At 31.0% G+C, this 144179-nt stretch overlaps 1 protein-coding gene across 1 annotated transcript; it reads left to right on the top strand.

Moving 5' to 3' along the window:
- The first annotated feature begins 24879 nt into the window (after positions 1-24879).
- On the top strand, positions 24880-110843 carry LOC124364915 (neural-cadherin-like). The gene is made up of 27 exons (XM_046820722.1): positions 24880-25010; positions 65322-65465; positions 66673-66785; positions 67684-67848; positions 72051-72188; positions 74540-74726; positions 75926-76159; positions 77201-77373; positions 77486-77635; positions 77742-78047; positions 78154-78427; positions 79648-79856; positions 85009-85221; positions 87181-87297; positions 87381-87587; positions 91373-91641; positions 92862-93067; positions 94007-94149; positions 94229-94489; positions 98634-98984; positions 101274-101387; positions 101473-101659; positions 103407-103596; positions 106153-106394; positions 107134-107325; positions 109120-109254; positions 109870-110843. The coding sequence occupies exons 1-27, from the start codon at positions 24959-24961 to the stop codon at positions 109971-109973; spliced, it is 5076 nt and encodes a 1691-aa protein (XP_046676678.1). The 5' UTR covers positions 24880-24958; the 3' UTR covers positions 109974-110843.
- Positions 110844-144179: the final 33336 nt, after the last annotated feature.

Genomic DNA, 144179 nt, shown 5'->3' on the forward strand with positions numbered 1-144179 from the left:
AGTAGTACATATGAATAAATACGCTAATAAATAAATAAATAGATACCCTAGTTTTGTTTTTTATTAATTTGGTTAGTAAAAAGAAATCTCTTAAATTTTATTTCTGAGATATATTTATAGTAAAAATTTTATAAAAAGAAACAGTCAAAATAAGTCATGTTAATCTACTGTATTATGCCGAGTAAAAAACTTATTTATTTTATTTGACATAGTTTGTTAAGTCTCTCACTATAACAAATGTATCGTGATGACAGTATCGAAATTCTATAAACACAACTATAATTAATAATTGGAGAACACTTTGCAGAAGAATAGGATTGATATAAATTCTGAAAATATTACAAAAAATCATGGTTTTTAGTTATAGTATTAGAACAAATGTATCATGACGACAGTATCGCATTCCTATACACACCCACCATGAAAAATTTAAAGACACTTAGCAGAATATTAATCAAAGTGTTGTAATGAATCAAAAATATATTTTTAAAAACTCCTTGGATTTAGTTATAGAGTTAAAGTAATAACTATGTAAAAATCGTACAAATGTAATATGAACAACTGTTATTCACTAATAAACGTAGACAAGAAACGCTGAACAAACATTACTCGACATGTGACAACATCCTAAACCGATATTAACACAGAAAACCTTTCAGAAATTCGAATAAACCTGACTTCTAATGCTAATTAATATTAGTTCAATGCTGACACACGAATTTCAAGAAATATTTTTAAATATATAATGGTGCAAGCGATAAAGGTAGTAAGCCTAGTATATAGTAACTAGAAAATGTAAGGGCTGCTTGGTAATACAGTTTAGTATTTCAGTAACTAATCAGCACGTCAATTTATTTAGTTTTTTTTTCAATCCACATATAAAACAACAATGCTTAGTCAAAATGTTGTTTCTATTGCTATTATTGAGATGTCAATGAATTCAATTACGTCATTTTTATTGAAAATAAAACATTTACTTCTAACATAATATACATTGTTTCTACCATATATAGAAGAACACAGAGAAGAAACTCTATTTTTAAAATTGAAAAATGTTGTCATGTAATCATGTCTTTAAGTAATATTTATCCGTAACGTTATAAATTTTATGTTTGAACTGAAGAAAATATTGTTTAAACTGGAGTAAATTTCATTGACCTACTGGCTGAACAGCAAATCATAATTTATACAAGTGACGTCGGTTACAGTCGAACCCATACATGACCGATATTTACAAATATATTACTTTTTTAGATATCATAGATGACATACGGTCAAATAAGGCGTGCTGGATCTCTCCTTTCCTGGATTTAGAGTTACTTTACGGATCGCAAATTAACAGTCCGATTTAAGGGTACCCTATCACTCACCAATGAAAACCAATAAAAATAGATCCGTTTGGTTGATATTTTTAGTATTTATAAATCTATTGAAATTTATTAATCTTTGCGAGTTACGCCATATAAATACGTATTTCACTCGCCTTCAGTATAAATCGGTTGCTTCTCCGATATAAGATCTTGCCATACATTGCAGACCCCTTATTTGTTTGACTGATGAGACAAAGAGACAACTACATTCTCTGTACATCACTAGTACAGCGCTAGTGTCTGTGTTTACAAAGGAGGTTGTCATAGAACTAGCTCTTTGATTTCTAAACGAAGCGAACGTCAGTTCAATAATGAACCTCCAGATAAGTCAATTTATTGACTGATAGCTCCCCTGTCTTAGCAGACACATCATTGAGGCCATGTAGCAATGAATTGTTCTGAACAAATTGTTTTAGATGAACAACTCACTAATATCACTCTTTTGACAATGTTAGGACTTCAGATTATTTATATTTAATACTGACTATGTAATTGGATGGCTAAGATTATTTGTTTTCATTGCAGTAGTGAGCCAGGTCTAAAATTCTGTATTTTCGTACAAAAAGCTGTAATTTACATAAGAAACATTTGTTTCTAAATTGTGAATCAAGTCATTATGCTTTGTTTACTTTAACTTAGTATCCTCTTATCATTTCACTTTCAGTATTTCTTAACTTAAATCAGTTTTAATAGCTTATAAAGTCAACTTTACATATTTTTATGATGTTTGATGATTAACATTTCAGCCCTGATTACATATACGTACTGGACGATAATAAGGGAGGATTGGGTTATGAGAAACTTGCCTGCTGTACTTAAAAACATGTTACAAATTGTGCCAACCAGTATTAGCATATAGCATTCTCTACTTATTCAAGTACACAGCAAGGAAGAAACACAAAACAGTATAAATTTTGTTAAAACTTGTTCAGTATCTCGAGTTACAATTTGAAAACATCAGACCTTAGTTTTTTGTTTGTACAATCGCTTTTAACACACGATACTGAATTCCGTTTCGTTTAAAAAAGAGTACAAATTTTAGTTTATAATTTACATAAGTTATTTTCTAAATAATTTCATGTTTTGATATAATCTTTCATTTCATCCTTATTTTAAATAATTTTCAGAATACAATTGTACAGGTCCTGCGCTTTTAATTAAATGGTGGTTCAAGAGAATACAGGTAATTTATGACTAAATAATGACTTACGTGTAATTTAAGTCAGAAAGATACAATTATTTCTTGTTGGATAAAACTAATTTTAATGAATCATATAACTTGTTACTGTAGGTTTAACAATGATTGCTCAAATTACGGTGCACATACTGTACCTCAGTGCCAAGAATGTGCCCACAAAGAAGGTAGTTACGAAGAGCTGTATAGAACTGTGAGCCAACCATCAGGAATCATTTTAAAACCTATATCAGAATTTGTACTATTTTGTACCATTTTGTACCCAAAAAATAAAGATATAAAATATAGAAAAAAATAAAAGAGGCTGAGTGGTTCTAAATATACGTAGCTGCCAGAAACTGGTTTCAGTAATCGTGTAGTGCTTCAGAATTAGATTAATTTATATCGTAGATGTAGGCCAATGCTCTTAAACGTTCAAATACCATTCTTATTAACTAAACCTCCTAGTTGGAATCTTCTGACTAGTTCAAACCATAAAGTGTTGTTTGTATACGTAAATTCAGACCACAAAATTTTAAATGCCAAGTTCAAGCGCAGATATAAAAAAGCGGTTTTACTACTTTTAGTTTTATGTAAAAGATTAAGATTTGATTTTTTTGGAGTTAGACATTTTAAAATTTTCCATAACTGAATTTAAGAATATATATAATAATACTTTTTCTATAAAATGTTTAAAATAAATCGTAGCCATTTCCAATAATTTTGTAATTAAACACATCCTTATACGTGTTATACAGTATAGTAGTATAGAAGAGTATAGTAGAGTACTACACCCGTGGAAAAAATTTAAACTAAATTACCTTAAACACACCTACAATAATAACATAAACATTAGCCACAGCTAGCAACTGAGAGTGCCTTAAGTCCGTCACATGCCTGCAAGTTATCAGCTGCAACCCAGTAGTGCATTGTCAACGGGTCGTCTAGTTCTCTTCCATCATGGTAACAAAACATACATTTTCCGGAGCCGTTTTTTTAATGGTAAAAAATACATATTAGTAATAAAAATAGACCAAAATTGGTAAACAGTATCGTGCACTTTATTTCAATTTATGACAAAGTTTTTTTTTTTATTATAGACATATTAGCCGAATATGAAAGGGTTATAATTTTTTCAGTGATTTGAAAAAAAAAAACTTGTTGTGTTACAAAAAGGTACAAAAATTAAAAAATTATGATATATATTAAAAATAATTCGTGGTAATCGACTCATAGTTGTATACAGCTATTGCGACGTAGTAGTCGTCATGTTTGAAATGGTAATTCCTTGAATAAAATAAAATTCGTCATAAGTGGATACAACACCCGCCGCCCCTTACTCAAATTGCCTAAGTGCAATGCGTTCAGAGGTATAGGAATTTCCAGAAAAAGAATTGCTCTTTCCGTACTACTGTTTCGATCTTAGTAGTTACTTTTAGACATACCTTCTCTACTGATTTCAGCAGTGAAGTGTTTGTGTCAGATTATTGACGCTGAACAAGCGGAGATTGAATTGAAATATTAATACTCTTAACACTTGACTAAACCCTACTTCGGACGCGTTTGGTAACGTAACTAGTTCGTTGACAGTTATATTAATTACAGTTTAAGAAAACTAAAAATGGCCTTCACACAAAAAAAAACACAATTTTTTATTATTGAACTAAAGTTATTTTTTATGCCTTTAATCGGGTACTGCCCAAAAAGTTATAAACAATTCATATGATATCCTGTGTGTAAGGCAGCTCTATGTGTCGAATGGGTATTTTGAAGAAAAAACTATTATGACTTATAAGAAACTGTTCTTATTTTTATCATCTTTGCTCTTCTAGTTCTGTTCATATCCCCTCACAGAGTCTTAAAAGTTTCCTAATGTTTCTTTCAAATGTAAAAATATTCATACTAGAATTATGATTTCTTAAAAGATTTTTAATTCCTAATATGAACTTTGTCGATGTAGCTATACATTAGCAATTAGCAATTATGATCGTAATACATTCAAGCTCATATAGCGAAATATTTTTATTGAAATAAATAAACTACAATAAAAATGTATATTTAAATTATTTGATAACACTGAAACAAACGTGGTAAAAATGCACTTTTCATTAAGATTTAAGTACCCTAGCTTGGAAATCCGAATCTAATAATGTTACCTATAAACTAATGGTTGACAATTTCAAAATATTAAAAAAAGAATTTTGCAATTACAAATCAAAATTGTTACACTTTAATTCTTTTTTCACAATATAAATTAAGCGTGAAGCAAAATTTGAAATGTATCCACTGTTATATTCTTGTACCTAAACCTGTGAAATCTAGCGTGGAACCCTTAATCTCTTATTATAATCTTCAAAGCTTATGAAACACATGATTTGATTTCTTAAGCATAAAGAAATACGAGTGGACCGCCAAAAACGTGTCACATAAAAGCCTTTGTTGATTTTGGGTAGCAAAGTTTAAACATGCAGGTAATTTCATTCTAATATGGCATGTGAACAAATACACTTGAACACAGAAAATAATATCGATTAGACGAAAAAATGAAATTAATTGTGCTGGACTACTTAGTGATAGACTTCAATTGAACTAAGCAAAATGTCATAGTTGCACTTAAACCATTGCAGAACTCATTCTTGTCTATGAGTAACTAAACTGTTTGCGAAATTTAAGGTCTACAGACAAAATATTTCTCTTGTTCCTTGCGTTTGATACATTTCAACTTTAGTTTGTAAGGTTAGGTGTCATAGTAGTGTTTAAATACTATATATCCCGGTGAGCTCGAAACAGTACTACAACGCAATAGTGCACTGAACTAAAATCTTGTTCATCAACTACGCTGTTGACTGGTGCTCTATTATTTATAGTTTTTTACGGATGAATAAAGACTTCACATTATTAAATGTAATTTTTTGTAGGGACTAAGTTGGGTTACAGATATATTTATTATGTTATTTTTTTCGTCGTAATTAACTATAACACCTACTTAAAAATATTTTCTTAAGCTCAGTTATATAACATGGAAATTTACGTTCTCCAATATAAAATTCAGTGTCTCCTTTATATATATATATAAATATATATATATAAAATTTACATTTTAAGTTTAAAGTATACAGGTCAGTTTTTGTTTAAGATATCACGTGAACAGACAGAAAAAAAATATTTTAAGAATTTCGAACAACGTTCATCCAATTAGTAAATACAATTTTGTATTTGTAAAACCCTTTAAATTTTTGAGATATATATATATATATATATATATATATATATATATATATATATATATATATATGAATATTTGATATATCACCGTTTGCTTGCTGTTCAGAAATATTACTAATAGAGAAATATTACTCATAAGTAAGGCTAATACTTAAATTTAAGACTTGTTCAGGTCGGGTATTTCACTTGTTGTTCCTAGATGGATTTCCGATTACTTATATTTCTTTGGAATATCCTTTAAAAGCCTTTTAAAAAAACTTCAAGATTGTCTAAACATATTTTTATTATTTGAGTGTATAGCTACTAAATTATCAGGTAATACCTTAATTATAATCATACCTTAGCACTGTTAAATCTTTCATAAATTCTATATTTTATGTATTTTGGCATATTTCTGAGAAAAGATTAAATAAGGTGCAATTTTTAAATTTTACATAATTAACCGTAAAGTAAGCATTTAAATTCCAAATTGAGGGTTAGGAGAGTTACGACTGCTAGATAATCAGATATTCAAGTCGGAATAAGCAAAAGGATGCGTTCAAAGAGCAGAGTTTGCTCATAAAAGTGAAGCGTCAGGAAGCAAGTGGGCTGTTACAGCATGTTTGGGATGCCTGTGTGCAGCATATGCCAGAGCCAGACCGTAGTCACTCGGTCAATCTTCGTCCCAACTCTCCGCTCCATGTGTATAGTGAATTATAAATTGTAGAGAGCCTTTGTTTTATCAGCTCACAGTTGATTGAGTCAATTCTTTAAAAGGAAAATGTAAATTAAATCATGAAAAAGCGTGTAAGTACCTTTACACAACAGTTTATTACAAACTGCTACTGCTGTTGTATGCTTATTGCATTATAATATGACATGTTAATTAGTTTAAGCAGATTTATTTACAGTTTTAATCTATGTTCTATTATGTTTTACTAATTAATAATTATTGAACATTTTTTTAACCTATGTAATGAAACTCAATGGGAAGCATATAATACTTCTAGTTAAAGTGAAATACCTATAAGACCAATATAAACATGTGTATAAGTGCTTAGCTAAATTCTACTGAGCGACATGCTTCATCACTAAGTTCAATACTGCCTATATACAAATGTGACATTATGGAGAATTTCCAGTCTGTGAATCAATTCGTTTCAAGATGCCTTGAGGAGGGATTGAGATAATTGCTATTTGCCTCACTAGTAATATGCTTTGATATAGTTCAGTTATTCCTAATTGTAAGGTATAATAAATGGTCCTTATAAATATTACGATTTACTATTCTATTTAGTTGAACGAGATTTAATAAGTATTTAATAAGTAATTATGCACTAGGTACAATACGGATGAGTTCTATATACCTCAAACGTGGCGTATTTCGTAAAAATTTTAATTTAAATAAACATTTTTCTTATATTCGAAACAACGGTATATTTTACATATGTAATCTATCTCTTAATCATTATTGTATCGTGTAATAAAAATTGTCATTAACTATATAAGTCTATTTTGGCCTAATATTTCCCGTTTAATTACCCTCAGTTGTCCAAGTAACGTTTGAATTGTTACAAAAGTTAGTAAAATATATAGATTGCTTGATTTGAACAGTGCAAATATTCCTTAAAAACAATCCTCCATCCGGCCCTGGTTATGTACTTCATATAAAAAGTATGTGCGGTGTCGTAGTTGCGTTTTCCATATTGTCACGTGCAAAAAGTTATATACCTACGTTCGTCTTAGTAAAATCCTAATTTCGTAAAATTTACTATTTCTTGCCGTGGAAATTTACTTACCGTCAAAGGCGTACTTTTGACCGTTACAGTTGTTTCCCTGTAAAAATGAGTATAAAAATTTTAGTATAAATACAGTCAACTCCCGATTATCCGCGGGCGGGTTATCCGCTTTGCTCATTATCCGCGATCCGCGAACGATAGCCTATGTACTGTACTTACTGTATGCATATTAGTGATAAATGAATTAATAACTAAGTAATAAGTAATATGGTGGAATTAACTAAACAATGTACTGTATAGACAGTTATTTGAAGAGACGTAAGTTGTGTTGGCGACGCGTGATGTGTAGCAGTGAGAGTGACGGTGTGTGACTCGTCTGGCAGGCGGGCAGGCACCCAGCTCAGTCTGCTCCCCTCCACTTATTTGCCTCCCGTCTCACTTCCCAAGCATTTCCACCACTGCCACTGCCTAGTGTCACTGCGCACTGTTGTCGCGCATCAGCCATTACTGTCACTCATCTGCCATGACTCATCAGTCTGTCACTGCCTATTAATTGTCTACACTACACTGTTTACTTTACATTTGTTGCGTTATTCTAAACATCTGTATTTTCGTTGATTAGTTAGTGTATTGACTGTTCAACCTTTTCTTAGTGACCGGCCTTCCGTGTGTCAACTGTTCTGCTGTTTCTTTTTGAAGTGTCTTTCGTGTGTTATTGACTATTCTGCCATTTCTTATTGACTGTCTTTTCTTGTGTGTTATTGACTGTTTATCTAGGTGTGCCTTTACTTTGTTTTATCAGTATACTGTAGGCCTATATTAATTCGCTATGTCAGAAAAACGAAAGAGAGTTGTTTTAAAAATGAACCAAAAACTTGAAATAATAAAAAAACTACAAAACGGTGTTTTGAAAAAAACACCTGTGTGCAGAATATGGCATTGGAGAAACGACCGTTCGTGACATCTTTTAAACAAACAGATAAGTTATTGTCGTTTGCTGCTAGTGCTGAAACGTCGTCTGCAATGAAAAAGAGAAAGGCAATGTAGGAAAAAGAGTTGACTGTAGTTTTAAATTGATAAACTCTTACTTCTACCAGTCATTGGAAACTTCTTATACCACGGTTGCATTGTTTCCCGGATTAATAAAGCATATTTAGTCTGAAAAATTTTCATTGTGTACAAAATGACTATTGCCTGCTACTTTAATCCACTTCCGGTGCTGCGATGCCATTTCGTCTGTTTCTTCGGTCAAGAAAATATATACATCATGGTCTGGAACTTCTGCTTCAATAAACAAATGCTATGAGTAAATAGAAATTTAAATCTACCAAAAATACAATAAACGAAACTGTAAGGCAAGGTTTTTTAAAAAAATTATATCTAATAATAATACAGTTATATGTATTTAGAAATAAAAATTAGTTTTCGTTAGTGATTAAATAAAAAAAGTAGTTTTAAATTCTAAAATAATTAATACAGGATTTTTGTTGTTAAAATTATTTATGAATAACAAATTTTATAATAAAGCTGGTAATTGAAAATTTTATAAAAGCACTAAGACGTGCAACAATAAATCGTATAGATTGATCGGTTAGCGATTAAACATATATAGTATATTTTTGGTAATAGTACATACAATCTGTAATACTTTAATACTGTAATACTGTAATACTTTTATTCTAAATCAAGTAACTCGTCACGTCTAACCCGGTTATTCTGGAATAATAATCTCAAATATACTGGTCAACAGAATGCCCGTAGTATTGTAACCTTGTACTATTGATGAGCAAAGTGAAAGCTAGTATCACGAGAGGTCACCGAGATTGTTTTGCCGACTTACAAAATATGATATGTTTTATTTAATTTCTTATTACAGTACTTCCAAAAAATATCTACATCTTCACATTTTATGTTATAAATTATTCATTCCCTACAACATTTTTGACATATACGTTCAGGTTTTATGTTTGATAAAAACTACAAAAAAAAATAGTGTTCATTAAAAATGTATTTCTACAACGTGTTTTTAGTCTAATCTTGTTCCTTAAGTGGATGGAAATAGAGCTCTTCAACTACATTTTTTAGAAAGCAATATATGGACATTTGTATAATAATTTTACACTATTTTCTAATTTTTTGAAAATGCAGTGGGATTTTTTTTCATCACAGGGTTTTAATAGAATAATTATTTACTACAAACACATAATACAAATAGGCTCTACACAACACGATATCCGCTGACAATACATCTCAGTTAAACACAATCTACCTGCAGGCGCTCCAACTACTGCCACCTGGGAGACATCGAATCGTTACTGTTTCAAATCTTGATTGCAGTGGAAATCATCTGGGACAAAGATGCTATTGATTATTGTATCCAGCGCAGTGGATAGTGTAACAGCATATAGCTAGTTAGCTCTAGGAATGACTACTACTTAATACTGCATGTATGCCTCTCTAGTTAATTAGTGGATTCCCTTGGGGAATGTAAGCTGTTGTGGCAACTCTTGTATAATAGCCATAAATTACATGTGCATGTAATATAGTCTATTAAATTGCTCTTGAATTAGTTTAAAATATATTTATTTATATTTATATTCGGGAGTTATTATTATTTGTTTTAAAATTTTGCTGTTAAAAGTTTTAGAAACCAAAAGGGATATTTCGGAAATTACCATTAGGAAAACATATACCATTACTATTAATTTTCATCTTAAACTATTTCTCAGATGATTAACTAACACATTGCATACATAGGCAGACTAATAACTAATTCTTAACTCCAAAATCAATAGAGCTTCTGCTTCAACCACAAAAAAATCAGTGTACTAAGCCTCAAATTTCTTAGAATTTTCTACTTAGTGTGATCGCACAGGCAGGGAGACGTAAGTACAGACGGAATGTCCTTAGACTTTAAAGTCTAAAAGAGTTTTCGAGGAATGTATAAAAAAATATTAATTCCCTAAGAGTTTTCTATCAAAACTTATAACAAACAAAAAGAATGGCATATTTACGGCTGGAAAACAAAACTATTCCAAGAATATCATGTCGTTTCTTACAACAACACACATTTTGTGCTACACAAATAATATCTCTACATTAGAATAGTAATGTTTATGAACTGATCTAAAAACTACATTTGTGTGTGCTTATACTTATTGCCTACACCTTACCAGTGAATATTGAATTTAATGAATATTAATAATGACTTGAGCAAAATCAAGAGGGCAACTACTATATTTATGGCAAGTACCAACAACTATATTTATGTCTTACTGTCCAATTGCTGTTTCTAACCGTTCTTTTATTTGTCCCTTTAATTCCTTTAATTATTAGAAATGGGTTTAGAATTTTTTTACATTGCTTTTCATAATTTAAATTTATGGTTGATTGAGAGGGTTGAATTATTCCATTTACTGTATTACGTCAATTTCTTTACTATATGTACTGGAGTAAAAGGTTAAGTAATCTCAGAATACACCCAGACAATGACATAGTATCGCTAATTCAAATTTTTTCCTCTTAGAGAAATGAGAATTCTGTTGTATAATGGAGGCTTTTTATCTCACAAGTTATTTAGCCCAGAATATTAACAAATAACGGTTGAAACCTCAAGATGAAAATACAAAATTGCAAGTTTTCCCATGATCGAAATAAAATTGAAAATATATGTGATACTTTTTAATTCATAATGAATATAACTATATGATAAATACTATATATATATATATATATATATATATATATATATATATATATATAAATAAATATAAAAATATAACTTTCTAATTATTTGTTTGATCAAACTACTAGCTATTACCAGAGTCTTTGCGATCACTTTTCATAATCAATGTCTAATACTACTTAGTAAAACAAATAATGTAAGTGTAATACCAGGTAGATATTACTGAAGTTTTAAGTTTAGACATAATCTTATACATATTTTACATGTGTTGAAAAAATTATAAATTTCAAATTAATTATATTTCTAAATTTATATTTATGGGGATTCTAAATTTACAGCTGAGTCTGCCTTGTGAATGTCAAATTTAGCTCCGGTTTAATTTCATATAAGTACATCTTTTTAAATCTGACATAAATAAATATAAATGTCTTGTATCATATCAATAATTTCATGTTAGAGAGCTACAACGTGTGTTAAATATGAACATACAAAAAAAATTACCAATTTATACAAGCCTAAAAACGCTATAGAATAATGTAGTGAATGAACACTTACCTTTACTAAGAATTCCCTAACTTATGACTATTACTATAATACATTGTTTAACTGTAGAAAAGAAATGTATAAAGATATAGATGGCAAATATCAAAGTAAAATGACCTATAATGTGTCATCATATCTCATATTACAATAATTGAGACATTTGCTAATAAGTTATGACTTAAAGGAATAGTATTTATATAAAATAATTCTTAGGATAATAGTTTAGTAAATATAAAAGTATCTGTATTTTAACACCTTTCTTCTTGGACGTGATTTGTCTAATAGTTCAAGTAAATAACTGCATATTTATTGTCAGCCTTATGAAACAATTAAGAGCCGGTTAGGATTAGTGAAGGACGTGATTTCACTGCGTATCTTAGAAGTATTAGAAAATCTGTTTTTTTATATTAGAGTACCAAAATAATTTTCAAACTCCTTTTATAATTTTCAAATAAACAGATTTTGTGAGAGACCACTCACGCTCTTTGCATTGGCGGTTACTAAAATCTAGCAGACGCTCCTTCAGACAGGCAGATAGAGGCAGGAAAGCTATCTCGCCTCATATGATGCTCTGAGAGTTGCAAAGAACTATTTTAAGCATTTCACCTAAAACAAGCTAAAAAGTAACATAATTGCAAATATTATACACCGGTCTAATTTAACTCACGTAGGAGCTGAAAATAAAAAATCTATTAAATATAATACTACTCAAAAGAAGATTTTTAAAAAATGATATAGCCTTTTATTTTTAAAAACTGATAAGCCTAATTTTTGCCTTGCCGAGTTCTTCCACCGTTGCCGCTATGGAAGCTGATAACAAAACGAGAGCTGTAGACTCAGATAATATTGAAAAGTTTGTAAAAAAACAGCTGTCAAGCAGAGTTGTGTTTGACGGTTATGTCGCGTGGCTAACCAAGCGATTAAAGAAAGTGAAATAGGAGGCCATTGCCATTGCTACCTAATCTGTCTCGGAGGATGTGAGAGGACAATGAGAAGAGGAGGATAGTTTGACTACGAAAATTTCAAAGTTTGAACAGGACCTGGTAGAAAAACCAGATGTCCTCGACCAGTATCAGAGTAGGAATATCCTTCAAGTCTTTAGGGAAGAGGTAAAAGAAGGAGAAGACAGCGACGTTATGGAGAGTCGCATTTGTTGTGACCAGCTAAGCTCTTCAACACCACCGTCCATAGGACTCATCAGGTAGGGAAGCAGCCTAAATCAGCCGCTACGTCACAGTCCTATCATAGTGAAGTTTGTCATCGACCCGAATTGAGCGACGGTTGGTGTTCGACGCCAAGAAGAAACTAAAAGGATCCGATATATCCATCAATGAATATCTTTCGGCCCGACTACATAAGCTCTTCTTGAAAACGACATATAAATACGGCCTGAACAGTGAACAACACGTAGACCCAGGGCTGTCGGACGCTGTATGTTAACGGTGGACAAGTGTCACTGAAGGTACTGGGTTCATTCTCAACCATTACGTTTGTATCAACTGCACATGTCATGCCGGAACTCTACACTCTACAGGAAAAGGCGCTGGGAAAGAAAGGATTATCTGAAGTACGGACTGCCGAACTTATCAATCTTCTACGGAGTGAATGTTTAAAATCAGAGCTAATCACCAGAACTCTAAAGCGTCTTAAAATGATTAGGAACATTCCAATCTCCGCACTCAATCCTGCTTAATTGCTTCAACAAAAATTCCACATTGCCTATAAACAGGAAATTCACTCGGACAATTACCATGAACATTATATGTTCTCTAGCATATGTGATGTAAAACGTAGGTATTGGAATAAACATTTATGTCGGCATAGTTTATTTTCAAAGTAATTCCTTATCAGATACTTCTCCAATACATAAAAGCACTTTTAAATGATTTTGTAACTAAAAGAATTACATTTAAAGTATAAAACTCAACAATAAACACATTGAAAAAGATATTTTATTTATATTTATAAATATAGCGTTTATAACAAACCTTTATCCACATATGTTTCAATAGGTGAATAAATTCAGTAAATTGCATAGCAAATTGCAATCACAGCTGTAAAAACTTGTAATATAAAATGTCATATTCATCTAAATTAACGGAGCAGATCAGTGTTGTTTCAATCGTTTAAATGGATTATTCAACTCAGTGATATACACTGAAACGTGTGATCGCAATAGTAAACCGACAAAGGAGCATTGTTCAGGTGGTCGTATTATTGGATTAATATCACTCATTTACCACAATATGGGTATCATTGTCCAAGCTCAGGCACTATAACAAGGCATAATTGTACTATACACATAATACATTCTTCAATACTTGTTCCAGCACCGTGTGAATTTTCATTCTTTGTACTTAATCCTTCAAACAGTTTTGGAATAGATAATTTCCTACCTTTTATCGTGATAAATACGTTATACTAAAATTAAGAATTTTAAAAATATTCCCCGTCTCTTTGTTTAAGCATAACCTTATATTAGCTACGCGTTAGGGAATCCTATCATTAATGGGACATGAAATGTTATATTTGTCTGCTTGTCTGCCAAACACAATATCTAGAAAAAAATGTGATCTATGGACTTTAAATTTTGCATTAAGCTCAATTTAAGAATACAAAATACTGAGCTTGAAAATGCATTGTAATATATTGTATTTATCAGTAGAAATATCAAAAGCACTTGCGGTAAGGTCTATCATTTAAGTACCTCATTATCGTGACATGTATTTTGATGTAATAATATTATACTACTAATTGTAATTTTGTAATAAATGTAATTTTCTAATACCAGTAAAAAAAAATAAAAACCTATATACTATTGGTCAGTATTTCAATCCACTATGTCTGAGATTTACTTGAGGTCATAGTGAAACTTTGGAACATATCTTTTTTACGTGCCCTGTAAATGACCATGCTAGAAGCCAAGGTTTAAAATTAATAAAGAATAAGTGTGGGATAAATGTTCAAAACTTGTAACTTAAATGTAACTTGGGTAAGGTGCTTCAACCTAGCAAGCCTGATGGACCCTTAGCGAGAAGATAACCTAGATCCTTACAAGACTCCTACGTCAAGAACAAAATAGTACATTGAGGCGGCATGGGATTTCCCGAAGCTCCTACTAGCCTAGAGCTAACAATTAGAGAAGAAAAAACTGGGCTTTTTATTACCAAGCAACAAGCTAACATATGGATCAGTGTTCAATGTAAAACATTACGTTGGATGAAGGAGGAGGAGCTCTTCTTATTGGAAATATAAATTTTCTATTATTTAACAAAAGAAAACTCACAATTCTCCAATAATTTGTGTATTTTACCACGAGGCCTTTCGACATCGAAGACGCTATCATCAGGTGTAGACTACAACTGCAATATTAAAATAGCTACTTTACATTTACAAACAAAATTAATGTGATTTTACTACAAACAATAAATTTTAAAAATTAATAAAAATAAGAAATTTTATGAAAAATCAATCTGTAACTCATATAACAACTAAATAAATTACTTTTGGAATAGCAGATTTCTTTTATATTTTAATGCATACGGGTCGCATGTTACTTTGATGAAGTAAAGCAATTTGATTGTTAAGCAAATTAAAAACAACAAATGCTATAGGGCTAGCACATTTAGAGATAAACTTTGTTGTAAACTTTGATAGACGCTAATTTGACACAATTTCAAAATAAATTGTAAAACATTTCAATATATTTATCTAATTTACACTTATTAATAAAGATATAATTATAGTTTTACATGAAAATATTAATAAATTAATAATGTACTCCTTTTGTGGTTGAGATATATCTCACTATGAAATAAATGAGGTGTGAAGGTGGAGCTCCCGTTTTTCATTCAATTTTCACTCCATAACACTCCTAGTAGTAAGGATACAAAAATATACCCAATTTAATTGTAGGATGAAAATTAGAAAGTTCCCAATTATCTTAGACTAAAATAGTCTTGTTTGTACTTTAATTCAACTAAAACTAACTAACTTATGAGCAATAAATAAAGTTACACGAAGCTTTCGCTGCATTAGTGTTCTATAATACGCTAAACCATGTGTCGTAACAGACTAATTTGAGGTTCTATGCAAAACTTCAAATACAAAGCTCATATCATTTTTGAGATATCATATAGACAGATATACATATAGACAATAATACAAAAATGAATTAACAAGAAATGTTCTTTTTATGTAACTTATTCTTGTTGAAAATAATTTTCATGAAAAATGTGAAGTCTACATAAACTATTGTTATAAGATATTTTGCTACATGATCCATAAAGATTGATCATAGAACTAGGCTTCATGTCAGTGTTTAAATTCTGATTGCTTCACCAAATATAACCTTATTCCAGTGGTCTCCTGTTCCATAATTCACAATCCACAGTCAATGTTTCCTCTCTCTTAGTTGTTATTCTGTGCTGTCTACTTTATAATGACCCTTTGCTCAAAGTGTCATTTTGTCACCAATACCATACAGATTATATTTCTTATAATGCCACTACTATAATATACTGTAATTATTGAATTCCCCCCACCCAGCCACACAAACTTTAGATTTATTTGATAGAATAATGAAAATTTATGGTATGTGTATTATTTTAATATAATTAATGTACCGTTTTTGGAAATTATGGGTTTTCTTGATACGTCCACTGGACTTGGGAAAACCTCAATTTTGCGTATATGAATTCGACCTTACAAGATTGATCCGGGATACTTGAGGGTTGAATAATTAAAATTTTAATTCCATGGTTAAAAAGAGAAGTCTGCGATGTAGACCACAGTTGGTGCTAAATGCACCGGTTACCGCGGAGACCGCACGCGACGTGGTGAAACTGTCGGTAAACTGCTGCGGTAGTACCACATCGACTATCGGTTGTTTTCCATTATTTTCAGTAACATGTGGTCTTTCCCTAAAAATATGAAATCAAGTGCTGTTTTGTTCACTTAACTTTCAAATACAGTCAAACAACATTAGTAATCTAGTCTTTTTCAAGGCTGCAGTTTATTTTGCTCGTAAAATATCATGCGTTGTTGATTTTTGTAACTATTAACTTTTTTAATTTTATAAGGTTTAAATAAAATCATGTTATTTATAAAAAAACTAAAAAATTTGCAGCGCATCGGTAAAAGTTTTGAAGTTAATACGGGTATTCGTACCATATTCTGTGGATTAAATTTCAAATAAAATTTTAATTTGTTTAGACATTTCAGTATTAGAAGTAATGTTTTAAATACCAAACTACTTTCATTTTAAAAATAATTTATATAAAACCTTTAATATCTTTTATCTAACATATTAAAATATATAATATGTCTTCTAACAGATTTCGCCGAGTTATTGTAGACATTTAAACGTTAAAGCTACAGGTCTCATTAGGTCGCTAATATATCATGTTATTTTATACATATTATATTTATAACCTTATTTATTCTCCAATATTCTCGTTATCAACAAAATTTTTCTTAATAATGGTGTAAAAATATCAGCTAACCCTCAGCGAAATCTTATAGAATGACAAATACCATAATATAACTTGATATTTTCAAACCGTGAAGATCAATTTTATTCTGAGACATCTTGCAGATAAAAATGCAGACATATATACACATTTCCAGCCCTTTATATGATATGCTTCGCCAACGCCATTGAACACACTTTCTTGATACCGTATGTAAAATTCGATCATAGTTAATTCTTATGAACATTACATGGCACCTTAATATTACACTCAATGCCTTATTTTCGCTCCCATTTTATATATTAATACGTATTGAGTCTTCCTCTAAAATGAGAATGTATTGTAAAATATCAAAATAAATATCCAGATATAACTTTTTGTTAGTAAAATAACACATAAACTATTACTATGTCGATGTAAATGTAACATAGTAAATGACGGTAAATCCATACCGTAAGTAGATTACTGGAAGTAAATGTAAACTACCCCCAGAATCTTAGTCTCTAGTTGCATGCCGCCGGCAACGCGCTGCTAGAGATATCTGAGAAAGTTAACAAGACCTAATATCTGCCCCTCTCTATAGTAATCTAGAGATAATTGTAATGTCTGTAATACCACAGAAAATCAATTTAAAGATTTGTAATTATTAGTAACGACTTTCTAGAAGTGTAATTTTAAAAGATTTAGTGTGAACTAAATGAGAATTTACACTATGTAAAGAACTGAAAATATTGTTTATTTAAAAGTTGTTATACAGTCAATATTATTGAATAAATCTTTAACTGATTATCTTCCTTGACTTCATGAATGATATTATGACTGCAGACTGGGGAAAAACGGATATGGACAAAGTCATGCCCCATAGGGGCGCTCTTTCCTTAGTTACAGTCCGAAAAATAATAAAAATTCCAGTACGCAGAGGTTATTATAACCAATTATTTTGAAATGTTGCTTCAACTTAGTAAGGGTTTCTCATTTATACGGAGGGTATATGTTTTTTACCGTAATATGCTTAAATTTATTGTTTTTTTTTTATCTTTTAAACAATTTATTTTCATCATATGTTGGATTAATATAGTGCCTACCCTTGTAATTTACTTGCAAGTTACTGGCATAAATTCAGTTTGCCTTGTTGTACCGATAAAGAAAATGCACATTTACATATTTAGTTGCTAGTGAAGCAACTACCATCAACAATTAACAATTTTTAACACATCACATTTAATTCAAGTTTATTGTATTTACGGTACAGTTTATATATATATATATATATATATATATATATATATATATATATATATATATATATATATATATATATATATATATATATATAGGTATACATTATAGTATGGACTTTATTAGAATTTATTATCTTTAGATAAAGACAAAAAACAAAAGGTTGTTGGTTTGTTGTTTTTTAGGTTCCCAGATGGGGATTAGTCAGGAAACTCCACTGTGACATCTAGAATGTAATTACCTTGAACTAGATATCTTTGTTTGTATATGTCATTCCTAAAAAACAACGTAAACTATTATTTATTAAACACAGACACACATATTAACGGCTCTGTCTGAAAAATATCAGACTGTATTTTGTTCACATCATTATTGTTTTGTGACTAACAACGTATGTCATTATATTGTAAAACTGCCTATAAAGCAACGGGTAAATGCTAGTTGCATTACAAATCGAACGTGTTAATGAACTGACAGTGTAATACTTATATTAAATAATAATATATTTTACAAATTTAAATTTACAACTAAATGTAAGCCCTTGGTGATAAAAATATTTAATTTATCAATGTTGTCATAACTTGAAGTTTGTTAGTTATTTGTTACTAAAACATTTTAAAATGGTTTACGCTACTGATCTTTAGGGATTTATAAATAATACGTATATAATATGTAAAAGAAAACAACCGTCACGTTGGAAAAATATTGAATTTTTGTGCAGACTAAAATTTAAACGTACAATAATACATGACACAAAATACAAACTGAAAGTGAACTGATCCCATTATTAGAAGTTATGCTCCTTTAAAATGGCTCATCGTTAATTACGTATTTAAAGTAACAAAAATGTATACATTTTTATCTATAACGTTATGGTTTTACATTATATGCATGAGGTTCATGTTTATATGAAAATAGGGTTCTGTGTAGAGGTTTACTAAAGATAAAAGAAAACTAACAACATTCAGAACACTGACCAATGTACACTCCTTATACCCTTTCCAGATTTTTAATAATAAAAATAAAATTTTCCCAATGTCACCCTCGCAATATTCTTCCTCCTCAACACTAATGTTAAAACTATTTATTAAATCCCTGTTTCTTTATCGCTAATCCTAAATATGCGTTTTTTTTTCACCGATTTCACTTTTTTTAGAGTTGCCAAGTCTCTATTCCATTTGTAAAAAGCTAAGCACTGTTACATTTGACCTAAGTTAGATGTTACTGTTTCAATTCGATACGGAAAAGTTTGCTTTTCGTACAAAATATTCTATTACTAATTATTTTTAAGTTTAGTTATGTGTAATAAGGTGCTTGAACAACACCCAAAATATACTAACATCCTTCCCATTACCATTTGTAATAAGTTCCTTTTTCCAACAAGTCTTCATGTGCTAATTATTTAACTTTCAAATATCAAGTATAACACTTTTAGTTATTATATTTTGAATATATTTTTCATTATTAGCATAAAATGTAATAAAATAAAAAAAATTGCCGATTTAATATAATGTAATAAAAAATTGTATACGTTTATATTTTGAAATACATTAAGTTAAATAACAAATAAATATTTGAAAATGTTTAAAACGTTAAAGTTAAAACGGTGCGGCACTTTACGGTGAACTTTACATACAGCGTCGGGTTTATCCACTGATCAAATTTCATGTAGAAAATAAGACAGGAGTAATGGGATAAGGAGATAACAGGATATATGTTTGTCATGTAGGTCCTTACCTTTTTTGAAAGGAGCAGGTTGCAAGTTGGATTTTTGCCCGCAGTTGAATACAACAGCTCAACAACTAAAACGTTACTGACCCGCGGGCTTACTCGCATTGCCTGTCTGTCTGGACAGCGTAACATTTATTCAGATTACATTATCATTAACCTTTCTTGTAATACCCTTTTCTATAAAAGGGAGCCAATTGATTTCAGTATGTTACTAAAATTAATAAAATTGCGTAATATTATAGGAACGTATTTTATTGTCTTCTGTTAATTTATCTTATTATACAAAGTGAATAGCTTGTTTTCACACAGTATTTATTGTCAGTATAAAAATTATATCATTATTTATCACTAAAAATATTTACGGGGAACATCTATTATTGTGACCACAAAGCAGTTGTTGTCATTGTGTAAAGAAAAAACGCATTAGGGAACAATGGGTGAACAGATAACGTCGAGGTGTAATGACGAGCCCGCTGACCATTGTTCGTGACTGACAAACGCGACACTAACGAGATTTCTCGTGTTTTGTATCAAAGGTTCGTTTGTTCCTATCCAGTTCGTTAGCATTGCTAGTGTAAATCTATCATAGTAACTTCATCTTAGTAACAAAGGTAATTTTCCACTTTTTCATAGTGTATGCAACAAAAGTGTTGTATTCTAATTACTATTCACAATCCTAATCATATTAAAGAAGTATCCAACATAATAACTTCACCAAAAATATAGAAAATTAGTTTCAAATTTAAATTTATAATCAGCGTTACAAAACTTGTTATCTAATTATTGCTAAGCTATTACTCGTACCAACCGAGAAAGCTTAATATTCTTTGAGATGTAATACATTCCTACTCATATTCAATCGCTTTCTACGATATTGAGAACCTTGCAAGTGTGAAGTACATTGGAATATACCTATATCGATCATTATTTAGCCCTCTAGGCCATTATATTTACCATCATATTTATACCCTTAATATTTTTACATGATGAGGTATATGTCCTGTAATTTCCGGATGTACCAAGTATTTTGGAAAAAAGCATGTCATCATTCGAGTTCATAATTTTGGAATACTTTAACAAGTATAACATATCACATCTAAAAGTTACACAAACATTTCTTAAAATTATGATTAGTATGTTATCGTGTACACAGTCAAATTATTTTCCAGTTGTTTAAAACTATCAATGGACAAAAGAGGTTCAAAAATCTTTTGTTTAAAATGTATGCAACATCCTAAGCCAAAGTATTGAGTAATGGAGCGTAAAATCTGTTATGTTAAAATGTAGTTCTCTCAGTAAACTGTAATCCTATTATCGCGTAAAACTTTTAATGATGTACTCTGGTATCCTCTTCTAGCGTACCGAGTAAATAGTTTCTTACTTATACCAGTCATTCCTAAAAAACTGATTTCAGTTTAATAGATCTAATGAGGGTAAATAAAACGGGACCTATGGGCCGTTTTATTAAACAGGTCTTTCCCATGTTTAGGATGGATATTGTATGGTTCAGAACTTAATACAAACTGATTCTGATGTCACTTTGCGTCCAAATAAAAAGTGAAACTAATTAGTACAACTCTTTTCATGGAGCGTTGATATTGAATTTTTTTTATAAAACCTAACAGCCTATGGAAAACCACACAAATTTATTTCATTGCATGATCACCTATATGAACAGACGTAATTCAAACATTCAAATTCCGGTTACTATGATCTCAATATTATTAAATTTTTAAACTTTAAACAAAATTATAGTGATGTTGTAACATATTTCGCAAACTACAGTTAAAAACTATATGGTATGTTCTAAATACTGTTAAATACGAAAAATTGGAGAAATTACTAAAGTAACAGTTGAAAATACGTTAGTTAAATGTAAATAATAATCAAGATACGCCACACACGTGTCGCGTAACAGGATTCTCTAAGCTTTAATGAAAATTACATGTACATAGCTCATTTCAATATCGACTGATAGAACGACCGACAATCAAAAGGCAAACAAACTTTTACGTCCCCCGGTAATGAAAATAGGCATTTTAATAGGCTACTGATTCGTAAGCTTAAATGACGTGTACCTTATTTCCATGGTCGATATGGAACTCATTTTTTATATAAAATACAATTTTTCACCAACAATTTAAATTTAAAGTTCATCTAATTTTTGTTATTATATGTCTGTTTAAATAAGAGACTTCTACACATCAGGTCAACAAAAAGTGATGTTTAGAAATTTTTAAAAATGTAGCTACAATTGATAATTATGGCATATGCTAAAAATTCTTTGGTGGATATTAAATAGTTTACAATAAAATTTGTCTATTCTAATATTTTCTCTGTGCCTTCATAATTACATAAGAATTATGTAAAAATATTTGCTAACAGTCAGCGAAATCTTATTGGTATCATGGACTATTATTAAATTGTATTTCTGTATGTAGATCATAAAAGGAAGCATAGTTTACAACATAAAGTGTATGTAGATAACTTAGTTTTCGACATATTATGTGGACAGACAAACATACGTAAATAAATTGTAGCCGGATGAACATCGCTTAGCCATAAATTACTAAATTATTTAGTTATGTTTACTTTCTAGCAAAAAGTTTACAGTCATGAGCCTCTTGGATAAGTTAAAAAGACTGGATTTATATGTTTTGTAACTTAGCTGAATATGTTTAGGACTGCCACAACACCAGACCACAACAAACCAGTACCAGACCTTTAACCACAACCACAACCTCAACACTGCTAACCTCTCTAACGAGCTTAGAGTTCCGCCCGCTGGAGCCAATCTTCCGTTAACCGAGGATTTGGCTTATTACAGATGGAACTTTGATGTTTTGCTTCCCGTAAAATCTAAAACAGTAGCACAGGAAGGTCCTTATTAAGGTTTGTTTAATTGTTTTCATGCTCATTATAAAATGACTAATAGGTACCGCACGACCTTAAAATAGATTGATGATAGAAATAAATAAAATGTAATTTAAATAGATAGATGGTTGTAGTGAAGCTATTAAAAATTGATTCCATTCTAATATATCACGTCAATTTCAAATTTAAATTTGAACCTGCTATGTGACGACTGGTTAAAGGAGATTAGTCAAAAACTTTTGTTTTTTAACACAATTCACTAAATAAGTGCTAAAAGTATTGGTGTGGCATACTTGTTCAAACCTAGTGGGCGATGAAACGTACTCTGCTACACAGTGTGCATATATAAACAGGCAAAAGAAATGCAAATGAAAAACGAACAAATGGGTACACCTAATAAACATAGGTTTACTGGGTTAAGCTTTCAGGATTTGTTTTTCAGGTTTTTTATGTCAATAAACAATGAAATTTTATGAAATCAGTTTGAAATATTCCAAAAAAGAAAACTCCAAATCGCATTATCAAAACAGCACACCAAGAATAAGTAGGAGTGTCCAATGTCTTATGTCCATCGGAAAACCTTTTTCGGCCCAATCATATTTCCCTTTTAGCTACATAATTAGCTTAATGTTTCTGCTGTAAGATCTGTAGGTACACACAAAGTGCAATACTCAATTCAGTGCAAGTAAATGTAGCACTATAAATTATGCATCTAGTAAAAGGATTCCATTTTAGTGTTCTTCGATAGAAGTACGCTTTTTTAATTCATTCCCAATAAGTTGTCCTAATATTAGATAATGATCATGGGTAGAATTGTACTATCTAAGTAACTGGTATTCGATTTATCGTAGAACCAAATTAGACCTAACTATTCCGACAGTTCAATAATTTTTATATTATTGGCATTAAGACTACCGTTACGGTAACAAGTGCAGGTGGCTAGTTTCAGTGATATATCACATATATGTAGTGGTTAGTGTTGTTAGGAGCTTCTTGGATAGTTTCTGGATTCTTGAACAGGAAATTAAATATTATTCATCTTTACATAAATTAATTGATTAGCTGACCCTTGTTACAATATGTTTATCTTCAATTAAATTTGTCAACCCAAATAATTGATCCATCCCTACACCTCACACAAAAAATATATTTAATTTTGGTTGCTTCTTTAAGTGGCTTTTAACACTAAATCTTGACATCTTAAATGTGTGAGTTCACACATTACTCACACAAAAATAGTAAAGGAATAAGTAGTAAATATTTGTAAATAGCAAAAGTTAATTTTCCTATACATTTTTAGCTTTTCGTATAGCTTTTTTGTCACAAGAACAGAATATCATACTTGCAATGTTAATTTGCTTGATTAAAATTAAATGGGTTGTTAATCATTTTATATTACTAGTAATCTTTACAAGTAAGAGCGGGAAGTGAAACTAATTGCTGAAAATAATTTTATTCAATAGCATTTCCCGTGATTTAGAGAAACGAACAGAAGTTGGATATTACGGGGAAAGTGTTAATTCCAAACACTTTCCTCCAAATTAAAACGAACAATGGTCCAAGGAAATTGTAGTCATCCGAAGTCTTTTGCAAAATTGGTTCAAATCAAGTTAGCACTTTACTTAATGGATGCAGATGGTCGTGGATAATAAATATTAATTAGAGCCGCCGAAAGACATTAGAGTTCCTTAACTTAACCACTGTTCTGGAATAATAAATGGGTGACTGCGGGAAGTGGTGAGTGCAGGAGTTGACGTCGTGTGACGAGCGGCGCCGGCGCGGGGTGGCGTCACGGCGCTGGCGCGGCGTTGGGGCGGCTGGCCCAGTCCGTGCGAGTCGCGCGTCGTGATTCCTGCCTACCTTGTGTCAAGCGTGTAGCGTGTAGGTGTAGCGTGTCGTGACCCAGCAGAGGTGTGATGTGATCTGGCATGGTGGACCCGCTAAAAGTCCTCTGGATCCTAACCAATAGCACCTATTTAGGTTTGTAGCCAAGCAATAACTTTCTTACCATTTTAATGTTATAGAGGCTTCAAATGTGACATTACTTCAAAAGTAAAGTTTACTTACCACTAACCTATATTAACTCAGGTTTTAATCCACAAAAAAAGCATGTTAAATAGGATACACGAATCAGTGAACGCTATTTTTTAAGAAATGGGCTTACAAAGAATATTAAAGTTCCCTTACGTTATTTATAATTAGCACGAAAATTCATGAATAAAGTTTATTAATTTACTTTATTAATTTACTTAATTAATTTACATCAGTAAATAAGTGTGTTTTTTTTTCAACAATATTGGCATTAATATAACAGGAAAGAGCGTACAATATAAACTGACTACGTTCTGCATGTGTTCAATAAATGAACGAATATAGCAACAGCATGAAAGAATTTTATTATTAGTGGTAATACAATAGTAAATACTTTAAAAATTATTTTAACTAGTATTTTATTTACTAACTATAATGTAACACCATTATTTATCACTGGCTAAGTACAATCTAAGAGTATAGATCAAATAGGTAAAACTAGACCTTACGTTACTTTGGTTTTTGACAACGCACTATGTCTTCTATAACATAGTTAAAAAACAAAAGATCGTTTGACTAATTCTCCTTGTAAAATTTCGACATGTGAGAGCTTTCAATTAATAGCGAATATGTCTATTAAACTTATACCTGTCGATACTTAAAATGACCATAAACAAATCTGTAAATTTTCCTAATAATATAGATTCTTGTAAAAAACTGTTTATAAATTACAATATTTAGGTTTTTAAAAATGCTATGGGAATATTCATCATAAAATCTTATTTTTACAATAGTTTAATAGGTTTTGTGAGTACTGATGCGATTTAAATACAACCCGCATTAATGTATGAAACAAGTTTCAATTCGTTACTGGTTCTACACTGAAGATCATTCTGCTCGTAGAAGAAGATTTCAAAAGCTTAAAATTATCTATCTTTATTCAGATGTTGCAGGGTTATGAAAATGGTTCCACATTAATAGTACTATTAAAATTAGCTTAATATCTAATTAACGTTTGGAAAAACTTATTCCGACGTAAACGCTAAATTAATACATAATAATTCTTGGAATTATGTAAACTTGGGACACGGCAAGTATCGAAAATCTTAAATAAAACTAAACTTGACTTAATTTGAAAATCTGAGGTTCTAACAAAAGTTTTTAGGACGTTAACCAGTGTCATTACATTTTTAATGGTTCAGAAGATGAAAAATGGAATTTATAAATTCTTCATTATTTGTTATACAGAACCAAATCGCAATGCTTTTTTCAAATTATAAATATTTATTAAAAAAATAGTATTTCTTTAAATGTTCAAAATAATTTAGTTTATTACACCAGCTATCAAGCATAATGACTAACATAATAGGAAAACTTTGTTTTAGAACGTTATGAGCATTTACAACAACATATTTTCTATGTTGATGTTGTATTTTACGAGTTAAGGGTAAAGTGGATTTTTGGCATACGATTGTTATATTTATAAACTCGTGTAATAGCAACAAGGCAATAATGATGAATTTCTTTATTTCCGAATCCATCTTGTATGTAAAGGTTTTTGTACAAAAATATCATAAGAATACTTAATAACATTATTATTATGTTACCCACTCGTAGAAATGTGGGAAAATATACTAATAGTATTACAAATTTATAAATTGTGTAGGCCTTAGAGAACGCAATCTACAAAAACTCTAGTTTACCTCTCAATGTGTCTACATTTTTTACTGTTTTATGGTTTGCAAGAAATATGAAAAAATGTGTATTCGGTTTATAGGTTTAATTTTTTAAGGCTTTAAACATATCATTTGGTGTCTTAAGACTCCGTTTAATAATTGAAAAAGCTTTTTTAGAAAAGTAACAAAATTAGAATATATTTTTTTATTAATAGATAAATTTTATTACTGATACATAAAAAATATTTTAAAGACATTTCCACTTATTAAAAAAATTTTATAAATATTTATAACTATTTTATTATTATTTTTCAGCGTTCAGTGAAACCTAAAGTTTCATGAAATTATATTATTGTTATTTAAAATTTGTTTAAGATGTTGTTTTAATATAAATCTTTCCATTTTGCCAAATAGATTTCGATTCCTCAATGAAAAGCTGTAAATAAGTGAATGTGGTGTTGCCTGCATTATGTTGGGAGTCAATCAGTTGTTACCATGCCTTCGGATCTACACGGCTAATACATTGCCGAGTAATGTGATGGAGCACCATCTTGATGGTAATTTAAGTTATTGAGGAATTAATGTATACGTGTGGCAAAACCACTCATTACGACATATTAAGCTATGACTTTCCTCCTCAAAAACTCCTGAAAAGTATGGGCCAATCATTCTAGAATTTCATATGCTATCACACACAGTTGTAAGTAGAACTTTGAATTCCTATTAACAATTCACGTTTCTACATTATGTAAAGCTATATTGATAGTGGTTATGGATAAACATAGTATAGGTATAGTTTTTAATACGAATATTAAACTTAAAAACACAACATGTTTTACGAAGTCAACACAAACCTTTCTGCATCTATGTAATTCAAGTTTTTAGGTTTAATGAATTCACTCTATGATATACACTGCCACTTTACATTCCTCCTAAACTTCAAATAGAAATATCTGGGATTCTTGGGGGGAGGAGGTCTGAAGAGTTTTTGCCTTGGCTGTTCGTTATGTAGCCTTCACTTACAGCAGCTATGTGTCTACTCATCTTGTACGCTTCCAGTAACCTCTAGGAAGTTCGTCAATTAGTAAATGCCTTGCTATATTAGTTTATAATAAGTTATAAGTTATAACTTATAAGGCTATAATAAGTTTTATGAAGCCTCGTCATTGTATACGCTAAACAACTTCGATAATGTCACATATCACTCCGTTGGCTTTAGGTTAACCTAATGAACATTTTTACTTTATATCATTGAGTAACCATTATAGTATGACACAGATCATAGAATAAATACATTTCTAAAGAAACTAAGTAAAATAGTATAATATATTAAAAATATTATATAGAACACATGGAGCCTAACTATCCTTAATATGCTAGAGAAACATTTCGTTAGTTAATTTTAAATTTGTATGTAACCTCAGCGAACCCTGTTACGCGATAAGGTGTAGAGGTAGTTTGATGTATTTAAAGCGTAAACCGTAGTATATTATATTGAGTTTATAGTATATATATATATATATATATATACTACAGAATAATTATATATATTCGCTGCACGTGCATGTACTGTCCACTGTAGTTACATACACTCAGAGTATTAATCTTACAATCTTATAGTATATTATGTAATTGCGTTACAACTATTATACACAGACTCAGAAATAATAAACGCAAAATTGATCGAGTTTAATCAAAAACGTCACACCACTTAATGACAGTAACAAAACACTACCAGAATAGTCCTTATAGTATTAACATTGTGTTTAATAAAACGATTTTAACGATAATATTTTTTTATCTGGTAGTAAATAAATCAATTTATATTACAGTATGAATGAATAAAGTTCATGAGGTGCATTACTCGAAAATTATTTCTTTAAAGTGACACGGAATATAGAAAACCTGTACCCTCGGAGATGTTAGCAAAAAGTTATAAACGAAGGGAAGAAATATCGTTCACACTCTAAATTGTCTGCGGTCCTACCCGACGCGACGTCCCTGGGACCTCAATACCCAAGCCATCCTTACTTTGTATTTATACTGCCGGCTAGCGCGTTACTTTTCAGTGTATCTGATTAAATGGAACACCACTTTATATTTAATATTTAACAGTTAATATTAAACAAGACAAAAATTCGGATTAGTTGATAATATTATATTTAAATATGAATATATTTTTTGCTTAGTTATCTTAAATGTAGTTTAAATCTAAATATGTGTTTTTGTATCCTTTCCAACAATAGTCTCATTAATTTACCTCAAATAAATCCTTATTAAGTGTTTTACCTACTGTACATATTTCATCCAAAGAAAACTAAAACCTACTCAAAAAACAGATTTCAATATTATTAAATACGTTTGTAACATGTACTGTTAATAAACATAAATTTAACGTACTTTAAATTAACAATTCAAAACTCTATTGGGTTTTAGTGTTTCGATGTAAAAAGACCTTATTACCAATATTTAAAATGTTTTAGCACTGGGCGTCGCGTTTTCGCTTTAGCACATTTTTTATAGTCCTTGGCAAAGTTGTTAAACATTGAAACACGTCAGAGCAATACTGATATTGGTTAGCTGACTTAATAGTTTAACATTCAAACACGTGAGAGCAATACAGATTGCTGACTTGAGGTACGTACTTCAGTACTGATTATCACAATTCACTCGTTAAAACATGAATATCAAGATTCCCATCGCGGTAAATAGTATGATTAGTTATATTTATAAAAAAATCAATCCTGCATATTATATTCAATGAGAGGACCAGACAAATTGTGATTCTATAATTCAAACCCGTCGATTATTCATCAAATTTGGTTGTACTTGATACTAGTTTAATTAAATCCACTACTTAACCTACTTACCCTACTTATCCTTTACTTATTTTATAATCTTAAATATACCTATTTACTTAAGTTAATAGTTAATGGTCAGAATGGAAAATATATTATTAATGAGTACATTTCTGCATGACTTAAACCTTATTTTACGCTAGTTAACAAGACCTAATTAGTCTGGTGCAGTGAAGACTAGTTGATTAACTTTGAAAGCACCTGGTATTATTGTTTATCAGAGCATTGGACTAGAGTATGCGTAAGAATAGAAGCACCAAATGCTAATGGACCTTTATAAACAATCTTTACATTAATACTACATACTGCAAAGTATTGACACTACTCCTCACGTAACAACACTGATATGACTCATAACAAGGTAACTGGTTCATATCTGGGGTACTGTCAGTTTAAAAAATGTTCCACTAAACATATTCGTTCCTAAATGGAATTTCCAAATGTAGCTACATAAAAGAAATCGAATCGATATCCAAAAGAGACGATTACCAGTCTAACATGTCTAATTTGATTCAAACCTAGCTCAGATTCAAATACTTTCTGTTGAATTCTCCCCTCCCCATAATTTTAACAAGTTATTCTAGTTTGTGATTTCCATCATTAAGTGCTCATCGGGTGGTCGTCGAAAAAACTTGTCTCTCTTACAGACCTTCTAGTATCTTTAAATACATGTTATAATCTACTATGCAAAAGGACGCTAAGTTCCATTTCCCTTGGAATTACATGTCCCTTTCTGTTATATACAACAATATGGTATTGTTTTAATGATAATTAAATATCATGAACGTTTCTGTATGTTATTTTTACTGTATTGCTTAGGTAATACTTTGGTACTATACTTACTTACTTACTCTTACTCCCAGGGCCATTTATATCGGAGGTGATATTTAGCCGCACCAACAAAGCTCCTCCATCTTGAACGGTCCTCTGCATCTTCCTCTGAAGCGCCCACCTTCTCCATATCAGCATTCACCTGGTTCCACCATCTCACTTTCGGTCTCCCACGGGGTCGTCTTCCTTCTGGGTTACCGTACATTACCCTCCTCAGTTTGCATTCCTCTTCTCTTGTCAAAACATGGCCTGCCCAACGGAGTCTTCTGCACATTATTTCTCCTATTACATCCGTACTATTGTAGAGCTCCCTGATTTCTCTATTATGTTTTCTTCTCCATACCCCTTGTTCATATGATGGCCCATAAATTTTACGTAAAATTCTATTCTCGAAAACTAGAAGCTTTTTCTCATCCTTCTTATTTAGCCTCCACGTTTCGGATCCGTACAAAAGCACTGGACATATAATTGTTTTGTATATTCTAGTTTTAGTTTTGTGAGAGAGAGATTTGGTTGAAAGTATCCTATTGCATGCATATACACATCTATTTGCTGAGTTGATCCTATTTTGTATCTCTGGTTCATCTGTGTTTTTTATTTGATATTGTGACCCCAAGGTACTTAAAGTTCTCCACTTGTTCGAAAACATGCCCATCAATTTGTAGGGGTCCTCCTCTTTGATTTTGATTCCTTCTAAAGTGCATATATTTAGTTTTTGCATCATTCGTCTTCAACCCCACTTTCTCTGCCTCACTCATAAATAGTCTAGTTAGTGACCTAAAAATCATCTACATTTTCTGCAAATATGACAACATCATCTGCAAAAGCTAGGATGTTTAGTTTAGCTCCAACTTTCCACCCCTAAATCCCTCTCTGCTACAATCTGAAGTGCTTCTTCTATGGCAATATTAAATAAGATTGGAGAAAGACCATCTCCTTGTCTGGCTCCTGAGTTTATCCCAAAAGGTACACAGTCCCGACCATTAATTCTTACTGAGCCTCTTGACTCTGTGACACTCATCTTAACTAAGTTTATTAATTTTCTTGGAATGGCTAAATTTATCTAGTTGTGTCCACAACTCCTTTCTGATTATGCTATCGTATGGTTTTTGAAAGTCAATAAATATGGCAAAAAATTCTTTATTATATTCCCAGTATTTAGCTAATATTTCTTTGAAAATGAAAATCTGATTTGTGGTTGATCTGCCCTTTATGAACCCTGCCTGTTCTTCCCTGATTATTTCATTTGTATAATGTTCAAGTCGGTTTATATTCGTTTGGAATACTTTGGTACTATAGCTGTATTAATTTGTGTAATATTTTAGTATGATGTAGTACATTCGATATTAAAATTACTATGTCACTAGGCCACGATTGGAGGTTATTAGGTAAAAAAATTGTGATATGTTCTCTTTTTTATAAATTCAAAGAATTTTCGATGTTCGAAATAAATCAATATATCTAAATCAATATGGATGGGCTGTCATATAGTATGATACAGTAGATAAACTAGGATGTTTTATTTGCTTGGGAAGCAGCTGTTTGAATTACTCGATAGTAAAATGTTTAATCTCGTTATTTTTGAAAGTTACTGCAACACATTGAGGAAAACCAAATGATGTTGTATTAGTTTCACCACATGTTAGCTGACTACATTACATTGGGTAGTTGAAAATAGATTTGTATTGTTTAAAATGTGTTTTTGTCTGAATAAAACATATACTTTATTATTTGTACTTCAAAATAAATGTAAAATAAAATTATATTAAAATAAAATAAAAATAATACTTATACTTTTTACTATCTCGTATTGTTGTATACTCTAGCTTATATTAAATGCTTAGATGTAAAGTGAGTACTTTTTTATTGAAGAAGACTTCTTGACAACCACGTATTTCACACCTTTGCATTACTATAGTATATAGATGTATTACTATAGTATAATAACTGACGTATAAATTAAACCCCAGTAAGAAACAAAACACATTGTTATATATGGTTAGTATAAAGTGGATTATAAACAACCCATATAAACTTTTTTTTAATTTCCCGCAATAAGAAATTTTAACCTTAAAATTATTTTTATTTCATAAAACTTTTCAGAAGACTTTGATAGTCGAGGAAAATTTTTGAAATATATCATAAGGAATTGGATAACAATATAGTATAATAACATCGTTTTTAAAGACGAAGCGTCGTTTAAGGTACATGGTAAAGTAAACAAGCACAACTCTTGGTATTGGTCTAATGTCAACCCTCACTAGATTAGAAAGCAACATCCGCAGTATTATTAAAAATTACATTTTTCGAGAGGTATTGTAGCAGGTTAATTATTTGCACCCTTATTCATTAAAGTAAACCTTACTACCACAATAAACTTAAAAATGTAACACTATATGTTCCGGCTGTTTGTTTATCACCAAATAACTTCGATGTAGGCTCGTTCCAGCAAGATGGAGCACTTCGATGTAGGCTCGTTCCAGCATGATGGAGCATCTCGATGTAGGATCGTTTCAGCAAGATGGAGCACTTCGTTGTTGGCTCGTTCCAGCAAGATGGAGCATCTATATGTAGGATCGTTCGAGCAAGATGGAGCACTTCGTTGTTGGCTCGTTCCAGCAAGATGGAACACTTAGTTGTTAGCTCGTTCCAGCAAGATGGAACACTTAGTTGTTGGCTCGTTCCATCAAGATGGAGCATTTCGATGTAGGCTCGTTCCAGCAAGATGGAGCATCTCGATGAAGGATCGTTCCAGCAAGATGGAGCACTTCGTTGTTGGCTCGTTCCAGCAAGACGGAACACTTAGTTGTTGGCTCGTTCCATCAAGATGGAGTAAATCGTTGTTGGCTCGTTCCAGAAAGATGGAACACTTGGTTGCTGGCTCGTTCCAGCAAGATAGAGTACTTCCCACTTACGGTCGGATTTCCGCTTGTATTTAGACAAAACAAAACCAGGATGGTTTAACTGACACGTTTGGCTACAGTTCCCTCCTTATTGGGGGTTTACAATGGTATTTTGGCAGAAAAGTCCCCTAACACTCAAACTTACCCATTCGGAATATTTTGTCACTCCGGAAGCAATGAAATGGTCTTTATGTGAACAATAAAAATATTCTTTTACATAATTTACAGCTTTTCCAAAAATTGAAATTATATTTTGTTATACTTTTTAACCACTTTGCTGAAAAATTTTAAGTGTTCTAAAGAAATAATTGATGTTGTGAAGGAGAGAAAGATTATTTGTAGGATCTAAAACGTTAATATACAAGCTATAACATACTCCTATACAAACATGAATAATATATCATTAGTTATAATACCTCAGAATAAGTTATCTGAAATAGTCATTGTAACTGTTACATTTCCAAATGAAATTATCACAAAGACGGGATGTGATGTAAAACAATGAAGCCAATTCATTACTGCCGCCTGCTCGACTATTGTAATCGTATGGCACTGTAATTTCCTTTGAATTATAACGACATGAATGTCAGCTGTAATTGTGTGAAGTTTAGTTGAAACTGCTGGTAAGTGTGCTATATTGCAAGTATCTAATGGCATTTATTTAGATTTGTTTACAAATTGTTTTAGGATAAATAAAATGTTATGAAAAGGAACTGAACTTTCATGATTTTAATGAATGTTAGTCAGAAGTAATTGTATAGTTTTAGAGACAAATGTATGAGAAAATGTAGAACAAAAGAATTGTTCACGCTAAAACAATAAAAAAGGTAAAAGTTGTGTTGTTTTAAAAAGTTTTGAACATTGAAAGAGGAAAATTGTGAAGAAAAGAATGTAGAAAACTTAGAGCTGTCAGTAAAACAAGTACAAGTGATTTACATAATCCAATTGATGTTGATTACGAATACGAACTACCAGTAGATGTATGAGTTTATCAATATTTGGGATCGAAGTACATTGTGGCAGTAAATGCTATATGGTTCTTTGTTTATTATATAAATAAGTAAAGTAAATATACGTATACATTTAAATTGAGAAATGTTTTATGTTTAAAAACATATTTCAGTAACCAGAATCATCTCAAGTGAAAGAGTTAATTTAAAAACCATAGTCTGTCCATGTTACAGATGTAGCCTTGAAAAGTGTTTTATAAATATGTATAACACAATATAAATAAACCTTTTAACACTTTTTTTGTAAACTTTTATTTTTGTTACAATGTACATTTCGAAATCTCTGATTTCATCTTCAGGTAAAGGTACATTGTAACAAAAATAAAAGTTTTAAAAAAAGTGTTAAAGGTTTATTTATATTGTGTTATACATACATAGTCTGTCCATCTCTTCTGCTGCTATAAGTAAAAATTGATCATTGACTTCAATTCTACAAAAATATTTTTGGTCATCCTTTAACAGTAGGTGCTGGATGCTAGTTACTTTATAAGTAAATATTGTCTTTAAGGATTTACTTTTGAAAAAAGTAAAATGTAATATTGCAATTAGATATAATCTTGATAAATTCCTTACTTTATCACAGTATTTATTATTTGGTTCATATCACAAAGTAAAATAAACCTTTAATAGTAGTTCAAATATGCGAATATATGGATTATAAATGATATATGTATGTATATATATATATATATATATATATATATATATATATATATATATATATATATATATATATATATGTATGTACTAAGGTCCAGCTCAAAGCTTTGAGGCCTAAATTTCTAGCAGGATCTCTATGTTAAATGAAGATTTCAATTCGAAACTTCATCCATCAGTAACATGTGCAAATTCCAAATCCTTTGGATTACAACTGTACGTAACAGATCAGAGAGTTTGAAAGGAGAACTCGTTTACTGTTTGGTTGAACACTTTACCACTTTGACGTATGTAGAGTTGAGTTGGACGGATTGACAAAATTACAACAACGTGATATGCTACCGCACACCTTACTTTATTCACAAATATTACACAAAGTAAATTTAAAGTTACTTGGTTTTGTTTTGTTAGTTTGTTGATTACTGTGACATAAAATGAAATATGTGACAATTTAATATTCGATGTCAAGGGCACTCCACTTTGAATAAAGCCAAATATATTTATTTAATTACTAATTTGCAGTGAAAAATAAAATAATGCCTGTCGTTATGGTAGTCATATAAAAAACCCAAAATATTTAAACGTTGTTTTTTGTTATAACATTTTTTTATTTTAAAAGATTTACTTCAAATTTTTATTTATATTTATATTTTCCAATATATTTCAATTACTAATAAAAAATAAATAACTTTGACGCAAGAAAACTAATAATATTATTAATTATAAATACTGGTGTATAAATATCTTTACCAACATAACTATCAAATCAGCGAAAAAAGTTTTGCTGAGCTACAGCGAAGAGACTGTTGTCCGCACGGTATCTCAAAAACGAACTGAACTTGACACCTTGTGTGAATCTTCATATCTACGCAAGGAACACTAAGTTCGATAATGATACATGTCATTCCATGGAATTTGGGTGAGCTTTAGTAATTATTTTTACATTGGTCTTAAGAGTAACAGTAATAACTTCTAGGAAACTATATTAAAAATAAATCTGTAAACAGAATAATATACATGAAATGAAATTTTTTTCATACAATTACATTCTTTTCTTTAAATCCATAATTATGTATCATATTACAGAAACGTATATCCATAAAAAATGTAATAAAACAATAGTAGCTTATAGAAAATAGCCTATTTGCAACCCGAATTTCAGTATATTTTTAAACTGAAATAGAGAGAAAAGAAAAATTCCATTATGTTACATATAGAACTGTAGAAGGCATTTGACTAGCAATGATCACTGGGTTGTGATATCTTTTGCACCTGCCTGTCTGTTTCAAGCTATTCTCTCATTCAGATATTTACCTTTTACCGTTATTAAATATTAAATACATAATTGGGTTTGTTAGAGTGTTAAGCTAGATATTGTTAATCGTTTTCTTTGACAAACCAAACAATGGCATAATAATGTATGGACAATACTCTCACAAGAGCATCATCAGTATCTCAAAACGCATATTCTTGTTGATTGACCTCTGGCGTAGCTTATCACTTGACAGATAGGAAAACTTTTTTATCCGTCTGTCAGTATTTCTTTATGTCTGTTCTCATTCCAACATAATATCTTGAAAGTGAATGGACCTATAGAATTAAAATTGTATATAAAGTTTAATGTATCTACAATAAAATATTGTTATATGATGCTGCATGACACTCCATGGCATTTACCTTAGCATTACATAACAGAATGGTCTTCTGGCCAAGCATGATGATAACGAAAATATCACTGAATAAACAAAATATCTTAAGAAAATGAGTGTGAACAAATGATATTATATTATTTGTTATGTGTAGTGATAATTTATTTTCCCTTAATATTAATATAAACTGTATAATTCTCCTGAGTTGAATTTAATTATTTATTACTATAATTTTACCGTTTAAAGTATTAAAGAAGATAATACGCCATATTAATTACAACACACACACACACACACACACACACACACACAATCAAATATAAATGAAACCAATTTATAATATAATTATTTCTATATACAAAACTAAAACTATCGTGAAATTAAAGCCTATAAAGGTTTTTAACATTAGGAGAAAATAAATATTATTTTATCGTGCCAAAAATCTGAGTGGTTTATATGTATACAAACAGTGCGTTTTCTATAATGAAAATAAATCTTAATATGTTATTAAAGTGTATTATCCCTTATTGTTCTTTTTTTATACACTGGGTCAAAAAAGTTTTGGGACAGTTGAAAATTTTTAAAACGATTTAAAATGGATTTACAAAACTTCGTACATACTCAATGGGCTAAACATTTATTTAAAATACACGCTACTTCCTCAGAGTTACGGCCCACAAGGAGTCTGAGGATAATTTAAAACTTAAACACAGGTCACTTTAAAGGTCTGTATTACTAGAGTACAATGCAAAATCCTTACTTCAAATGGACAACCGACCCTGACGTAGCCGATTAAAATTTGCTTTAATTTTAAGTTAACGAGTTAAAATAATTAACTACTGAAACTTTAAGCATTAAAAAAAAATAATCCCACTCAAAAAAAAAAAATGGCCTAGAAAATGCCATTGTACTGGGATTCAGAAATTGTCAATTACTCTAGTTTTTCCTGTGAAACAATTAATCAAACTGCAATGACTTTGGTTACGGGTACCAACACGTAACTTCAAGCCATCTTTAAACGGCTACCATTTCCAACTTGGTTGTCCGTTTCAGGTTAGCATACCAACCTATGCTACGTTAAACATTTTCTTGAAACTCCATGTAGGCCGTACCACTCAGGAATTATTCGGTCACTGTATATGTTGTAAATTGTATATTTTCTATAGTTAGTCTGTAACTAGTGTTGTAACATTATCTTAAAGCGTTGCAAAAATATAATCCGTTCCGGGATGTTTTGGACGCCATGTATTTTTTACAATAGTGCTGATTTGTGGCCACATGATACTAAAAGCATACAAATCTATTCTTCGACTTCTAAAAATTACTAAGTGTATAGAATATAATAAATTCACCACTTAAGACACTAAGTATCTGTTTTTTCTTGCATAGCCTAGTAATAATACTAAAACAAGAAATAATGACGTAATAAACTAAACGAAAACATTGAAAATGGACGGAAGTTGGCATGTAAAATATCATTCTGTTATAACAATATGTAACAAAACAAAACCATCAAGTTGAATGGGCATTTTTGTAAAGTTGGTTCTCAACAAGAAAAGTTTGATGTCAGGCAACACACGGGAGCGACACCTGTGAATATTTTATATTGCCCTGAACTGAGTGTTGTTGCCTTTATGTAACTATATACTGGACTTTCTCATATAAAAGTGAATTTTATGTATCTAACATGCCATAACAAAAAAGAGTAATTCTGCAGTGGTGTATTGGAGGTAAAATTAAATCCAATCAACAATTTTAAGTTTCGATCATTAACAATTTTATCCTTCTTAGAATGCTGAATGCAAGAAACAGTGTAGAAGTTTTCTGTAAAGGTTTACAACATTAAACTGTAGTTTTATAATATTTTATAGTACAAAGCTAAGATAAAGTTGGATGCATGATTTTATATTTATAGATCGTTTTATTCACAAATCTACTACTGGATGGATTTACGGACGTACGATCGGGCAGAAGAGAAATTTTAGTAGCCTCAAAAGAAAAAGAAGAGTAAATATACACATTTCTGTGTCTTTAATCACTTTCATTTAAATCCTGTGGACTGGTCTGCCAATGCCACGTGGACCATCTTTTTTAAAATACCCAGCGAAAAATAAAAAAAAGCAAATAGACATACAGTCAGACAGATTAATGATAAAATTGTCCAAAACACTAGTAATACTGAAGCCAAAAATACAATACTTGGAGATTATCACCTACTTTAGTGTCGATAAATTAACCTGATTTATGTGTTCCTAAACCTCAGCCAAATCTCGAAAAAGGAAAAGCTTCATTGTTGAACTATATCTTGCCTATACACAAGTTACAACAGTATAGTAAACGACCTTAAAGATTGTAAAGACAGTCTTAACAACGAATATATATATTTTCATTAATACGTGTTTGACTATAACTACTAGTACTTAATAATTTATAGACAATTAAATGAACACTATATTTAAAAAATTTATTTAGTACAATTTAATAACTATATAAAACAGGCTATTTATAAAAATATTTATGAGATAATTGCCATAACAAAATTATTGTAAAGTTACGTTTAAATTCGCAGATAGTCGTGTAGAATAGTGGGGCATATTACATTATTTTTTTACGTCCGCATAGGGATTGCACATATTAATTATTGTGAGCAGATGTAAATTTTGCAGTGGTCTTGTTTTTTACGCAAATTTCCGTCATAAAATCAATATCATGTTTGAAATATAACGTAAAATATGCTATTATTACTATCAACTTACCAAACATAATTTTAATTTCTTGAAATATTTATTTATGTAATTTATTTTATCATTACATACTAGCACTAATTGTAATTATAGTGGATAATTATAATTATAAACAACAAACGACTTTTTTAATATATATAATATATATATATATATATATATATATATATATATATATATATATATATATTATCAGTGGCAACTTTGCTTTTAAAATGTTTAGACATTTTGAGTTTACCCTCAAAATGTCTATCCACAACTTAGAGTCTTGGAAACATTTTAAATCTCATACATCTCCAATAGTCCACAAACCTAAGTTATTATGTTTTACTGTTAGGATGAAATTTTTTTCTAATGTACAAAAATTTTGAAATTGTTTATTACCTGCTTTTAGACATGAATAGTTTTGCTTATTTATATGACACAATCTCTTTGAATTCTTGTACATTTCATTATGAAGAGTTCTGATTCTTCTTGGTCACTTTGGAGCTAAATCGAGTAAACAACATGTATAGTTTAGCTAGAGTTATTGTTACTACTAAAGTAGTCTCAACACATAGCATTGTGTACTACAACGAAATCAGTGTATACATATAACATTTCCTCTAACGCGTCAGTAATTGTATATATATATATATATATATATATATATATATATATATATATATATAAAATTCCTGACGCGCTATATATATATATATATATATATATATAAAATTCCTGACGCGCTATATATAATATATACTTGCCGGGTGAATGTTTATTGAAATTAAATAAGGCTATTGCCATTTATACAATTTAACGTAAATAAAAGTCGTTTGACAGGTGTTTGGTCTTCCGATCATATGTTAGTTTGCTTATTTAAACGCATATGTGACAGATACGGCCAAATACAAAATAATTGAATCGGAAAAAGTAAGCGCTCTGTGGTGTAATGGTAGCACATTCACCCGGCAAGTGAGAGATCCGGGTTCGACTCCCGGCGGAGCAAGTACTTTTTGTGATTCAATGTTTATTGAAATTAAATAAGGCTATTGCCATTTATACAATTTAACGTAAATAAAAGTCGTTTGACAGGTGTTTGGTCTTCCGATCATATGTTAGTTTGCTTATTTAAACGCATATGTGACAGATACGGCCAAATACAAAATAATTGAATCGGAAAAAGTAAGCGCTCTATATATATATATATATATATATATATATATATATATATATATATATATATTCACCCAAAAAGTACATTAATCTGAAAGACAAGACAAAACAAATTCAAATGTACACACAGAAAGTATTCTGTATGTTTTTCAGTAGATCATCCATACAATTGTGACACTATAAATGTAACATACTTTAAAATCTTCTATATGAGTATACTTTCTTATTATTTATAGCTTACTCATATGTATACTACAGGTGGCTTATTACCAAAACACGTATCTGTAATGTAAAATGTTAAAAAATGGCTTTAGTTTCCGTTTTTATTTAAAATTTTCAATCTAACATTTTAGATCAAATGCTTATATTGAGTTGATCAATGTACAAACTAAAAACTTATTGCAACAAAAATTTCACTTTTGAATTCGTGAATTTTTAGATAAAATTTAAAACTTATAGTACAATAACTATTTTAATATCAAGTAAATAAATCAAGAAGAGTGCATTAAAAAAGGGGAATACCAGGAATCCCGCACCCTAATTTAATGCCTTATAATGCCAAAACAGCAGCTGTCCCGTGGGCGTATTCACCACTTCTTAGAAGCTGGACGGACGCTGCTTCGGCTGATTGCAAAGAATTAAACATAGCGCTATTCTAACATAACAATATCGATTCCAACCCCATCTCATCGTCTTCAACAGCATGTCTCAAGGTCTTTAATTAGGTTATCTCAATTTGTAAGTTTGTGTAAATGAAATGAAATAACCATGAGCTGCAGGAGCAATGCGGGCTTGGTTAATCCGACCACTTCTCACGCTTTGGAGTCAAGTGAATAAAACATGGCCCAGTGTTGTGGCTATCACCACCAGTTATTTTGCACATTTCTCTTATATTTTGCCCTTTACATATCAGCATTTCTGTTTATATTCCCGTTTTTATAAATTAAGTGTGTAAATTGTTTCTGGGCTTACCAAATTAGTTTTAAAATTTACCAAGGGCTTTTAAGGTATATATTTTAAGACAGTAAAACGAGCTACTCCATAAGGATTGGGAGGCAATTAAAGAAGTATTTAGGACCACTAATTCATATATAAGGACATATACGAAGATAATACTTAAGAATATATATATATATATATATAATATAATTGATTTGTTTATTTTTTTATGGAACGATAGGCTCTTGATAACGAAACACATTAATAATTCCCTTGAATCTTAAATTAATTATATTAAAAATCTTTAAAAACATTTCCACCTAATCCTGTGACTCACCTAGAAGTATAAAATGGTCACACTTTATACTCATTTGATTTATTATTAGGAAAAAATGGCAAGGTAATGTAGTTTACATTACCAATCGGCTCCTGCACCTTGAGTAGAGATAACATATTTTTACATTTAGAACAGTTATTTTTAAAGGCTATGGTATTAAAATTTTAATAATAAGCTATAAAAACAAATCGAAAAAACAATATGTGTGTAATTTTGATCTGAATCCTTAAGGGAGTCTGTAATATAGACTGATTATATGAAACGCCATTATAAAAATAATAATATTATTCTCTATGAATACATACACATAACGACTTGGATTTTACACTATAAATTTGTGCTGTCTAGTAGGTAATCATTATAAACCTGTTTTCTTCTTCTACTTCCCAGAGAACAATAGTAAAAAAATGTATTAGAATATTATATTGGAGAGAAACGATAAAGCAAATACATATTTCGTTTCATGAACTCTGGATATGCTAGTTATGCAAAATTTGTAACTTTGCCTTTGATTTCTCTTGGAAAATTTAAAAGCCACTTGCAAAAGGTAGTACTATATGTGCGTGAGGGTATTCTGAAAACCTGTGTTTCATTCCTAGCTGTGATCAGTCTTAAATACTTCATGTCATCAAAGGAATACTAATTTATAATTATTAATAAAAGAAACTATTGTCATCTTGTTATAGCATTCCTTCAAATTAAACTCATTATACGTGATGGTATAGAGGGGTTGAAAAATCAAGGGAGGACGTATGCTACGTTATTTAGGAGCCCAAGGCAGCAGAAAGTAGGTATTTATGAGTTGAATACCTACTAATGAATATCAACTAATGCAATCATTACAAGTATTAAAAACCCAAATTTTTGTTTAGAGAGAATTATTACTTTGTTTTTTTTTGGAAGATATATATTATTTACAAATAAATACGTTAATAAATAAGAGAAAAATATAAATTTATCATAATTAGTTTCATATTCATAATAACGTCTTAATGAACGTAATCAATGTTATTATATGTCTAGTTATATAATAATACATGTTTAAAAATACATATTACGTAAGTATTTAAACAAAATCAAAAATTTTTTTTAATACTGTGCAAAGGAAATATTAAAACCTCTTAATATATAGACAGGAAGCAAGTATGAATTAATTGCAAAATTTTAACTATTCTACTTTTTTAAATAAATTATCTGTTAATACATTTTTTTTTTTCAAAACAATATAACATTTTTATTTTGTGTTAAAACCTCAATATGTACACTGCTAATATTCCCAATGTAGTTGTCTACACTTTGCCCATTATTTTAAACGTTTTATGTACGTTATTTCATTCAATTAAAATATTTATTTTGGCTATAACTGTGAGACATATCTTTATCTCAATATTTACAATGACGTACTTGATGATTTTGCGGGTCTGTCTCAAATACTTGACTGGGTGTTAGCGTAGTGTATTTAGTTACATATATCTCAAGAACTATATTACTTATAACCTTTAATTCTGGCATAAAAATTCATTTATACAAGACAATTGAGTTTGCTGATTCTGCATGCCCGTCCATTCCATTTATCTAAGTGTAATAGCGTAGCCTGGTACTCATCTGGAGAGCGATATGACTTATGTATCTGAATATCATTTTATTTCTATATAAGGAACATTGAGATAATCTATGGTGTTATAAACGATGGTTATTTATCCATAATATTTTGAGTAAAATTATGAAAGTCTATTGGAAAGTTAGGGCGAATGACTTAAGCTGTAGAGTTGAAATATTTGCACTATTTTTCTTACCCCTCTAGGGTGTTTCCAAATTTTCGCTTAAATGTATGTCCCTGTATATCCCTTTATGTGTATATACAGCACTATATACTGTAAGAAAGAATTAACTACTTACATTTTGAGTAAATTATTGACAATTTGCTTGTTGTATGTAACTGTATTTATACATAGGCAACACCACGTATCATAATGACATTTGAATCTCTATGCAATTTCGATAAATATTATTGTAAAGCCATTTCCTCAGGAAATCTCCAGATATATTTCATTTGCAAACTTTAAATTAGGGACAAAACCTCGTTTTTTAAACTACATATCAATAATGTTACATGTCCCTTTGTGACATTAGGCTGAGCTTTCCGAAATAAACTTGAAAGTCTGCATCTATTTCGGTGAATTCTGTTACGTGGTAATTGGTTTGGCGTACTTATATCCGTTAGATTTAATAATACACGTAAGATTTATTCTTAATTAAGTAATTATGTACGGGGATTAAGAGCATTTTACGTTATTTTGTAGTATTTAATTTCAATATTCATCTGAATATGAAATTGAGTTAAGCCTTTCTTTATTTGAGTTTGGTATACAAAATAAATGCAATAAATCTATTACTATTAAAAATTTTATTTAAATACTATATATTACACATTATGTACATGACTACTAATACATGGTATTTAACTATTATATAATATGTCTTAATACATTCCTTGCACTATCGCGTTAATCGTTAACTCGTTATACATACAAAGTTATAATATTGATGTAAGCCAATTATTGTCTAATGATATCCATTCCGTTTCATTTATAGGAATGAGTAAATCACTCGTAATTGTTACAGTGATCCATGAGAGTTACAAAGTCATGTTTGTTTAAAACTTATGACATGTTGTGTTAATACACAGAACCGTAACATCAACCCATGCGAAGCGGAAAATTAAAAACCTTCTGTGGTAGCAGTTGGATCCACTCTCACTCCACCGCTCTTATTTTAAATCAGATATAATTATGTGCGTTATCTTATAACAACACTTTAATACTTTCGTTAAATAAAATCATTTTCTAATTTTAATTTCAGTTAAATGTGTTGTTAAGTGAATAGTAAGATATGCACATAGTAGATTGATTTCTTAGTAAACGTTCCAAGTATTAATTCTTAGAAAATTATAAAAAGGTTTTAAAACTATAAATATAATATTATAGATTAATTGTACAACCTTCTCTTGAACCATGGATAATAAAATAGGATTTAGCCGCATTGCGTGTGGTGTAAAAATCTTCTATAGAATGTATGGAAAATGTATTGCGTTTAATTTTATTGCATTCGCGAGATGTTCCTTAGGTGATTATGAAAACATGAATCATTATAGAAGTTAATTTTTCCATCACCACAGCATACAAAAAGAAGTTGTGTCAAACTACTAATAATTCTTTTCATGCTTTTTAAATATAGAAATTATATCAATACAAAATTTAAAATCCACATAGATAAAATATCTTTGCTACATACCACATGAATATGTTCTTTTCTTACGCAACTTAGGTTTCACAGCAGTATACGAACACTAGAACGTAATAGTGCAACAAAAGAAGAACTTGTTACAAAATTTCAATATTCACTTTTCTGTCCATAATTTGTTTACACAAAATTTTACTGTATGAATAAGCTAAAATAATGTATTAAGCTGTCCCGTGACAACAATATTTTTTGTACTTAGCTTGTTAACTAATTTATTTTCGGCTATTTTATATTTTCTATCATGGTTATCAGTAAAATAAATCTAAAAATAGTTGCTAATCTCCGAGTTAACCCTTAGACTGACATGAACATTATAATGAACATTAACATATTAACATGAACATTATAATATTCAGTCTTACCGAATTTGAAATGAAGCCTTATAGCAAACAAAAGTGTATATAGAAGGTCATTTTAAAGTTGTCTTCGGCAGACTGACAGTAGAAATGTGGTCGGAAATAACATTTTATAGCCCGACAAACGTCAGGGTTTGCTAACGTTCAGCCAATTAGGAAATAAGATCACAAAAGTTTTCACTCTACATCGGGTGATATTGAAAGGGTCGCAATTGATGAGGCCGATTTCCATAAGGTGGTCATTCTTAACCGTTTTCAGTGCACTTATGATCCAACTGCTTGGTTATTTATGGAGATATCTAGTTCTTGAACCACTTCTTCTGTATTCATTCCTTTCTGGTATTGACTCATAATTTCCAGAACACATAATATAATATTCCAAAAATCTAGCTGGGGAAAAACAAAATTATAATGCTTTTAATGGAACGAATATATATCAGAAGGAATACAATGAACTTAATTTTGTTGAAGGATGTATATAATGTAAATAAGTGTAAGAAATAGAACATCGATTCCCCAGTTGTACTGAATACAAACCAATTTTATGAGATTATCATCATTTTTGTTGGACTTAACAAAACAATTTTATGTTTTTATGTTAAGTCTGATGAGATTGTAAAAAACCTATTATGTGACACATGTGCAAAGTTACACATCTCTGTAAAAACTCTCTCCAATTCTTATTATTTTCCGTAACAAAAACTTTGTTAAGCAAATTGTAGTAGTTTCCATATGTAATAATATTTTAATATTACCATACAAACTAAACCAGTCCTTATTTATATATTACTATATCGGCATGTATACGAAAAGAAGTACATCCGTTTCTTGAGACAAATTTCTCACTACATCAAAATAATGCTTACTAATCTTTTAGCAGACTATTACTGTAAATTTTTTGGGTTGTTTGTAATATCCACTGCGTACTAACTTCTTACCTTTTTTTCTTCCTTTATATCCAATTACGTCTAAACATTTTTACCGATAAAATTTCACCTTTTACAAAATACAGTTTGGCACGATGACTGCCTCAAGTCCCTTTCTTTCTTCTTTATATCCACTGGGAGAAGAAAGTGGTATATTGATAGCTCATATTATAAAGTAAATATAGGGATTACGCAATGTAAAAAGCCAATATTTGAACACTATAAATTTAATTTTGGGATTTACGAACACCTCAAATGTAATTAGTTATAATAATCTCAATAATGACAAGTTACGAAACAAAAATCCAATGAATATTTAAATACTTTTAAACGTTAAAATACTTCCAATGTAACAAATTCAACGTAAAAAATAAATAATTGTGATATTTTCACGTATTACTGAATTGTTTTTAGATTTTCATATACAGTTCTTAATAGTTAAAATTAAACCTATTGAACAATTTAGAATTTGTATTGAAACCCTAATGTATCTTGAATAAGGATCACTTCAGAAACCAAATGTGCTTTGATTTCTTCTAGATGAACGAAACGTATAGATGAACAGAAATAAATAATTATGAAGGATAATAAAATATGGGGAAAATTGGTTTTAACGGTTTTAAATATGTTAAATTATTAAAATAAAAAAAATATTTGACAGTGTTTATATTTTTTACGCCCACCAGATAAATTCCATATTCCGTGAATACAACATTAAGTTAAGTTTTAAAGCAGGTTTTTGTGCGGTTAAAATGAGTTTAATAATTTTATTAATGAAGAGTCCATATAGCCTTTAAAGGCTAAACTACTATTAAAAAATTAATATTGTTTAAAGATGTTAACATTAGGTTTACTGAAAACTGCAATATTTAAAGCTTTTTTTGCGTATGGAGCCATCTTATCGTTTGTTACAATTGGTACTTTTATGAATTATTCCGATGAATTTATGTTGAAATTTAAATTGAAAATAAAAATTTTAGTAGCAAAAATGTGAAATTCCCTGTAAAATGAAACACATATTTACTTATATGTTAATTTTATTATAATTCATTAAGTAATATATATTTTGATTTTCGATTGGGTGTAATTTTTAAACATAAAATATATAATATTTTCTATATTGTGATGATGTTTAGAGTAAACTATCTTGCTATTCTTTGCATAATTTTGATTTAACGTTTCATCCGTTAAATTTACAACAAGGATACAATTCGGAAGATCTATAGAAATTGTACAGAAAATGTAATATTTACGTATTAACATTGATTTTATTAAACATGTAACTGTGTTCCTTTATGAAGAAACGGAACTGTATTAAAACCAGTACTTTGTTAACATTCTTCATCTACTCTTCAAACTTAATGTGTATATACTGTATAATATGTGGGACAAACATAATATCATACCTGTATTAAATTAGTTCAAAATTTCACATCAAATAATAACATTAATTAATGTTTATGTTAATTGGATAGGATGCTAGGGGCAAGCACATAAAATGCTTAATAAACCAGACAAAGAATAAGTCATAATCAGATTCAGACATGTTCTAAACGTGTTTAAAAAACCTTTACTTTATGGTATTTTCTAAGAGACAAACAGAATGCAATGTTTGGTGAACACATAATAATAAACTGCTCTATATTTACATTATTCGAAATGTAACTTCTTTATTATAGATTTTAGTATCTATTGTTTTTTTTACTATTAATAAATGTAAGGTTTTCTATGGTAATATTACATATAATCTACGAGATGTCCAGTTTGGACCAAACTAAAACATGTCACGTTGATAATATAGATACAGTTATAATTATAATGTTTTCTTGAACTTAAAAGTGTGTGAATTGGCATAATAAGCCTGTATTTACTAATATACTTTATTCACAACTAATATTTTTCTAATACCATTATAGAATATTTAATATGAATATAGAGTTTTATGTTCGTAACAAAAACAAAACTTAAAGAATTTTACGTGTTTTAAATTATTTTAAAAATGTATATAAATTAAATCAAAGCCATAATAAGTTGCCAGCTCTTTAAAATTAAATACAATATTTTAATAAGAATCTAGGACAGATTAAAATTATATCATTTTCAAAATTTTAATATTTCCCAATAAAAACTCACAGCCGTTTTATTCAAAATTTATTTTAGTCACAAATACGACTAACCACTTCAGTCTTCTATAAAAATAAAAATAGGAACCTGTCAAATGCACACATTTCCCATAAATCATAGGAATGAGAAAGGAATGGAAAATTCAATGTTGATGTTGAGACTTGTGATCGAGGGAATCTGAAAGCGGGAAGATAAATACTGTATGAGTGAGAAAATTCGTCGCTTGTGGTCAGACCGCGTCTACCTTGTAGTTATATCTTCAAACGTTCCTTATGATTCATTGTCAACTTTATCACTGTTTGGATACGTAGTTGGAAAACCGTAGTTGTCACTGTCCAAGCGATGCACATTTTTATATTCGGCTTTCATTTTATGAAAACTATAATATTCTTTGTTTACCATAGTTGGGACATTGAAACGGGATTTGCTCGTCAGAATTTACAAAAAATTATTATTAGCTTACACCGTTATTACACCTGCGTTTATCATTAATTACCTAAACTCGTACATTATGATAATCATATTCTGTTAGACTATCAGAGTGTGAACAGTTTAAAACATTTTGTTATTTTTTTAATGTGCTAAAAACTAAATTAATAAAAGCAAAAAATTTTGAAACGCCAAATAAAATCCTGTATGGCATATTATAGGCTGAATATTTCTAGTTTACCAATTTATTATTTATGCAACTAAAGACTGCCTTAGCAGAAACATAAAATTAACCTTAGTTATGTTCTCGTAGCCAATGGCATAAGTGACATTCACATTTTTCACCAGTATACACCACTTCGAATTATGACATAGTAAAATGTTTATACAATTTTTGTTTCCACTGCCTAAACAAATTCTATAAACAGAATCAAGACCTCAACTGAATATCAATATGTTACGTTTGCTTAGTTACACGGTAATTCAATTTCAGTATTAAATAAAAATATGTTAATGGAAATTTATTCACGAAATTAAGTTTACGCAAAAATTTTGAAAATTATTTCACAAATCTAATAAGAATTTTTTTTATCTGTTACGTATAAAACAAACCCAAATTACTCACACTCACTCAATTGAGTTATTACTCTTTGATTTTTTTTTATAACTCATTAAAAATAGTCTTAACCGAAACAAGGAGATTATTTAAATAGGTACCTATATTTTAAAACTTCAATAAGTCAAATCATAATCTGTTGAGACCATTGAATTGGAAATTTAATTACAAAAAAAAGTAAACTCTTTATGATAGCAACCATCATAGTTTTATTTTTCTTAAGATGATGGAAAATTATAACAAAACTTCTTGCAATAAAAACAAATTTGTGTCAAAGCTCAGTTTATTAATAAATTTTGTATATTCCATAACTATGAAACAAAAATTTTAATTATTTTACAAACAATAAGCTCTTTATTTTAATTTCTTATTTCATTTGCAGGTTAGGAACTAGAAGATTAAGTATTTTGATTAAGATTAAGAACGGTGAGTATTTTTCAAAAAGAAAGTAAAATATATAATCTGAACATTACTCTAAGGTTGGCTGATCTTCATTTGTCATCTTTTGTTATTTATATGTTTAGTCTAGTAAATTTTGTTGCCACTCATTTATTTTTATTGTAAACTTACGTTATCCTTATATTTCTATCACGAAATTTTCTTATTTCAACAAAAAGCAATTAGAGGCCATTATTATAAACTTGGAAAAATATTTGTAAAGCACTAAATTCTTAATTTTCAGAATAAAAGACAAGAAATGCATAATGATCTAGCTTTATTAGTAATATAAACTGCAATGTAAAATAAAGGTAAAATAATGTACAGAAAATAATCTGTAACAATTATAAAAGTAATGAACAAGACAGGACCAGCGTAAATAGGAACTTTTTTGCTTACGCTTATAATATAATTCACCCTTTGATCTTTATAACACTGTTAGGAATAGCCCTCCATATCAAAGTCAAGCCCCGGTACACAAAAATAAAATGGCAATGACAATTATAGCAAACATATAATTTAATAAGTAATTATTACATTTCTGTGGAGTTTTATTACTGTAATATTAATCATATTATAGTATAACTACCAAAACACTGACAGTAATGCATTACAACAGTAATATTTAAGAAAACAATTGCGACTATATGAACTTGACCTAGAAAAATAAACCTTTCCTACAAAATGTTTTGATAAAATATATTTTGCTTTCAAGTTCACTTTTCACGGTCTAATGAAAACAGCACAAGTTTAATAGTTTATAAAAATTTCTATCCGGAGATCTTATCCGTCAAATCTCTCCATTACTCTCTTTAAAAAAATAGTTTTCAGGATTTCTTATATCCCTTCAAGAATAATTTGTACATGTTCTATTACCCAAAACAATAAAAATTACTATACATCACAAAACCACTATGATATAAGGGTTGTAATTTTTTTGGCGTAATCCTGCACACGAATTTCAACACTAAAGGTGGCTGATCTGTGGTTGACGGTGAGTATATTTGAAAAATAAAGTAAAAAATATATTCTGAGCATTACTCTAAGGTTGGCTGATCTTCATTAGTGATTTGTAATTTGTCTCTTAAGACATTAAGCACGTGTGTCATATTTCATTTCTCTACTTCATTTAAAGGCTGCATTTCAAAATATAGTTCTAATAGTCATGGAAAACTTCACTTAAACGCCCTAGTATGTATAATGTTTTAGGAGTGCATTTGAATTTTCGTCATAAGACGCGTTTACCGTAATTCAACATTCTGAGATATCAGGAAGCTAAAGAAATAATGATGTAAGCGAACGAGACCTTTCTTTTTAGTATATAGAGATACTAAATATATAGTATATATAGATAAATTATATGGTATTCTGTAATTTGCGTATGCTAAAATACATCTAATTAAAAATTTTTTTCAATAGTCCTCAAGCTTTGTTTACTTTAATTTAGCATCCTGTTATTATTTGACTTTAAGTATGTCTTAACTTATATTAGTTTTAATAGCTTATAAAGTCAACTTTACATATTTTTTTTATGTTTGGTGAGTAATATTGCAGCCCTTACTACATATACGTAGTGGATAATAGTAAGGGAGAATTGGGTTATGACAAACATGCCTGAGAGAGAGAGAGAGAGAGAGAGAGAGAGAGAGAGAGAGAGAGAGAGAGAGAGAGAGATTTCTTTTGTTCGTGTATTTGTGACTGAACTCCTCCTAAACGACTGGACAGATTTTGATGAAACTTTGTTGTGTGTTGAAGGGGATTCGAGAATGGTTTACATTCATGATTTGGTCCGATTTGAATAGTTTATTTTTATTACTTTTTATTTATAAATTGTTGTTGATGTTACTGTTTTATATTGGATCCAGCAGATTGCGCTACGACACGTAATAAAAACTTAACTGATACTTTCAGCTGTTAACTCTTTCGGTTGAAGTTCGTCAAAAGGGGAGAAAACATTTGTTTACATTCAAATTTTAGTAACTATTAAATTACTGTAAACTGGTTGATGAGTAGTGTAATGCAGATTGCAGAGACGAAGGTATTATCTAATTTTAAATTTTTATTGCGCCAATGATCAATAATCCATTTAATGCCATGGAAATGCTATTTTTACCCTGTTATAAAAACTGCCTCGTTAAATAAAGCTGTGAATGATGTATGCACATAAAGTTATCGTATCTGGTTAGCTCCTTTAACATTGTGTCTGGCATTTTTACTGTAGTTACTGAAAAGCAAATGGGGATAACACACTCATGCCCTTATACTAGTAAAATAAATACTAATAAAATTGTGGAACTGTAAATAGATTAGACCAGGGGTGAATTTCAACGACCAGAACAGACTCATATTGACTTCAGCAACTTTCTAGTTGGACGATACACTTTCGTCATTTGGATAAAAAGGCTAACTTTTATTGTCACTGAAATCGTCGGAGCACTTAAATAAATTATCATGGAATATTGGAGGGAATACAAAATCTTATAAAAACTGTTTCAATTTACGACTTCAGGACCCCAAAACACTGTTCTTTAAAATTAAATCTAAAATGGATCAGGAGATTGAAATAGCTTCGTGTGACTATCAATTATCTCAGGAGTGTTTATTATATCATAGATAAGGAGTACATGATAATAATGTCCGAGTTTTCAACAGGAAAATGCGTGCGAAGCCGCGAGTAACTGCTAGTATATATATATATATATATATATATATATATATATATATATATATATATATATATATATAATACAGTTGAAAAACATAGGCGGGTTTAAATAATAAAAGAGTAAGCTCTTTTTGTTTTACTATATGTCATAAAATACGTCACCAAAATACTATGCTGTTTCCACATTCAGAAGCATTACTTCCTCTAATTAATTATACTTCCAGCACCACAGCTGATTATACCTTAGTACTGCGATAAAAAATTCACGATTCACGAAGCTTTCCAAAATAATTGTTTTTAAGGTTTTGCGTTGTATAAATCTTGTTGATTTTTTTACTGTTATCTGGGAATAATAGATTGTTAAGGCGTGTGATTTCTATTATATCTTAATCCGCAGTTAAAATTTTATATCACAATGTCAAGGAAGTTCACCAGTTTTGCGTACCGTACTTGAAAGCACTCACAGCGTTTTTCCTTAGCGTTGGTTCTATAGCAGTTTTTACATTATATTTCCAATGCACTAGATGTTTTTAATTCGTCCCTGCTGCTATCTGAATTAAAAGTTAGATATTACATTTCTAGTTGCTATCAGCATCACACTACTGATCAAGCGCTGTAAAAAAAATTGTATAAAATTTAAAAGTGTACAGATGTTTACCATTTCTTCAGAACTTCATCCATAATTGTGAACTAAATACAAATATCATAACAACATTTTAGTGTTCCAAAACATTCTAGGTAGTTTTATATTCTTGAATTAAAAAACTAATTACCGAATTTTACAATTTGACCTCTATTTGATAAGATAAGGTTTAATAAAATATATTATTTCAATCGTCTGTAATGAAAGTATAATTATTGTTCAAATCTTCTTATCCAAGCTCCCAATAAGAAATAGGCTAAACCAACTAGATTTTGATGCTGAAAGTTAATACTAATAACCCCTATTATTTTATTAAAGTATCTTCTTATTAATAGCTCTATAAACTGAAGCATTTAAATGAGGTATCTACACAATATTTAGAGCAGTATTGAGTAAAAAAATTATGTTTGATTACTATAAATAACTTTCAAAATGTTATTTTAACCGTGTCATACACAAAGTCTAATTGGAATTGGATTCTACCGGATACTAAAAATTGTGTGAGAGGTGAGTAGGGAAGATGATTCTGACCTCAAAGAGCAAAGAATGTCCAGTGGACTAGCGTGTTTAGACGTCACCAACAAGATGAAGAAATGATTTTCTCTCATTGTTACCGGGGACGGTACGAAGATGTTATACTTCAATCATGAAACAAAACAGCATTTGATGCAGTGGTGACTCTCATTATCACCAAAACCGAAAACACAGTGCACAATCCTACAGTTATAAAGCTACCAATTGTGGTAAATAAATAGTATTCCAGTTTTGTTTTCGTAGATTTTATGTAAAATGCAACAAAAATTATAGCAGACGTGTACCGCGAAATGCTCAAACAATCTGAGAGGTGCGATCCAGAGCAAACTACTTGGGAAACTGTCATCTGGCGTACAATATTCCTTCACAATAACGCGCGTCCGCACACTGCTTATTCCAGGAACAAAGAAGAAAATTCCAGATTTTTGCTGGGAACTCTTTGACCACCCACCCTACATTTCTGACCTTGCATGTGGCGACTACTTCCTCTACTTGCACTTTAAACGGTAGCTAGGAGGACAGCGTTTGTAAACTGAAGAGAAAATAAAAAACGGCGTTGTCAATTGATTCAACTCTCAGGGGGCGAGAATCATGCTGAGAGGTTAAAGAATCTTGTACTGCGTTTCGAAAAGTGCTTGCAAGTGAATAAACGGCGATTATGAATAGAAATAATTTCATGAACTTAAACTGATGTCTTGCCTTTTATCCTTTAACCTTAAATCACACCCTAATATTCTCTTTACTTCATTAATAATAATCAGGTGTTAATGTGTCACATTCGGAAATCTTAAATGATTATTTACAAATCTCTTGATTCTTCTATTTGGACGTTGTCATCATGGTTACTCTTAAATAAACTGTACATATATTATGCAACGTTCATTAAAATCCCACAGAATGACACGCACCATCCTTAAAATAAATCTTATCTATATAGAAGTAAGGTGTAATGCATATTTTTAGTCTACAGATGAGTTCATACTAGAATTATCCAGCGGAAAAAGACTCATACACGATTTAAAGACAGATGAGAGACAGATCGCAAATGCAGCTCAATCCGAATTTATACGGAGATTCATTAACGTGTAATTGATGTCAGCTGAAACTTATTGAAACTGTACGTTAATAAGCAGAACAACAACATAAATCCAACCGTAGAAAAAAATAACAGCCTTTAATTTAAGTTAAATGTTTGTATAAACAATATTTTAAAACAAAAATTTCATATTTTCACTATATAAAATAATTATATAACTTACATTTTTATCGAGTAGTTCTTCACGAAATGATAATGTAAGTCTATAATGATGTAGAGTCAAATGATTTCGTACTAAAGAAATGTATAGTAATTAGAAGTTTGCAGAAAATATTCATTTATTCCCAATGCGTGGGATAAAGTTAGTATTATCCATCTAGAATGAGAACATTATATTTCATGTTAATTGGATTAAATGCTGGGAGCAAGCACATACAACGCTGAGTAAACTTCAAAGAGAAATGTTTGCGTCATCATTAGATTCAGAGCTGTTCGGCTATCATCCTATTAAAACGTGGTTCTTAGAGATTTACCCTATTAAAGTTTTCTACGAAGAAATAGATTGAATTGTTTGTAAACACCAGATAACGAGCTAGTATATTAGCCATGATAAGTATTTGGAATTCTTTGAGTAGAGATTTAGAGCAGCAGCCGTCTGTTTATTTTATTAAATACTTCTACATTTTCTTGATTGAATTATAGATAAAATATTTATAAATTAAGTCTCAATCTTATTAAAACATATAACAATCTTTAAACGAACATATAAAGGAAAGATTACAATGGTATAAATATACAACACTCATAATTCAATTACCAAAAAAAACATATTTACATATTTATTACGAAATTTTTTATTATAAAAACTGAAAAAGAAAAATAAACACAACGTTTCTGTAGACTTATGGTGAAACTATCACAACTGCATAAGTTCAACAGAGTATTAAATGTTTTTATTTCTTTGCTCCCACCAGAGCTACGTTAAGTTACGTGTGTGACATGTGGGGTTACTAGGAGGAGTTATAATTTTAAATAATTCCTACATGTATTTTTGAAGAGTGTGTTTTGCATACCATATTACACACCAAGTTATACTTTATTCTAAAAAATAGGCAACCTAGAATATATTTATACACTCACTGTACATTTGTACTATCATCTAATTAAAGTGCTTTTGTGCTTGAAAATCGTTTACCCAACAGGCTAGGTCGTGCTGTAATCAGACAAAAGTTTTTGTCGAAATAATAGGGGATTTTGTGCCAAAAACACCGCGGAGATATCATGGAAGGAGGTGTGCTGGGAGAGGCAGCGTTAGCCGTTTTGCGCAGTCAGCTTCACGCTAAAACCCCGTATACGCATATGTTGAACTAGAAGTGGGAGATGTTATCTCACTAATAATAATTCATCCTTACTCTAAATTCTTAATGTTGTAAAATTTACAAAACTGTGTAATTAAGAATAAAATGTTCCTGCGTTTGACTTTAATTTGAGCTATTAAATTCAAAACTAAACATTCAAGGAGGCAAGCAACAGAACTTCAATTAGGTTTACGCGACTAGCGTCAATAATTAAATTATAATTATTACGTATAAAAAAGCACGGAAAAAATAGACAATATGGCCACATTAGAAATTATAACTTTTTTTAATATTTTGTCGAGAATCTATTTAAATCAACAGTTGTAAAACAAAACTGGATAAAAGTCTGTTTTACAAGAATTGAGCACGTTCATTTTCTCTATTACCAGGATAAAAGTATAACACTGAAAATCTAGTATATCAGTTAATTCTAAGCAAAAAAGAGAAATCTACCTGACTCGTGCAGAAATATACAATGTTTTAAAATTGGTTATGTCCCATGTATTCCATTCAATAAAACTATAATGACTAGTATATAAAGTAAATTCTTTTATTGAGTAAATAATACATTGCTATGATATCTTATGACAATAGTACCTATCACATTATCTATATTATAAAAAAGCATAGTGATAGTTCGAGTTAAAAACTATGAAAAGTATTAGTTTCACGTGAGGAAACAGTCCAGGTTATACGAATTTGGACTGAAGAAATAAACCTTTACTCCAAATTGCTCTTATAAAAGATATAAAGGTGACTTGTCCACATTCCTAATGAAAGCAGTGGAAGTTTAGTACCTGAAGTAAAGTTCTCTCCAGAGATTTTATCTGTCAAACTCTCTCTCTAATGAAATAGTTTCCAGGAAACTTTATCTCTCTTCAAGCCTTACTTTTACAAGACTTATAACATACTTAGTGAGTTACCCACTATTTTATAATGGCCTGTACCTTTTTAACATACTCCTATTCATTAGCCTATCAATGATACTTTTATAGATGGTTAAACCACAACAATTTTAATCGTTGTATATAAATAACGACACCAATATTAGAACCAAGAAGTTAAGTTATCACGTTCATACGTAAATCCATAATCTCCTGGGAACCTGCATTGTGTATTAAAACAAGCGTATAAATTCAATCTACATATATTGTGCTATTAAATTAACCAAAGGCAATGATTTAATTATGTTATCTATTCCCTGATTCATACTAAATATAGCGTTATTGTAATATTTCTAAAAACTTAATTGTTTTGAACTGACGGGATAAACTTACGAGTTCATCATTATGAGGTTAAATTATATAAATTTACCTTTTCGTGTTAGTTCCATGTTAGCGCCCGAAAAAGCATTTCTCGTTCCATATTTCACACGAAATCGCGAAGATTACCTCGCTATAGTGGTAAATTTAATATAATACACAAATTATTTGGTGTGAGAATTATACATATATAAAAAATTTAATTTTCAGCCGTTTAATCTACTTCATTTCTAAAGTAATGTTGGTAATGTACTAACATTTGCATTGTTTGTCAAAGTTATACGTTTTAAGGTCTTAAAAGTCCACTTAAGAGAAAGATCCACTACTTCCAGTCATTCTAATCTACATCTTATCTACATTATTTTGTATGTTGCAGTATCATTTTCCTTTGTGCCTAAATCAAGAAAACTTATACGTCATAAGTAACGGTCTGAGTGTCCTTATTGATAAGTGCCTACTCACAATTTATGGCATTTCCGTGGTTGTAGTAGTGAGTGCATTGAACCCGGTCAAAAATATACACGTATAGGAGTGAATGCTTTATATCTGCCAAAGAGCCTCTTATCTGGCTATTATAATCTATTTACGGTCTAAGATACTTACAGTACTTCACGTCAATAAATAAGTTATACATATAAGAGATTGAGAAATGTTCTTCTGCCAAATATTATTTGTATATATATGAATTAAATTTGTATAAATGGCAATGTTTGTAAATCACAAAAATATAAATACTTTTTGTGATTCAATGTTTATTGAGAAATTATATATGATATATATATTGTGTATATATATTGTAGTCCTAGACATTATCATGGTCTGTGTAAATATTGTGTTGGTTGAGGGTTGTTTGTCAAAATCTGTTTTGGTCTTCTAGTAACTTCTTTATTTTCAATACAGGTAGCCAAAGTGACCTAATCTCAACCTAAGCTTGAATTAATACCTTTTACGCAATACCTCTGCGTTTAATTAAATTTTTTTCACGGTGTATCATGTTAATTTAATCCCACATCAAGTGAACGTTTTCACACCAGCAATTTTCAGCAATTAAAGACTTTTCTATTAGTCCTGTTATCCTATGTTTTTTTTTTTTTAATTCTCAAATTTAGTGTTGCCTTTTTACAGGGTTAGCCAGTAAAAACGGGAAGATTAGAGATGGCCTTGACAGTTGAAATGTGAAGGGTGGGGGTAATAGTGGTCGGCTCCTTTCTACCTGCGTGTCCCGTCATTTAGTTGACACGGATCGTTGGACGGGTGAACATCGCGGCTACGCTGTTAAAGCGTATTATACGAATGGTGAGAGTTTAGTGAAAACGCGACGTGCTTTCAGACGCCATTTCAATATACCGCGCAACAGGCCTGTTCCTTCGGATAACGCAGTTCGTTCGTGGATAAACAAACTGGACCAACGTTTAAAAAACCAAGGTGGGAGTGAAAAAACCGTTCGAACCCCTCAAAAATATCGCTACTGTTCTACATGCAATGCTCAGAAGTCCACGCCGATCTGCCAAACAACATGCTCTACGCCTAGGAATAAGTAACACTTCGGTGAGAAGGATTCTTCATCAAGATTTAAATTTTCACCCATACAAAATACAGATTGTGCAATCTCTCAAACCAACTGACCATCAAAAACGATTACAATTTTGTGAGGAAATGGCCAGAATACTTGAAGAAAATGTCGACCAAGTAAACAACTTGTGCATAAGCGATTAGGCGCATTTCCACATCTCTGGTTTTGTTAATAAACAAAACTTCAGATACCGGTCTGAGGAAAACCCTAGCGCACCTCATAAAACGCCTCTTCATGCTGAAAAAGTGACAGTTTGGTGCACAATGTCAGCAAGAGGATTCATAGGCCCATTTTTCTTTGAGGATAGCAATGGAAGTTGCTGTGACTGTTAACTCTGTGCGTTACGTTGCAATGATCCAGAACATTCTTACGCCACAACTCTCCCGTTTTCCAGTAAAATGAACACACAATGTTCCAACAAGATGGGGTAACAAGCCACACTACAAGAGTTGCTATGAATGCTTTGTTTCCAGTTGGCGTCATTTCCCGAAAAGGGGATATCCCTTGGCCCCCTCGCTCTCCAGATTTGTCAGCCTGTGACTTTTTTCTATGGGGTTATTTAAAAACAAGAGTTTTTTCAGAACGATCCACCTGGAACTATCCTTGCCCTAAAAAAACGAATTCGGGACGAAATCGAACGAATACCAGTCAATATACTGCAAAATGTCATGAGAAACTTCCAGCCCCGGCTGCAGCAGTGCATAGATTCCAATGGAGGACATATGACATGTGTTATATTCGAAAAAAATTTTTTCACTTACTGTACAGTAAATGGATACCTTTTTTCTTTATATTTATTCTTTATTAAATAATAAAATTAATTTCCTTCAAGAATTAAGTTACTTATTTAAATCTTCCCGTTTCACTGGCTAACCCGTTTATTTCCTTTTACAAGAATATGTTTTACTGTAAAAACTACATGTTTAGTCGTGTGGGATTTATTTTGGGTTCAATTTAATGAAACTTTGTTAAACGTCTTTTGTATTTTAAAAGCAGTATTTTATAAGTTTTAACATTATATATTCTGCTCTTTTAATTTTCTATATCGATACCTTTAAATAAAGCAATGATTTACATTTACGTCAATTTGCCTTTGTTTCCGTTATGTGACTAATGGATTTTTCTAATGTTTCTATTGCAATTATTTAGAGCACAATAATTTTATCAATTTATAAAAGATACATTTGACTTTTATGACTTCTTCCTTTTGAACTATATTGATCTTTCACACAGTGCTTATGCTCTTCTTCTTTTTATTTATTTTGTAATTTTTTTGTTGAATTAAAAATTATGTTTTGGTCCGTGTCTGTTTTCATAGGAGGCACTGTTGGCCTAATGACGTCCCTATCTCTTAACTAAGCAAAACATCGAGAAAGAAAAGTTTGTTTTAGACTTCTTACTGTATGGTTAAGGTGAATATAATGGAGAAATGTTGTTTATGTGGGTCAAAAATTAGTTTTGTTCTATGTCTCCATGAGGGAAAAAACAAAATTGTCATCCACTTCTCTTCACTAAGTCCTAAATTTGAATTAAGTTGCAGCCAAGGCTTATTGCTCAAATACTTTCATGTAGACATTTAGTTGCAATAGGAGATTGAGGAGATTCCATCGCCCCATTGTTGTCTTTGACGGTAAATATTTTGATCTAGTTACATATAGTTACATTGAGCGCAAAGCTCATATTTTTTATAATTGGGTAAATGAAAAGTTTTGTTTTATCGTTTAAAGTTTGATCTTCTTTTAACAGAAATGCCATGGTTTTAGTTTTCCTGGAACTAGAACATCAGTGAACAGTATTTCAATGTCAAAGCTAAATCGACTATCGGTTTCAGGAAGTTTATGTTTTTCAATTTTTAGCGAATGAGATAGTTCTTCATACAAGTAGTTTCCATGATGATCAAGAGGAATTATGACTTTTCTCTACAAGGGAAATGTAATTGTCGGAGAAGGATTTCAGGTTTTTGGATTTTAGGAGTTCAACACATGTGTGGGTCTTTGGAATGATCAGGAGTTATTCTAGGTCTTAATTTATCAAAAAAATATTCTCTACGTCCAAATGTAGTGTTATAAATTTTTCTAACATACAATGATTAGATACTTTCAAAGTCGTAATAACCTTTCAAGTTATCAATCTTAAACAACAAAATTAAACAAAGAAGCGTTATTATATTTTTTCCTTATTCGTGTTTTCAGAATACGAGAGAAGAATTAAGTCTGTATAATTTATTCTTTTATAGTCTTTTAAAATACAATATTTGCTAAAAATGTTAACATATTTTTTTAGATATTCAAATATATACATTATTATGTTTGATTAAATTAGGTCTACATTAAAATAAAATAAAAGCTCTATAGGTTATATATGTATTAATAGGGTTAAAATTGAAGTGATTATTGTTAGTTAAATTATAGTATTTTGTTTGTCACTCTGTCTTTCTGTCCCCACAATATGTCAAAAATGAGCTTACATATAGTATTAAAATTTTTCATGACATTTCATGTCTCTATAGAAAACACGGAGATCAATAATGGTTGATGCTAATTAATTGGTTTTGGCTGCACGTTAATAAAGTTATAAATTGGTGTTATGGGTAACAATGATAGCAATGCGAAAATAACTAATGAATTTCTAATCAAGGTCAGTGCAATAGTATGAAATGTAACAAATCATGTCTTTATTCACACTAAAGAGAACAAATAACAGAAAGGAAATTCAGTATTAAATGTCGGAAGCTAGATTTATATTATTTAGCGTATTCTTGCATTGCATTACTTGCTCACCGGAAAACTGTAATGGACTTTGAAAACTGTAATAAAACCTTATGTAAAGGATAAAACACATGTTTGATGTATCATGTGAAAAATATTACAAGATAGATTTCATCCGCAAAACGTAAATACGCAAGAATTAATGTCATCATAGAGCATGTCCCTACAAGAGATGTGGCCTAGCGTAATTGAAGCCCATCACTCCGTGGCCTTCTCATTTATCTTCTTATGGAATTTTAGAATTTATTATTTTTATTGATCGCCTATTAGTCCTAAGGATGTGAGCAACAAATTTCAATTTGGCACATAACCTCAGTAAAGCCTGCTAAGCGACACATGTGGTGTATTTCCGCCTTGTAATAACAGTAATATCTAAACCTTTTATAAGTAGAGTAGGTCATAATGGTGGATAGAGGAACTGTAAATCATCTAAACTACTTCTTTCTATACAGAAAGAACAATATACCTTGCACTGCTGTATATCATAAGGTTGTTTTATATTAGGCTGTTTATCAAAGTCGTGTAGACAGTACAGTAATGAACCCTAGCGAATACAGTTTTACTGCAGCACATACTGTCTATGATATTTATCACACATCTTAACACTGCTTACTTGATATGATTCTAATTACCATGTTTAAAATATTGTTCCTCAATACATAGAGTCAATATTTTTAGAAGGGTTTTAATATATGAAGTCCAACAGAAGCTACAGTTTTCCACCCTTGTTCAGTATACAGTGTCTAGCAGACAGTGACGTCAGTTGTGGTAACAGATCACGTGGCTAGAACTTTGTCACTCCACCTCTATACAGCTAAGTGACAAAGTGCTCATCTATAAACGCATTATTCTCAGAGGAATTTTCAAAAACATAAGTTAAAAAAAGGCTCATTTGTACAGAAAAAGTTTTATATTGTCAGCTTACATAATACCACAATACATATGATCCTAGTATCTTCATACAGTACTTTGAAATATGTCATATTCAAATAATGGATAGAATTTGCTTTTTAATTTATTAAATAGTTACATACAATCAATTGTTAAATTGCTATAATTTCGACACTGGATATGTAAATTCCTGTACTTGAAAATTCTTTAGTGAAATGCCTAGTAAAATGTAAAATTTTAGCGTATGTATTAATAATATTAATTTATTGTTTCTGTTCCAAAAAGAAGAACGAATATCTAAAATATTTCTAATATTTTAACAGACAATATAATAATATGTATTTTATGCATATTAATACATTCTTTATTTCAAGTGAACGAATAAATTGAAAATTACTGGTTATACTGTTATTTATTAGAAATTAACTTGATATTTTATGTAAATGGAGGATGTATACGAGATGTTAATTACATAGACAAATAAATACAGGTTTAGTAATTCACTTTTGTTCAGAAAGTTTAGTTAGTAAAACCTATGCTAATGCAGTTTTGACAAAAATACACATGATACACAGGTAGGAAATGCATAAGAGACAAATAGCTATCCTTGGATTGGGCATTTAAAGATAGTCTATTTAGTATTTTTATGTTGTAAACTAAGAATACATCCAATGAAATAAAATATTGATAAGATGAGTTTGCTTCTACAAACAAGTACGCGTATATTACAAGATCGAATATTACGGATAGGACAAGTAAACAACTTTTAACTAGATAAAATTGCACTGTAGTAAGAAATTTTTTTTGGGGGATAATTGTTTTTAAAATCAAGTATAAATATAGTAAATTAGTAATACACATAACAAACGAGTAGCCTACATGATTATTGATTTTAAAATATTAAAATAATTAATACTTCAAGTTGGTTGGTATAATTTATTTATTCCATATACTTAATGATGTTACATTCATTTTTTTATTTTTTTATTTAATTTTTAATTTTTTTTAAGTATTTTTGTTACCTATATAATTAAAACCGTCAAAAATTTTTCATTGCGTAATTTTATGATGTCATGATGAGGTAGTAAATAATTTTCAAGTGATTGTTGAAAGTTTGTTTTAGTACCAAAGATGAGTCTAAGAATCATAAAATATCTGTGAGATATTACAAATTTTTGGTTAGAATAAAACTTGGAGTGGTTCATGTGCCTATAGATTCTTAACCCACAGTAAAACGGTGCTCTAGGTAATCACCCTATTATAGGGTTAGAACAGACTGGATAATAGTATAAAAACTTGTCGACACAGAATACATTATGAAAAAAGTAAGGGAGAGCGAACACCTTTTGATTACCAGTCTGTATTGCTGTTAGGTTGGCTATGGTCGAACAAGTGTTTGACGAATAATATATTTTCGTAATAAATAAAAGATATTTAATTTACAATTTGCTTAAGAACTCAGGCTCTGCTTTGTTTAAAAGAGTCCAAAATTCCTTTTTATTATATATGTGTATTGATTCAGTTATTTTACAGACCAAATATATAAAAACTTACTATGAGGTTTAATATTATAAACTGTTCTAATTAGTATCAAAATTTAACAAACATTTTATATTTTTGTGCACTATATAAACTACGACTGTAGCGACAATTTAAGAACAGATTGCCTCAACGTGTGGTGTAATAAGACGGGAAAGGAGGAAGATTAAACAACTCTTGACAAATCCTTCAGGTGACACACATTTACAGAATCCAATTGTTCTTTGCAACGAAAACTGTCAGCCTGCCTGATCCTTAACAGCTACAGTACTTTAAAACTTGTCACAAATTTTCTAGGTTATACAAATCAAAAGCAAGTAGTTTTCTTTGTAACTAAAACTATTAACTATTGTTACGTTTCTTAACTATTTGAAGGTTTGCTTATAAAACACAACGTTTAGAGTTGTCGGGTTTTATTTATAACTATCAGATTTACTGGTAACCTCCCAGATTTACAACTAGTCACAACTATTCTATTTCAAACATATTTCAAGTACTTATCTGTTCTTTTTAAACAATTCGTTTCTTTACAAAAAATTGTTTACCAAAAATGTTACGACTAATAAGACATCCTCTGGATGATACATATAAAGAAAAATTTGAACTACATGACCTCTACAGGCAATCCTATCTCTAATAACCTAATATTCACGATCTAATTAATAAATAAACAGATATAAACAAAGAAAACACTGGGGAAATGTCTAGGAAATAGGCTAACTCGGGGCTACTTTACTATATACTGCCCAAATAACTGTACGGCTAACTGCAACAATGATTAATTATTTCATCAATCTATAACTTTTTCTAGTAACTATGATGGGATTGATCTAATAGTGAATAGAATACTGTTTGGAACAGGGTATCAAAATCCAAGGTCATTATATATAATGTGATATACTGTATTTTCCGACGTAAAATTGAAACGATTTGACTCCCTGTGATCTACTTTAACAGAACATGTATAACGATTTCGTTCTTCACTTTGCTTTTAATATGCTGTTAAATTAATTTAACATGTATTGTTCGCTTTACAGTGAGCAAGTTCCTGCGCAATGGGGGGTCCGAGAAGGACGATAGCACGCCCTACTTTGAACAGTCACTTTACGAGGCAGCGGTGGATGAGAATGAAGAAGTCGACCATCCTGTCCTTACCATCCCCGCACACTCACAGAACAACTGTACGTAAACTCCTTCTTATAGTTGTGTTTTTATGTCCGCAAAAATTTATATATATATATATATATATATATATAATATATATATATATATATAGGAAAATAGAGATATAGTAAAATTATTCTATGTACGTCAACTAACTGCAAACTTTTTACCACATATTTTGTCAATACTAAAACAAATATATATATATATATAATATATATATATATATATATATATATATATATTTAGTATTGACAAAATATGTGGTAAAAAGTTTGCAGTTAGTTCACGTACATAGTATAATTTTACTATATCTCAATTTACATTATAAATAATTACTAAATTTATATTAAAGTGTTAATAAGACAATGTACCCACTTTATTATAATATATACAAAGTTATATTTGGGTTACCCATTTTTGCCGCTATTTTCCAGCAAGGGCATAACATTTAATATCTCTAATGTTACAGTCTATAATTCCTTGTAATTATAGATACAAAACTAAATCGCAAAATTGTTTTCCCGGTAAATTTCATATTAACTTTCTAGTACATTACAGCCTACTACATCAATAAAATCATGTCGTTCAGCTTCAGTAAGATCCATTGCTTGAGTTATTTCTAACAAGAAGGTGATAATCACTATTGTTATCGACACTAATATTACAGCCTACTACATCAATAAAAACATGTCGTTCAGCTTCAGTAAGATCCATTGCTTGAGTTATTTCTAACAAGAAGGTGATAATCACTATTGTTATTGACACTAATATTACTGCGTCCAGGTTCAAGTATTTACGTAATATGAAAATATACACACTTTAGTCAAGGTACAGCGGATAAGATTCAATTTAAATGTAGAAAACTGGATTGTTTTTGTAATGAATCTTGTATTTAAATAATTGTCATATTTTTATCATGAAAACATATGGTCTTGTAGCAAGTTTAAACATTGAGATAAATAAATATAAGTATGACCATTCATTACATAAAAATCAGAAATATTTGTTCTTACATTATTTATTAATAGTTTCAAATCAAGTGCAATCAATATAATATTAGCAGCTATTATACTTTACACATTACCCCATGAAGCAAATCTCATTTTACTGGTCCGTAACACTTCTATTACAATACAACACCACTGTAACTGTAAGATTATTGTAATTTAATGCCCGTATTCAAATGGAAAGTTGTGTTAATATTAATGGCGTGTTTTGCAGCGACGAATATTCGATACGAGATCGCAGGCGGTAACGTAGGCGGCGCGTTCTCAGTGGACCAGAACGGAGTGCTGAGGGTCGCAGGGCCTGTAGACTACGAGACGAGAAAACTGGTGAGTTCCACTCATACTTGGCTGGATGTCCTCATAGTCCGACTCTCTACAGTCTGTTTCTTATACGTGAAAAATATATTTAGTACTCATTATGCAATGTTTAATTATCTAAAAGGGCATTGCCAAACTGTTTCATTGTATTTTTTAAATTCCACATATTTACACTTCCAGCACATTCATGCTATTTATTCTAGCTAGACGCAGGACAACTTTTTGGCTACAAACATAATAAATCGAGTTCGCTACTTCAAAGAAACAGAGTATATCATCATACATAGTACGTGATTTTACGCCACATTTTGTCAAGATAATATACTCAATCATATACCTCAGAGGAATTTGTGGTTCCCTTGTCACATGTAACTAGAAAGGAGAAGTCATCAGTGCTAAACTTTTGCAAACGTATTTTCCTCAGCTCTACTCCTGAAATAACTATATCTGTTAAAAGTCCTTGAGTGGGTCAAAATTCTCTTAGTAGATAATAAATGAAAATGTCCAACTTTAAATAACTATTTATCTCTTGTAAATAACTTTTCTCTCCTTTCTCAGGGTGTTTTTGAATTAAAAAACTTCCTTAAATTGGTCCAAAATGCTTGTGTATTTCCAACACATCTTTACATACCAACTACGTCACTAAATTGAAGTCTAAAGCTTAAATGTTTAAATTGATTCACTAAATGAATGTAAACCCACTCAGAGACTTTTAAATATATTAGGATTAAATATTTGAACTATACAAATTAAGTTAACGAGCTCTAACGTTGGATTTCAGAACTAATTGAGATAACTCCCGCGGGCAATTTATCACACTATATGAATGATTTACCTCCTATGTAACTAATACAATAAAATTTATAAGTTTCCAGCGTTATATTTTGCAATTGGTCTGTTTCTGTAGTATGAGCTGCGACTCGCCGCTTCCTATAACTCTACTATCAGTTTTACGACAGTGGAGGTGCTCGTTAGAGACGTGAACGACAACCCTCCAGTGTTCGAGCGGCCCGCCTACAAGACTCAGATCACAGAGGAGGACGACAGGAACCTCCCCAAGAGGGTGCTGAAGGTTAGGCTTAACCGATGAAATGTAATTCATTGTAATATAAATGTTAGTAGATGTTGCTCAAGAAGGGCAATATTCGCAAATTGGCTTCCTCAACAACACCATCACTACAATAACCTGTAAAATGAAACTTTATTGTAATTGCTTTTAAATCAACGTAAGGGGAAAGAACTTGTGTTTTTAGATTTACAACTATGCCAGTAGATAAATGAAAATATATTTAAAGTATAAATTTGCATAGTGATGCCTTGTACGGTATGCGTAATTTAATATTTATTACAACTTAATGTTAATTACCTTAATATTAAAAGATATTTGAAAGGTATTTTATATTCAAAACATATTTAATTTTGCCTATTTACACACATATGTGACAGAAACGGTCAAATGCAAAAAATCATTATCGGTAAAGGTAATGGGTCTTGGTGCAATGGTAACATACGAGTCACCCACCAAATGAGATGAGAGAGCAGGGGTAGAATTCCTCCCGGGTTAAACAAATTCGAATACTTTTTATACTTACAATTTTTATTTTAAATTGTATATATGTATATATTATTTGTCTTTATTTTAAATGTTTAAGGGGGTTCGGTAGGCCCTATCCTTACAATGCTATATTCCTATATTTTATGTACCTTCTTCTCAGGAACAACTGGTTCGAATTACAGTAAAATTTTTATGTGTTATTTTTTAGGCCCTTATCATGAAATAGAGCGCAAAACATTTAGGTTTTTAAGAAAATTTCATTAAAAAAGAATTTTTTTTTAAATACAAGTTTTTTTGAAAAAATTTTATGTTATTTATTTTTTTGCGTAATTATTAAAGATTTTTTTTACAATGTTACGCGCTTAAAATGTGTATATTGGTGGCATGTACAAGTGTTTTTCTTTTTTCATAATGATCCATCTAATACTTCCTGAGATAAAGGTACATAAGTAAGAAAAAAAATTAAATTCCGGGAAATCAACGTTAAAGTTAAAATATACATTTGGTCTTACTTGGTAATATGTAACTGAAGTTAATGGCATCCTGCTCCATAACTGGGATCATCAGGATCCTCCAAATCTTCCCCATTCATCTTCCAACTTCCTTTTAGCGCTTTCACGGGATTGTCTGCTTCTTTTTGCAACTTCCGAGATCATGCGCTGAGCCTTTTTTAGCCGGGATATATCTTTATTTTTCATAGCATCACAAAAATTCTGCCCAACAATCAATCCCAGTTTCTTAAATACCATACACCTTGCTATGTTTCCTTTATTAAAAGTATTGATGGCATCATATACACCTAAGTTGAAGTGTGTGAATGCTTACAAACACGGTTTTCGGTAGGCGAGTCCAAATTATTTGGTTCACAGACTCATTGGGATTCTGTGATTTACCATGTAAGCACTTTTTTTAGAAGGTCAGGAGCACTAAGATCTTTGAAAATAGGTTTTAGCCCTCTCCATTATGGCAAGTGGTAGGTGAAAATAGTTTTCATGATCATATTTTTCATTTTGGACCAATGATTTTGGATATTTACACCAACTATCACTTCCTTTCGGGCAAAGTCCATGTTGAGGATTAGAGTTACTTGATAGTAAATGGTAGTATTCTGCCCATATAGCTTGCTTCATGTCATTCAAATTACCTATATTTTCTGCGTATGGCTAATCCGAAGTATTTTCTGAATTGATAATATAGCATCTGTTAGTCGTTGCGACCGCCTAAGGTTTTTTTCCATCAATTTTGTTTTGCCTTACCTTCTTTTAGTTTTTTAATGTCCTTAGGCGTGTGCCCATACGCTTTTGGACATGTCCAATGCACTCTAATTTTGTAACTGGACAGTCATTACCATAAGGCATGCTTTCTAATACACTAGCAAACCCTTTAGAGTCGCCGTCTCCAAGATATTTCAATATAGCGAACATCATAAGTTGGAACGGGACCGTTGAAATATTTTACAGGCTCCTACCACTTTCCATACCCCCACTTACTCCTTGGCAATTAGCACTGCAATTATCATCATGATGGCCAGTAAAACTTGCCTCTACAACGACAGTACTTAGACAGTATGACGGCATCTACAACTTTACCAGTATCAAACACTTGTAGCAGTTACAACGCCATTTTGAGATGTATGTCCACGCTTTTGCCAAGTGCCGTCGATGGCAACACACAAATCCCTATTTCCATCATTTATTTTCACTGCTTCTTCTACAGCCTCTTTCATAAATGTAAAACATATATCCTCAGCTGTAGACCCTAGAACTCTAATGTATTCACTAAACTTTGTAGGAGGTTTAGGCAAGTTTTAGCACGCCCGCAAAGAGTTTCACAAGCGACCTGGCCCCTTCCATAGTACGCATACCGTACACGAACCTAACATTTAGGTCATACATTTTATTGTGTGATGGGTTATCAGGTAAAGTACAGCAATTTTCATATGAAGCTAATGTCTTTTGTACTACAACCTGAACATGTAAAATCACCTGAAAAGAAAAGTCCAACACGCCTACCGACTTTGAAATCAATTGCTTCATGGCAATGTTTACAAACTGCTATATTAGAAATTATATTCAACAAACTATTCAAATCAACTATTTCATAGGCTAGACTAGGGCTCACCATCAACAATAGATTGGTAGTTATTGGAAATATTTCCTAGTTTTGCTTTTGAAGCACTAACTGGTTCATCTAGACTAGTCATATCTTCCAAAACATCAGCATTAGGACTATGCCTAATTTCAGTTTCTACTGTCTTCTTACAAAATAATACTCGTTTCCTTTTCTTGAAACACTAGTACTCCTAGGCATTTTGAATGATATATTCTTCTAAAACACTAGACACAACACTTTAGAAAAATAATTGTAATGTGTATTTACATTTTGAGTTTTTCACAATAAAGAATAAACTCATGAATGTAAACAAACAATGTTTTCTTACTTCTCTTGTCTGCTGTTTATTGGCACAATACTTCAGGTTAGCCAACCATTGAAAGAAAAACAACTGTTTCTGGATGCTAGTTATTATAACAAATAAATAATAGTATTGGTCGTTACCATAGATACAATTCTGGTAAAAATTGCAGCTGTGCAGACAATAATGTTGTATATTTTTTTTTAATACTTCCCATTGTCAGAATTAATTAATTTTTATGTCAAAATGTTCAGAAAACAACACAGAAAAAATAAATTGAAATAAAAAAAATTTATAATTTTTTAATTTTTTAAACCTACCGAACACCCTTAACTGAGGGCAACTAAGATTCTTAATCGATTTTTAAAACAATATATATATAAAATATATATATATATATATATATAAATTATATATATATATAATATATATATATATAAATCAATATGTATTCTCTTCATGTAGAAATAAAAAAACCAAATATTGGTAAACTCTTTTTATAAATTTTTTGTATGTCAGCATACTTCTTAAGATAACAGTGTATAAATATTTACAAAATTAAAATAATGAAACTAACTAAATACAAACAAGAAAATGAACTGAAATATAGAATAATAAACTATTATTTTATTTTTTTTATTATTTTTCTTTTTTATTTTTTTTATTATTCTATTTCAGTTCATTTTCTTGTTTGTATTTAGTTAGTTTCATTATTTAATTTTGTAAATATTTTATACACTGTTATCTTAAGAAGTATGCTGACATACAAAAAATTTATAAAAAGAGTTTACCAATATTTGGTTTTTTATTTCTACATGAAGAGAATACATATTGATATTATATATATATATATATATATATATATATATATATATATATATATATATATATATATATATATATATATATTATAACGCTTTTTAGAATTAGATGGATTGAACATTTTTCCCAGACCCTCCCAGAAGTAAATTTCAAATTAACCTCAAAAACTATAATGAACAATATATTTACTTTCGCATAGCTCTAAGTAATAAAGTAACAATCGAATATGCTTATCCTAATTTTATTGAATTCCATTACACTGCATGTTTCTTAGCGATGACAAGGTAGCAAGATTATATTATTAATAACTTCACTGAGAAGTTTTGTCAAAAAAAAAAAAATACAGTAAGACGGAATATGTTTTTTAGAAGCTGGAATTTGATTTTAGTAGTGTTGTAGTTTAAGCTTTTAGTATTTAAACCTTAAAAGGATTATGGAAGTAAAATATGCTGCAAAGTGAGAGAAAGATTCTGATTTTGGCTAGGTAGTGGCAGTGGACGGCGATATCGACCGCCCTCAGAACATCATCTATTCACTGACTGGACAGGGGATCGACCCGGACAACCCTACCAATAGTAAATTCACGATAGATAAGCGATCAGGAGAGATCTTTGTACTAAAGGTGATTACACTTTATTTCATCTTGTAGACGTTTTTCTTTTATCCTACTATTGTAATTGTATTCTAAACTTATGTTACATTAACATGGTAATTTTAAAACAGGTAAGTGTTTATTGACCGATCTCTCGCATAATGAATTAGAATCCTGTTAAGATAGGTTGAGCTACAGTAGAAAGGAAAGAAATTGAAGTAAAAAAAATTATGGTTGCCTGTAAAGTCGGTTTTACGGGCGAAGATTTTACGTGACAACGTCTTTTTCTCGGTAGAATATTTATTGATATGAATATTATTAAATTGCACAATAGGAACAAGGAATTGAATGAAAATAAGAATTGCGCAAATTTTAACTATAGAAATATATTTTGTTTACTAAAACATTGTACATAATTTGAAATTAATTAAAATTTGTTATTGTAAATGGTAAAGTTGAATAAAACATTTACTAAAATTGGAATTTGAAATTCTTGCTAAACACAAACTCCGCGCGTGGTGATTGGTCGGTTTAGTTCGTTTGTTTGGTCACACTGTTATGACAGGTTAGAGGTTATAATAAATTTGTTATTTTAAATGTTTGACTAGCAATACGCGCTGTTTCTTCTCAATCGACTGAATTACGATAGATTACAGAGTGATTTAAACTAATAATTTACTTAACACTATCAACATTTGTCAATAGTATGACATAACCTATAAACTCAGTTTCTCAACTTTTGTGTCAATCTAACAATTAATCAATCAATCATAGTTTACGATAATGAAATATCAGTGTACAATTATTTACCTTTATTGTTGTAGTTGTTGTAACTGACGAATCTAAGCACTCCACATTTTCACGAATAAACATAGTTATCTGCTTTATCCCGTGCGGCGGACCCACAGTTATCTGCTTTATCCCGTGCGGATCCCGTGCGGCGGACCCACTGGACGGGCATCATAACGTTACAGGGCGTTACACTTTTTCATGAGTGACTCCGAGCCGCAACCTAATTTAAGACGTTGTCACGTCAAAATAAATAATACGTATTATGATGCGTTACTTACGTAAATGTAAACACAGAACGTATCATCTGTGTCCAGAGATTTCTGGCCGGAAACCTTTCATTTATATCAAAGCAAGTGATAGAGCGAATGGAAGTAGATTACGCTTGACTTTGGTTTTATTGAAACCCGTTCCAGTGAACGCGCCTCAATAACATCGCTGAAACGATGGATTTTTTATGTATGCGAAAAATGTAACCGTCGAATGTTTGACTGTCGGATCAAAGAAGTGAAAACGTCACAGTTATTTACAAAATAAAACATCCGCAAGGTTCACTTTTTTTATCCCGTAATATATTACGATAAACTCAGGTCTTTATTTATTTATATTCAACTTTTTCACAAGTTATAATTGAAAATATTTTATGATAAAATTTTAATTTTAACTATCCCCGTAAATGATTCTTCTTAGAACATTCAAGCCGAATTTTAGGAGAAGTTCTTCTGTAAAGAGTGCATGTGTAAACGTGTGTATTGATAAATTTTGTAGATATTAGGCTAAGACAAATTGAAAAGATTTAGGCAAATTAGGAATTTAAAATTATATATTTATTTAGATTGATTATATAATATATATATATAATATAATATATTATTATTATATATTTTATACGATAATTTTAATTTATATAATTTTGTATAATAATATATAATAATTTTATTATAAATTTTATATAATAATTTTATATAATATTATTTTATATAATAATTATATAAATTATATTGTATATAATTGACTTGTCTTGTTCATTTTTCATATTGAAACTATGTATTTCCGTAATATATTAACATTTTTATATCAATCCAAATTAAATAGGTATTATTAATTAGCTGCGTATAATATAATATAACTGTATTTTTCAAATAGATTACCAAAATTCATAAAAGAATAAACTTTAAAATTTAATAGGAAAGTTGGATTTGAGTTCAATCTATAATGTTTTTAGATTTCTACTTTAAAAATTGTTTAAAAAAAATATTCGCCTCTCTCAATTAGAATTCTATAAATACTAACACATAACACAGGGAATTGCATTTTGTCTTGGAAATTATTTTCTAATGATATTTAATTTTCGATGAAAATTTATATTATTCATTAGAGATATATTTTTAAATTTTCTTCGATGAAAGTAAATTTAATTAATTCCGTAATGACTTAAGGATTTCAAGACTTAGGCTTTTCAAGATATAAAGTATTGCGCATACATTGAAATAACATAAAAGAATTCATACAATGACGGCGTACTGATCACTATATGTTATAAACAAAAGTCCAAAGAATTAGGTTATTATACTGTAGATTGCTATTTATAGCCCCTAGACCGTGACCAGCCTCGAGGCCGGCCCAGCTGGAAGTTCACGGTGTTCGCTCAAGACGAGGGAGGAGAAGGACTTGTTGGCTACGCGGACGTCCAAGTAAACCTCAAGGACATCAATGACAATGCGCCCGCGTTTCCTCATCACATCTGCTACGGTAACATCACCGAGAACGGTGAGGCGGGTAAGTATTGCAATATATAATTATCAAATAAGAAGCCCCTCTTGAGGCAGAGGTTGTCTCTCGCACGCACCCAATCCCAAATTCACGAGCGCAAAGGAGTAAGGCCAGGAGATACCTCCAAATGTCTGTCCAACTATGTGGACTATATGAATATTGAGTTTTTATTAACCGAATGTGGTAATTTCCATATTATACAGTTATCTGGTTTAATAAATGTGTAATTATGTTTAAAATCTATATTTATTAGTAGCTATAGGATTAAAGTACATATGCCTATAATCTATGCTATGACGCAATCACTGTTTGTTAATAATATGGAGTTTATACGGGTTTTCAGAACGCAAAAAAATTTTTTACAGTATTTGTATATTGAACAATATTAATAATAATAGTTCGTTTATCGCATTTTGGCAATAAGACATTTCATTGCAAAAGTCAGGTTTAAGTTATTAGTGCAAAATCCCTACTATACATATTCATACTTACAATATTATTTTAAACATACATCTATTGCCCATTCACGCCAACATTCATTTGACATGAGATTTGGAGCTCTAACTAATTAATTTTTATGTAAATTTTGATTCTAATTCTCCCAGCAGCCAGCCATGAACTCACTGACAGAAAAAAACACATTCGACACTAGTCAGAACAACAATCAGAAACTCATAGAGTGACTAATTCCCCTTGTATTTTAGTTCATAAGGCTATCTTTCTTTTTTCTCGTGTATCAATATAAATTATAATTGCTCTCTTTTTCACTTTATATACATGTGGGTTATTAAGTAGATTTAATCGTTATAAACATGAAAATCCTAAAATGTATTTCTATACTTGCTACTGTTTAAAAATTCCCAAACTGTATTGATAAGTAACCATACAACACACATGGTTTTTATTACCATTTTTATTCAACGCAAATATTAATTTAAAATTAATAAAAAATTTACAATTAGTATATTTTATATAAGTATACTGCACATTATTGTAGTTATGTTAGAATAGTGTAATATACACAATAGTCTAAACAGTTTACAGTTTCATAATTTTTTGCATACTAAACTTAACTTCACTACAAGTTTTTTTTATGTCACTCAGGCTTTATCTCGTTAATATGCTGCTTTCTTTTTTTATAAACAAAATTAGCTTGGATACGTTAATGTTGTAGCTAGCTGGTATTAACAAAGTATGAACCTCAGGGGCTGTGGTTATGACGATGTCAGCCGTCGACTATGATGATCCTGCAGAAGGAACTAACGCTAGGCTCACCTACTCTATCGAGAAGAATGTGATAGAGGAGGAGACTGGTGCGCCAATATTCGATATCGAATCAGCCACAGGAACGATCAGGACCGCGGTGTGTTGCCTGGACCGGGAGAGGACGCCTGACTACGCAATCCAGATCGTCGCGGCGGACGGAGGAGGGAAGAAAGGTCAGGTATTTTTTAGAATATACCCAAGTAATGCTCACTCAGCCTTGATTTTCACGATTTAAAAACAAACTTTGTATTTATAAGGGCTTTTTTACAAATCATTCATTCAGGCAGAAGCTTGTTTCGCTGAAATAATTTATCGCTTTTCATTTATTTCTATTCTTGTAATGTTCACGTTTATTTGATCTTTTAGTAACGATGTTCCAGAAATCTGACTGTAATTGTTATTGCAAAATTTTCTAAATCTTCTGAATCCTCTAAAAATACTTTAAATCAATTCCTTACGGTATAGAGTATCAGTAAATGTTATTTTCAGTATTTTCAAAACGCTATAACATTTTATATTCATTAGCGGAACCATAAAACTGATTGCAGATTGTGCAGTATACACACGATAGCATGTATTCGCATATATTTGATTTAGTTTATGTTACAAAAGTAGAACACTACGTTTCTAGGTTTGGAATATATCCTCTTCATCAGGTGTCAAAACTGCATAAAGTTTTTTAATCTCTTTCCTCTGGTCTGAGTAATGAGTTATTCATTGCGCTCGTTCTTCGAAATGTCATGGTTGATCATTTCTTTAATCACTCTAGACCTTTAGGCGTATGATTTAGTTAAAATATATTTATTTGAAGATGAAGAGCATGATTTGTCGGAGACAAAAGCCTAAAATTAGTTCAAGTTTATATTTTTTAAACTTAATATTATCCTTTCAGTTATTGGAACTTGATGAGAATTATACATTTTTAATCTTGCAACGTAATGTCCTATTAACCACGAATAGTTTTCAGATAAAATTGCATTCCAGAGAATGCAAAGATGTAAAGATTCATCGATAGTTACAAATTTGAAACCATTATTTTAACGATTGAAACTATTTTATACCAAGGATAATTCAAAGATGCCTAGTTTATTTCTATATGAATATATTATTTTTTGTTACAGGTTTGATTCAAACCATCTTCATAATTCGTTATCACCCTATTATTGGTATAAGTGCGTTCAATAATAACCAATTATTTGTTTTGTTTTACTCAGGAACTGGCACTGCGTCAATACGTGTAACAGATGTAAATGACAGACCACCCCAGTTTACAAAGGATGAATGGCTGACGGAAGTGTTAGAGACTGACGGTACCAGTCTTCCGTCAGAGCCCATCCTGACCGTCACCGTCCTTGATGAGGATGAGAAAAATGACTTCCAGTACAAGGTTATTTTCATAACCATTTTAAATGTGTTATTATAGTTTTTGAAGGTGAAAAAGTCTATCGTGCAGTTCCAAGCGCTTAGAAAAAAGTTGAAAAAAATTTATATTTGTTTAGGTAATAGAGAACAGTGGATTTGGGGCTGACAAATTCTCGATGATGCGCAATCCTGATGGATCGGGATCTCTTCTAGTGGTTCAACCACTGGATTTTGAAGATACCCTTCACAAAAACGGGTTTCGCTTTAGGATACAAGTGAACGATCAGGTAAGCACACATAGGAATTTCGGTTTGCTTTTAAAATCCAGGCATTTCTAAGCATTTAATAAATACTTTTTGACATCTCTTACTGTTAAAGTCTTTAATTTACCAGGGTGTAAAAGGAGAGGCCGACAAAAATCACGTTGCATACTCATGGGTGGTCGTAAAGCTGAAGGACATCAATGACAATTTCCCGCAATTCGAAAGGTCACACATAGAAGTCACTGTGGAGGAGGATGCAGAAGTTGGGACTCCTTTGGAGGTATTTCGAGCAAAAGATCCCGATCAAGGCAGCAATGGCAAGGTAGTTTACAACATAGACCGAGCTACCGACCGCAGAAGGAACTTCCGCATCAGTCAAGATGGCACAGTATCCATTCAGAGAGCACTGGATAGAGAGGAGAGATCAAACTATACGGTACGTCTTCGTAAAAGTAGTACGAAATACTTATTTACAGTTTCAGCCACTATAACTAATAACATATTGGTATAACATATTGTAATAATATTTTGTTTGTTATTAGTTGAAGGTCCTAGCAGCAGACGAGGGGTCTCCAGCCCGTACGGCTACAGCTTCTATGTCCGTCACAGTTTTGGATGTGAATGACAACGCTCCAGTGTTTACACAACAGTACCGACCGGTTGTGATGGAAGGAGAGCCCAGCACCAAGGTGGTTGAGTTAGTCGCCAAGGATGCAGACGATTCCGAGAGGGGAAATGGACCTCCATTCACATTCAACATTGATCCTGAAGCTGATGACATTCTGAAAGCTTCATTCAAGGTGGAAAATATTCCAAGTAAGTTCTTCGATTTCTCTCATCCACGATATTGTATACGCCTTTTTGCGTAATATATAATAAAAGTAGCCACAGTTTGTAAGATAATTATAATGTATAGTTAACATATTAATCTTTTTATTTCTCGATTAATATTTAAATACAACTTTGTAATGGAAAAAAATATACTTCTTGTATTTTTAATGACACGGGCATTAAACTTTAATAAATCCACAATTGAAACTTTCTTAAGCATGATTTATTTTGTACTTTTTAGACTAACAATAAAGTCTACTCAATTAAGAGTGATAAATGCGTTTATATAAATTTAAAACCATAACTAAAACTTTTGAATTATTATAGTTTTTCAAACACAGAATCTTAAAGTATGAATCATATTAAAAATGCTGTTTATGCACATTATCATAAAAAAACTTATAACTTGATAATTTTTTGCAATTATCAATGAACATTAGTAGTTGAAGTTTTATATGATGAAAAACCAAAGCATAATAACTTATCTACAAGGATATTAAAAACCTTACTTTATCAAGGTATGATTAGTTATTATGATAACCGTAGAGAGATCAGTTATGCAAGATATTTAACGAATGTGTTGTACCCTTAATTTACCTGCAGTGGAGCTTCTGTCATCGTTGTCAACATTTTAAGGGTTACACTACATTTTAAAGTACATCTTTTATCATCTTCAGACGGTTATTATTATTATCTTTACTACGTTCTGTAACTGTTTTGTGTTTGGGTTTTTGAGGTAGTATAGGTTATTTATTGTAATTGATAGTTATGAAAATAATCAACTCGTGTCGATACACAGGTTCTGCCTATGCAGTCAGGCATTTACAAATAGTTATATTGATATAATAATTTTCCTAATGCATTGTTATTATATGTTTTTATTCTAATATAACTTGAAAATTATGGTTGGAATAGAAGTTTTTTAGTTTTGTTTATCTTATCTATACAGGTCCAGGAAAAATAGATAATCAAATAGTACTAGATTCCGCTTTTGAATATGGAAACAGTAGTCTGGACCATACAGGTTTTGTACCAATAATATTTTTAGATCTATTAGGGAGAGATATTTAGTTGTGACTGAGAGGGATTAGCCTTACTGGCCTCGGACCAAACCTAATGCAAGTTGTTGTTTTGTAATAGTTATGCTTTGTTGTAGTATGTACTAGTTGTTATTGCAATTTACAAATAATAATAACTGTTTGTAGGAGGGGCTGGAGGTAACGGCACAGGAGTGGTCTGGTCTACACGGGTCCTGGACCGAGAGGAACGCAAGGAGTACTTGGTCCCGATTGTGATCCGGGACTCTGGACACCCAACCATGACCGGAACTAGCACTCTAACCGTAATCGTGGGAGACGTTAATGACAACCCCATGTATGGGGGATCTAAACATATTCTTGTCTACAACTATATGGTAAGTATATTGCTATTTATTGTACGATAGTGAAGAATCAGTGAGTTTAGCAGTAATTTAAGGTATCCAAAATTATTTCTTGTACTCACCAATTAACATTATTCAGATTATAAATAACTATTAGGTTTTATACTTCTGTTATTTTATGAGACCAATAATTTAGTATCACATTTTAAATTATTAAGGTCTGCAAGTAAATTATCTTAATTTGGCATTAAAATAATGTAAAATCTGCCAAGTACTGTTCCAATATCAACGATCACAATATTATTTAATTATAAAGTTTAGAAATAAATGCTTTAACGCTTATACATTTCTTTTTAGGTAATTAAGTGACTATGTATAATATCAATTGACTAGTCACCTTTAGTTGTATTAGTTAAAGGTTACGTCCTATTTATAATTTAGTCCTAATCTTTTTATTCAGCCGTAAACGTATCCAATATTAAATATGTTTCAGTAGTATTAAAATTATTTGTGTTTCGTGAAAATTAAAAACAATTATGATATTATATTTCAATAATCACTGAATCACAAAATGTACTTGCTCCGCCGGGACTCGAACCCGGACCTCTCACTTGCCGGGTGAATGTGCTACCATTACACCAGAGTCCTCACCTTTTACGATTCAATTATTCTGTATTTGGCCGCATCTGTCACATATGCGTTTAAATAACCAAACTAACATATGATCGGAAGACCAAATACCTGTCAAACGACTTTTATTTACATTCGTTAAATTTGTATAAGTGGCAATAGCCTAATGGTTATTTAAACGCATATGTGACAGATGCGGCCAAATACAGAATAATTGAATCGTAAAAGGTGAGGGCTCTTTTGTGTAATTGTAGCACATTCACCGAAAAGTAAGAGGTCCAGGTTCGAGTCCCAGCGGAGCAAGTACTTTTTGTGATTCAATGTTTATTGAAATGAAATTCGGCTATTGCCATTTATACAAATTTAATGAATGTAAATAAATTATGATAAACATATATATTATTAGTGTAAACTGTTAGTTGTATGACAAATTTTCCATTAATTTCATTAATTATAATGTTGTTATTTCATCCATAATGGGATTTGAACGTAATCTTATATATGTGGTATTTATAGTGATAGAGTAAAGCCGTTCATAAAACACACATTAGAAGACTGAACATTGAGCAATGTGCCATTACATATATTTCTAATCTAATGTCGTATTATTCATCTTCATACACTTCTATATTTCTGGCAGTTAATTCTACTTTCCTTTATTTAACTAAAATAATTTTATGACTAACACTGACAAAAGTGTTTAAAAATTATTAATTCCTGTTTGGAATTTTATTTTGACGATGGATGTTTGCAAAGTAAACAGGATTTTCCGGACATTTGTCATCATTCTGTGATACAATACAATCAGTACCACCAATATTATTTTTTAACTTCAATGACATAATTATCATTAAATATATTATTGTAGAATCTTTTACGACATACACAATATGGTAAAGTCAACCATCCATGCTCCTTTGCTGATCTGATGAAAAATAAGATTGAGGTCATTAACGCGTACCCATAACAATAATGTATTACACAAAACTGAAAGTCTGATATTTAAAAATGAAAAGGAGTTATTGAAATCTTATATATCTTCAAAATTTTTTAAAAGGGTGTTGGGTTTTATTAAGCTGTAAGATTCTAGTACGGAAAATTTACTAAAAAGCACAAAAGTATCAATTTAACTGCTTTTAAGTTCAAAGTTCAAGTTCAAAACTCTTTATTCAAGTCAACATTTTTTAGTACATAAATCTCACAGATCCCAATGCACCTCACAGGGCGCGTGCGGGTGTTGTTGTGTGTTGCGGGGGTTGTTGTTGTTGTTGTGTGTTGCTTTATCCCTTTAAGTATTTTTTATGTAGCTACAACACTGTATGTTAAATATGCTAAATATCATGCACCCAATTTGAAAGTAATCCCAAGTATAAATTCCTACTCACTTACATTGAAACGGAAATAAAAATAATATCAGTGTTTTAATGAAATGAAACTAAGTTACTGGATATGATAGATTTTCATTGCCGGATAAAATAATTCTATCAGTAAATCAATAATATTAAATAATAATTTACGAATCCAATAAAACAAAACAACTTTGATTTTCCGTGTCTTAACAGTCATATACAATATAAAAACATTATACCATTCTGAACTTCAACCAATTATTTACTAACGTTTTGATCAATTTATCTCGAATTTTTTTTTATGAAGGATAACAATTAGAAGTAAAGGAAGGTTTGACAACTTCTGCTAAGGTAAAATACTACAGCACTCTGATATCAACCCAAGTATAAATATTTTACGGTGTCAACCCCGAGTCGCGATCGTAAAATCTGCAGAAAGACAGGAGTTCGGAGGGACACAATATGCAAGGGTACAACGTTGTTACTTACCGTATCTCTAAAGTTAGGGTTTTATTTCTCCACTGTGAATTGTAATTTTATTATCAACATTATTGCGATAATTTACTCTTATAGTTTACAAACATGAACTGGTGACGTATATATATAGCACTCATCTATAATTACATCAAATCGCTTCTTTATATTAAATTTTATGACTGTAAGTACTAAATGTAAAGAAATTAGGTAAATTAAATATAATTTAGTTTTTGTGATATTTTACAGTTCATTTAAATCTTCACCCAACCTAAGAAATAACTATTAAAAGCTTTTCTGAAGCAGGGATATAAAAGTTGAAAGAAGTTAATAAAAAGTCTACGCCTTATCACGTGTAGCAGCAACGACTTAATTTCAAAAAGGAATATTTATAAATAAATAAATATATATATATTTAACATATTATATATTTATTTAAATTAAAAGGCTATTGCCACTTATACAAATTTAATGAATATATATATATATATATATATATATATATATATATATATACATATAATATAATGTATATCATAGATATAGTATTATTGTGTTTTATTAATATTATTAATTATTTTATTATATTACTAATATTATTTATTGTATATATATATTTAATATATATATATATATATATAATTGAAGAAAATTATACATGAAATGGTTGCTGAAAAATTTACATCAAAACAGCCTGAAATTAAAATTCTTCGTTGCTTCTTTGCTTCACTTTGTTTATACGATAACGATTCACAGGTTCTATTCGCATACACTATGATACTTATACTTAGGGTATATTCTATATTCTGTATTTTAAATTTTTACATATAAGTTTCTGTTTAGCTGTAAACATCCTAACGACTGTGTCATGTTTAGTTTTCTTTAACATTTATACAACATTTTCTTATTTAAATCCAAAACTTACATTAGGGTTTGGTACTGTCGATATATTTAAACATCATCCAGTCTGTCTGTACGAATTACAACTTCCATAGTTTGTGTCACATTACGGCAGTATGCTTAAACTTATTTACACATTACTGCACTTAAAAATCTAAAATTCATTTGAATTAAAATCTAGAACGAAAAGTTGTAGGATGCAAACTATATAGTATTATATAACAGTTCTTGATAAAGAAAAAATTCGACCAAATACGTTGTAGTGCATTCATAAATTAATTCTAATATATACATACATATATATATATATATATATATATATATATAATATATATATAATTTTAAATATAAGTTGACACAACTACTCGTAAGATCAGTAAGTGATGGATCTAATAGTATTTAAAGGAATCATAAGGTCTATCAAACAATGGTTTTTTCTGAATGTATATTAATACATGTATGAAGCAGACACTTGTGGTGAAATATTTCTCCAACATGATTCTGAAAGTGCTTGCACAGGAATCCCAGCAAGTCCATAATTAGATATCACTTCAATATGCATGACGATAAAATCTTTGAGGTGACGTTATTTACTAGACAAGAAGTCGAATAAAACTGTTAATTGAATAACCAAGACCTGCAGGGCTTCCGGAATAAAAAAATGTTTGGGCTGGATAAAATTGAGGTATTCCTGTCTCTTAAGTTCATATTCATACCATTTATTTTATTAGTACATGATATTAGGCGACATCATGGTCATTAGGCCCTTTCTTACATTTAAGATCGAAGTCACTTGTAAGTCTATCATGAGGTATAATAGCGTTCTTATTGATAACTACTATATTGCTGTTTTATAGCTTCTATCAGTCAAGGTACATTATAACTCTCATTTAGAATTACTAATAACATGATAGTAAATGAACCCCATCCACTTCAATAATCATTCTATACACTACCCGAAACATACCTTGTATTTACTCGTGGACATACATTAGGTAACATAGATGAATACATCATCTCATTTGTATATACCTCATGTCATTCTACTGTCAGGTTTCCTAACTGGAAGTTAACTTTCATAAAGAATAACAGTTGAGTTATTAACAGGTCTTTGCCTATTAAATATTGGAATTTTGTATGGAGCTTTTTGATAATAATGTGTTAAAGTAGATATAAACTTTGTGCACATAGGAGGCACAGTTTCATGATAAAATGATTATATCAACACGTTTATAAGGGCCGTTTTATTGAAAGATCTGTAAAAAAATTTGCATAGCCCCTTATGGTTAAAGGTAAAATATTAATTACAGATTCAAAACAATTTTGATAGTAAATAATAAAAAGCTTTAATTTGTATTATGAAAACGAAATATTGGGCATCTTGTATCCTGTTATTCTTACTTAAGAGGAAGAGAGCACTTTAATTGCTGGCATAGATTATTCAACTAGGAATTCAATAAACAATAATTTTAATATTATTGACTATAGTAGCCTTCGTCTAAAATTAATATGCATGGAAACATATTTGACGGCATTACTGTAAATAAATTTGAGATCTGGTGTGGAAAGCGGCGGGCCCGACGCAATCCTTTACTCTCCAATCTGTAAACTATTTAGTAATGGCTTGTATGCCTCTGTATTAACAAATTCCGTTTTAAATGATATATTAATAAATTTTAGGAATATAGCCAAGTTACCACTGTTATAAAATGTACAATAAAATTATAAGTAGCCTAAAATAATCATTATTAATAATGGTATTATATCAGAATGGATTACTTATTAAAATGCTTAAAAATATCTATCAGTGATATCAGACAATCTCTATACAGGGACAGATGCCAGATACAACTATTGGTCGAGTATACGTGAGGGACGCTGACGACTGGGATGTTCCGGACAAGATATTCTACTGGGACACTAACGAGCATGTCCGGTTCCGGCTAAACGAGGACTCCGGAATGATTACAATGCGTCAGGGTACTCCGGACGGCCGGTACCTGCTCAGGTTTAAAGTGTACGACCGGAGACATACGAGGACAGAGGTAAATGTTGAGTAATAACGCTTCCTCAGTTTATTAATATCTTTTTATGTTCACTAGGGAAACGTTTTCTTAGAATTATTAGATATAATTAAACCCTAATTTCTAGAAAGGTTATCGGAAGTAAGTAAATAAGACTTTATTAAACTATAAAATTGATTTATTTTACATAACATCATCACAATTAGTGCAAGAAATACAGAATATTGCGTTTTAATTAATATGGTAATGAAAAATATTTTGAACTGTAAGTAAAATGTACATAACTAAAGTTGATTATTCAAGTCGTATACTTTTGTTAGGAGAGTATACGAAGCTTTCGTGATTATTGTTTTCATTTGAATTAATAATGAAGCTTGTTACAGTAACTTTACTTACAAAGTTTCATGCTTCAGTTTAATATTTGGTGTGCCAAGTAATAAACTATAATGCATCCCTGCGGGCTCTCTGATTTATCTTGCTTCCTCGGTCTTTTGCATCGATATAGTCTGGTTCGCTTCTTCGCTTGATTTGTTCAGAAAACTATGATTCTATTAAGAAACTTCTGATGTTTTAACGTTTTAATGTTTTAACAGCAACATATTTTGGATTTGTTATTAACGTCACCGAAATTTTTTGCACTGTAGTGATTTGTTCAAATAACAATTTAATTTTCTCTATTGTGACCAATCTTATGTCGAATTCAAGAGAGGATTGTGGTAAATATACATGAATTCTTGGAACATAAATTATGGTTTCGTTCAAAACTATCATAAAGTAAATAGAACATCAATTATTGCAATCTAAAACGGATACACATAAATCAATATAATTTTCCAAAATTTTTATACTCTCTCGTACGTATAAACTACCAAATAATTTATTTTGTAATCTAATGTAAAGAATTGTCTTGCGATGACATATACCAAGAAAACATTTTAACTCTACCAGAATAATCTATTCATGACACCAAGCTAGATTAAGTGATTCAGACTAAAGATCTTAGCGTAACATTTGACTCAGCTTTTACGTTTTACCGACGCAAACATTTAAAAATAAGCTGTTGTCTAAGCACCAAAGGCTAAGAAGTTTCTAGTTCAACAACGTCTTCATAGTCTCAAATCATCACCCTACAAAAAGCACTTTTATTGCACTACTACTCGCCTGTGCAATAATTCGGAGTTTTTTTCATTACATAGCATTTCTTAAAGTTTTTAAGATATTTATACTTTAAAAGATTTATTTTTTCTTGTCAAAAAATGTCTTACGATGTACTTTATCTTTGAAAACTTTCTTAACAAGAAGAAATCGTTTCATTATTTCATTCTTTCATAATATTTTACATAAGATAACAGGTCAGATAACAGGTCTTTTTGGTTTCAAAGAATTTCCTGCATGTTCTAGGAAATAATTTGAGACTCATTATGGTTTTATGTACACCTCTCGTGTACATAAAAATGCAGTGCAGTTTTATAACTATTCATATTTTAAAGAAATTAGGTTGTTAAACATTTATAAAAATGAATACATTATATTCCTAATTTTTATTATTAACTTGTATTGTCAATATACATATTTTGGTAAACAATTCCTTCAAATAATTTACAAAATAAATAAATATGATATTGTTTCTTTTTTGGGAGGATCATGGTCACTAAATATGTAACTCCTTTATAAATAGACCATATCGTTTATAATTAGTCTTGTATGGATAATGATATTGGATCTGAAATAGATTTATCATTATTCGCATTCCTTTGACTGTTTTATGTTCATAGATTGGATATGTAATATACTTTTTTTAACATTTTGGAAATGGAAGTACTTAAATTTTATAAGTTAAATAAAATAAAGTTGTCTAAACTTTAAACTTATTAGTCTACAATATGTTTGCCAACACAGTTTTAAGCCTAATTACAATTTAAGGAATCAATATATTTTCTTTATGGCCTACCTTGGAATAACTTCATCTATATTTTCAAGGTGTTCTGCAACGTGACAGTAACAGTGAAAGAGCTGCCTCACCAAGCCGTCCTACAGTCGGCCTCTCTGAGACTGATGGGAGTCACGGACGAGCAGTTCATCTCCGAGGATAGCAACGTAAGTCATCCCATATTCTGACTTTACTAACAGCAGAGATTTATCTTCTCACCTTGTCCAAATTACAACTTAAATACATCCAGGTATCCAGAGCTACGGAGAGCAAGGCGGCTAGACTGCGCGAGAAGTTGGCCGAGTACCTGAAGCTAGAAGAGCGGCAGGTGGATATATTCAGCGTACAGAGGGTGCGAGGAGATCCCACCATGGTGGATGTTAGATTCTCAGCGTACAGTGCACGGTATTACAACCCTGTCAGGCTCCACGCGGCTCTACTGCTCAACAGGCTGGAAGTGAGTACTAGGCTACCCTGTTCTCATACTGAATGAGATAGATCAAAAGGAATTAAGAAAGCGTGTAGGTCGCTGTAAACAACCTTCATGCATATTAACTATTTAATTATCTTTAGGTGCCACACTTGCTCCTATCCCAGTATGTGCAGTTTTAATAAAATAACCTTATCTTTGTAATTTCATGCTCTAATACCCAATTAGGATATACGGTAATTGAAATAGTGTCTTTATTCCTGGCAGAATGAGTTAAATAAAAATGTATAGTTTTGTTTTCATTATTGTATCATCTGATTCCTTACTGTTTAAACTATACTTAAATTGTTATCTACTTAGCATATTTAACAAAATTAATTACGTTTGTTTTCAAACCTTGGTTATGAATATGGTTAATACGGAAACTTGACGGTTGGACTTATAATAAGTTGTCTGGAATAGTTATTTACAGTCATTTATTTCCACAGTTATTTTGTGAATAACGAAATGGGCTACAACTAACATTTTATAAATATTAATGGGAATCAAACAGAAGAATGCGTATACTGTATAATTTTTTCATATTCTCCATAAGCCATAATTTAGTGAGTTTACAACTGGACGGGTTCTTGCACGATTTTGAGGAGGTCTATTAAAACGGCTTTTAGTCTTTTAATATGCTTTGATTAAAAATTATTCAATGAAATCCGAAGATATAAGAAACAATTTAATTCATATTTTACTATTTGGAAAAAAGCATTGGTATATATACTATTTAGCCAGTATATATACAAATGTTTTTATTCATTTATAAACATTCTGATCCACTTATATTATAACCAAGGATAAATGTTAACATGAAGCGCGTAATTAAGGAAGCAAGTTAAATCTCTTCTTGTTCAAATTTTACAATTCATTACTGTATCAAATTAGTACAAAATACTAAAATTCGAAAATTAGTTATTACGTATGGATAGATTTTATATTACTTTATTTAACAACTGTAAATAAGTATTGGATATAGAATGTAGAATCTTGGAGCATTGGAAAAACTAGTTATTGTAGTATCACTAGATAAAGAAATACGACGTTTTCCAATATATAATTTTTTATTTTGTGCAAGGCCTTTCTGAATCAAAGATTCCATCATCAGGCACTTCATGATGGAATCTTTGATTCAGAAAGGCCTTGCACAAAATAAAAAATTATATATTGGAAAACGTCGTATTTCTTTATCTAGTGATACTACAATAACAAAGTATTGGATACTTTTACAGAACTATTCTGTAATAATATTAAAATCATAATATTTCATGTAAATAACCTCGCATTTTAAAATATTTTCGACCGTTCTATAAAGTTAGTTTTGCCTTACAGATTATAACTTTTATACTTTTTAGCATTGCGAAAAAAATTTCCTTTAGTTAGGCTTGTGTTTAACAAACGAATTTCCATAATAGTTTTAGTAAAAATACCTGAAAAAATCTATTAATATTAATATTTTTTAACCTATAGGACTTTGATCTGCTTTAGTCTTAAAATGGGTCATTTAAAGTGTTTGAAGTTGAAAAAACTAAAGGATTATCCGCGAGTTTAGAAGCCGTGTGGTGCTTCGAAATTATACCAGGGGTAGTTAATGGATGAAGAATTAATAGATTCTGACAAACCTGTAGCTAAGCTAACTGTTTGTATTTTTTTGTTTAAAGTTGAAAATACGAAAGGTTGTACGGGAATAAGTAAAGGTATGGGTTTACTAGATGTGTGAAGAAGTTGATTAGAAAAGAACTTATACCACATAGTAAATTGTGTATTAGTTTTCTAAGTTACTTTTTTAGATTATATGGCTTGTTCTGCACGCATTTGAATTGATCTGAATGTGAATGAGTTTTTTATGAAGTATTTTATAAATTGATACAAAACTTGCAGACGTAAATAAAGTGAGAGGATAGTTCTTGGTTCTCCACAGAAAAGAAACTTAAGGAGAAATATATTACAAGTGAACACCTCTAAGCTTTAGGGGTTCTGAAAAGAGTCTTTAAACTTTTCCGAGCCTTTAACTTCAAAATCGCTGTAATCTTTCTTTTAATTACTTCATTATAGCGAGGTCACTCTTATGTATTTTAACCACCCTTGCTATTTCCCTTCCATGATACTGTATATTTCTTATGAATTGGCGTAACTTGTTTGTTTATAATTAGCTGCTATCATATCCAAATAATAATGTTATATTTTATAAGCTTGCATTTAAGTTTTCAAAAGAAATCATACTTGCTCCAAAACATCTCAATTTCGGAATTTATACTTTCGAGGCGAGTAAGAGATAAAACATCAAATAACTTAAATAATTAAGTGTTACATGAGTGAATTAAAGAGTTATGTAAGAAAATAAGTAAATAATGTTACTTATATTCTTACATAAATCTTTAATTCACTTATGTTTTTTTAATATATATCTTGCGTAATAAGAAAATGTCGATTACTGATTAATTAGAATGTTATATTCACAAACATTTAACTTTATTTTACTTCCTTAATTATAATGATAATTACCTAATGCATGTTGAATAAGTTTAGGCCAAGATTTAAAGTCTGATTGTTTATTTGGAATTATATATTTTAGTTCAATTAAGTAAAGATAGTTTAAACTCCCTAAACTAATGTAGAAACACATTTAATGAGGACGCATTTATGTTAGCAACAGGTGGATAAGTGAAACGATGAAGGAAAGCCGTTTGATTCTATGTTAGAAAGTAAACAATTAAAACATAAATCAAAGGAGATGATAATAACGAAGAAATATTTATGGTTGTCAACATTTATTATGCTTATTCAATTAATCTTTTAACGTTAAAAACCCTTTACAATCGGTTCCTGACATAATGTCAACACTACAACAGTAGTCTACTCTACAATGTACAATTGCGTTGAAGTTCATGGAGGGCTAACGGTTTTTGCTTTAAGGATTAGTACTTTAAACTTGCTAAGAATCTTGAGTGTCATAGATTTCTCCATACATTAGGTGCGAAGACAAAGCTATCTATTGGAAGCCAATCATGTCTTGAGGGATTGTAGAAGTAGCTTTGTGGGAGATTAGGAGGTAGAGCTCTTTAGACCAAAAATTCTAAGTGGGGAGAGTCGGAGTCATAGCTATGCTAACATATTAGGCGGCGAAACATAGAAAAGACAGGAGAGATAAAAGTTTTTGAGGAGATTCAGAAATCGGTTAAAGAGGCGAGAGACGAGTTACGAGGCTGCCATGAAACGTACAGCAGCCTAATGCAAATCTGTCTAGGACAGGATGTACTCATGACAACTTTTATAGGTTTTTTATGAATTAGAGTGGGATTTTTACTTAATTCTTGATTATATATTCGAAGACAATTTCCTTGTAAAAATGGTTTATGATTACAGTATTTTATTACGTTTATACAGCTAAATTATTGTTAAACAAAACGCCCAAAAATACAACATAATATACAAGTACAACGAAATATAATATTTTTATATCATCCAAATGAATTTTTCGAACATTTATTTTTTTAACGGTAAATATGTTAGGAAATATTTCTCTATATATGAACGTAATATATGCAGTATATGTTTTACAATTACGTCCAATATCTTTATCTAATGTTTCTCCTAAAATGTAAATATCTAGAACTATATGTTTACTTTTAAAATATTTTTCCATATAACGAAACAAATCATACTATTAAGATGCTAAATGATAAATTCTCTTTCTATTTCCTGTTTCGGCAAGAATTAAAAGTTGTCATCTTTCTGATCCGGTTCCAATTGATTCTTGTTTTCAGATAGAGAAATATGTTGGAATCAACATGACGATGGTTGGAGTTAACGAGTGTCTCTCGGAATCGCAGTGCCCAGACAGCTGCACCAACAGCCTGAGTGTGAGCCACGAGCCACATCTGGTTAACGCCAACAGGACGGCTCTGGTGGGAGTTCACGTAGCAGTGGTGCCGCGGTGTACGTGCGGTGCACGTGACTTCTCCAGCCCCGACACTTGCAGGAGCAAACCATGCTACAACGGTGGAAAGTGTACACAACACCGTTACACAGTCAGGTATATAGATATTTTTTACGCAAAGTCGTGATAAATTGTATGTACGTGAATGAGACTTCTCTACTCCCTCCACTGCAGAACTCCTTTCACTTTTTGGCAACACAGTGGTGCACAAAGTCTTAAGTTGGTACAGGATCGAAGGTTTTTTAAATTTTGTTTCGATCCCTTTTATTACTGATTTCATTTGGAATATTTAAGGCGTTATTTTGCAATTGCTTTGCAAAATATAACTATATTATTGTATAACATGATAACTATATAAATAATAAACAAATCACCTAGTATTATAGTTCTTTCTGATTTTATGACTTTATTCTATATTTGAACTAATTAAGAATTTGAATATAATTGTAATGGTCAAAAAATTAGTCACATAAATTTTATATCTATTTTATGTTCAGAAATTTTTTATGTACGCAATAACAAGCTTTTACAATATTTCTTTTGGGAATATTAAATTACTTTTGAACAAACAAAACTATATAATGAGTAAGGATCTATAAAATTATAATAGTTTCTTTTCATAAAAATTAAACTACAACATTCTTCAAAAATACTTCTCACTCTTATTTACCAATCTTAGTTGAAGACTGTAATTACTATTATTAAATTACAATTATTTCAAAATTATATAATAATAAAACTAAAATAACATAAAAATAAAACGTTTTTAAAATTTGCAACTTAAATTGAAACATTTACTCAAATGGACATAATACCAAATTTTAAATGGTAACAACATTTAAAATACGTAAGAGTTTAAACAGGCAAAAAACGGTAAAAATAAAATTGAACAACAGTAATCAAGAGTTTTGAGTTAATTATCTTAAATTTTTACACAGACACTTAATTTACGAGTAACTTTTTATATACAATTCAAAAAGAAAATTAATATTATTTATTGGAATCAGATGACAAATTATAATAATTGAAAATAACCCTAGTCAGTATACGCATGTTTACTATATATCCGTATGTTTCACATATTTATCGTCCAGTGAACCAGGTCATCAACTTGGAACAGTAGAGAGGAGGTGGTGGCAGGGAGGTGTAGGTCAGATGGTCTGACCCCACTAACGGAACACGAAACAAAAGAATCGTTTAGGTTCACTCACCGGGATAAGCCGCGGATACTCAAATCTAAAGTTAATAGTTTTCTTTTGAAGAATATTTTGAGAAACAAATTGTGACAAAGCTGTAATATCCATGTTTACTGTTAGCTGCACGTGTCCGGCCGGATACCATGGACCGCGCTGCCAGCAGACAACCCGCAGCTTCCGCGGTGAAGGGTGGGCGTGGTTCCCACCCCTCCAGCCGTGTCATGAATCCCACCTTTCAGTCGAGTTCATCACGGAGAAAGAAAATGGCCTTATCTTGTACGATGGTCCAGTTACGCCACCGAAAAGAGATCAAGAAATAGTTTCCGGTGAGTAATATCTGGTTACAATATATATCTGGTTATACAATATTAACCAGATAGTTCTCGTATTAGAAAATTTTAACTTTAACATTTGATTAAGAGGATAAAATAGGAGGTACTTAAAGTATAAAATAAAAAAAATATATTTTATTATTATAAATTTCCAATCATTCCACTATAAAATGCAGGTTGTTGTCACACATACACATACAGATGAGACGTGTACCAGGATTGCTTAACTACGTAGCCTAACTTAATTTGCGTTATACAACCATGATGTACTTTAACCAGAAATAAACGTAACCTTAACATTATCTAATCTAAACAAATTTATAATATATATATATATATATATATATATATATATATATATATATAATAAACGAATCTACTCTCTTTATCCCCAACACATTTCCCTCTTTCTACTACATAATCTGTAACTATGTAATCATTTTTTCTTATCTTCCTGTAATACTTCAATGCTGTCCTATCCCATTTCTAAAATTACAGTTAAAATCGTAGATTGAGTCTATAACATTTATAATGCTGAGTTGAATGATCCCAATAAAGGGCATTGTTTAGATTTCTGAATAGAACTTGAGAATTGGGCATATAAAACAAAATGGTTATAGTAGATCATCTTTTAAAATGTTTTGTGAATATTTAGTTTGAGTTAATTGGTGTAGATATTTTCCTGTGTTTTTCAAGATTACCCTACATGTCATATATGTGAAATTTATGTTCTACGAATCCTTGGTTTTGTCTATTTAAAATAAATTACATGACGTATAAAACAAATATTACCTTCAATTACTATTCTGATCTTTACACGTGGCCTGTATTTCTTTAGGTATCCATAGGTAATTCTTTACTTAATAATAAGCTTTATTTAAATTGTTTGAAAAGGTATTAATAACGTGTTTAACTAAAAACTATCTGTTATAGACTTTATATCACTTGAGGTGGCCAGAGGTCAGCCTCGACTTCTGATTGATTTTGGATCCGGGACTCTGGAACTGAAAGTAAAAACAAGACAAGGTGTCTCCGACGGGAAGTGGCACAGGGTGGACATATTTTGGGATAAAGAGGTAATCAAATTGTGCTATATAATACACAAACATGAAAAATATACATGACATGAATTAACTTGTTACGCTTGTGTCACAGGTAGTTCGTATGATGGTAGACTTCTGTCAATCTGCCGAGATATCTGAAGCAGAGAACGATACCAAGACCGAGATCGACGATTCGAGCTGCCAAGCAAACGGTACCGTTCCTCCTTTTAATGAGTTTTTGAACGTGAACCACCCGCTGCAAGTGGGAGGGAGGTTCGTGCAGAGCTTCGACCCCGTCATGTACAACTGGCAGTCAGCTCCAGTCAGCGATAGCTTCGACGGGTGTATCCGCAACCTCGCTCTCAACAGTCAGGTGCTATATTGTTTCGTAAATACAAATAAAAGTATATCTATATGGGGCCCAAAACGACTCTTTGAACAGAAAAGTATTTAATAGGCCACTTCTATAATATTACCATTGCTTTCGGAATGTTTGGTTTGAGTCGAGCCAGTTGAATTTTTCTTGACATGAGAGTTGAAGTGTTTTAATCGATTACGAACCAAACTCCACTTAGATTGTTTTACCTCTTTGCTGGTCAATAATGTTTTAAATGGCAGAATATTGAATATGTCCGGTTCAAGGGTATGAATATATTTCTCGTGCAGCCAAGCTTTTGCTTTTTATTAATTGAGAATTCGAACAAAGACTTGAAGATTGTTGATACATTTTCAAATAACGTTGTTATATATTTATAGCATATTATATTTGAGATTTATGGCAGTAAAATGTATAATATTAAGATAGGCTACTAAGATTTTAGTAACATTAAAAAACTAAAAAAACTTCCGTAACATAGATAGATGCTAGTTCTTAACAATTAATATGTAAATTCGGTAATAGAAACATTCCATTTGTATCGGATTCAAAACTACGTAAATCTTTTTTATTTTCATCCTCTTAAAAATACATAGTCATCTACTAAGGAACACCAACGTTATTTAAAACGAATTAAATGTAAGAAAAATATGTGAATTACTCATACAGAATAATAATAAACAATACATATAAGTTTACCAACATAGGAAAGAATATTTACCAAATGCAATTCATATACTTAAAGATAGGCTTTTTACAATGCGAAGTGATCATAGATCTCGTCAAAAATACAGTATACATAGATTACTAATTACTCTTTCAGTTCAACACTTCCGTAAATGGGAATCCTAATGCCTTTTTTTTTTGTTGAAATCTTTGCAAATTTCAAAAGCATTTTAAACCTGTTTATGAAAGAAGAAAAATTACAATAGAGTTTCATTACTTCATAACATTACTAGTGGCAGAAATAAACAAGCGTTACATCATGTACTTTTACTGGCTTAAACTGAGCACGCTGTTTCAAAAACTACCATCGTAATTACCAAGTAACTAATTTTTTACTGATAAAATGTAATGTTTTAATCTTGTACAACCAATAATGTCTGTAGATAGCTTGTCAAAACATAACGGGTCTACGTAAATAAACATTTCTCTAAAGGATTCATTTTAGCTTTAGATCTTTGAATTAGTTACTACTATAAAAACGTTGGTTAGTTTTTGTGTTGTCACTTCTTGTGTAAATAACGAGCACAACCTTATACAGGGTGAGTCTGACCAACCGTGCAGTATTTATAGCTGCCTTAATAACTGACTTCCACACTTTTTCTATCTCTTTTCTCCATAATTTGGCCTCTCCGAATCTGTTAAAATTATTTTCAATTTTGAAAAATGCCCCTAAAGGGCCCAAATTTGGGGGTAGGGGTATTTTTTGGGGAATTTTTTAAATGTAAACATGGGTCGTGTGATACATCAATTTAAAGGTGTAATTACACCAAAAATTTTGGCGCAAATTATTTTAAATAATATGAAATAAAAATATGTCCTTTAAATTTTAATTTGCTTAATAGCTCTGAATGACCTGTGAACTAGCCATAATCTTACATTTCATTGATTTTGCTAGCACAGTAATAGCACACAATTTAAAATAATTTGTTACATTTTGTAAACAGACATACGTAATTCAGTTTTTCGGCTGCCATTTTGAAACAGTAAGAGATAGGAAAAAAAGTTAAATACAAAAAATGTTTGTTTTAAAAAGACCTTTTATTTGATATAAAATCTATTATATGTTGCTATTTAAGAATTTTGAGTGATTTTTTGTATTCTTAAATTTTGAATATTTTTGAAATTTAGAAAATCCAGTGAAAAATGCCCGTACCACATATTTTATTGAAAAATAGGTCAATAGCAAGTTAGGAAAAAATTTGGAGTTGTTCCGTATTGTAGGTAGGGTAACACGGTACTTTATTTTAAAGTCCTATTTCAAAACGTTTCGGTACACCCTGTACATACGGTTAAAGATAATTAACTTTTGTTTGCGCCAAAATTTTCGGTGTAATTACACCTTTAAATTGATGTATCACACGACCCATGTTTACATTTGAAAATTTCCCAAAAAAGTACCCCTACCCCCCAATTTGGGCCCTTTAGGGGCATTTTTCAAAATTGAAAATAATTTTAACAGATTCGGAGAGGCCAAATTATGGAGAAAAGAGATAGAAAAGTGTGGAAGTCAGTTATTAAGACAGCTGTAAATACTGCACGGGTGGTCAGACTCACCCTGTATAAAGATTACGTACCGGTATTATTTTTAAGTAACTTATTTGATATTTTGCTTATATAATAAACTTGGAATAATCATAATATATGAACGATTAAGTCTATATCGTAATTTTTAATCGATAATTTCAAAATTTAACATTCTTAATAGGCTTCTATTACAAATATTTTTAAACCACATCTAAATAGGGATTGAATATAAAGGATATTTTTATTTTCTATCTTAAAGGCTTCTTTTAACTAAATCGTAAATAGTTTAAATATTTTTCATGGTTTCTAACTAAACAACGAACATTTTTCTTCAAGAAATTAGTATTATAATATTTTAAACTATATGATTAATTATATAAATCATATTTTCATTTGAATATTTCTGTTCGATATTGAAGCATCAAAAACATAAAATTGTGAATTTAACTTTCTTAAAGATAACTTGTGTTTTATTTATAAGACACCGATTTCTTATACGATACAGGTCGTTTAATAATTGCACCTAAATGTAATTATTTTGTTTTTTATAACAAAACTTGGGATGTCATCATGTAAAAGCGCTCGGACAGGTTTGTACAAATCGTTGATGTACATTACAAGGAGTGTTGCAGATAATACTTACTCTTGCACTAAACTAGTCTCTACTACGAAAGTTGGGCACAATCCATTTTACATCCTCACTCGTTTCTATCCACATATTAGATAGCTCTTAGACTGTTGTAAACAATTTCCTATAAATTCTACTGCCTCTGTTTTTAGAAGAAGAATTTTGTAAATTACTTTATAAAAATTATCTTAAAACTTATAATTATTTCAGTAACCTCGTGTCCTTAATTAAAGCCAAACTATATTAAATTATTGACATATTTCACTAAATACTCTGTATATGGCATTGTGGAGAAACCTTTAACGATGTAAAATTTACAACAAAGTATTTTAATCGTTCCTTAGCTAAATTATGCTCTATTAACAATTATCGTTTCACATGAACTAATATTGAATCAATGTTTTTTTATCTCTATATCCAGAAACGTATATGTAACTCTGCCCCTTCTGTATATGTTGTTATATCGGTAAATTCATTAAGACTAGGGAAAATTGTAAAAGTCAAGTTAGTGCTATTTACGTAAATTTCAATAAGAACAATTATACTTAATTTAGACTTAATCTGAACTTATCTTAACTGAAATAAATAACTTTTTAACCCCGTAAACCCCTAATATTTATTAAAATACAAATAAAAAGAATAATAGAAATAAAATGAAATGATGAATTTGCCTCAAAATCTGCTAAAAAAAATAAATAAATAAAAAAATCTAATAAATAAATCTGCAGTTCTTTATTTTTTCATTAAATAAATTGCGAGGTATAAAATTATACATTATTACAATTCTAAATTCTAAAAGAAGTAAAATCAAATAATTTAAACACAAAGTGGAGAAATAATCAGTTCTATCTAGGAAACAAATAAATGACAGTAAAAACAAGTATATCTTTAAAAAGGAGTGTCCAAGGGCCGACACAATTTAACGAAGAACCTAGCGCGTGGACGAACACACCTAAAAATATTTTGATTTTCCATTAAGAGTTTTCATACAGACAAGCAAACGAACAGATTAATATACACGCCCATGAATTATACCCTAAAATGAATAGAGGGTTTTCTTGGAATAATATATTAATCTATGTACTGATTTGAAGTATCTGGAATCTTTCTATCAAAGATTATCGCGCAGAAGGAGTAATAGACGTCACCATTTGCGAGAAGTTTATTGTGATGTTTTTAACAGTAGATTCATTATAAATTTGTATATGAATAAAATGGCTTCTCAGTAATGATTATTAACTAATTTGGGTTAACATTTTACAGCTCTACGACTTAGCTAATCCCGGGTATTTCAAGAACAGCGTGGGAGGGTGCCCGCAGGTGGAGGACCTCTGTGCCAAGCAGGAGCCTCCCCTGAAGTGCTGGGACCGTGGTCACTGCATTGGCAGCTTCTCTGAAGTCAAATGTGAATGCAAGCCAGGCTATAGTGGTCACGTTTGCACTCACATTACGACACCGACCACCTTCTTCCCCCAGAGTTACGTCAAGTTCGCTCTGTCCTTCGACCCGGATAACTTCCACACCGACATACACCTGCGGTTCCGCACTAGAGAAGATTCCGGAGAACTCTTCAGAGTCAGCGACCAGCATGCTAGAGTCTATGCGATCTTGGAGGTATGTTAAATTATGTATATTCTAATGAAAAGTACCATTATGACTGAGTAATAAATGCTATAATGTAAGTTAGTTAGTTTATGATCAGATATATGTGAATGGTGTCAGTGGTGGAAATATTTTTAAGAATTCCTTTTCTTGTTAATAAATAAAAGGTAGTTTTAGATACATACAGAAAAGTGCCTTATGTTACCAAAATTTTGACGGGAAGTGTTTGTATTTGAAACAGTTTTTATTATGAACAAAAAGTAAATAATTGCATAGTAGAGCTTTAAAAACTAAAATTAAAATTTAATTTTTTACCAAAGTTCAATGAATGTTTCATTCAACTAGAGAGATATTCCTGATAAATTTATATACATAGAAGGCAATAACTAATGATATTGTTTTACTTATTCCTGTAACTTCTTTTTATGATGGATTTAAGTTAGAAATTCTAGACAACGTTTATTAAATAACAAATATGTACATGATTTTATGGCATACAGTAGTGTGATTAGAGAAATATTCGTATTACCGGTACCTTGAGATAACTCTGAGAGCTCTACTATTGTATTGGTTTGTCGTTCGGATTAAGCGAGCGGTGTCATGGCAACCTTTTTGTTCCACAAAGCTTTGAATTATTACAGGTCATCTTAAGATATTCGGCTTCTCTTTCTTTATCTCATTTTATATGCTAACAAATACAACAGAAATACTTTCATGTATGTTTGTGACCGAAGTACATCTAGATTATAATGAGCAATGTTTTAAGGCCTCATTATCTGATGGTAACAATTTACGTTTCTAAAAATTAATATTTAAAAAACGTAATTAATTAATAAATTATATTAATTACATCATCACGTAAATCTAAATTTCCTGTGGTGATAATGCATGCAACCCATTCCTTTAAACCGATATGCACCTCGGACTCTGGAATTTTTCTAAGTCCATATTCCAAACCGATATGAACCGATTTATGTACCGATATGCACCTATTTTATACCGATATGAACCGTTTTCAAATCGATATGCACTTATTTGAAACCTATATGCACCTATTGTATAACGATATGAACCTTTTTCAAACCAATATGCTCCTATTGCATACCGATATGAACCTTTTTCAAACCGATATTCACTTATTTCAAACCGATATGCACTTATTTCAAACCGATATGCACCTCTTTTATAGCGATATGAACCTTTTTAAAACCGATATGCACTTATTTCAAAACGATATGCACCTATTTTTATACCGATCCTTTTTCAAACTGACATGCACCTTGCGGTTCCACAGGAGAGTCTCATGTAATTTAAAGTACTCTTGTAGGTAGGTGGTGGTAACCTAAGAGTAAAAAGTCAAAATTAGTCAAAACCCTCCCTATGTACAGAAGAAGCCTGTACAACATTTTTAAAATGGTGCTTAGCTATTTTTATAGATTTTTTGGCTTTTTACTGGTTTTTACCGGGAGTTCAATTTGCCGACCTGAGAATCATTTTGGACGCCGGACGGTGGGGCGGCCGCTTCTAGTTGCCGCTACCCATCTTAGGGCTTATACCGACACACAGCATTGCCGCAGACTCTGAAATTTTTGAAAGTCCCGACATTTTTCTATGTCCAATTTTCCAAACCGATATGAGCCGATTTATGTACCGATATGCACCTTTTTCAAACCGATATGCACCTCTTTTATACCGATATGAAGCTTTTATAAAACCGATATGCACTTATTTCAAACCGATTTGCACCTATTGTATACCGATATGAACCTTTTTCAAACCGATATGCACCTATTATATACCAATATGAACCTTTTTCAAACCGATATGCACCACAGGTTTCTGCCAGACATTCCACAGAGACGTCTCATGTAAATTTAAGTACTCTTATAGGGAAGTGGTATCCTAAGAATTAAAAATAAAGAGTAGTCAATACCTTTCCAACGTACAGTAGGGGCCTGTACAACATATTTAAAATAGTGTTTATCCATATTTATAGATTTTTTGGCTTATAACCGGTTTTTACCAGGATTTCTAGTTGTCGACCCAAGAATCATTCTGGGCGGTTGGTCGGCCGCTTCTGACGGCCTCTAGGCCTACTGATCTCGGTGCTTGTCCTCGACCCACAGCATTGCCGTAGACTCTGAAATTTTTCAAAGTCCCGACATTTTTCTAAGTCCAGATTCCAAACCGATTTGAACCGATTTCTGTACCGACGTGCACATATTTCAAACCGATATGCACCTCTTTTATACCGATATGAACGTATTTTAACAATAGGTTGAAAACTCATTCTTTGTCTAGATAAAGGAGAAAAGGGTCCACTTCCGCTATAACCTGAACAAGATGAAGGTGGAGGAGTGGGATCTAACGCTGACCTGGGTAGATGTGGCCGACGGTCGCTGGCACACAGTCACAGTGAGTATCCAAACATCTTTCCGGATCTTGGGCCGGCAGAGGCCGGTGTGTATGCAAACGTAGCCATTAAGTCAACACTGTGCAGGTGTCGAGGTACGGGTCAATGGCGGTCTTGCAGCTGGATGGCGGAGAAGGACGTAGACACAACGAGACCTTCCTGATGCTTGGACACCAGTGGTTGCCGGTCGACAAACAGGAGGGTGTCTTTGCTGGTGGAAAGGTCGAGTACACGGGGGTGAGAACCTTTGAGGTTCTTGCAGATTTCCATACAGGTGTGTGCTTTATTAACTCTTTTTATCCTTAATCAATCCTTAAAACTCAATTACACTCAATTAACCTAAGCACGACAGTTCCACTAAAATCTTTCTATAAGTATATAGTACCCATGGTGGTCTTCACCACGGTTATTGTAATTGATAGACCATATTTATGTTTTATGGAATGTTTTTTTACGATTTAAATTCTTTTCACCTACCCGTATAGCAATTACAACCCGAAACGTGTATAGTTTGCCACCATTATTGCCGTAAATATTTATATAATATGCATAATATAATTTCAATTTAGTACGTGGTTTAGACCATTCTAAAACTTGGCCATAGAGGTCTTTGTAATGTGGTTAACAAACATTACTACCTGGAAAGGTATAGAAAAGACGTCGGGATAAGTTGTGTTGGAAATTCCAAAAATTAAGTCGTACGCTTATGTAATGTATTTTTGTATATATTCTTCCTACTATCTACCATGAATGAAACTAAAGAATTTAAACCTGTTGTAAAATTTCAATGTGTATTACACTAAATAGTTTATTGTTTTCTTTAATTTCTGATTATATGAACTTGTAAAAATCTAGTGATCACAATAGTTCTTAAAGAAAGAGGCATCTGGTCAATAGAGAGTAGAAATAGTTGGAAACATTTAATTCCTGTATGCCTGTCTAACTGTATCCCTGTTCCCACGTTATCTCAAAAATGAAACTAAGACATTTTGCATATAACTTCATTCTAATGTGAGGAGGAATGAGTTGGATGTGTTGAATGTCACTGCATGGCCACGGCCTGGGCGTTAGTAAATATGTTTACATTGGACCTATGGGGAACCATGATGGCAAATATAAATTAAGATAATAAATACATTTGTACATAAACTCAGTTTAAGCATGGGACAATAACATGTGACATATTAACACATGTAGCCTAACTACCCCAAAACATTCAATATAATTTTATAGGGTGTAGGTGTGTAGACCATTTGTATTACGTAAACACTGATACTAAATCAAATACAGTGAATACAATGTGAGCTTACCACGTTGCGATGATTGTACACCTAAAGTTTAGCGTAAACCTTCTTTTCTGCATCTAAAGTAATGGATTTTATGATGTTGCATGTCCAACCATGGAAATTGGTTGAGAAAGTTGAAGCCTATCACACATTACCTTACAAAAATTGTTTCTGATGTTTGTCGTAATATGTACACATACCTTTGCTGTATGATTGTCTGTTTATTTATTTATTAATTCTTCCAACGGAAATAGCACCACATGTACATGTAATAAATTAAAAAGAGTAAAATTATTAATAGCAGTAATATAATGTATACATATATAATTAAATAAAAACTAGTGTTAAAATAAGTATTAAAAAACAGCGAATTAGTAATAAATATAAGGTAACAAATAATCAACGAAAAGGTAAAAAAAACAAAAACAATAATAAATAGTTAAATATAAAAACGAAGCAACAGTAATAAATGTGTAGTGTATGATAAGAATTAAATAACAACTAAGTGATAACAGAATTTGACACATGCAAAAGGAACAATAAATAACTAGCGACATGCAAGAAAAGATAAATAATCAGGAACATGCGTAAACATAAAAAATAATCAACAACATCTTAACATCTTAAATGAGATGTTAATAATGAGATATAGATTTTTTTTTATTTAAGTTTAGTGAAACCTGCTATATGATACGTGGTGGTTATTCCTCGTTTAGCATAACTATTATGTGGCAGGTTGCATTGACGATATCCGGATGAACGGGTACTACCTGCCATTACCACCTGCGGTGAACGGAACACAGTGGGGTCAAGCCACTATGGCTCGCAACCTAGGCCGTGCCTGTCCGTCGTCCAACTCCTGCCTCTCAGCTATTTGCCAGGAACCCTTCCAGTGTGTAGATCTCTGGCACGATTACGAGTGTTCGTAAGTACCCCTTATTTGGCATCTTTACAAGGCTAAAGTTACCGTTAGTCCTGAAAGACTTGATTTATTAATGTATGTATACAGTAATCTATGGATTATGGATTGAGAGAGGGAAATCAAGTTGAACTACCATCATTCAATATATTTGGCATGGTTATTAGGAGTAACTGTAGATTCTCTGAACCCTCAAACCGATGTAGTGATCCTACCTAATGTTCATCCTCCAAAATTCATATACTTAATTGGGAAAACGTAGTGGCGTTTTTCTTAGGCTACCTTCTAAGATTCAAAACTTTTACAAATTGAGAGGTCTAAGGTGAGCCAATTTAGAGACATGATAGTATTTAAATATATATATATATATATATATATATATATATATATATATATATATATATATATATATATATATATATAATTTTATAAGGGAACTTTAATACACATTTATGTAATTTTCCTAGTAATATCGAACTGTATTGACACATATATTAAATGGCAATTAATATTTTTCTAAGCAAGGTTCCAGAAGTTGGAGATTTACAGACATTATATAAATATTGACATTGTGCAGGCTATGCATCAAAAATAAAATATAAAAAGTAAAGTCTTTGAAGCAGTTCTTTTTTATTTTTATTAACTCATAATCAAAACATATTCAAACACGTATGTCTCAAAATCTTATTCAATCCGTAGTGGAAAGTCTACATGCTTTTGGCCTATGTGGCACAGTTTGGATAGTAAATAATACGTACCATTCTAAACTAGCTTATTCGTAACTGCGCACGCAGCTGGTAAAGTTTGCGAGAACATAATAAATAGTTACAAAATTACGTTATTATTAGTTATTATGTGAGTTATGTACAGTTTTTCTTTATGTAAATTGGACATTTCTATTGTTATTGTTACCGATAAGTTATGGCAATATCTTAAATACTTAATAAAGGAAAACATAGGCTGTGTTAAAGAAGACAATGCCTTTGAGAATAAACATTAAACGCCTATATCGGGTTTTGCCAGATTAGGGTTAATACCCTAAATAAGGGGCGAAGTATCTAAACCATATTGGTTTTTTAAGACATGCGATAGCACATGTCCGATGGTTATAATTTTTGTAAATCTTGTGTGGTCAATTACAAAATAACCTCAGGAATATTAAAACTGATGGTACCTTTGCAGACACCATTTTGACGACCAATATTCAACCTGTCTATTTTGGTTTATATTTCACGACGACTGAAATACTGGTTACCATCTGTATATAATAGATACTAAAATGTTTTTAGGATACTATGTGGAGGCTTCTTTGAGAGTAATTCTACCATGAGTGTACGTGTGTAACAGAGATGCTGAAACTTATGAAAGCACAATAAAACCAATATTTGCAGCATAATTCTTTCCTTCGATATTGCACTCATTTTTTTTTCTGTATCAGACGGTTCACACGATAAATTTGGAATGCGTTAACTCATAGAGTTACTATGTGCTAGAAAACGTCGAGGAGAAACGCGAAACCCCACACTCTACTTTGAAGTTAGGGGTGCATTTATATTGTAGAGTATAGCTTTAAACTGTTATTTTTAATAAGGCGGAACTGTCTTGAATTTTGGGAAACTTAAACAGTTTCCAAAATTAACATTAATTATGCGTACTACCCTACCCTAAATTAGAATCTAGGGCTCCTTAATACAATTTTTTTTTATTCTTCTATCCCTTACTCTCCGTTTTTGGACACTAAGTTCGTCAACACACATTCCTAGGTTACCATTTGTGACATAATAACTATTATATTGTTTTACAAATACCAATTTAATCATCACGCTTCATGAAAATTATTGATTTCCTTCCCCTTCCATTCTGTACCTAACACGCTAACATAATATCATGAAAACATAAAATCACATTGTAAAAGACAGATTATACATATACCAAAATTAGTATAATTTAGGTCACCTTTTAAATACGATATATGTTTTTTTGATAGGGTCCTATTATTAGATAGAAATCTTTTGCATACAAATAAACCGAAACTTGGAGATGTAAATATTGTTGAAGACTAAACCACATTGTCTTCTCTGTAATTGCTTTATTCAAACTTGACACTTTGCTTAGACTAAGTTCACGTGAACTGCGCAGTGATATGTAGATTCCTTACATTAACATAACTTTGTATTCATCTGATATGGAGTTGAGCTACTTAGTTTCATGGACTTACCTTACCTCCCTTACCACGGGTACGATACTTTCCAAAACTACATTACATTTCTTAAAATATACTTAGGCCTATTATCCAAATTACCTAATTTATTATATTTAAAGAGTTATAATTTAAATATCAATCTATAAAGTTGTATGATGAATCGCATGAGAAGTTTCTTTGCAATAAAAATATGACTACATAGAAAACATATTTAACAACTCATTAAATTAATAAATATACTTAAATATAAAAAATAAAAAGTTAATAAAATATTGAGATAAATAATATACTCGCAACTAACTACACACTAATTTAGGTAATCGTAATTCGTAATACTATAAACCACTTTTATCTTTTAGTTGTGGTGAAGGAAGAAGCATTTCGACGGACGGAAAGGCATGTGTGGACCGGAATGAATGTTTGGACAGTCCCTGTCAGAACGGAGGAGTCTGTTTCAATCAAGAACCAAGGTCACGGTATCGTTGCGTCTGCCTTGAAGGTTTCTGGGGAGACAACTGTGAACTGGTCCAGGAACCCCAGACCATGAAGTTAGGGTTGGGAGCCCTGGCTACCATCCTAGGTTGTCTGTTGGTAATATTAGGTAAGTGTTTAAACAAAACCATGGGCAAGTTATTGGAAAAGATTTTAAACTAAATATTTTACAGTTGATAAATATCTAATCACCCAAATAGTCTTAATTGTTGTGCTGAGAACTGCCTCAAGCATGCATGGAAAACTCTTGGCATTTATACGTTGCCATATTTCGGTTATTTTCCTGGAGTAAAATTGTTGAATTTATGTTACTTGAGCAATAATGTTATCCTTGTAAAATAATTGGGCTATACTCATTATTTGAATGTTTTAAATGAAACATATAAATCGGCCGTCATCTTGAAATGGTATTATGTAAATTACATCATAGTGTACATTATTGATGTTACAATCTTTATGAAACTGAGTTTTTCTATGTATGGGTGTTGTAAAGAAATATACGTTTCGTTTAAAAACAATATACACCTACATACAGTATATGAAACTTAAAACTCAAACAATACTTGAAAATTGGTTTATAAAACTATAGGAACAATTCCGTAGGATATCCGACATACTTCTGTAATGCCATTTTTAATGCATATAATATAGCAAAGAAACCATGTTACAGGCTAAATTAATTTAAAGTCATACCTAAGCATTTCTGACAAATGTTCCTCTGGCAAAATGTTGTATACAATGCTGTACATAATTTTGCGTGTTTAAAGATTAGTTCAATAGTAAAGTTTTAGAAATTAAAACTTTATACAATATCCCGATAAGTGCAGTACATTTATGATTCGTTTCAGTAATAGTGCTGGCTCTTGTCCTGTACAATCGAAGACGAGATGTCCCGGTAAAGAAGGCAAGGCCAGAGGATGACATAAGGGAAAATATTATCAGTTACAACGACGAAGGTGGTGGTGAAGACGATATGACAGGCTTCAACAGGAGTACACTTAAAGTTCCGTTGGAGAGCAACTCTAAAGAAACTATTAAAAGTAAGTTCATACTAATCAATTATTACGCTACTTTTTATATTGATACATTTAAGGATCCTGTTATATGTAATACGATATTTTATACAGTTTTTAGAATTTCTTGCATCAGTAACTTATGACTAGGAACACGTTATCAAGTAATTAAATTAAACAGAATGATCTCTACTTTAATTACGGTAATCATAAATAGCATATCCTAGTGTTCAACCCAAATAATAACCTAGTGATATATCCTAAAAATATAGATTAGTTCGTTTTACAGTTAATAATTACATGATTCTCTATGCTGGATTATCATTTATACAGTTTTTAGATTTACTACAACTTAATACTAAATAACAATCCATTATAGGCGAACAAGTTAATTACAGACGTTTTAAATAAATACGTGATATATTTTTAAGTAAAAACTTCAAAATAAATATGTTTCATCAAATAAACGCATTATAAATGTAAAAAAGTTAATAGTTTTAAATTAACTCTTTAAAATGTTGAATAATTCATTGAAGGGTTGTTAATTTGTTGTAAATTCAAAATAAAGTAGTAGTTAATTACTATAAGATGAAATATACGATATTTTAGACTGTACTTAAATAAGTTATTCGTAACCTTGATTTTATTTTATAAAATATAACAGTACTGACAAAGGAAAACAACGTAAGGTACACAGTCTAAAACGGATAATCCCAGATTCAAATTATGAAACCCTAGTAAATACATGATTGGACAATTTAAGTTTCAGTATTTATCATTATGCAGGATACCATAATACGCCATCTTAATACCAGAATAACTAAACGTAAACTCTCTCCAAATCCATTCACATATTATTAAAAAGGTTCGTATTTAGTAGACGAAAGTGCTAGCTTTCAACGTCCTATTGTTAGTAATAGTTTATTTAACTGTTTTTTTTTAATAATTAAAAGGCGTATTTATAATTAAAATATCTAAACTTCATTACAAAAATTCCAAATATCAGAAATCTTTGCAATTTGTTTATCTCTTTTTAAATTAACCTAGGGTTTATCCGATTTTCTGTACCATTACAAGAAAACGTCCTCAAGTGAAATTGACGAATAAAAACATTTCATAAACTTTATTAGATAAGGAAGGGTAGAAGTGTTTATCCTACAAATTGTAACAGTTTAGCAGATACTTTTTAATAGGTTCAAAGTACAGTGTGTAAATAAATATATGTGATAATTTCGTAACACATAAATATTATCTTACTTTGGTATAATTTTAATAATATTTTTTAAGTCTTTTAGTACAATAAATGCTATTCTGTTATTTTTAACGTGCTACTAAGTACATACTTGTTTTATGAAAATTATGCTTACGTTAACGAATAGGGTGACTTTTTCTCCAGTACAATACTATTTACAGTTAGTGTACTAGACCAATTTGGTTTGAGGTGTACCTTTGTGTAAAATAATACTATAGCTTGAAATATAATTTCTGGTATAACATGAAATTGGTATTATCTATTAAAATTAAACACATTCTTTTGTTTCAAGAAAGTAAAAATATATTACTTACTAAGTAAGGTAACTAAACAAGTTAGTGTTTATTATTATGGATAATATTACAAAACAGGTTTGTATTGTTATGGAGGCTTAACAAAATCAAAGATTTTCTCTTTTGACATAAACAATTTTAAATTAAATCCTTTCTTGTGGATGGCCTTTATGACAAACAAGTTAAATATCATGCCTACTATTTGTTACATTGAATTATAAGTATTCCAGTTGCTCGAAATATTTCTTAATTTCAGTATTATTTGTTCATTTTCAGTGGTAGAGCTTCCTTGCCTTCAGGCTGTGCGGGAGTATGAAACAGAACATGACCTGTTGTGCTACGATGATTTCAGAAATTACGCGGAAGAAGGGTTAGGCAGCCTGGCGAGTTCCCTGTCTTCCCTGGGCACAGGTAGATTAATATTAGTAATGATCATAATATTGCTGGAAGTCTTGTTTATCAGAGCTTCGCTGCTGTCCATCTCACTTTAAAAAAACTGAAATTACATAATTTCAACACATTAACACACTTTATATAAAAATATATTTAGAATATTTTTCTTCAACAAACAAGTAACTTAAGTAAAAAGTTAAGAAAAGGTTTGAAGAAAAAGCCTTACAAATGTATATTATTTGTCTGTGACAATTCCGCTAACCGGCTTCTAAATAAACTATCTTTTACATTTATCACATCAATGTTTATACTTTTATTGTGTAATGTTAAAAAAAATTTATTTGTTTTTACAAATATTTCTTAAAAAATTTACTATCATCCGCCATCTTCAAACACCACTTATTATAACCCCGTAAAGGATTTATGTTAGATAGTTGACGTGCTACTAAAATTATCAACTAATATTTGATTTCAACTCTAAAGAGACTGTCATATATTATAAAATAGAGGGACGAATATTTGCTGAAAGGAAAGAAAGAAGCTTTTCATGTATATTATATGTATATACACATGTATATAAGTTTACTTCAACAAAATTTAAATTTTAGCATTAATTTTGTTTTTTATTTACAGACATTGAACATAAACAAAAGAATCCTCAGCTCTCCGAGATCCAAGCCATCAAGTTTCACAAAGTTGCTGAGATTTATCTGAAGAGAGACGTACAACCCTCCTAGCTAGACTTCAGTGTGCATGTTTAATCTGCTGTCACAGGAGAAATTCCAACGGAAATTATGTTATATGTTTATGTGTAATTCTGGGACATAGACTACTAAATGGTGCTGAGACATTGTATTTGTTTTATATTGACATTTGAAGAATAATGCTAATCGTTTTACGTGCCTTCAATATTATTTTTTATTTAAGTAATTATTGCATTTATATATTTATATAGTTTTGTTTTATCACTTTTTATATTGTAAAATATAAATCTACTCTATCCTATTTGTGAATATAAAAAGTAGGCCTACCCTCAAATAGCAAAATATTTGTAACTAATAAAACAAGACGTAGAGGCTAAAATGTCCAATAATAAATATTATCCTGAATTTAATGCAAACGTTTATCTGATTTATTTTAACCAATTAATTTTGTTTTCATTACTTTTTGTAAGTTTCTAAAGTGAAATATGTTTTTTATCTCAGATAAAGTTCAAAAAGAATATATTTAGAAGACTACTTTTTGGGAAACCTCATTTAAATATATGATTGATATAAAACTGATTTTCAAAGAAATATTTTAGTATTTAAAATACATAACAGATAAAACGAAATGTATATAATGTAGATTTTTAAAATTTATGGAATACGAAGTAAGTTGTAGAAACGCTCAAAGGATATCAGTACTGTAGAGAAACCTGTCTTATAAATAATGTAAATACACAGGGAGTATAAATAGTTGTTTTCATTACAGGAGTGACCAAGTCACTGAGTTTTCGAAATAACTGTGATACTTGTAACATAAAATGTTTAATAATTTAATGTTTCAGAGTTTTTTTATTAATTTATACTGATTTTGTTATTATGGAATAAAGTATTTTTATATCATATTTTAGTTTGACTTTATCCTTTCCGTAACACTATATTTTTAAGTGCATAATACAATGAATTGAAAAATGTATTGAATTAATATTAAATTTAAATCAAATCCTGCTGTAATAAATACAAATAGCTCTGATTGTGGGTAACAACAAGCGTATTGCTTGTTATATTTCTAAAGCATAAATTTCTGTGTTGAACGAGATTTTATGCAATCTTGACTGGGGGTTAAGTGATAGCTCAAGTCTAAACATATTTTAACATATAAGAATAATATAAATATTACAAGCTATATACGCTTTACAAATCACACATATATTTGAAAAATTAATTATAAAACAGTTAAAAATATTATATTGTTAACAATAACAGTATGTTCAAAGATAGCTGATAACTACTAGAAGATGATTATAAGATACGACCTTGAGGTACTCGTGAGATGAAAAAAAATATCTGGGTTTAATATATTACATCGCTTAAAGAGTGAAGCATATTTTACTATTTCGTTAGTATTGACAGATTTTATTGATAGGTTATGTCACTGATAGAATTTATACCTGCAAATAAATAGAGTAGCTAGAGGTATGAAAGGCTTCCTAGAACCACAAGTTAGTCCAATGTAACGGTCGATATATTGAAAATAACTAATACTATTCCAAACTCAACTTACAAACGTTTGAAATTTTCATAGGCCGTAACAATTCATAGGGATGTACTTAATGATTTTAAATTTGGTCTCAATACTTAATTATTGACAAATTGAACAAGAGTCCTAAAGTTTTCGGTGATTATGATAGTTGTAATGGGTTAAATAGATATGGGCTTTTGCCATCCTCACGTTTGTAACAACAGAAACACGATATTTCAAGGACTAAAATTATGCCAGTCCTTGAGATCGTGATTTTGTTACGGGGGATGGAACATAATATTACGAATAATTAATTTAATGTACAAACTTTACCTAGTGTTTAATTGTTATTATGTTTTTAAATCGTATTATTTTTAGGAGAGCTTTTTGCATTTAATAAATAGATTGATTTTTTACATGATTTTTTTTCGATGGACTGTTTTCACCTTTTAAACTAACTATTTAAAAACCAAAGACTTTATTCGCCATATGCTTTGACAATAACGATCTTTAGGTTTACAAATTTTAAGTAGCATACTAGAACAACTCAACCTTAATCGTACTGGCTTTTAAACAATTTATAAAAGTTATTTACTTTAATTTTCTATCTTTCCTCATCAAGTATACTTTTCCGCGTAACTTGCAATTAAGTAATTCATAGTGATATGGTCAAGTTAGGAAAATATGTTTTCCTGATATAATATCCGATCAATATTATATTAAAATTACATAATTACAATAAAATCCCCTCCACATCACACCAATCTGTGCTCTATTTATTCGTACTTCGTTTAGCTGCTGTCTACCCACCACTACATTGAATAACACCACGTCACATTGTGTTTTGACGTGACAACGTCTTAAATTAGGTTGCGGCTCGGAGTCACTCATGAAAAAGTGTAACGCCCGGTAACGTTACGATGCCCGTCCAGTGGGTCCGCCGCACGGGATCCGCACGGGATAAAGCAGATAACTATGTTTATTCGTGAAAATGTGGAGTGCTTAGATTCGTCATTTACAACAACTACAACAATAAAGGTAAATAATTGTACACTGATATTTCATTATCGTAAACTATGATTGATTGATTAATTGTTAGATTGACACAAAAGTTGAGAAACTCAGTTTATAGGTTATGTCATACTATTGACAAATGTTGATAGTGTTAAGTAAATTATTAGTTTAAATCACTCTGCAATCAATCGTAATTCAGTCGATTGAGAAGAAACAGCGCGTATTGCTAGTCAAACATTTAAAATAACAAATTTATAACCTCTAACCTGTCATAACAGTGCGACCAAACAAACGAACTAAACCGACCAATCACCACGCGCGGAGTTAGAATTTAACTGTGTTTAGCAAGAATTTCAAATTCCAATTTTAGTAAATGTTTTATTCAAATTTACCATTTACAATAACAAATTTTAATTAATTTCAAATTATGTACAATGTTTTAGTAAACAAAATATATTTCTATAGTTAAAATTTGTGCAATTCTTATTTTCATTCAATTCCTTGTTCCTATTGTGCAATTTAATAATATTCATATCAATAAATATTCTACCGAGAAAAAGACGTTGTCACGTAAAATCTTCGCCCGTAAAACCGACTTTACAGGCAACCATAATGTTTTTTTTAGAACTGCCAAAGTGAATGAGAGTGATCGATGATTTACTTCCTTTCTAAGATTTTACTTTGTTTATTGTTTGTCACAATATATAAATCCTGTATATTAATAGAAATATTAATTATAAATAATATATTATTTTTAAAGTACTAATTTAGTTGTATGAATGGGGTCGAGTGCACTTAAATGTAAACAAAACTTATAGCTGCCGTACGGAGCTGCAGTGTCACTATGTGTGCATTCTCTATAGCTGCTGCTTTATTATTATTATACTAGTGTTGTATGGTGATAGAACGGAAAAACGTATTCTAGATGTTCTCTTAGGTCTTTTGATTTGATCCCCTACATGTTCCCCAACAAGCTGTGGAGGAATACATTATTACGGATGTTATAACAACAAATAAATTTGTGACGACGCTAATAGGCATATTCCAGCAATGATGTATTAACGGCCCTATAGATGCCGTGATTCTCTTATAGATAAGAAATATGCACTGAAGTAAATGTCTGAACAGCCACGTGCAGAATGGGTCCCCTCCAGTGGTGGCGAGTGGTACAATCATCTCTTTATCTCTGTTTTGTCAGCTGTGTGGGTCGCGTCTCGACCGTGCCATTTTGCTTACACTGCAGCTACTTTCCTGTTCTATTGTGTATTGTATTTTTGTGTGTAGGCGTAAAATAATTTTAGTGTAAAATATTAATTGAGCAAACTAATGTACCATAGACGTATCCTGGGAGCTTACATGTTGGTGTGAGGTTACCCTCTAAGATGCAGTTGCCAGGTTAGGGAATAGAGCAAGCGGGCGAGTTCCGAGCAGTGGTGGGGATACTGAGGGAGGGTGGCATCACGACGGTGGAGGGGTATTTACCCCACCCGTGAACTAAAATTGCCCGGTGTCTTTTTAAAAACCGTTTACCTATAGCTTTATTCACATTTTTTTAGGTTAGGGTCCAAAAATTAGTTTTAAGTGAAGTATTAGTCTAAGATATTTGGATTTTGGCTTCATCGCAATCGACTCATCATCTATAGACACGGGCGGTGGCAATCTCTGTGATAACATGCCCCGTTTGCTGAAACATACAGATGTGATCTTTTCTCAGCTGATGGAGATGTGCCAATTTTCCAGCCAGGGCGAGAGTAAGTCAATCTAGTGCTACGAGACATCAGCGGCGCGCGTCGTTTGAAAACACCTGCACAAAATATAGCATTTCCGCTGACAGAGACAATGTTATTCTTGGGACTAGTGGCTTTTTATTATTGAAAACAAGGTACATAGATTGTCCCAACATGTTGGCCTAGAGAAAAATAACCTTTATTGCTTACTCCATTTACAGCTCACAATCCAACCAGATACGGAAATTTCGCTCTGTGAGAAGGAAGTCAAATAGATTAACCATATAAACTAGTAGTTTTATTAGTAGAATTATTTATATCAAAAATAGTAACTAATTCACCAAATTATATCATATTTGAGATAAATAAAAAAAACTAATTTAGTTTTTTAATGTTTTTATTCCTATAAAGCCTATAATGAAAAACGTTTTAACAGTTACTAATTTCAAAAGCAAATTATTTTTTTTATATATAAAAAAGATATATATATATATATATATATATATATATATATATATTATATATATATATATATATATATATATATATAATTCATCTAGATCTAGAGATCGCACATTATTCATAACAACTTAAGGTTTTAAATCTAGATTAGATTAAATGTTTTTGCGAATATATGCTTACTTCACTACAAATAGAATAACTTATTTCAACAATAATATTTGTGAATTGGTTGTATAGTAAGAATCATTAAGTTACATCAATGTTCATAGGGTTGAATAATGAAACACAGAAAATGTTTGTTGTAGCCTCTAACTTTAAGCATCAATGTGAAAAGTTTGAGGGAACTTTCGTCAAAGTGGTGAAATATAAAGGAACAAGAAAGTTCTACAATGAGTTGTATTGTATCTTTATTAAGATCTAAACCTCTCTTAAAGTACTGCGTCTATGTTTTATTTTCTGCGCCTCGTTAACGTAAAACCAAAAAGCCTTATTACACAGTTATATATTAATACAATAATCAATAAATTATGTTTACACTTTTCGTAGTAATATATGATTAAGATCTAATTACTATGTGAACATCATATTAAATGATTCCAATAAAGATTAGCTCACAAATTTTACTTTATTATAATTCTTATTTATTAGTGGTCTATCTTTAAATCAATTGATTTTCAATAAGTTTTAAGAGATATATATATAGAAATTTTTCTAATATCGCATTATAACTTTGATTTTATATATTATCGTGTCTATTTATTCTGATATTAAAAAAACGCAACACCTTATAAGCTGTTGAATGTTTAAGTTGCAAAGTTATTAGAGCTAGTACGGCACGTACAAGGCAACTTTGACTAATTACATCAAAATTCAATTATAATTTTGAACCGTGATAACAGTCTTCGGAGTATAATTGTAACGTCCTAATAAAAAACAGTAATTTCAAAAATGTTACTATTACAATATGTTGCCATATATGAGTACCAATAACTGTTACTTATTCCAAAAGTAAAATTAACGATAAATTATTGTATTTATTATTACCTAGAAATCATTAATATTTAAATCTAAAACATGTGTCCATAATTTATTAATTAACATTATAGTTAAAATTCATATAATATTCATTAAAAGTGAGTGTACTGGATTTGTCATTATCAGGTAGAATCTAATTAAAGATTTTACTGTGGTCGCGTAATTAAATCTCTGTGTATTACTTGATTATCTTTAATGAATCCGCCACACAATATAAAGTTTTTATGAAAAATGCCAAGCATAAAATTGTATTAGGGGTAAATATTTTTTAATAAACAACAATCCTATACACGTTAGGGTCACGAATATTTTAATTCAGTTGAATTTATAATAATAATAATAATGGATAGTTTTTGCAGGATGCCTTTGGCCAAGTTTCGAAACTATTCGAAAATATCCATGAGAGTACTATAATATACGATATTTCTGTTAAATAAAGTACAATTTAAAGAATAAAAGCTGGCCAAGGATTTTCGTAGAATTTATTTGGAACAAAGGAAGAGCATCATAGTTACAAATATTTGTGCAAAACTACCCTGTACGATAAAATTCTTTGATTTATGTTTAAATCAGAAAAATAAACTTTTATATGTAATACAAAAAACTACAATCTTCTACGAAGGATAGGACGGAAAAAAATGATAAAATAATTTTTACAAAATAAAACTAAAGTTTGAATCAACATTTAATATGAACTAAAATTAAAATCAGAATTACAAGGAGTAGGTATAAACTATATAACTGTTTAGTTCAATTTCAGTCAAGAGGACAGAAAAAATGAAGTAAAAAAATGAAATAAATAATATAATATATATACTTAAAAATGAATTAAGTGTAATTAGAATTGCTAAGATAAAATTATATCAGTATGTATTTGAAGGCCAGCCCTCGTTCAAAGGGAACACACAGTTCAACGCACAAAAATGCCTTCTAAAGATTAAGAAATTCCTGTAGGAGCCTCTGAGGGAAGGTAATTCTGATACATCAGAGTTCAGCAGCGTGTATTTGTCATAAGCCAATTGTCTCTACCAAAATCCTGAACTTTTATATAACAAGATAACGTAAAATTCTGAAATCGTTTTTTGAGAAACAGCTGGATATTAATAGAATAGGCGGAGAATCTTTTATAAACATTCGGTTACGATGGAATTTTTTAATACATTCAGGGATTAGTGACTTTCAGGAACTAAGTGCTTAATTTACATCAAATATACTCAATACTTCATCACATGCTATCAAAATATTTTGAACGTAAACCCAAATAATGTTGACAGTTAGACCTACTGCCTCGTTTAGGAGTCATGTTTAGTAATAATACAACATTATTATAGATCAAAATTCTAAATCAATCATTTGGAATTGCATGTAAGGTATAAAAAACCTACAAATCGACACCTCCGAATAAGAACATCGTATCTCAAAATCTGCAATTGTTCAGGCGAGCAGTTTTGAAAGTTATAGAAAATCCCTGAGCCCAGACTATTCTCTCTAAAGTAATGAATTTTGTATTGATAAATACATTTATGCTGACACACAATTTAGTAGTATTGTGCATGAAGAATTTTTATTATTTAGATTGTTTACTGAGTTACGATTTTTTATACTCACAGTTTTCCAAATAAGAACATCGTATCTTAAGTTAAGATGTTCTTATATGGAAGAAATTTTATCTTCTACCCAGATTTTTCCAAATAAGAACGTCGTATCTTGAGTTAAGATGTTCTTATATGGAAGAATTTCATCTTCACTGTTTTTGACTCGGGTAATACAATGAGTAAAAAGTTATTGTTTTAGAAAGGAACAGTTAATTTTATTTATTAAAGAAACATTTTCATGATTAAAACTATATAAAGCTATTATTATTTTACTATTAAGAAACAAATTATGATTTATATTACATACAAAATGCAGAATACAGTAGTTTTTTATGCTTTAAAACAGCTCAATTACTACCTCAAACAATATTTAAACCTTATAGAAACATAAAACTGTTTTAAATTGGAATACAAAAAATTCTGAATACACAATATTTAGTATTCATAAATACAACTCTATTCACAATCACTTTCTACACTTGTGGTGGTCCTTGCTATGTTTTAGTTTTCTAAAAGAATGTTGGTACATTACTGGAATTTGCATACCATTGCACAAAGATAAAAGATCTTATATATTTTGAAGTTGTTTATAAAGTCTCCATTTATATCAATCTGCCAGTTCCTGTTATCAAATGTTACCAGATCTTTACATTTTACAATGTCTTTTTTGACATACCTCTTTAACAATATATTTTTCTCCACTTGACTTAGCCATCCGTATGAGCATGACCAATTGTTCAGGAACATAAATGGTTTGGTTCTTGTTCCTCCTCTCAATTAGTGCATGCATAGAATCACCCTTCATTCTGTGTATGCCATTTTTCTAAAAAGCGATGAGCGATCGTTACTCTCAGTTTTTCCGCCATAGCTGAATACATACTGTACATGATACGATTTCTGTTTTGGCCAGGGCAGTTATCGGAGTAAAAAATAAATTCCTTGACACCATCTTTTACACTAGACAAGATAAAATCCATAACGAAGCTAGCAAGTTCATTGGAACCTTTTTTCCCTATTTCTTCATTCCAGAAGTAGCTGTATCCTTTGTTAGTACCAAATATCAAAAATTGTGAAATTGTAACAAGCGTACTTTCCTCTTGTAATAAAATATACTTACATCGTATTGAGGGATGTTCAAGGTCTTCTGCAAGTCGAAGACAGCTACACTTACTGACTTGTCACTTTGTGCTCTTTTCTTATCTCTATCTTTCATTTCTCTTACAGCATTTTTGTATTTCCAGTGGAGTTCTATTTCTTTAGCAATTGATTCTTTTTTTCCTGCATCACATAATCAAAAGCATTACATAACTCACACTGGTCTTTCTTGGGAACAAAAAAAGCCCAGATTGAATTCTTAATTAAATATATCAGTATATTGCTTGATTGTTGCACTTTCTCCACCTTAGTCTTTTAACCATTCCTGATATAGCCGATACATTTTTGCGATGCTCAATCCTTGCTCAAGATACTGTCGCTTACTTTCCTTTCTTATATAGTGGGATTCGACACTTTTAAAAGATTAAATGTGATTTCTTACACTTTTTGTTTGATAGAATGGCTTATAATCCCACTTACCACGCTCAGTGTGTTTCCCCCTTTTATCTGGGATTACTGTAACTTCATCAGACCTTTCCAGTTTATTGAACGCTGTCCTAACCCACATATCAATTATGCTTAATGTATCTAAGTACGATTTTTTTGCATACTTGAATAGAGGTGTTTTGAACTGGAATAGTATATTTAATTGAATAATTTCTTCTCGAATCTCTATTTTCTTTGGTGGTTGCAGTTTTTTTGTCTGTCTTGGTAGCAGTTTTCACTATGAAATCCCACTGCCTCGTATGATTGCCTGATTTCCAAAAGTTTTCAAAGATAACAAGGCGTTGTTCTTGGTTTACCCTGGTTTGGCATTTCAATTGGCATTTTTCAATGCAACCAACACCCATTGTTTTTAGCCGAAAAACAATTTTTTGGTAGTAGGGCTAACATATTCCAAGCCATGGTTTTTTCAATCTTTTTGGCTTTCCACACTTTGCCAATTTTCAACAGAAACACTCCTTTTTTTGCCAGGACAAGTTTTTAGCACACGTACACTTTGTTTCCTTTTTTTATTAGTATTGGTACAATCGACTTCTGGTAAATCAGTATTTGTGTTCTGATTTTCTTTATTACCACTGGAGGAGGAATCTTGAGTGTTGCTTTGATAAGCCAGTGGCAGGGGATTGCTTGTTTGGCCTGTTAAAATAGTAGCTTTTTTGTTACTTGGAGCAAATAACTGTCTACTGGCTTTTCTTTTATTACTTTTTTTTAATGCTGCTAAACCTCATTCTCTGATTCATCACTTTCTTCACCAAACTGCCCCCAATCTGAATCATCCCAAAATTCCTCTTCGTAGTAATTTATATCTTCTATAACATTTTCAACAATTTCTGCAGTTTACAGCCTGCTCTGGATTTAGAGGCAATGAGCGGAGATTATTATCTATCTCGAGGCAAAGTTAAGTTATCTTGGTTAGTCTGGTAGATACTGCCAGGTTCATCTTCAGAAGAGTTCATCCACACATAAAAACAAATCTTTGTCCATTTGAACACTGATCTTGTTGAGAATCTGAAACAAAATAAAAACTAGAGTGACTAATAAAGCCCACAACTAATAAAAGCATGTTAGTTTATTCTGTGCTACATGCTTCAAAAATCATATTATGTGAATATTCAACAGTGACTCCTCCTGGAGATTGAAAATCGGCTTTGTGACTAGACTAGAAAAATTGTATATATCCTGTTAAACTTAACAAATTTACTTTTCCCCATAGAATTAGGTAGGCCTATAGTATTTTGTAGTAGAACTAGGCTGCACAAAGGATATGCCCATTTATGTGAGAAGCAAAAGATTCTCAAATTTAAGTACTCCGCAAAACAGTATCAGCAATTAATAAAATTGTTTTATATTAATATATTTTGTTTGATGATAACATAAATAAGCCATTATTTGAACGATATTTTCTAGTAGGAAAAAACTGATTAGTAGTATTGTAGGCATTAACTAGTTATGTTTCTTAAAAGATAACGTAATATAAAAGGATGTGTTATATAGCATTTAAGACTTTGCCCATTTATGGTGGATATTCATATTACCATTCCTCATCAACTATTGAGGAAGCCAGTTAAAAATGTTCTCTAGCCTACATACATAGCCAAGCCTACTAAAAGTTTAGGTTGTGTGTAGTAGTAGGTTGCACTTGCAGCAGATGTGTCATCAGCTCTATTTGTTAAATTTTCCTCGCCAATACTGAATATTAAATATTATAATTGGATCCCTAATTAGCATGTATGTCAATAAAATAGACATCTAAAGAAATTGAAAACATGCCAAGTCAACTATTTTATAGTTTGGAATATTGATTACAGTCAATATATGAAATAATAAACTTACCTTTTATTGAAGATGTAGAACGCTTTGTTATCATGTCCTACCATTAGTCAACCTCTTGAAGTCATTTTTTAAATGTTATATTACTTCTGATTACATTGAACTATCCAAAAGGAAAAACATAACCTATAAGAACAAAGCTGAAACACCAATACACAATAAACAGCTGACTACTACACCAAGATGCTAATATTACTATTTTCTGACATTGAACAGCTGATTTAAATAATCAGTGAGGCAACTCATGAGTTCCAAAATAACTTTTATAAAAATAGCTCATTTTATAGAACAAGAACATTATGTTTTTAAACTAATGCCTTTAGATGTTATAAACATAACATCACATTGTTTTGAAATGTTGTAAATTTACCATGAACTACAAAACATCGCAATAAAATCATCGTATCTCAAGATACGATGTTTTGTATTGGGAAACATAGAATTGTTTGAAATGATACGATGTTTTATTTTTATTGATTTAATTTAAAGACAAAAAGCAGTTTTAACACATAATTTATACATAAAATAGAAGATTTTCTTCTCCATTGTTTATAGTAAAAAATATAAAAAAAACATAAAGTTGAGTTACGATGTTCTTATTCGGAGGCGTCGAAATGTATTACCCATACCTATACAAAATCTTCGGTTTGAACTGAGCTGAAGTCAAAGAATTTTGCTTAAATTCCTCCTTAAAAATATTGGGGAAAAAAGGAGACAGTGCCATTTGTATATCATGCTAAAAGATTTATGAGAATAGCTTAATTGCGTTTACTAAGCAAAAATCTTTCCTATTTGAGGAGGCGTCGTATTAGTTACGCCATTAGTAAATATCGCAATTATTGACTAAACAAGCATCAACCTTTGATTAATTTTCTTCTTTTCTTTGGAATGGTTTAACATTGTTTAATGGTGTTTTTGGTGAGAATGACTATAGCATTCTTAGTAACCAATGATCTAAGCGTCTTCTGGACTAAAGCAACACGTACATTTTAATAGTAATATTTAATTTTAACGACCGAAAAAAATCATTCAAGAGCTATAATATATTGTTTCTAGTAGGGTAGTTTATGTATTAATTAAATTGCTAGTCTATTACAATCAAGATGAATATCGATAAGTCATAGCAGCTCCATTTTAGTGTGTTAGTATGTTATCTGCTGCGTAGGAAAGCGTGCCATCTGCTCAGCAATTCATTCGTCTTTCTCATACAGCTGAGTAGGTCATCCAAATCAATGACCATTTGTCTGCCTTGCTATTTTATTCCTGGTCAGAAATAGTGTCAGGGATACTTTTAATTCCTTTTTTGTCTTAAGAGGTCATTCAGAATTTTCGTACATGGGAATTACTTGTTGTATTTGAAAATAAAGCAATGCTTCATTTGAAAGTGTCTCTATAGTTCTACAATTTAAATATGCAAGTTATGTAGATGCATAGCTTTAAATAATAGTAAGTAGTTAGTTTTACTTCGTTCTGCATAGGTATTAACATTATTAGTACAAATATAACAAATTTTCCATATGTATATAGAATGAGTACTCCGTAATGTAAAATACCGTTGTAATACTTTTCCAATGGCTAAGCTATTTTAGAGTATTTTAACTTTATTTAAATAAATGTAATACTAAAATACATTGGTATATTTATTTAAAATGTATACATCTTAGCAATAAATATGTACTTATTTAATAAACTGTTGGAATTATACTGTAATTAAAAAAACAAACTGAATGGCGATGCCATGAAGAATGTTTTTATAAAACAAAGATAGATTAGTGGAAACAAGGTAAACTCTTGTAACAGTAAATACCAAGGGAGGGTTCATCGTAGCGAAAAATGAGATTTTAGAAATGATTAAGGTTTTCTCTAAAGACCAAAGGTACAACGATGCTGATTAAATACGTGTTGTTCTCAAAGTTGAATAATGCTTTGTAAATCTTCCTCTCACTGTTGAGTTTGCGACTCACCTTCTACAGCTCATTCCTTAACTCATATCTCATGCTTTGCTATGGTTGTCTGACTTAAGCTTACCCTAATGTAAGCTCAACCTAGGCTGTGTTATAAAAATTAAGTTCATATAAGAAAGAATTATTGATTATAAGAGGCAAAAAGTATCATTATACTTTACAGTATTTTATGTTTTAATCACTTATATTACCATTCCGAAGCTAAGATAATACAAGCTTGAATTTTAACAGTTTTATATCTTTATATCTGGAACAATCCTAATAATATTATATATTCTAATGTTTGAAATAAATTTTATTGCTCAACACTGACGTGATTAGATGGATTAGTATAGAACATTTCACTACTAGTCTTGAAAGTGAATTATGAGGTGCAAGATTGTATTTACGAACGAGGCGAAGTGAGCGTTTTGTAACCTGAAACTTCATACTCAAGCAATTATTATTATATTAGGAAACCTAACACTATGTAGTTTATTTATTTATTTTAGTTACGACATAGCCAGCTGTTTCAACATAGGACCGTCAAAACAAATAACATAATAACAATCTGTTTATACAGGTAAAGAGATGGTTACAAGAGGAGAGATTTCTTTATTATAATAAACTAGCAGTTACCCGCGGCTTCGCACGCAATTTTCTGTTGAAAAACTGGACAATATATCTATGTATTCTTTTTCTATGACATAATAAACAGTCTACAGATAATCGATAGTCTCTCAAAGCTATTCAAATCACCTGATCCAATTTAGGTTTAAGTTTAAAGAACAGAGATTTGGGATCCTGAACTCGTAAAGTGGTACATGTTTTATAAGATTAGTATTTCCCTCCCTCATTCCATGATAATTTATTGAAGTTCTTCGATGGTTTCAGTAACAATATGAGTTAGCGTATTTATCCCAATGTCGAAAGTGTATCGTAGAACTAAAAAGTTGCTGCGGTCAACATGGGTCTGTTCTGGTCGTTTAAATTCATCCCTGGTCTAATCTATTTACAGTTCCACAATTGATTCATGCTTTTGCACTAACAAAACAATGGTCTCATATGTTGGTTTCGGAATCTAACTTAGGTTAAATTTGATGAGTAAGTGATTTTGATATTTTTACCGATCACTAAATATGTATTAGGGGTATATGCTTCAAGTATTAGGGCAATGTTATATCCATTTGCTTTTCAATAACTACAGTAAAAAGGCCATACACAATGTTAAAGAAACTAACCAGATTAGATTAAGTTATGTGCAAACATTCACAGCTTTATACAATAAGGTAGTTGTTATAATAGCGTATAAATAGCATTTATATTGTATTAGATGGATTATTGATCATTGGCGCAATCTAAATTTAAAATTAAATAACTTCGTATTTGCAATCTGCATTACACTACTGATTAAGCACTTTACAATAATGCAATATTTACTAAAATTTAAATGTAAACACATGTTTCTGCCTCTTTGATGAACTTCAGCTGAAAGTGTTAACAGCTGTTAAGTATCAGTTCAATTTATTTACGTGTCGTAGCGCAATCTACTAACTAAACAAACAAATTTTTCAATTTGAATTCGACTTTATTTGATGAAATGAATGTGTTATGGGTGGTAAAAAGCACTCTGTGTTAATTCAGACCAAAAGCTATATCTGTTCCAAATTTCAGCACAATCTGTATAGCAGTTTCAGCGTGATTCGAAGACAAACCCCCAAACATCTAAACATACAAACCTCCAAACATCTAAACATACAAACATCCAAATATCCAAACAATCAAACTTTCGCATATATATAATATTAGTGGTATGCAATATTTAGGAGAGAAAATTAGATGACTTAGCTACGGTTAGATACGATGAATTTCAATACAGAGTTAAGAAATACTTTTATGTATCTGAAACAATTTCTTTTCAATAATATGCTATATTAACTACAAACATGATCTATTAGAAAAAGTGACCTTTCGTGAAACATGGAAAAAAAAACTATTGTTTGGTAGTTTGTATTTTAAAGTGACGTATGTTCATACAGTTAATAAATACATTGAATAATATGATTTCAAAATATTATACTGAACTGACAATAGGAAACTTGTGAAGATGTTATTCAATAATATATACGCACTAAACGCTGATAACAATATCTTACTGTATATGGATCGTAATTGTTCATATTCTCCTACACTAATATTTATCTATAGTTATTTATAGGAAATAGTTATAGAAACAAACAGAATATTCAAATTGTTTTCTCAGAATTATTAAATATAATTCATAATTAATTACTCTGAATGTATTTTTTATATACATACTTTAGGAGTTATATTGTTATCCACGAATAAAGTGTGACTGTTGGTTTAATAGTTTCTTGAACAATTTTTCATATCCCAAACAACACAGAAACAATGAACTAAAATACCTCAAACAGATATTCAATACACTATGTGAAGGCCTCACCACAATAATAGGCTACACAGTCCAGGTAGCTTATAAATGAGCTGGATGGAATTATTTTCTAACCTCTTGCGATATTAATTTTTTCCAGTGAGATTCTTAAAACTCTCTCAAAAAATCTCTCTTTATTATTGATGTAAGCTACCTACATGTGAGGATTAAAATGTACGCTATCAGGTGAATTGATATAAGTAAAATACAAAATCATGTATCTAACACTAAGTTCAGTCTGTCTGTAATATTGAACATTCCTGATAACCAGTTATTTTTGCAGTATATCGACTGGTAAGGGGAAGAGATCAATCATTGAAATACCAAGCACGCAATAACCTTTTATTTGATTATATTCAGTTTACAAAATCTTACGTTACTATTAAAACCCTTTACTTGTATTCCCTTCATGTATACACGACTAAACAAACCAATATAATACAATAGAACATTTAAGTATGCTATTTTATGTATTTCAACACATTATATCAAATTCTAATCCAGGATGGATATTTTTACTGGTGACAATACTATGTTGTCGAACGCTTCAGTTATAAGATTAATTCATTATGGTTTACTCTATTACAAATGCTTTTTTATTTCTAGTAATGTAGCGATTTTTGTATTACTGAAAAGAGACTTAACAAATTGTTTTACACAATCTACTTCCTCTATTAGCTTATTATTTATTATGATTACAAGATATATATTTTATTGGAACGAGATACGAGTGTATACATGTTTCACATACAAAATACGAATACCAGTGCTATACGATATATATATATATATATATATATATATATATATATATATGTGTGTTTGTGTATGCTGATATTTGAGTATATATTATTTTTATTACTAAAAATTTTTATTAAAATGGTTGTCTGCCATGGCCGTTTACAGCTTTATAGCTGTTGGAATGTTCGGAGCAAACAGCTTTTCTATGTAGTTAAGATTGACTACAAACACAACTACAAATAATGTGTTATGTAAAGTTAAAGTATACTACTAAAACAAATGATAAATAGTTTGAATTGAGTCTTGTTTTTGTATAGCGTATTAACTTACATGTTTAAAATAGAATCGGGTCAGCGGTATTTAAATTATTCATTCCATATAAATACTTGATTTGGAATAAGTTATAGTGAACTATACATTGTTGTATTTCACAAACAATACTTTACATTTTATTAAAAAAGGTCCATGGTTAAAGTGTCCTTCTATTTAACCTAACCGAAGGTATTACAATATTTTCATCCCCTTATTAAAAAAAAATAATATACCTACCTAAATCCACATGATTTCAAATCAAGTGCAGATTATAATTCATTCCAACATTGATACGGTATAAAAATTTATCCTAGAACTGTACTTATCTCAAGAAATAGCTAATATATTTCGTTGCTGTATACTTGACCGGTCTAAGCATCTTTGTCATTGCACTAATCTATTATGATTATATTTATCTCAAGGGTCGAGAATATAACTCTTTGGGATGGACCTGTGTCAAATATCGCAATACATAGCGAGAAGTGTTTATGAAACAAATATTTATTCATCATTCTAAATGGCAATGAGCTTCATTCTCATACGGCTGAGATCTGCGAAATTTATTCCTTCTCCAGTGTTCCTGTCCAAAACATTACTTTCCAAATATAAACAATTTTTCCCTACATAAAAATTTCCCCCTGCACAAAAATTTAACTTTCTTTATTTATATAGACCGTCTTATATTTAGTGAGATACCTCTACGAAGTATACAATATGTTACGTTTACTATATCTCCTTAAATATTGAGCCGGTTCAATACCTATATCTCCCCGGCTCATGTGTATTTTATATAGTGTGTGTGTGTGGTTTATTGGCTGCAGAGGCGACTGATTTTGAAGGCGTTTGGCCTTTCCGGAAGAGTGGCGTAAAGACTCTGAGCTGTAGTGTACTAGTTAGAGTAGCTCCTGTTTAATATTTTGGTTTATTTTAGTATTTTTGTTAGATTTGCTGAGCTGATTCCTCTTCTAACATGTGCGGCTAGGTTTACGGCCCCTCACTGATGAGTAATTTTTGCTTTATTTTAATATTTAGTGATTATTTTTTTTTTTCAAACTGTGAAGGTTAAGAGCACATGGTTTTCCAAATTGTAGCTTTGCCTTTTATTTAAATTTTTAGTACTTCTGGCTGTTAACTAAATTTTAAATTGGCTTTCAAATTAATTCTCTTACACTTTTATTAGTTTTTCACCCTTTCTATTCGGCTTAAATTAATTTTCTGTCTCTCAGTGAGGACCAGTCCTAGGCTATATGTTACAGTTCTTTTTTTTTTTCTGCAGCCAATTATTTGTTTGTAATGTGTCACTTGTTATGTAGTTTTTGTAAACAAACCCAGAGAGACTGCTGAAAGGTTCATTTTACTAAATTTTTAAGCCTTTCTGAGAGAATGTAACGTTCTTCGGGTCTTTTAGCCCATAACTCCCCCCTTATAGCCTACTTGGTTAATTTAAGGCCTTCTGCCATCAAATTTTAAATTTAGATTCCTGTTAATAGGCTGCTACTTTTGGCCATCAGTTTTTTTTTTCTAATAATTTTTTTTTTTTTCACCAAGAGTAAAACGCTTAAATTTTGTTCTGTGACAGAGGGGATTTTCATACTAACTTTCTTTGGGGTAGTTGTTTTGAGTTGGGAAATTTTTTTATTTTAAGTGCAGAATGCCCTTCCCCTGCTTTTTTCACCAATTTTGAGCCTATTCTGTCAATAAATGCCTGTTTTTAAAAAATGTTTGAACCAAATTGTTACGTATGGTAAGGCTACTGCGTATACCTCAAATAGATTCCTTTATAACTTATTGTTTTAGTCTTTTAAATGGAATATCTTGTTTATTTATTGTTTTCTAATGTTACCAGCTTCTATATTAAGGTTTATTTTAATTTTTATCAGTAATTGATTGGTCTGTGATATTTTGAAATTTTGGTAATTTAACTTAACTTAAAATTCTTGATAGATAACTTTTGGCAACTTTACTTTTATTAAAATCTAGATTGTTTGGCAACTATTTATTAATTATTATTAACTTTAAAAGGGGTACTAGGCTTTGAAACCTGGTTTTCAGGGTCCAAGGGATGAATTGTTTCCTCCTGTCATCTCTCCATCATGCGTGGTCGCAGAGAACCTTCGCTTTTGCGCTCTACTGAAGGACGGCCACCATGATGGACATTTCTACCAGTCAACATCTGTGATACCCTGTGATATTGTTATTGTTGCCATTTATATAGTTTATATTTTGTTATTTAATTTTAAGTTAGTTTTAGATATTATTTAGTTATTTCTTGGATTTCATTAGGAGCCCGCCCTTAGCCGAAGGATACCGGTGTGAAATTGGCATTTCTTGTTTCAAATTATGGCGTTTCTAATTTTTGTATGCAGGTGCACCTGACAAGGAATGTTTTGAGGTATATACTACTGCAGGCACTTTTTATTTTTTTTATTTATAATATATATATTTATATATAATATACTTAATTATATTGGACTGGATAGGCCTGTGTTTTCGTAGTAAATAAACTGAGTATACTGACCACGGTGTTTTTTTTTTTTTTTTTTTACCTAGTTTAATTTTGATCCGGCATCCCGTTCGCCACCATGGGCGCGCGTTTCCCTGTTGGTTTGCTGTGGGTGTGCGAGCGGCGATGTACGGTTTCAATGGTAGCAGAGCGTGGTTAGCTGCTCTCTCAGCTGTCTCTCAGTTCTGGTTTTGTTTGTTGGTGTAGGTTAGTGTTAGGTAGGTGGAGGTCAGAGTACACAACTTTTTTTTTTATTAGGAGCTCGCCCTAGCACAGGATACCGGGTGGAATTGGTTTAGTGTCTTGCTTCCTGCAGACTTACCCTTTGCAGGGAGCAAGGGACTCTAAAATTGCTTAACCGCTAAATTTTTCTAACTGTACTCTACTTCTTCCCTATCAATGTGTTGTTTTGTTATATTTATTGCTTCTGTGTTTGTAGGTTGTGGTTAGTGTATATTTGCAGGGTATCCTTCTATTAGGTGGCAGGTATTAAGTTCTTCACTTGGACCTCGTCAGTGTAAGCCCTTTGTGAGTTGAGTCCACTTATAGGTTACTAAGTAATTGTTGCGTACGCTTTGTTGTATTTATTTTGTCTTAATTGTTTGGTATGGCGTTTTCCCTGGTGCCTGAACATCTGCGCAAGCCCGAGTTGGTTTTTGAGGTCCTGGCGAGAGGACAGAAGCCCCGAGGGAGATGTGAGGGCATTTAAGAGCTCAATTACGGGCTTGTATAGCGTTGGACCGCAGCTGGAATGCAGAGTTCCCAAAATTAATACTGAATTTGAGTTTTGTAAAACCCGAATGGAAGAGTTAGAAGACGACATTAATTTTGAGTCACTTCCCATGTCCGGGTCAGCAAAGGCTAGATTGGCATCTCAGCTTTTACATTGGCGTGACAGAATAGTTTTGCTTATGTCAGCTCCTAGTTTAGACTCTGATATTAAAAGTTGGGCTTTTTTCGGCCAGTAATAAATTAAAACAAGCCTTAGATGGTTTGAGTGAGGTGCGCTCGGTGAAAGAGAAGGGGGGTACTATTTACCGCTGTCACTCCAACGGAGGTTCCCACTACCATTTACTTTTGCTAACCATCCACCGGCTCTTTCTTTCGAGACTCCCAGAGTTTTACTATGTTCTCCGATGGGTAGTGGCCCTCCTGAAGCGGCTGGTGAGGCATCATCTATAGTGGTGCCTTCCTTTTCTAGCTTTGGCAAACTGCCTCATCCTTTGGGGAGTGTTTTACAACACTTCCCCAGAGTTGATGGACTTGACACTAATTTACTTATCCATTTCCTTCTGGAAGTTTTTAAGCTAAGAGAATTTTCCTGGTATGACAGATGCCATGCTTATGCAGATTTTAGCGCAGTTTTCCTTAAGGCCGCTTTTTGATCGCCTTCTAGACTGCCTTAAGCGAGGTGCCTGCCACATTTGACCAGTTCCACGCCGAGATCTTGGAGTTCTTTGTACCCTGCTCGGGTTAGGGAGCGCTTGCGGGTGGAACGCGTTTTACCGTCCTCAGGCACCAGACGAGACGTTGAGCCATTTTGTCGGGGAGATACGGGATGTAGCCCGGGTGTTGCGCTTGAGCTTGAGCGAAACGGATTTAGGTGAGCCTTATTTTGGAGGGCATTAAACCTGAAAGAACGCTCCCGTTTGATTTTTTGTAGCCGTCCCGCATCTTTTGCGGATTTGGACCGCCTCTCCATCATCTCCAGAGGGGTTTCAGGATGCGGATGATCAAAGGGAGGCCATGTCGAGGCACCTTCCTCACTTGCCTCCGGGGCCGGTCCATGCTCCGGTGCAGTCTGAGCCAGCAGCTGCTCCTTCCCGTAGGCAGCCTCCTACCTGTTATGGCTGCAAGCAGCAAGTGGGACATATTTAGACCGTTTTGTCCACTTAATAAAAAAAACTAGTAAGCTTGCGGACGAGTAAGCCCGACTCGTGCCGTAAAGGTAATTTTGAGGGCAAATATGTACCTAATTTTTATGGTAAAAGGGTAGCTGGTTTAATACAGAACAGAAAGAAAACAGAAAGAAAATAGACGTGGGGACAGTTATCATCGTTGGCCGAGAGGGGAGGTTGCTGCTCTGGCTGCGCAGGGAGTAAGGGCTGCCCGCTCAACCTGCCCACACAACTGGATGTGCTTGTGGGGAATGTGGTGCAGAAGGCCCTGGTTGATTCTGGGTCAGCACGCAGCCTGATTTCTTTGTCGTTTTTTGAAGATCTAAAATCCTCTGGGCTAATACGGCAGGTTGAGCCTAGTTCACTTATCTGCTGGACTGCTTCACGCACACCTTTACCTATTATCTGTAGTGCCCAGATTCACATCAAAATTAATTATTTCTCTTGGGATTGGAGCTTTTTGGTGGCTAAGGACCTGACTTTTCCTTTCATCTTGGGAGCAGATTTATTGGAAAAACTGGCATGATTTTGGATTTGGCCTCCAGTCATGTTTTTCTTTGCTTTCGCCAGGCGGGTGCTCGTTCCCTTTTCTGATGTCGAGTCTCGTGGGACTGCTGCCTTAGAGATGGAAGATAAGATCTTGACTCCTCCTGACCAACTAGGACATTCTTACGCCGAAAGAGGCTGAGGACATAAGGCAGATTTGTTCCAGTTTTCCTGAAGTCCTCACTGACAAACTGGGCACGACCAATCTCTTGGAATACGAGATTCGTCTTACAGACACCCGTCCTGTACGTTCCCATCCATATAAGCTTGCTCCGCCCCAAGATGGAAATTCTGAGAAATATGATCAGTGATTTACTTAAGAGTGGGGTAATCGAGCCGTCTTGCTCAAATTTTTCCAGTCCAGCGTTTCTAGTGCCGAAACCTAATGGGAAGTCCAGATTGGTCTGGATTATCGAAAGCTCATGCTCAGATAGAAATTGACTCCGTGCCTCTCCCCGAATTTGCATTCTGCTTTCGACTGGTTTGGTAAGGCCAAGTATTTTCTCCATTTTTGATCTTAATCAGGCATACCATCAGATTCCTCTAAAACACGAGTCTCGACCTCTCAACTGCCTTTTGTGTGCCTTGGAATTTGTACCAGTTCACCCGAGGCGCCAATGGGCTTGGCTGTGGGGGCCCCAAAACACTCACCAGACTCCTGGATTCTATCTTTCATGATGTCAAATTTAAGTTCGTGTTCAACTATCTGGATGACCATGCTTGTGTACAGTGAGAGTTATGAGGAGCACTTGACTCATCTGGAGGAAGTTCTAACTAGGCTGCGAGAGTCTGGCCTTACCGTCAATCCTGAAAAGGTGAGTTTTGCTCAGCCTGAAATATCGTTTCTGGGTCATCTTGTCTCTTCTCGAGGTGTTTGTATTGATCCAGAGAGAACCCAGGCAATCAGGGAGTTTCCTCCTCCTAAGGATGCCAAGGGGATTTGCCCGTTTTGTGGGAATGATAAATTTTTATCGTCGTTTCATCCCCAATGTTGCTGACAGTGGCGGCCCCTCTGAACTCTCTTAGGAAAAAGGGTGCCAAGTTTGAGTGGGGTGAAGCGCAACAGACTGCTTTTGAGCAGCTGAAAGAGGCAGTGATGCAGCCTCGGTGTTTTTTTTTTTTTACCTAGTTTAATTTTGATCCGGCATCCCGTTCGCCACCATGGGGCGCGCGTTTCCCTGTTGGTTTGCTGTGGGTGGGTGTGCGAGCGGCGATGTGAGGTTTTCAATATATCGATGCGTCTGGTACTGTAGAGTGTTATGAATTACGTGAATGGAGATTCAATAACATTTCCAATTAATTAATTTACTAATAAGTTATAAAATACTCATAAAATCGCTTGTGAGGCAAATTTAGAGCAATTAATGTGGGTTGCACATTTCAAGTTTACATTGAAATATAATAAAACTATTCTTAATGATTATTTTCATATAACAGTAATATAATGTGGCCTCAAATTTAAAACAGATCCCCTCACTTAATACTGAGAATATATAGAAATAAAACCCCGAGTTTCATCCTTTTAGAGATTTCTTTTGAACCCTTTACTCTTTTAATGAAGCGTTTTAGGAAATTAACATGTTTATATTTTTTAAGTAATGTTGCCATAGTATAAATGGCAACATAACTAATAATGGTACATAATGGTAATGTTGTTGGTGTATGTATAAATTGTTACGAAATCTTTGTCTAGACAGTTGAGCGTTAGCAAACATTTTCACTTATGTTGTTCGAAAAATTTTACTTCTCACTCTCTGTCGATCTGTCGTCTTCAACGATAATTATACAAAAACTTACGTTTAGACATGGTTTTTTATTTTTGTCTACGCAATACCGAGATCGCTGATTGACCATGTCCCTCCTTGGGCTTTGGCTGATTGTTACAAAAATATCTCTGTTATATTTCACAGTGATGTCAACGTTATAGGAACTGATTAAATACGCTTTTCAACAAACTCAGAACAATAGTATTAGTGTTATTCATGTGACATATTAAGATACGTAACTTATTTACATTGTAAAAATAAAAGGTAATACAGTTTTAAGGGAAAGAAAAAATCAATGGAAAGATTATAATTCAGCGCCCTCCTTCGATGAAATATCTATTTTATCCAACCGGATAGCTTCACACTGAAAAATGATCACATGAGTGACGTGGTAAAAAGAAAGATCTTCTGGATTTAATACTAAGATCAAAGAGTTATTTTTACATAGAAAAGTATTATTTCTGTGATATTGAATGTCTAACTATGGAACTTTGATGAGCGTTGTTGTACCCTATCCCTCAGTGGACTATGTTAATTTTAATTTTTATGCCGAGAGAATGTACATCTTTTCACAGCATCTTGAGAAGGAAACCAGACTTAATTTTTTTCGAATAAAATCTGTGCAGTGCTGTATGATGCTCTTCTGCTTTGTAAGTGCAACTTTCAATCTATGTTAAGCATCTTCTCCACGCTCTTTTTTCAGTTCAATGTGTCTACACGATTACAGCTGTTTTTTTATTATTTTTTTAAGGAGAAGCCTTATTTCCCCTTTTATGCCTTATTCTGCCCATCCTCATGGCCCACTGGCCTGTGCGAGGATCTTATAAAACAGAATAAGGGGGAGAGTCGATACAGTACAGGGTCGATGGTAATGATAAAAAGTGCAAGGATCACAGACAGGATTCGAACCTGTGCTATCTCTAACTCAGACTCAAAGTCCAACGTCTTTGACCGCTCTGCCATCGGCACTCCCATATAGCAGTAAGTATAATATTATTTTAATTACTGTTATTCATCGATCCAGAGTGCTAGCGTTTATCTTAAATAAATTTGATAGTTAAAAGTATCAAATTTAATAATTGCATGGAAGTAGTTTGAAGGGATATAAATATCACTACTTTGTAAATAAGATATAAAACAAAGAAAGAGGCGGAAGATACGTTAAAAATGTTTTTGTAAGTTTGGAAAGAAGGGCGTGGAATAAAATATTTATAAACCGGGGGTTTGTAACAAAGGCGAGTGTGTCTCTCCTACACCTCTTTGTCAGTTTCTTTTACACCTCAGTAAATCTCTCTCCGGTTATTTTTGTCAATTCACAAAGCTATGTATTTGATGTGTTTTGACACCTTAAATTTCCCACTTTTTGCATGATATTTGTAAAGAGAATGACTAATAACCCAGAAATTCAGCAATTGTTTTGTATTACTGTCTTTTTAAACAAAATGTGTATTTTCAAAACACTGACAGTAAAAGCATTTATAGTCCAGGAGAAATAGCAGTTAAAAATGGTATAAAATAAATCAATGTTTTCTTACAGCAAACTAATGGCACAATTTAGTCAAATACATCATAAATAAATAAAAAAAACCATTCCGAACCAAAATCGTCTATTAGGGGGTATAGGAGGGGTGGTTTTTTAGAGGGTGAAAATGGTTTTTTGAAATTTGTGAGTAAACAATGCATCTTATTGAAAAAAGTTAAACTTAAAAGTTGTTGAAAATAAAAAAATCTACAAAAAAACTTTTGTTATAATCATTTTTTTCCCTAACCTCAAAAATTTCCCACAAAAAATTCAAAAAACAGTTTTTTTTGGTTTTTTTAATTTTTTTCTTTAAAAAAAAATGGTTCGATTAAGCTGAAAGTTTGATGAAATATACTTTGTGCTATTCTAAAAATACTGTATTTTTTTCATTAAGAAATATTCAGCCGTTATAATAAAATTTCACTTTAAAAAATATTTTGATAATTTTCAATCACCATTTTGAAACATTTTTTTTATCAAAAAAAGGTTCTCTGACGGCTCATTATTTTAGTTTTTTTGTCTATTTTGAAGAAATGAAATAAAAAAAATATGTATTTTAATTGAAAAAACTTCAGAAAAATTGAAAAATAAACAAAATATTGACATTTTTCATTATACATTTTATTATTTTACGTGGAAAAATTGTTATTATTTATTTAAATTATAATTTTTCTTATACCAGTGCTATTTTGTAAGTATTAGGCAAAATAATAATGAATCATGCATATTTAAACAACTACGTGAAATTTTTAAATAAATCAAAAAAAAACAGGATTCGAGTCTTAGTAATTTTTTTTTAATTTTTATTTTCCATCATATATTTTTTATTTCTTTAAAATATTTTTACAATTCTTATTGAAATTAATCAAGAAACCATTATTTCTTACCAAAAGTTTTTTTTGAATATTTATGTTTTTTTTTCAGTGAACTTAAAAATATAAATATATTTTTTTCATATTCTACGTTATCTGATCGTGATTCATACCATATTCTACTCAATTTTTTCCCTGCTTTTTTTTTAAATGTAATGATCGTATCTCCTTTCATTGAAGGAAACACAAGATCGTTATCAAAAAACTATCACTCAATTTTTTGTTATGTATTTAATGTTGGGATATCACCATCAAAATCTTCTTTAATTTTGTTAAGGGAAAATTGGCACTCGGATGAATTTTTTTTTACAGTAATAGGCCTACACGCAGTAACTTATGAAATCTTTAGAATCTACACTCGCTGTATGTCTACAAGATGTTGATCTTGTCCCATCATAAAAAGATGACATGCACCTATTATGATAATAAGCTTGAACTTCATCTGATTCTCCTTTGAGAGAAAATTCAGTCTAACTAACAGACTTTTTATTAAATGATTCTGAAACATCTCTTCCCTTTAAAGTTGATAAAATTTTTCATTAGTCTCACACCTTCTGCATGCCGCGAAATGCTCTAGTTTTTTGGTTACAAGGTTCTTCACAAAAAACACAATGATGCTCAAAATTAAAATCACATGCTTCTTTCATAATCTTCTTCCCAATAGATTTTGATCGAGGTTCTATTGTATGCCGGTCGACAACCATCCATGAATGTGTGCTTCAGTCATTTCTGAAATGTTTTTGTACCGCTGATCTTTGCTTTGTTTTACTTGACGAAATAAGAGTATCTATCCCTCGACTTTTTATTTCTCACCAAATCTCCATCGCGGCTTTTACAAATGATACAAGAAGGTACCTTTTCCACCATTTACATGAATCTATAAAATGAGGAAGCACGATAAAATTAGTATACTGAAAATTACGTAAAAATTACTAGATAAATAGCATGCGAAAAATTGTATGCACAGAGACAAAGATTTATGATCTGTATTATTTTTAATAATTTTTATTGAATAATTTGTATAAAATTTTGTTTCGCAAAAGTTTTACTTACGATTTGTATTTTATATGGACAAAAATCTTGTAAAATTGCTAATCACGAGGCTTATTTCACGACATTACTCCAATATAACTTGACTGACGACAAAGCAACTGCTTATTGAATGCTTAGAAACATACTGAGACCCGTATAATACAAGAATAGGATTGACCCCGCCCTTTTACTTCAAGGACACTATTATATACCTGTACTATATATACCTGTAATCCAACTTTCACATTCAACAATGTTTATAAATACTTTATTTCAAAATATTCGAAAATTCTTCAACATTAAAAAAAAATTTATAATTTAAATATAAAATAATAACAATTTTTCTACGTAAAATAATACAATGTATAATGAAAAATGTCAATATTTTTGTTTTATTTTCAATTTTTCTGCAGTTTTGTCAATTAAACTACATATTTTTTATTTCATTTCTTCAAAATAGACAAAAAAACTAAAATAATGAGCCGTCAGAGAACCTTTTTTGATTAAAAAAAAATGTTTCAAAATGGTGATGAAAATTATCAAAAATATTTTTTTAAAGTGAAATTTTATTATAACGGCTGAATATTTCTTAATGAAAAAAATACAGTATTTTTAGAATAGCACAAAGTATATTTCATCAAACTTTCAGCTCAATCGAACCATTTTTTTAAAAGAAAAAAATTAAAAACCAAAAAAAACTGTTTTTGAATGTTTTGGGGAAATTTTTGAGGTTAGGGCAAAAATGATAATACTACAAAAGTTGTAGATTTTTTTTATTTCCAACAACTTTTACATTTAACTTTTTTCAATACGATGCATTGTTTATTCACAAATTGCAAAAAACCATTTTCACCCCTAAAAACCACCCCTCCTATACCCCCCTAATAGACGATTTTGGTTCCGAATGGTTTTTTTTTATTTATTTATGATGTATTTGACTAAATTGTGCCATTAGTTTTGCTGTAAGAAAACATTTAATTTTTCAATCAGGTAATACGACTGGACTATTATAAGTTTTTATGTAAAACAACAAGCATCATAATACATATCGGCAATGAATGATTGAAAACTTAACGATGTTTGAATTATAAGAAATGTAAAGTGTATTAAAGTGTGGTCAAGTATTTTATGTTTGCGTGGAAGATGCTTTGCCAAAAATAAATAACATTTAAATTTTTAGGAAACACATTATTTATTCATTATTTACTACGCCGTAAAAAATAATCAGCACAAATAAGATATGGTAAAGATATTATAATATTAACAACAGCATAAAAGTGTTGGCTTTATATAAACTTTTCAATGTAGTTCCTAGTTTAAACAAAACAGAAAATACATTGTTTATGTTTTTTTTAGTTCCAAACCCTTCATTAGAAACACACTGGATATAAAATATGCCATGTTATATATGTATATAATACGTAATATAACACATATATAAATCTGTAAAATTGTCAAATATCAAATGTGAAGCAGTAAATAAATTAAACTGGAAACTAATTTAAACAGCCGGTATAGGCAATTTTTGACTACGGTACAGTAAATTTTCATTCACAGACAATAACCTAAACCTAAATTTTTTTTAATTACTATTCATAATATAAATAAGTTCCCGTTCAGAAATTCAGCTCTGACATATTATGAGTTTATTTCTTCATAAAACTCTTAAACGAGTTGCTAAAACAGGCAGAAACAGATTTACTTTATTGCCATTTAATTAATTAAAGAGCAAAGTAAAGGATAACCTGATCTAATATGATATGCCTGAAATAGAACAAGATCAAACCAGTTCCGAGTTCGTAAAATAAATTAATTTGTCAAAAATTCAGAAATAAAATATTCTTATCCTAGCCTATCCCAGTTATAGCACAGATGACATCTAATATGAGAATATAGGTTGTAATTACTCTGTTTTTTGTAATTCCTTAATTTTAAATATTTTAATATTTAATTATAAATATTATATTTTATTTTCAAAATATTTAAATATTTTAAAATAAAAGTTTTTGTACATAAAAATGGAAGGATTGATGTTAACCTGAAGGGTTTGTTTAAGATTTAATCCATTGGCCCTTATTGGCATGGTTTTAATTAAAACTTGCAATTTCTTTGTTATGATGTTATTATTGTAATAATTCAGTACATAATTTATATTATAAATATAAATATTTATAAAAGCAAAAAATGATATGCTAAAGGTAATATTGTTATTATTTCCTTAAATATTTAATCGTTACACAATAAAAATTATAGTTTACTTAAACTTTGACTGCACAACTCTTTCTTTGCAATTTTTTCCAAAACGTTGAGCGACGTTTCATCTAAGTTAAGTTTCCTTAGCAAGGTGAATACCGTATGTTCCTTTAGCCTCTATCCACATATGCATTTGAATAATGAAGTAGTTTCTATTTGTAAATTATAACCATGTTGATAATTATTTTCACAAAAACACCGTCCAAAAATTTATAATCAAACATTATTATGTATAGCTAATTGACTTTACCCTCAATCATTAGCTATTTAACTTTATCATATGAGCTGTTTTATGATAATTTATTTTTATTTTATACACTATTCCTTACTTTATAAACTCTAATGGATTGAAAATCTCTTATTTAAATTATGTCCCTCCACCTTGTCAATTTACTATGTTATATACATCTGTTATAAAGCCCAAACCTCCTGATAGTTGAAATCTATGCTCTAGCCACACCAACTTGATCACATCACATAATTATATCATCACTACACATAGATATTATACAGCTTACCCAAATATTAGCCGGAACGAGCCTCTACATAATCACTGTGCTTTCCTTGTAAGCTTATGATAACCTTGTGTCCAACACAGCTGTAACTGTATCTCACTGACGTACGTAATGTGTTTTTGAGAGTTTGGCCTGAAAGCGACAAGTGAAGCATTCTATATTCCTTTGATGTTGCCACTTTGTGTTGTATTCCATATGTGATTGTTTTAAACAGAATATAATGTTGAACTACATTATAAAATGTTTTAGTTAATGCTTGTGCGATGGATTGGTTCTTTTGCAGGTTGAAATAATATTTGATTTCTTCGGTTTATAATCCTTTTGACAAAATAATTGAGTATTGTGTTTAAATTCTTAGTTTTGACCAAGAGAGCTTTTTAGGTGGGAATTTTTCAGATGAAACATTTTAAATAGAAGTTATGCAGTTTTAAGTATGTGAAAGCACATATATTTTAATATATACGTAAAGGGTATTATTAGGAAACGAGACTATATCTTAATAATCACAAGTCTTCTGTAAGAATGGTTTTAATGTTTGTCTCCACTATATAACTTTGCACTTATATATTTTATATTCTTCTATACTCAATCATTGAAGATTTGATAACAAAACATACAGTTCTGATAACATATAATTATTAAATACAAAATCGAAAAGTCACCAAATCTAATGCAATAAGAGGGCTGTTTAGAAATTATGGATAATTACATACTACTGTAAATAAATGTGACAAGGCTTTTTTTTTGTTCTCTTACAACAAGAAGCTTGTAAATTGCACTTAGTCCTGTAAGAACCTTTGCGCTGCTTCCGGAGTGATAGGATATTCAGGAGAGTAGGGGCCGCCTCCTATCGAGATCCATGAGGAAGAATTAGGGCACTACATCTCAAAGTCATCCCGGAAGAAAGGGGAGGCCAGCTCTGAACCAGCCTCTCCAGTCAAAGAAGGCAGGGGGTGGCACACCCTTGTTGAGCTTAACAAGAACCTGTGAGGTAAGGGAACAAACCCCACCAACTCCAACAGTCATCTTCCACAGTAGACTAGACCTATCGAATTGCCATGAACCCCAGAATCTTAACATTTGCAGTTAGTGATGTGCCGCTACTGGATATCCCATAAGGTTGCCCAGATTGGAGTGGCACATCGGTTTTTGCTGTGCTAAGTGGTGGGTTAAACTGGTAGGTATAAACCATCCAGAAGTGATCCTTGCTTCAGTGACAAGGCTTAGCTATGTTTAATATATCTTGATACATCAACAACAAAATATTTACTTATTCAGAACGGAGTTAAAAATTCGTTATCCAACAGACAATGATTTTCTATAATAGGGTTCTCTCAGTACAGTACCTATACAGGGTTCATACAGTTTGCGTTTAGCGAGGAACAACAAACAGTGGATGGACTCATAAACATTAAAAGAGAAGTCAAGACTCAAGTGAAGTAGATGATGGCAGAGGCAATGAACATTTCAGGATCTTTTGACTAAAGGAAATTAATTCTATAAAGAACTTACGATGTATTAAGGAATTAAGAAATTTGAAACTGATTCTAAAAGCAGAAAAAAGGAAACTTTAATAAAGTCGTAAAAAAAGAATTACAGAGAATATAAAAGAAATATTAATGGTCTTGACCTATACATGTTCATAAGTGATGTACATTTGACAGTACAGTAGGTTCAGAAAATGAATATTCAAGTGGATTTAGAGAAAAATAGTCTCTATCTCTTCTAAAGACGGTCTAAATCATCTGAATGTAATCTTAATTACAGAACTACAGATAGTGATATTGCCTATAAAACACACACACACACACACACACACACACACACACACACACACACACACATATATATATATAGTATATAAAGTTCAAATAAGGCATGAAACTTTTTGCATTTAACATTATTTTCTCCACACTTTGGAACTCTTTGCGCTAAAGATAAACGGGAGGGATATTATTTACAACAATAACGTCATACATTTCTGGACTTTCGTTAATACTTAACATTTTTCTTGCCTGCAATCAACAATGAGGAAGAGGACCATATTATATACATTTATATTATTACTTGGGATGTTTAGTTTCATCGCAATAGAAATATAAAAAATATATGCATTAGATTATATGTATAATAAACGTAAAAACTTATCTAACTACAAATTTAAGCATTTAGAATCCTTGCAGTTTACTTTTATGTGCGAGGCTAATAAATAGGTACATTTTTTCCATGTGTTATTTTTTAAGTTATATTTTAAGATTAATAATATTAATTTTTTTATTAAATTTTCCGATATTGCATATTGCATTGAATGTAATTATGTGACTGGATGTAATTAGTTACTATAAAGACGCGATATGGAAAAAGAGTGTAGAATAAAAGTTAATTTCCGAGGGATGTGGTAACGTATATCGTCATCGCAAACACAGGTCTGTATTAACACGAGGGAACTACCAACCAACCATGTTGGCATTATCTCCAATGACAAAAAATTATGTTAGCGTAAAAGCGTTATTTCAAACAACAAAAGTGTTTTTCTTATTATTGTACTAACACCAATAAATAATTAATAATACATATATAAAAAATGTTGTATTTTTTATAAAAAAAATTTAATTTATTTTAGAAATAATAAATTATTTAACTATAATGACTTTCTAAATTAGTTTGTAATACTATATTTTTGATATTAATCAATTGCATGATGTGAGCATAGTAACTATTGTGAGGTGAGAGAAGAGGATTACCGCATGCGATGGATCTGATATCGGCATTTATTTTCAGGGAGGCAAGCGACTTTCCACACATACCGTACACATAAAATTTCCCTGTCCATAATTTAAATAAATTTTCTCCATATTTGGGCCTTTACTGTGTGTGATATACATTAATAATAAAGCTTATTTATAATGTTAAAAGAGATGTTTGTAATAAACATACACATAGTACTGTATATTTAAGTCTCTATTTTTATAGTTACTCTGTTGTTTACTGAGCTTGAGAGGAAGCCATTTCTCTAATGCTGGAAGAAATGGTAATTTTCGACCGATTTTTGCATGATATTTTGGAACCGAACTAAGCCATATATATATGCCTGCACTCAAATCACCGGATCTATTAATTTATCTGAAATAAACTAACAATTTTATCCGTTTACAAAGCCAGTACATTATAATAAAAAAATTAATAATATTAATTACATAACATAATTTTTGAAACGGAGATGTGTATTAAAATATTTCTTAAGATAAATACAATATTAGTTACAAAGATTTATCTTTTTCCTAAAACAATAAGGTGGGAATCATATTATCGCACTACACTTATTTCGGAGTGACATATATTCAGGATTAGTATAGTTGAGGGATTGCGGGCACCTCCTATCGAGGTCTAATTAGGAAAATAAATCTCATCCATCACGTTGAAGAAAAGGAAAACATCTCTTTTTCAGACTCCAAAAGCGTATAGGGAACAGCACTCTTTAACACCCTCTTTAAGAGTTATCATGTACAGTACACTAAACCTGCCGATCCACTCTTCCGCTCTAATATCTCTTGAACAGGTTTTAGTGATGTGCCAAGCCTGAAAGTTCTTAGGGTTGTTCGAGTATGAGTGACTTATCGGTTTTTTTCTGTACTCAAAAGCTTCAACTAGAAGCTATAAACCATCCGACAATTAACCTTTCTGGGAATGTTTATGAGGAAACTAACTAAGATTAAATATATTAACATATCACTGTATATAATTATGATTAAGGTAATTCTAAGCAATATATGGGTCATATTACAAGATAATGTTCCAATAGTCAATTAGAAAAGGAAATGACTAGAATTTCTTGCCGGAAAGCAGTTATAGGGAGCAGGCAACCGCCAGACGGTCATATATTGCTTAGAGTTACCTATTAGTGATCAGGGGCACTGACGTGATCTGGGCTTCAAATTTGGAACTACTCGAGTTAATTTCTTTTCCAAAAGAGCAAGCAGCGCGAAGAGCTGCGCAGCGGGCAGGCATCGTGCGTGATTCTTTTTTTTATTAAAAATTTCGGATAAATTGTTATTACATATTACAATATAATGTAGGTAATGTATGTAAAACAATTTTAAACACATAATTACATGCTGGAAAGCAAAGTAAACCAATATAATCCACCCAATACAAAATCTCCGTAAAAATCTGGTAAAGGAATAAAGGAATCTGTGTCATTCCTTTGGCCTGAATCAATTCAGTATATACGAAGATCACGCACGATGCTTGCCCGCTGCGTAGCGCTTCGTGCTGTTTGCTCTTTTAGAAAAAAAATTACCTCGAGTAGTTCCAAATTTTAAGCCCAGATCACGTCAGTGCCCCTGATCACTAATGGGTAATTCTCGCGGTTGCCTGCTCCCTATAACTGCTTTCCAGCAAGAAATTGTAGTCATTTCCTTTTCTAATTGACTATTGGAACATTATATTGTAATATGAGAAAAATCGAGGTTGACCCATATATTGCTTAGAATTACCATGATTAATAATAATGTGTTATTACTACACTCAGTTTTGATTATTTAGATAAGGTAATGTTTTCACTGAATGATTTACTGAGGCTTGTTACGTTGTATTCCTTGTTGCTTTATTTTTATAAATTCAAATATTAAAATTTTTATTCACTTCAACAGTGTTCAACATATGCTTGGATATTCACAATGTACGAGTATAATAAGTATCAAAACTAAACATTTATTATTATTGTTGACAGTTGATAAAAATGTTCTCTCTAAAAAGAGAATTGAAAACATTTTATATTATGTTATTTTACATAATTCAGGGCAGCTTATTCCAAATTTATACATGTTGATGAAAAACCAAGAGGTATAAAAGATTAGTGTTGAATATAACTGCAATATTTAAATGAGCAAAATTATATCATAGCCTACATAAACATTTTTACTATAGAGACATTAATACTCTATTAATTTTCATGCATTATAGTTTATATACTGTTTTATTATTTAATAGATGTTCGTTATTCATATTTGGTTTGTGAGTGTAGCAGCTTGAATTTTTTAATTATATTCATTTCTTCCACCATTGCTGAGTTTGCCTTTTTCAAGTGAATTGATCAAC

This window comes from Homalodisca vitripennis, chromosome 6, assembly GCF_021130785.1.
Source record: "Homalodisca vitripennis isolate AUS2020 chromosome 6, UT_GWSS_2.1, whole genome shotgun sequence".
NCBI classification, from domain to species: Eukaryota; Metazoa; Arthropoda; class Insecta; order Hemiptera; family Cicadellidae; genus Homalodisca; species Homalodisca vitripennis.

What these genes read in the sequence shown, in the direction of transcription:
- LOC124364915 (XM_046820722.1), top strand. Translation starts at nt 24,959, where the DNA reads ATGGTGGACCCGCTAAAAGTCCTCTGGATCCTAACCAATAGCACCTAT. An exon ending in ACCTCGCTCTCAACAGTCAG is followed by an intron (nt 94,490 to 98,633) that starts GTGCTATATTGT and finishes AACATTTTACAG; the next exon opens with CTCTACGACTTAGCTAATCC. An exon ending in CCTGTCTTCCCTGGGCACAG is followed by an intron (nt 109,255 to 109,869) that starts GTAGATTAATAT and finishes TTTTATTTACAG; the next exon opens with ACATTGAACATAAACAAAAG.